General features: G+C 37.8%; 1 long non-coding RNA gene across 2 annotated transcripts; it reads left to right on the top strand.

Moving 5' to 3' along the window:
* The first annotated feature begins 85,548 nt into the window (after positions 1-85,548).
* LOC122235374 lies at positions 85,549-138,534 on the top strand. 2 transcript variants are annotated; one of them, XR_006213437.1, is made up of 5 exons: positions 85,549-85,726; positions 98,465-98,556; positions 120,889-120,952; positions 133,883-134,016; positions 138,457-138,534. It is a non-coding gene; the product is annotated as an uncharacterized LOC122235374 (long non-coding RNA). The 2 variants fall into 2 exon arrangements; XR_006213436.1 differs by lacking the exon at positions 138,457-138,534 and having other exon boundaries at positions 133,883-134,086.
* The last annotated feature ends 5,645 nt before the right edge of the window (positions 138,535-144,179 follow it).

Below are 144,179 nucleotides of genomic sequence, written 5' to 3'. Positions count from 1 at the left end.
GAATTTATCATGTGGTGGTATATGAAGTAGGGATCCAAGTTTCACTTATTTCTAGATAGCTACCAGTTGCTTCAACGCCATTTGTTGAATCTTTTCTCCGCTTGTTTGGAACAATTTTTAACAGATCTGTCCAACAGTCTTTCCATGTATATAGTAACAAGCATTTACTTAGCTGAGTCACTGCTACCACAGCCTCTTCTTCATCCTTAGCAGAATGTCACTTGTACATAAAATACTGCCTAGGGACTAGGAAGACCTCTGTAATAGCAAAGAACAACGGAGAAAGATGGGATCTTAGAGTTCATCTAGTCCAACTCCATTTACAGGTAAGGAAACTGAGTTACAAATAAGAGAACTTAATTTTCCGTAGGTTAAAAAGAGTTGTTACTCATCTAATGTTGGTGTTTGTCATTTGTCATCACCTATATTAAGATGATTCATTTTACATAAAGGTTCTAATCTCTAGAGAAACCCCAAACTAAAAACAAATTAGGCATAGAAGGGACAATTTGAATTTGAAATGGAATGGGTCTCCATATATACATGAAATCAACAATTCAAAGTGATCAGGGCAAAATGATGTTCTCACTGAACAGAGAAAATCTTTGAGAGAGCTTACAAAAACCAGATGCATTTAGAGTATACATAGTGTCTGTGTACATATGGACATCCTTGGCAATTGTTTACTGATTCCATACTCCAGATTTGATGGTAGATCCAGTAATCTAGGCTTGAAAGGAAAAAAAAAAACTTTCAAAAAATTAGTTTGACTGTCTCCGTGTGATTTGAAAAAAAAAAAAAAAAAAAAGAAAGAAAGCAAAACAATACCAAACACAAATAAAATAAATAGTAGTGGCATTCAACTAAAGCAAAAATATGTATTTATTCAACAAATAGTTAAGTACCTACTATGTGTCCAACAATAGACTCTGGGCATATAGCAGCTAGCCAGAAAGACAGTGCTCCTACTATGTGGCATGTAGAAAAAAAAATAGGTTATAGGTTAATGGATCAAAAAGGAAAGAGGAAGGATCTACTTTAGATTGAATGAAAGAGGAAAGATCTACTTGAGACTGAGTGGCCAGAGTAAGTTTATACGGGAGGGTAACATTTAAGCTGAGACTGGAATGGCCACAAAGAACCATCTCTGTGTCAGTACAGGGCAGACGATTACAGGCAGAGGGAAACACAAGTGCAGAGGCTATGTGGTTGTAATATGCATGGCCATTTGAAAAAAACACAAAGAAGGCCATGGTAGTTGCAGTGTAGTGAATGAGGGGAGAGTGTTACAAAATGAGGTTGAAGAAGTAGGCAGTAATTCGATCTGTAGGGCCTTAAGTGATAGGAAGCTTGACTTTATTCTATGTACAGTGATAATTGGAAGTCATTGGTATGTTTTGAGTAGCAGAGTGCTATGTGAATTACGTTTTTACGATATTACTGTTTTACTCTAAAGAAATTAGAATAGAGGGAATAAAAAATAGAAGCAGAGAGAACATTTATGGTTCAGTTGCAGTACTCCAAGTGAGAAATGATGGTGGCTTGGATTGGATAGCAGACATCAGGATGAATGGTCAGACTCAATCCAACTTCTGGAGTAAGTAAGCAGGACTTGGTGAATTCAATAGTGAGATGTGTGAGGGGAGAGTAAAATCAGTAATAAAATCTAGGTTTTGCTTGAGCTAACGATACCATTTACTTATATGAAGAATGGTGGAGGGTCTTTTTTTTGGAAAGGGGAAAAATCAAGTGTTCAGTTTCAGAAATGTTAAATTTTAAGTGCCTATTAGAAAAGTATATTAAATTTGAACACCAATTACTGTGCATATCCCCCTCACCCTGGAGGTACTTTGAAGCACTTTTGGACTGCTATGCAGGCATTACTTTTAGTATCATTCTTTTTAATATGTATATATTTTTTATTAAGTAAACTCTGCATCCAACATGGGGCTTGAACTCACGACTCTGGAATCAAGCATCACATGCTCTACTGACCGAGCTAGCCAGGTGCCCCAGTAACTAGCATTCTTGCATACTCAGAATCTTGGGTTTTTAAATGAAATGAAGTTCAGTACCTGGAAATTTAACATGCTTTCTGCTACCATGACTACGGTTTTATAAAGTCAAATTCAGATCTTTAAAGGGATGTGGATTTGTCAAATGGAAAAGAGATTTATCAGTGTAAATACAATAATAACTATTGTATTTATGTAAAGTTAACCTTTGTTGCTGGGATTGTTTTTGCTTGGTTAACTCTTCAGTGTTTTGCTTTTTTTAAAGTTTTTATTTTAATCCCAGTTAGTTAACATACAGTGTTATATTAGTTTCAGATGTAACAATATAGGAATTTAACACTTCAATACATCACCCTATGGTCATTGCAAGTGCACTCCTTAATCCCCATCACCCATTTCACCCATCCCCCCACCCATGTCCCCTCTGGTAAGTATCAGTTTGCTCTCTATAGTTATGACTCTGTTTCTTGATTTGCTTCTCTCTCTCTCTTTTTCCTCCTTTGCTCATTTGTTTCTTAAATTAAACATGAGTGAAATCATATGGTGTTTGTCTTTCTCTGACTGACTTATTTTGCTTAGCATAGTACTCTCTAGCTCCCTCCATGTTGTTGCAAATGGCAAGAGGTAATTATTTTTGTGGCTAAATAATATTCCATTGTGTATATATGCCACTTCTTCTTTATCCATTATCAGTCACTGGACACTTGGGCTGTTTCCACACTTTGGCTATTATAGATAATGCTGCTATAAATATTGGGGTGCATGTATCCCTTTGAATTAGTATTTTTGTATTTTTGGGGTAAATACCTAGTGGTGTGATTGCTGGATCGTAGGGTAGTTCTATTTTTAACTTTTTGAGGAATCTCTTTTGAGATTTTCATCTCCACTTTGAGGAATACTCTTTTCCAGGGTGGCTGTACCAGTTTGCATTCCCACCAGCAGTGCAAGAGGGTTTTTGTTGTTTCTTGTGTTGTTGATTTTAGCCATTCTGACAGGTGTGAGGTGATTTCTCATTGTAGTTTTGATTTATATTTCCTTGATGATGAGTGATGTTGAGCATCTTTTTATGTGTCTGTTGGCCATCTGTATGTCTTCTTTGGAACAATGTATGTTCATTGTCTTCTGCCCATTTTTATTTGGATTATTCATTTTTTTCAGTGTTGAGTTGGATAAGTTCTTTATAGATTTTGGACACTAACCCTTTATCAGATATATCATTTGCAAATATCTTCTCCCATCCTGTAAGATGTCTTTTAGTTTTGTTGATTGTTTCCTTTGTTGTGTAGAAGCTTTTTATTTTGATGTAGTCCCAATAGTTTGTTTTTTCTTTGCTTCCTTTGCCTCAACTCTTCAGTGTTTGGAAGTCTCTACTCACAAACTATTGACTAACCAAACAACATGTCCCTTTCCTTATCAAAAACCATCAATATACAACTAAATACTCCTGAGTTGGTATTGCTTTAGCAAAAAGGCTAATAATTTTTATAAATACCCAATGTGTCCACAAAGTAGGCCCAGTAGTCTTCTGTTATATATAGATAACACTGGCAATAGGCAATCTCTAAGGCCATACCTTTTATAATAATAAATACTTTTACTATCTTTGCTTACTGGTCATTTGGTCTGAAACCCACTGCTTTTTTTTTTTTCTCTTTATGATCTCTGTGGAACCATTCATAAAACCTTACATGTTCCCTAAGTACTATTTTCTGTAAGTCTTTTAAGAAGAATGCTGAAAGCCTTGGAGTATCAAATTATCAAAAATGCAAATTTTTTTAGTTAAAATGGGATATAGGGTGGAGAAAAAAGTAGGTCTTAGCCTCTGTGAGTGACTAAAGAAGAATAGGAAATAAATGAGGTAATACCGTAGATGAGTTTTAAGCATGCTCTTCCATTGGATGTTACATTGTAGGTTTTTATTTCTTTTTTTTTTTTTGTCTTTCATTAGTTTGAAGCCACATTAGAAGATGTTTAAAATCTATGTTGCATACTGCATACTGATAATCTTGTGAATAGACTGACAGTGCATCTTGATTCAACTTTCAGAGCTAAATCTCCTTCTTAGATTGTGTAGCTTTCTCAAAATCTCTTACGATTCTCCATAGAAGATCCAGAGAAGCCCATGGAAACACCCCATACCCAACAAGGTTGGGGGTACCTCACTTGGTAAGCTTTGGGAAGTATTGTAGGCACACCCACCCTTTCAGTGAGAAATCTTTCAGGCTCATGTATTCCCCCAGACTACAGGCAAGGGGAAACTCTCAGAGAGCTATATCAAGAAAGGTACAAGAATGGAACTATTAACGAGCAGTTGACACGTGTCTGTAAATAAAAGTTGATCATTTTACATTTGGTCTTGGCTTGTGAAGGATGTAATTTGGGATTAAAAATAAACATACTGGAACATACATCCTGATCAGAAACATTCATATGCACAGCTGGAAACAGACACTGCAATTTGAAAGTGTAATTAAGATTTACCATCTCTATTTATAGAGTCCAAGCATAGCAAATTCATTGTCTTTAAATGTGAAGGTTCAGAAAGTGTTAGGGGTAGAAGAAATATTAGCTATGAGTAAAATGGCATATAGCATATGAAACAGTCATTTCTGAATTTAGGGTTAAAGAAAACAACATAGGGGAACTGAAGTGCAAATGAAAATCACACACACAAAGGGAAAAAATGATATTCCCATGAAAGCCAAGAAAATATTCCTTAATCCTTTAAGACAACTATTGTTTCCTCGAGTTAAGTAAACATGTCTGCTGAGATACAGAGCATTAATGGGTAGGTATTTAAGACAAAACAGCTGTGGAAATAGAGCAGACAATGTTTTCCTGCAAGTGAATGATTTGCAATGGTAATGAAGCCCCTTTTCCCTGACAAACCAAGTTACTTAGTAGTCATTAAATGAAGGGTTCTTCCAAATACACACAGACAGGCCAATCGGAGTTGTTGATAGGAAAAGCCTTGCAAATGAACACTTTGCCCCTCTCGAGGAGAGTTAAAAGAATTTTAATTTTTCATATTCTTAAGCCCTTTATTGCAATATTAATAATAATCAGTTAAAGTAAACTTAAATGATTCACCAAATCAATTTACATTTCAAAATGCAGAAATTGTATGACCGAGCTACGTGGATCAGATAGTGTCGGGATTAGTACTTCGGAACATCCCTGGAGAGGATGGTGCTGTGATTTCTTGTGTTTTGTGCATGGTTTATAAATTTTTTTACATTCTGTCAGTAGGCTAGCCTTGTAGTCAGGTTCTGTAGTCAGTTCATAAAAACTAGAGGAAAAAATCAATTACAGAGGTATTTCAGAAGGGATAGATTAGAGGCTTTCTTGGTTGTTTCTTCTTCGACAAATGGATTTACAAAGGCGCTTTTAGTGCCATCACTAGTCCTTTTCCAGGGTGGGCTCCTGAGCTTTGAATTTTTTTTTTTATAAAGAAGGTAGTTATTTCTGTTCAGGTTCATGGGAAATGTCAAACAATGTGTATCTCCTTCCTACACTTTTGATGGGACAGGATTTCAGCTCCAAGACGGTTCCCTCTCTTATTAACAAGCTTAGTTTGCCAAGTACTGTATACAGAGGCTTTATTTGAAAGTGTCTTTTTCTACACCCACATAAGCACTGTTTCAAGAGTTGTATGAAATAAGAAGCTACTGACATAGTCATTTACAGTTAAATACATTCTTAGAGCCCTTCATAATTTGAGTACTTTCAGATAATTTTATATTTAATCAATGTTCAATGTTTGCCTCGCAAATGCAGTGGCATTATGGGAAATGGAACTCGGCAGAGTTCTATCAGTTGCCTTTACTCCCGATGCATAAAGATCATCGTGTATGTGAAGAGTCAGTGAGCGCAAAGGGCATTAGATGCCGGCAGAGGCTGCACAGGACGTGACTTTAGGATGCACCCAACCTGAAAGCCTGCGGTAGATAGAATTGTCTCCAAGAAGATTCCACTCAATAATCCCCAGGACTGTGTATATACCTGACAGGCTATCCTATATGGCAAAATGAACTTTGCCACGGTTAGGTTATTAATCAGTCGATTTTAAAATAGGGAGATTATCCTAGATTATCTGGAGTAGATGAGATGGAACAATGTGATCACATGAGCCTTTAAAAGCAGAAGATGAATGCATAAAGGGAAGTCAGAAATATCTGAAGCATAAGAAGTTTTCCAGACACCACACCATTGCTGGTTTTGAAGATGAAAGGAGCCATGAGCCAAGGAATATGGACAGACTCTAGAAGCTGAGAACAATCTCCAGCTGAGAACTTACAAAGAAACAGGAGGTCAGCCTGATAGCTGCATGGAACTGAATTCTGCCAACAATCTGAATGATCTCGGAAGCAGAGTCTCCTCCAGAGCTTACAAAGAAGCCATTGGCTGACACCTTGACTTTGGTCTTGTGAGACCCTAAGCACAATACCCAGCAAGCCCATCTGGCCTCTTGTCCTAGAACACCATCAGATAACACATGATTGTCATTTTAAGCCACTATTTGTGGTACTTTGTTACAGTAGTGATAGAAAAGTAATTCAAAGCCATAAATAGATGCTAGTAACATACAGACTGCTTATCAACAGTCATAGGATCTACCCCTGTGTCTGACTTCTTTTGTCTGATATCTGTCACACCTTCTCCATGAGTCCCAAATCATGGCATTCTTACTTGCTTTGATACTTGGTGATAATTTATATGGACAGCTGTTATTTTACTATTCCTCACCATGTACTCTAACTACTTACCAGGTCTGCTCCCAGACCGTTTCTGCTCACTAGTCTGGGCCATAGCAAATAAAATCATTTTCCCATACAATTTAGACTGACATCTAGAACTTAATAAAGAGAGCCTAGTCTATTTGTTTTCTTTTGGGTTTCCTCTTTTCATTCGGAAATATTTGTAGGTTTATAGAAAAGTTGCAAAGATAGTATCATTCAAAGATTTTTTGAAATGGATTTTGAAAGCCAATTAGGAGTTTGAGGATGGCAGGCAGATGTGTTATGCTCATATCACATAATCTGTGGACCAGGGGTATCAGTAAGCTTTAAGTTGGCCTAGACATGGCTGGATGGAAGAGCATTGTTTCACTTCACTAAGTCAGGATATGTGGCAAGAGCAGTGGCAAACTCACTTGCACTCTGCCATCTAGTGAGAAAGAGCATGAAAGAATGGATCATGGGAAGGGAAATAAAATATTCCTAAATTGCTTAAAATGCCAATGAAAAGGAAAAACATCTAAAGGATATAAATACACAGACTCAATTCTCTTTAAGTGTGTGGCAAATCTCTTTATGGAAGGGATAGAAACTGTTTGCTCATGTTTCTTTAATAGTTTTCGAGCTGCCATTTCATCATATATGAGTTTCCATCATCTTAGCGCACTGACAAGTTGCACTAAATTCCATCTGGTTAGATATGGAGATGCTAATGTCCAACAAAGGAAAACAGAGGCCACACTTAGGTACTTCTACACTAACAATGAACATTGGACACCCCCCCCCCTTTTTTTTAACTTCAAAAACACTCCTGCTGCCTCTGGGGCCTTCTTTGTAGGCAAAGCCAAAAAGGCATTGGTCGCAGTCCCTCAATGGGAACATTTCTTCTCATCTTCACGATTCAGAGTAGGGATGTAAAGTTGGCAGATAGATGGTTTTGGCTCTGGCATGAGGAAAAGAAAGCAAAAAAGTTGGGAGCGTGGATGTGGAAAGGTGATGGAGGGAGTGCAGTGGTAACAAGGGAAGAGATTAGCTGTGTCCTTAAAGGGAGTTGGCTGCCGAATCAGCCAGAAAGACCTGTTTGACTGTTTTTAATCTGGTGGTTTTCACTGAAAAGCTATCCTGGCTCAAAGATGAACTTGACTAATGCCCAAGAACAGGGGACAACTATGAGCAAATTTAGGGTCAATTAGGGTCTTGTTTATAGTACTTTTGTGTGGGATAGCCATCTCTATAAACTTTACTCATACTATATACCCTCTTATTAAGGCTTATTATACTGTGAAAATACTGACTAAAGTTAGATGTTCCTCAGGAAATGGAAGTATGCAATTCGCTTATGGTGGTAAAACCTACTCTTTTTAAACAGATGGTCATGACTGGCTGTAATAAAGGAAAAGGGGCATAAATTCAAGCAAACACATCATTATATTAGGTGATAGAAATGTAAACAGGACTCCAATGAATCCATCTCTTAATAGGTTTGTCTTCCTTATTGATTTTTTCTCAAGTCCTACCTCGATCTAGGATAGCTCTGTATCTGGATACACCAGATTGCAAACTCTCAATCTAACCCATTGCTTTCCTGAAGATTTGAAAGCAGTTCCTTCACCTAGTCTCTTTAACCTCCTACTTGTTAACTCAGTTTCACCAAGTCAGATCCATGGGTGAGGGAGGAAGGAGAAATTTGCAGATCTAAGAGTATAGAGCACGCTTTTCTTTCTTTGTTTGAATTATACCTTAAAGAGAAGTGCATTGAGAGACATTGGGGGGAAGCCTGTAAGGGTGGTTTAAGAAAAAAGATTTGTCTGTGTGACAAGAGCCACAATTGCTTAAAAGTTGACTGTCTTGTTTACTTCTCTCCTGGAGGTGCTTTATTTACAATAGCATATCACTGGTGTGAATTTTCAGAGATTCTCAGACGGGCTACCTAAATACCTAACATGTGTGAGGTACCTCTTAAGTACCTCAGTGAGTCCACCGTCCAGTTTTTAGGGCTCTAGAATTTTCAGAAATATTTCAGTTTCTTTGATGCTGCATTCCTGAGTCACTTCCTTGCTCTGGCACCTTCTCCGCTGTAAACCTATTTAGCATGGGTAACTTTGCAATTTTCTGTCTGGCTATAACCATGATGTCACAAATCAGCCTACACGTCTAGAATGTAAGAAGGGAGAAGCGGACCTTAACTCTAATGGACAGAAAAAGAAATGTAAACTAAATACCTTCCTCAGTGGTAAGGGAGCTGATGGCAAAGCAGATGAAACAGTGACAGAGCAAAACAAAAACCAAGGCAGATTGTCCATATGCTGCATTTAAATAGTACCCTCTGCCCCTGTATGATGCTGTTTTTTTCCTAATGTCTACTTGATAGAGATGTGCAGTTATCACCAGCAGTGTAGGCGTCGGGAGAGAATCAGGTCAATGGCAGAGCAGGGGAGGGACAGAACATGCTATGTAATAAAAAGGTGAAAAGAAGTTTTACATGGTTCAAAAAGAAAAAGAAATCAAGTCAACAAGCAAAGCAAAGAAACTCAGAACATTGCACATAGTGCTATGGATATTAAAATAATGAGATTTAGAATAAGCTTTCATAGGTTGGGAAATAAATATAAACCTGGGGCAAAAAGCACAAGCAAATTCAATGCACCTTGAGGCAACTGGACAAAGTGCCAGAGACTAGAGCCTTTGACAGGACTGGCCTGAGGCCAAGCCATGTTTGAGCTGTTTTCTTTTGTTCTCTTTCCTTCTTGAACTTTCTTGTCCTCTGTCTCATCCTCAGGGGCCCTCTCTCTTACTGATGATAGCTAGCTAATCTGGTAAACAAATTCATAACGAAGGATTAAAGATGTAGTGAAAAGAACAGAGGCTTTGGTGTCAGACAGACCTGGGCTCAGATCCCAATTCTGCCTCTTTCTTAATCTGTTTCTTAGATGTGTGGTCTTCGGTGGCTTTCTTAAAATATTTTAGTTGATGTGTTTTTAAAATGGGAATAATCATGTCCACCACACCCCCTTGCTGTGAAGATGAAAGTAATGTCTATGAGGCACCTAGAAGAATACCCTGGATATAGTAGATACTTAATAAATGGAGCAGCTCTTTCACACTCAATATATTCTTCTTCTCAAGAATATATTTATAATTTCATATGAATCTTCATTACATCAAAAGAATATTAAGAATATTATACTAGGGACGCCTGGGTGGCTCAGTCAGTTAAACATCCACCTCTTGATTTCGGCTCAGGTCATGATCTCAGGGTTGTGAGATGGAGCCATTAGTAGGGCTCTTATGCAGGGTGTGGAGCCTGCTTGGGTTTTTCTCTCTCTGTCTCTCTCTCTTCTTCTCCCTCTACCCCTCCCCTGCTCACATGCATGTGCTCTCTCTCTCTCTCTCTCTCTCTCAAAAAAAAATCATACCAAAAGAATATTAGATTTCAAGGTCCAGGAATGAATCTTTTAGGCCATTATCATTGCTAACATTTGCTAAGTTTGTAGAATGTGCTGGTTCTCTTGTTAAGGGCTATAATAAACAATTTCATCTAATCTGCATAACAACCCTATGAACTAGATACCATTACTATTCCATTTTATGAAAGAGGAAACTAAGGCACAAAGAGGTTATAGGTAACTTGACCAAGATCATAGAGCTAGAAACTTAACAGCCAGGGCTCTACTAATGTTCTATTTAAATATGGTGATATAAAAGACTTTCTATGCTACCTATATGGAAAGACTCTGCTGCAAAATCTCACTAAGGTGCTAAGTGTTTACATTTGGCAAATGACTACAGTACTCTTGCTCAAGTGATCCAGCCAACAAAGTGAAATGTCAAGGTTAAAGCCCACCATGATAAAAATAGCTACCTTTTGTTGAGTACCTACCATATGCCAGCCACCATGTTATGCACACTATATACATAATCATATTTCCATATCATTTACAAATAGCAATTGTGTAGTGTGATGTTCATCTTATTCCCATTTCACAGAGGAAAACACAGAGGATTAGAGAATGCAAGTAACTTGCTCAGGTGTACAGGATTAAGAAGTTATAGCAGTAGGATGAACCCCTGGCTGTCTTCCACTAGGCTGTGTCAAAGACTGTACATCTTTCCCATATATGACTGTTCAGGGGAGAACAGTTCTGCTCACTCCTCCCCTGAGCACTACTGGCTCAGCTGGGAAGTTCAAATCCAACCTTCAAAGCTACTTTCCATCAGGGCGAACTTGTACTAATCAGTGGGGGTATTCACTTGAAAGTAGCACTTTGGAAGTAATACCTTTAATGTTTTCAAAGGCAGAAAGGAATTTTGTGAGGCTTCCTTTCTTTCTTTCTTTCTTCTTTCTTTCTTTCTTTCTTTCTTTCTTTCTTTCTTTCTTTCTTTCTTTCTGCCTTTTATTTTGGTATGAGTCATACTGCTGGCTAGTTTCACTGAGAACCAACTATAATCTGACTCCATCCCCAAAGATAATAAAATATCTAGTACAATGATTTACAAGAGCAGATTTGGGTTCTACATTTCTGTTTGATTTTAGAAATTTGTTTATTAAAGTTTTGAATATAATTTTCACTAACCGTAATAAACATATGTACAAAGTTAGAGTTCTTCATCTCATGAGCCCATACAACTCATACAGATTAAAGAACTACATGGTGCCTGAACCTGTGCTAGGCTTTAAGAATTCAATTATGAGAGGGACGCCTGGGTGGCTCAGTTGGCTGTGCATCTGACTCTTGATTTCGGCTCAGGTCATGATCCCAGGGCTGTGGGACTGAGCCCCACATTGTGCTCCACACTGAGCATGGAGCCTGCTTAAGATTCTTTCTCTCTCTCCCTCCCTCCCCCTCTGCCCCTCTTCCCTGCTTGTGCTGTCTCTCTCTTCTTCTCTCTCTCTCTGAAATAGAAAAAAAGAATTCAATTATGAGAAGGGTAAGTTGTGTTCCTACCCTCACAGAGCTTACTGCTTAGCAATAAGACTTACCTGATTGTACTCCTTATTCACTCATTCATTCACTCATCTGACATTTACTGAGCATGTGCTATGTGTCAGACATTGTGTTTAGGCATTGTGTGTGGATAAAAACAAATAGCGACTAATATGGATTAAGCACTTAATGTGTGCCTAGCACCGTTTTAAGTACATTACATGTGTTAACTCGTGTAATCCTCCTAGTAACCATATGAGATAGGTTCCATTATTATCTCACTTTGTAAATGAGAAAATGGAAACTGGCAGGTCAAATAATCTGCCCAGGGCCAAAGTGATGGAGCCAGGCAGTTATTCCAGAGCCTGTACTCTTAGCTACTATGTTAAACTGTTTACAATACTGAATGAGAAAGTCTCTGACTTAAAGGACTTCATAGTCCAGCAAAATAGACTAAAAATTTAAATCAAGCAGTTGTAATACACTGTGATCTATGATATGGGACTTATAGGATGTCATGAGAGTATGTTACAGGGCTACCTAACATCATCTAGAAAGTCTAGAAGTGAACATCTGAGCTGAGACTTGAAGGATGAGAGTGAGCTATCAAGACAAAGAGACAAATAGGAGGGGAGTGTGGGTGGAGAGAGAGTGGAAACTCACTAAGGATTGTGTTTCAAGCAGAGGGAACAACATGTACAAACAGAAGTTAATTAATTATAACTGAGATATTTAGTATTGTTGGGGTGTATTGATTGAAGCTAGAGAATTAGTCAGGTTTTAGATCATGCAGGTTTATTTAGGTCATGTTAAGACATTTGGACTTTATCCAAAATTCAACATGAATCCACTGAATAGATCTAAACAAGAGAGTGACAGTAATTTACATATTTTCAAATTTGCATTTTAAAATGATTGCTCCAGTAACCGTGTGGAGAATTGAATGAAGGGGCAGGAGGGCCAGTTTTCCCAAATCAATAGAAAAAAATTATTTTCACAAATCAATAGCTGAATATGTGATGCATACCTGAAAAGTTCCAATTTCCTTCTTGGAAATTTTCTGTGATGATAGTTACCTAAACTTTCTGGTTTCTGTGGCCCTGACTTTTGCTATCATCCCAAAGTACAAGCAACCAGAATAATAGATACAGTTTTGGCTAAAGATCTAATTCTAGTCATTGCTTCCGAAGGGAAGAATAACCAGTCATTTCATCTTTGTGGTTATTTCTATTTATGTTTTCAGTGTAGAGAAAATAATTTGCCAATCGAATAAAATAACTTATGTTTGTTTCGGTATGATACAGTTGGGTACTTTTTTGGGGGCATTAGTTTCATTATACAGATAAAGTTCCTGAGGCATAACTGAGTATAAGACAGCTTACTAGAAGACAGAGGTATTCAAGTTTTGTTATCTCTTTGATTTATCCCACTGCCTTTAGATAAGATGTGTGTTGATTACTTTTGTTCACAGATGAAAATGCTGAATAAGCCAAAGGCATTGTAGGGAAAGGCAAAATATAGAATTCATATAACTGTGTAAGATAATTGCTTGAATTTCATAGCTCGTGCCAAATATTGTACCTTGAATAAATATATAATATAGCTCAACAATGGGATCTGTGATATGTCCCCGAAAGGTGTCTGAAACTTCTAGAATCTAGATGACAATAGGTGAAAAAAGGATAATTGTGTTGCATTAAATCCACTTGACTGAATAGAGGTCTATAGAGACCTTAACCACTGTTTACACTGTTCACGTCTTACCAAGTTATTGAAGGTTCTATGCTGAAAGAGTGTTTTGAACAACATACTGCTGGAAAGACTTTATACCTGAACTCAAACTACACCAGAGTTTACCATCACTATTACAATACACACAGACATACAGACGTACTTTACATCTCAAATTTTCTGCCTCTTGTGTTAACAGTAAAATGTCTGAGAAAAAGAAGGAAAATGTAAGTGAGGGAATATGGTATATTCCTTCTGATCTTAGAATTCAGAGAGCAAAGCCTCACATGAAGCAGAGACAGCTAGTCTAACGCTCCTTACTTACCAACAGTGACTTACAAAACATGGCTTTGACCACTGCTTGTGCCTGGCAAATGGCAATGCTGAAACTGCATGGGGATAAGGTCTCCTTTAAGGACCAATGAACTCACCCTTGCTGTTTTGTGTCTAAACCAGTCTTTGTATCCTTTGTGCCCTCGGCAACTTATCAGCACCGCACTAGCTATCAGAAGAGTAGTGACAACATGTAGAAGTAGACTGTAATTCCAGAGGATAAGCAATTTCACTGTGAGTCACCTTGTTCCCTGCACAACCCTTCTTTCTCCCCTTTGCGCCCCACAAACTTAACAACTTAGCACTTCTTTTTTTCTGAGGTATGTGTAGGAAGCAATGAGGTATAATGGAAAGAGCATAGGAGTCCTTCCTCTGCTGTGTGTATGACATTTGGAAGTCACTCAACCTTTCAGAGCCCCTGTGTCCAGGTTCCTTATATGTAAAATGAGGATAATATGATTGTCCCACAGAGATATTAAAGCATGAAGATATTTGCAAAAGCACTTTGCAAATGCTAAGTAGCTACGGTCACTCAGATTCTCTGGACTCAGTTTCCCCTTCTAGAAAAATGAATGTGTTGGAAAAGGAGAATTCTAAAGGTGCTTACAACTCTCACATGTAATCATCCAAAATATCAAAATTATTTTGTTTTATAAAAATATTTACTCAGATTATTTTATACTCAAAATTGAATACTCAAGAAAGTAATAATATGGTCCAACGCTCTAGGGGAAAGTAGAACACAGAAAGAAGAGTGATCAAATGCCAAAAAAAAAAAAAAAAAACCACCCCAAAACCTGTAAGAAAAACCTGTAAGGAGATGCAGACAACTGACTTACCGATTTCAGCACAATAGGAACAGAGGTAATGAAACTGAAAATAAAGAAATGAAACAGAAATCTCCTTCCTTCCAAGAATTTGCTGTAAAAACTAATCAGGTGAATCTCAGGAAGGAAGAAAAACCTGCAATGTCAGGCAGATGATAGTTATTTATCAGCCCCTACTACAGCAACAGAGGCTTAAATAGGCTGGCAGGATATTGAATAGAAGTCAGTAGAGATGGATTCTGCTAGGCCAAGGGGCCCTGAGGACAGACCTTTCAGCCACAGCCTGAGTAGCACAACAGTGCAGCTGTGTGATGGACGGCAATTCCAGTGGCATGGGAATTAGCTGTTTTAAGCCACCTTGGTGAGTGGCTAGTTTTCCACACAGGTGACAGACAAAGAAGGGGATGGCTTCTTGCCTTGCCGTTTGCTACAAGGATTTGTGGATAGTGGGAAGAGGTCTGCTTGATTCTTGTTGAAAGAATTTAAGAGAGCAATGATTGAAAATGCATCCATCTAACTCATATTGATTGTGAACCCACTATGGGCTTGTGCTTGGTGTTGGGAGTATAGCACTGAACAAGACTCCTGCTCTCATTCTAGTGTGTGGAACATAACAAAGTAAGTAGGAAGTAAAACATATAGTACATTAGTTGGTGATAAGTGATATGGAGGAAAATAAAGCAGAGAGGGGATAGAGTGTGTGGGGGACTGTTGGGGGAATTTACAATTTTCAAAGGGTGGTGGGGATTGGTTTAACTGAGAAGGCTGAATTTGAGTAAAGACCTAAAGAAGGTGGGGATATTAACTGTTCTAATATCTTGGGAACAAGAATTTTAGGCAACGGGAATAAGAAATACAATGGGACTTGCAGTAGGAGTGTAACTGAACTGATACATTCAGGGAATAATGAGGAGGTCAGTGTGGTTATAGAAGAGCAAGGAAGGCAGAGGATAGTAGGAAAAAAGATCAAAGGTCAGATTAAATAGCCTCATAAGCCATTGAAAGGATGTTGGCTCTTAACATGGGAGAGATGGGAGGGTATTGAAGGTTTCTAAACAAAGAAGTGATATTATGTAATTCATATTTTAAGAGCTCACCCTGTTGTGTGATGAATAGACTGGAGGGAAGTGAGAAAGAAAACTGAGAATAGTTAGGAGACTGCTGCAGTAACGCAAATGAGAGATGAGGATTTGGGGACTAAGGTAGTAATGATGGAGGTGGTGAGAAGTGACTGAATTCTGAATATATTTTGAAGGCAGAACCATCAGGAGTTTCAGACAAATGTGATGTGAAGATGTCAAAAAAGAAATGAGTCAACTCCAAGGATTTTGGCCTTATTAATAGAAGGAGGCAGTAGCCAAATATTGAGCTGGGAAGGAGTGTGAGGAACAAGTTTTAGGGGGATAATCATGGTTTCAGGTTTTGGGCATATTAAGTTTTAAATTTATTTAGAAGTATCAGGTAAACAATTGTTTATAAAGGTCTGATTTTATAGGAGAGGTCCAGGCTAGAGATGTAAATTTGTGAATCATTTGTATACAGTCTGGATGAGATCACCAAAGGAGGTAAGAGGTGCATGGACTAATGCCCAAGGCAATGTAACATTAAAGAGTCAGAAAAATAAAGCACACATTAGTTAAATAAATATTAGTTGTTCTCAAAAGCAATTGCTAAATGCTATTTTTTTAAAGTAGGCTCCACGCCCAGCATGGGGCTTGAACTCAGAGCCCTGAGATCAAGAGTCACGTGCTCTACCAACTGAGCCATCCAGGTGCCCTTAGATGTATTTTTTTTTTTAAAAAGAAGTTCATATCTGTCTTATGCAAATTCCAAAATGAGTGCTACTCATAGAGTGGGGGCTTTTCCCCAGTGACCTAACTTGTGTTTCTGCTATCCTTAATTACCAGGCTTCCCAGGTCAAAATCACAAATTTAAACTTCATCATAGTGCATCAGGCTGGTAGAAGAATAAATTTGGAGGATTGTGAGTGGGAGTACTTTATGGGCCAAACTTGAAATATGAGCATATAACTCATACTCATTTTCCATTAGTAAAAACTTGTTTATGTGGCCACAGTGAACTTCAGGGAAACTGGGAAATGTAGTTGAAGTGTGTGCCAAGAAAGAAGAGGAAATGGGTTTAATGAACATCTAGCCAGTCTCTGCCACAAAGAAACACTAGCAAAGGAGATGAAGGTGAGTGGTCTATGAAATAAGACAGCATGGTGTCAGAGATGAAGAAAAAAATTTTTCCTGGAAGGGGAGAGTGACATCATATATAAAAATTATTGAATTTAACAAGGCATGGGTCATGGAGAACCTTATCAAGAGCAGTTTTGGCAGGGGAGGGATGGAGAAAGTCCAACTGGAATAGATTCTAGAGAGAATGAAAAGAGAGTGATTGGAGACTGTATATGGACAATTATTTTGCAAAGTCTCTTAGGTACTTTCAACCAGCAGTGTCATTCTGCATCTTGGAATTGTACATAAAAAACTCTACAGAAGAAAATATGTTTCTGAGCTTTACACAGTGAAGATGAAGATTATGGACAATTTTACTGGCTTTACCTGGACAAGATGGTTCCAGCTAGACCTTCAAATATGAATTAAAACTAGTGCCAAGAGAGTGATGTTACCAACATGATGGAGTAGGACACCCTAGCCTCCATCATTGGAGTTCAGGAAGGAGAAGAAAGGGAGAAAGAGAGAATACTTATTTAAATAAATAATTGCTGAGAACTCCTGAGGAAGATGGCAGAGTAGGAGGATCCTAAGCTCACCTCATCCCATGGATACAACTAGATAATACTGACATCAGTGTAAATAACCCAGAAAATAAACCGAAGACTGGCAGAATAGACACACCACAACTAAAATGTAGACAAGAGGCCACATTGAAGAGGGTAGGAGGGGTGGAGACAAAGTCAGGAGCCAAATGGACCCAAGAGACTTTCCATGGGAAGGAGGGATGCCATGGGCATAGAGAAGAGAGAGGTGCACGTCCCCAAGCCAGGCACCCCAGGCATGAAGGACCCACACAGGAAAGATGAATTCCCATAACATTTGGCTTTGTAAACCAGAGAGACTCAACACTCTGTGGGGCTTAACACATGGAACTTTAAAAACCAGTAGGCTGGGTTCTGGGAGAGCCTGAGGGCAACAAGAAATTGAGACCCGACCCTTAAAGAGACAGTACAACATACAACCCTGCAGAAATATAACATAGAAGCAGTAGTTTGAAAAAACACCTGGATATGTGGGGAAAAGATTTACTTAGTAATCTCAGAGAGTGTGCTGGAGGGGCAGGGATCTGTGGGAGACCTCTCCAAGAACAAAAGAGCACCATTTCCCTCTAGGCCCCCAAGCCTAGATGCAGGAATACCTGTGGGAACCATCCAAGAACAACACTTTCCACCTAGCTTGCTAACAATGGGATCCACCCTGTGTCCTGTGGATCAGCCCCCACCAATACGCCTTTGGCCAGAGCCCATCCAAAGTGGTGCCACAAGCCTGGCAGCGTGCAACCAGCCCTGACAGGGGCCAGCACCACTCCAAAGTGACTCCAGACCCAAGGAGAGGGGAAGATAACCACACACGCCAGTCCAACCGTGTCCCCAGCAGTGGGCTTGTGGCAGATATCTGTTCTGACTACGGGCCCTGACCACCAAAGAAAGCTTCTCAGGGGACAACATAGGGAAATTCCTGTGCAGCTTGATGCTAATGCATCTCTGGCAAATGCCTGGTCTGATTCAACTCAAGCCTAAGGGGGTCCCAGAACGGCCCACTTAACAACACAGAGACCAAACTCTGCCCACAATCAACAAAGAGAGCCATTGCAGACATCTAGACTGAAGGCAAACTTGGCTCAGCTATAAACAGTAGGGCACACACAACACAGATAGGAGACACTCCTGAAATGCCAGGTTCTGGCAAACAGGGGACACTGCACTGCAGGGAACTATGGGACCTCTTCTTCATAAAGCCACTCCTTTCAAGATTAGGAGATGTAGCTGACATTACCAACACATAGAAATAGACACAGAGAATTCGACAAAGGGGAGACAGGAATATGTCCCAAATGAAAGAACAGGACAAAATCATAGCAAAAGAGCTAAACAAAATGGAGATTAAGTTATATGTATAATAGAGTATTTAAAGTAAATGGTCATAAAATACTCACTGGACTTGAGAAAAGATAGAGGACCTCAATGAGACCCTCAACAAAGAGATAGAAAACACAAAAAAGAACCAATTAGAAATAAAGAACTCAATAACTGAAATTAAACATACACTAGAAGGAATAAATGGTAGACTACAGGAAGCAGAGCAGATCAGTGACCTGAGGGTTGGAGTAATGAAAAGCAATCAAAGTGAACAGGAAACAGGAAAAAAAAATAATAAAAAATTAAAATAGACCAAGGGAATTCAATGAAAACATCACAAGCATAATAGCATTTGCATTATAGGAATCCCAGAAGGAGAAGAGAGAAAAGGGAGGAAAAAATGTATTTGAACAAATAATACCTGAAAACTTCCCAAATCTGGGGAAGAAAACAGAAATACAGATGCAGGAGTCACAGAGAGCCCCCAACAAAATCAACCCAAAGGAGGTCCACACCAATACACATAGTAATTAAATGGCAAAAATTAGTGATAGAGAATATTAAAAGCAACAATAGAAAAGAATACAGTTACATACAAGGGAAACCCCAAAAGGCTATCAGATAATTTTTCAATATGCATCCAACATGGGAGCACCCAAATACATAAAGCAGCTAACACAAATATAAAGGTAGTAGTCAGTAGTAATACAATAATAGTAGGGAACTTTAACACCCTATTTACATCAATGGATGTAAAATCAAACCAGAAAACCAACAAGAAAAAGGTGGCTTTGAATGACACATTGGACCAGATAGATTTAACAAATATATTCAGAACATTCCATCCTAAAATAGTTGAATTCACATTCTTTTCAAATGCACGTGGAACATTCTCCAGAATACATCACATATTAGGCCCAGAATAAATCTCAACAAATTGAAAAATATTGAAGATATATCATGCATCTTTCCTAAACACAATGCTATGAAACTAGAAATCAATCACAAGAAAAAATCTGGAAAGAACACAACCACATGGAGATAAAATAGCATGCTACCAAACAATGAATGGGTGAACCAAAAATTCAAGGAGGAAATAAAAAAATCTATGGAAACAAATGAAAATGAAAACACAACAGGGCAAAATATTTCGGATGCAGCAAAAGCTGTTCTAAGAGGGAGTTGTACAGTAATACAGGACTACCTCAAGAAGCAAGGAAATTCTCAAATAAACAACCTAACCTTACACCTAAAGGAGCTGGAAAGAGACAAGAAACAAAATCCAAAACCAGTAGAAGAAAATAATAAAGCTTAGAGCAGAAATAAGCAAAATAGAAACTAAAACAAACAAACAAAAAACAACAACAGAAGAGATCAACGAAAACAGGAGCTGGTTCTTTGAAAAGAGTAACAAAATTAACAAACCTTTAGCCAGACTCATCAAAAAGAAAAAGAGAGAGAGAACTCAAACAAAATTACAAATGAAAGAAGAGAAATAACAATCAACATCACAGAAATACAAAAGACTGTAAGAGTATATTATGAAAAATTACATGCCAACAAATTGGACAACCTAGAAGAAATGAATAAATTCCTAGAAACATAAACCTCCACAAACTGAATCAGGAAAAAGTTGAAAACTTAAACAGACGAATTACCAGCAATGAAGTTGAATCAGTAATCAAAAAACTTCCAAAAAACAAAAGTACAGGACAAGATGGGTTCACAAGTGAATTTTTGCAGACATTTAAAGAAGAGTTCATACCTATTCTTCTCAAACTATTCCAAAAAATAAAAGAGGAAGGAAAGCTTCCAAATTCATTCTATGAGGCCAGTATTACCCTAATACTAAAACCAGACAAAGGCATTACAAAAAAAGAGAACTACAGACCAATATCTGTGATGAACACATATGCACAAATCCTCAACAAAATTAGCAAACTGAATCCAACAACACATTAAAAAATATTTCACCACTGTCAAGTGAAATTTATTCCTGGGATGCAACCAAAGGTGGTATTTGATATTTGCAAATCAATCAACGAGATACATCACATCACTAAGACAAAGGATAAAAGCCATATAATCATTTCAAAAGATGTAGAAAAAGCATTTGAAAATGTAGAACATCCATTCATGATAAAAACCCTCATTCAAGTAGACTTAGAACATATCTCAACAAAATAAAGGCCATATATGAAAAACCCACACCTAACATCATAGTCAATATGGGAAAACAGAGCATTTCCCTCTAAGATCAGAAATAAGACAAGGATGTCCACTCTTATCACTTTTATTCAACATAGTGCTGGAAGTTCTAGGCACAGCAATTGGACAACAAAAAGAAATAAAGGGCATACAAATTGTCAAGGAAGAAGTAAAACTTTCACTGTTTGCAGATGCCATGATATGATATATAGAAAACCCTCAAGACTCCACCAAAAACCTACTAGAACTGATGAGTGAATTCAGTAAGGTTGTAGGATACAAAATCAATGTACAGAAACCCATTGCATTTCTATACACTAATATTGAAGTAGCAGAAAGAGAAGTGAAAAAAGCAATCACATGTATAATTGCTCCAAAAATAATAAAATACTTAGAAACAAACTTAACCAGGGAGGTGAAAGACCCGTGCTCTTAAAACTATAAAACATTGATGACAGTAATTGAAGACAACACAAACAAATGGGAAGATATTCTATGCTCATGGATTAGGAGAACAAATATTGCTAAAATGTCCATACTATCCAAACCAATCTACAGATTTAAAGCAATCCTTCTCAAAATACCAATACCATTTTTCACAGCACTGGAACAAGTAATCTTAAAATTTGTATGGAACCACAAAAGACCTCAAATAGCCAAAAAAATCTTGAAAAAGAAGAAAACTGAAGGTATCACAATCTCAGATATCAAGTTATACTACAAAGCTCTGTAGCAATCAAAACAGTATGGCACTGGTACAAAAATAGACACACAGATCACTAGAATAAAACAGAGAGCCCAGAAGTAAACCTATGGTTATATGGTCAATTAATCTTCAACAAAGGAGGCAAGAGTATGCAATGGGAAAGACAGTCTCTTCAACAAATGGTTTTGGGAAAACTATACAGTTACATGGAAAAGAATGAAACTAGACCATTTTCTCACACTATACACAAAAATAAACTCAAAATGGATTAAAGACCTAAATGTGAGACCTGAAAGCATAAAAATCCTGGAAGAGAGCACAGGCAGTAATGTCTCTGACATTGGCCATAGCAACATTTTCTAGATATGTCTTTGAGGCAAGGAGAAAAAAATCAAAAATAAACTATTGTGACCATATCAACATAAAAAGTTTCTGTGCAGCAAAGGAAACAGTCAACAAAACTAAAAGAATACTGAAAGGGAGAAAATATTTGTAAATGACATATTCAAGAAATGGTTAGTATCCAAAATATATAAAGGACTGATACAACTCAACACACAAAAAACAAATAATCCACTTAAAAATGGGCAGAAGACATTAGCAAACATTTCTTGAAAGAAGATATATAGATAGATGGTCAACGGAGACATGAAAAAATGCTTAACATCACTCCTCATTAGGGAAAATGAAAATCAAAAACACGATATCACCTCATACCTATCAGAATGACTAAAATCAAAAACTCAAGAAACAAGTGTTGGTGAAGATGTGAACAAGGAGCCCTTGTGAACTGTTGGTAGAAATGCAAACTGGTGCAGCCGTTGTGGAAAACAGTATGCAGGTTCCTCAATAAAATTGAAAATAGAATTACCATATGATCCAGTAATTTTACTACTGGATATTTACCCAAAGAATATGAAAACAGTAATTCTAAAAGATATATGCACCCATATGTTTATTCAGTATTATTTATAATACCTGAATGGATAAAGAAGATGTGTGTGTGTGTGTGTGTGTGTGTGTGTGTGTGATCGAATATTACTCAGCCATAAAAAAGAAATCTTGCCACTGCAGCATGGATAGATCTAGAGGGTATAATGCTAAGTGAAATAAGTCAGTCGGAGAAAGACAAATACTGTCTTTCTAAATTCACACATGTGTAATTTAAGAAACAAAACAAATGAACAAAGAAAAAAGACAAACCAATTAACAGTTTTTTTTTAATTTTAAGAAATAGACTCTTAACTATAGCTAACTGATGGTTAACAGAGGTGAGTAGGTGGAGGAATGGGTGAAATAGGTAAAAGGGATTAAGCATATACTTATTATGATGAGCACTGAATAATGTGTAGAATTTTCGAATCACTATATTTTACACCTGAAACTAAGATAACTCTGTATGTTAACTTAGTTAAAATTTAAAAATTAAAAAAAAAAGAAATTGTGGCTGAGACCATCCCAAAACTGGGGACAGATTTAATCACTTAAGTTTATGCAGCCAATAGGTCACCCCAAATTTCTTTTTTTTTAAGTTTATTTATTTTTGAGAGAGAGGGAGAGAGAGAGCACATACTCAAGTGAGGGTGGGGTGAAGAGAGAAATGGAGAGAGAGAGAATCCCAAGTAGGCTCTGCAGCACAGAGCCCAACGTAGGGCTCGAACCTATGAACAATGAGATTATGGCCTGAGTGGAAACCAAGAATGAGACGCTTAACTGACTGAGCCACCCAGGCACCCCGGTCATCCCAAATTTCAATCCCAAAATATCTTCTCTAAGACACACTATAATAAAAGTATTTAAAATCAAAGATAAATAATTTTAAAATCAATAAAGGAAAAAAATTATTTTATACAAGGGAAGCCCCATAAGGTCATCAGTGGTTTTCTTAGTGAGATCTGCAGTGCAGAGAAGAATGGGATGATCTATTCAAAGTGTTAAAAGAAAGAAACTGCCAACCAAGAATACTTTGCCCAGCAAAGTTGTCCTTCAGAAATGAAGGTCAGAAAAAGATTTTCCCACTCAAACAAAAGCCAAGGGAGTTTATCACCAGTAGATATGCCTTTAAAAAATGCTGAAAGGAATTCTTTAAGCTGAAACTAAAAAACACTAAGCTGAAACTAAAAAACATTAGTAACTGAAAATAAACTGAAAAACTGAAAAGAAACAACACACTCTTAAAGTAAGTATATAATCAGATTCAGAATAATCTAATACTGTAATATGGTGATGTCTTAACCACCACTTAATTCTATTATAACCACCACTACTATAAAAATGGAAGGAGAAATATAAAAAATAGCTATATCTGTAATGTGTTAATAGATACACAATATAAAAAGATGTAAATTGTGACATCAAAAACATAAAATGTGGGGGTAGGGAATAAAGGGAAATTTTGTATGAAATTGAAGTTAAGTTTTCATCAGGTTAAAATAGACTTTTATATCTATAAGATATTTCAGATCAGATTCTGTGTAACCACAAAACAAAAGTCTATAATAGATATGCACAAGATAAAGAAAACAAAATCAAAATGTACCACTACGAGTAATAATCAATTCACAAAGGAAGACAGCAGGAGACACAGAAAGGAAGAAAGAACAAAACAGCCAGAAAACAATTAACAAGATCACAGTAGTAAATCCTTGCCTATTAATAATTACTTTAAATGTAAATGGATTATATTTACTATTTAAAAGCCATAGAATGGCTGAATGGATTAAAAAAAAAACAGGACCCTACTAAATGTTCCCTATAAGAGATGCACTTCAGCATCAAGGACACATATAGGCTCAAAGTAAAGGGATGGAAAAATATATTTCAATGGAAATAAAAAGAGAGCAGGAATATCTATACTTTTATCAGGCAAAATAGACTTTAGGTCAAAAAGTATAACATGAGACAAAGGAGCTCATTATATAATGATAAAGGGGTTAACTCATCAAGAGGATGTAACAATTGTAAATATATATGCACTCAACATTGAAGCACCTAAATATATGAAGCAAATACTAAAAGATTTGAAGGGAGTAATATATATCATTACTAGTAGGAAACTTTAATAACCCACTTTCAACAATGGATAGATCAAACAGAAAATTAATATGGAGACACTAGACTTTATACTTTTGAACAAATCTAGCTAATAGACACATACAGAATGTTTCATCAAATAGCAGCATAATACACATTCCTCTCAAGTGCACAGGAATATTCTCCAGTATAGGTTATATTTCAGGTCACAAAACAAGTCTCAGAAAATTTTTAAAAATTGAAATCATACCAAGTATCTTTTCTGACCTCAATGGTATAAAACTGGAAATCAATAACAGAAAGAAGACCAGAAAATCTGTAAGTATGTGGAAATTAAGCAACATGCTCCTGAACAGCCAGTGGGTCAAATATGAAATCAAAAAGGAAAATTTATAAGACACAAGAAAAATTTCAAATAAGCAACCTAATTTTACACCTCAAGAAATTAGAAAAATAAGAACAAACTAGCCCAAAGTTAGCAGAAAGGAGATAACAAAGATCAAAGCAGAAATAAATGAAAGAAAGAATAGAAAACAATAGAAAAGGTCAATAAAGGGGTACCTGGGTGGATCAGTTAGTTAAGTGTCCCACTTAACCCATGCATATATTGTCAACTAATATTTAACAAGGGAGTCAAGAATGGGGAAAAGATAGTCTCTTTGGTAATTGGTGTTGAGAAAACTGGATATTCACATGCAAAAGAATGAAATTGAACCCTTATAGCACTTACAAAAATTAACTAAGATTAAATGTAAGATTTGAAATTGTAAAACTTCTAGAAGAAAACACATGGAGAAAGCTCTTTGACTTCAGTCTTGGCAATTGTTTTTTATTATGACACCAAAATCACAAGCAACAGTTGCACAAATCAAAAAGTGGGACTATATATAGCAAACTAAAAAGCTTCTGCACAGCAAAAGCAACAATTAACAAAATGAAAAGACAACTTATGTAATGGGAGAATATTTGCAAACCATATATCTGTTAAGGAGTTAATGTCCAAAATATATAAGGTACTCATGCAACTCATAGCCAAAAAACAAACTACCCAATTAAAAAATGGACAGAGGACTTGAATAGACATTTTTCCAACGAAGACATACAAATGACCAACAAGTCCATGAAAAGATGCTCAATATCACTCATCATCAGGGAAATGCAAATGAAAAACACAATTAGATATCATACCAGACCTGTTTGAATGGCTAGTATCAAAAAGGCAAGAGATAACAAATGCTGGCAGGATTGTGGAGAGAAAAGGGAACGCTGGGGTACTGCTGGTAGGAATGTAGGTTGATACAGATAGTGGCATTACAGGGGTTCCTCAAAAAATTAAAAATAGAACTATCATGTGATCTAGCAAAGACATGGAAACCATCTAAGTGTCCATTGATAGATGAATGGATAAAGAAAATGTGATATGTGTACATATATAATGAATATTTATCAGTGAATAAATTCAATGAATGAATATTATTCATTAAAAAAAATCCTGCCGTTTGTGGCAACATGGAGGAGACCTTGAGGATATTATGCTAAGTGAAAGAAAGACAAACACTGTATGATCTCACTTACGTGTGGAATCTGAAAACACCAAATTTAGAGAAACAGGAGCATGGTGGCTGCCAGGGACTGAGACTGAAATGGGCAGATGATAATGATACCATTAACAAGGAAATGGTCAATGTACTTGAAAACTGTTCCTTTAAGGATTAAAAACAATGAAAAATGGTAATTTTCCCTTAAGGGACGAGTTGAGAAGAAACATTGCAAAAAAGCATGTTTGGCTAAAAAAGAGGATTTTCTTTGTGGATGAAGCTCTCGTTAAACAGGACAGGAGAATAAAGAAATTCTGGGACTGGGTTTGTTGAAGAAGAGTGGGTAGAAGTTAAGCCATATCAGTAATTTAGTTACCTGGGTAGCCAGAACCATGTTGGGGGGTGAGAGTGATAAGGTTGTGAGAAGCCTGAGGAGAAAGAGAATCAGTGTGATGATTCCCCTTCTTTTTGTGTTCTCAGCCTAGAAAGGGGCAGACTAAAGAATGGAGGAAATAGGGGAAAACACTGTAAGATTTTACTGAAAGTTACCATAGTGAGAGGTATGTCTAAGTGAGAGGTACGTCTAAGGACAAGGTGAGGAGCCAAGCAAGCCAGAGGGTACCCAGTTAATACTTGCAGCGGAAGACAGCGCATGTGGAGTTTTAGCATCAAAATTTATACCGCTTGCTTTTGCTCCACAGAAGCGACTAGGCCCAGAAGCCTCTTTACAGAGCCTAGAAACACATCAAGAGAAATAATTTAGCACATTTTTTTTAGTCCAAACAAAAACTGAAGTTAAGGATATCAAAGTAGCTTATTTTAATAAGACTAATGAATTGCCTTGCACATAGATTTTCCATTTCTTTGAATCTTGCTCCAGTCATGTTTTTCCTTAAGGGTTATGAAACCTAGATATCAAATTATGTTACGTTTTTATATAATGGAACAATGATTTCTCCTCCACACCTCTCACTTATACACCTCTGAGAAGAGTCCAAGAGTAGACTACATTAATTACTCCAACAGAAATTATCACTACCCACTGGCAGAAGACACCCAAATTTTAGTCATCAGGCTTAAGAAAATAAAAAAATAGTCTCTAGAGGTGAGTTGGGAAATATTTGACACTTGTAATACCACTTCCCTTCTTCAGCCATGGACATGACAAAATTAATCATGGGATTCTTTCTCGCTGAGCCTGGAAACAGCCTTAGAATTCTTAGCAGTACCCCAGGCAGCCGCCACGAATCAGCTGGAACTGGTATATGAAAAGAAACCTATGTGCCATCCCAGTTTTAGAAGACGTCCTCTGTGGAAAAACAATCAACCTCACTATATTATGACAAACTTCATAGAAGTTATTTCTGTTTGAAACTAACAAAAAACGTATTTGAAAAGTTCTAGTTTCAAAGCCATTTGGATGTGATGAATAAGAGGGTCTTGTGATTAGTGCTATTAGTGATACCATTTCTCTTAACATACTCTCCTGATTCATTGGTAAATACATTTGGTTTCAGAATAGAATTCCACAGGTATCACAAGAGCAGAGCTAAAAGATTACACAGCAAAAATGTGTTACTCAAGATGTTCTAAAAACGTTTCTTTAAAGGAATATCAGTGAACAGTTCTTGTTTCCTTTTTACTTCACTTACGATATTGACCAAATGATGGTTCCTACCATGGGACATTTAAAGAATTAAGATAACAACTGCCTGGTAGATTCTTTTTATCCTTTGTAACCCTAGAGGTTTTTAGCGCTTTCTTACAAACTCCTTACTATTTTCATATACGTATATATGTATCTATATCTTTTCAAAACACTTTAATTCAGGAATGGAATGAACAAAATCAGCATGCAGCATGGTTTCCCATTAACATTCTTGATTGGCTTCATTTGCAGTTTATACCCTCCACTTGGTAGCTCATTATCTTTCTAGAAAACCAGTTCCATCTTCTCTGGGTAACATACTGGACTACACTGGAAAGCTAAGAAGTTTTTCTTTCCTTCTTTTCTGTGGTATTTACAAACAACATTTTGTCTTTGCATACTCATTTTAATTTGTCTTGCATCAGATTACAACTTGTTTTTCCATCAAAGCTAGCCCAAAGGAAAATCACTCAGTCATGGTTTGAACTCCTGGACCCTTTTCCTTTCTGACGTACATGTTCCTCACTCCCCCAACACATTCTGCCTTTCCTACTCCAGGAATTGTGTGTTCCCATATTGTCTTCTGGATACCTAGGCTATCTGTCTGGGATTCTTTATTCAAAGCTGTTCTGTCTCTCCCCCTTTCTCCCACTGAAATATATCCGCCTAGTGGCCTGTTCTTTAAGATATTGCTGCACTACTGAAGCCAACTGGTCATACTGATTTACTATATGGAGTTACTGTCTATTTCACATGGTTCTCCTCCAATGGCCTAACTGAATAAGGAAACATAAGGTCTTAGGTCAGACTGGTGGAAGCAAAAATTTGGGGCAAGGGGCAATGTAGTACTCTTCTTATCACTCCAGTTAACAGTGTTCCTATGTCGCTTCTGTTGAGCAAACTTTGGTAGCATTTTATGGCTATCAAACTTGAATGTGCCTCGAGCCAGTGTATAACTCATGCGAAGATTTTTTTCTATAGTTAGCCTCCTGCCCATCATTGGACTTGGATTCATGACTGAGATCAAGAGTCATTTGCTCTACTGACTGAGCCAGTCAGGCATTCCAAAGCCTTCCAGTTCCTTTTTTTAAAAATTTTATTGTTTGTTTATTTGTTTATTTATTTATTTTTAAAACTTTTTTTAATGTTTATTTTTGAGAGAGACAGAGACAGAATGCGAGCGGGTTAGGGGCAGAGAGAGAGAGGGAGACACAGAATCCGAAGCAGGCTCCAGTCTCCGAGCTGTCAGCACAGAGCCCGATGTGGGGCTCGAACTCATGTGCGGTGAGATCATGACCTGAGCCGAAGTCAGACGCTCAACCAACCGAGCCACCCAGGTACCCCTTTATTTATTTACTTTTAAGTAATCTCTGCACCCAATGTGAGGGTTGAAGAAAAAGGGGGGTGCCTGGCTGGCTCTGTTGGTAGAGCATGCGACTCTTGATCTCGGGGTTATAAGCTTGAGCCCCAACCTGGGTGTAGAGATTCGTTAAAAAATAACATCTTTAACAAATAATCATTGCAAAGATCCCACAGAAGAATTACCAGGAATGTTGTATGGTACGGAGATAGGAACACTGGGCTGGGATTAGAAGACCTAGGTACTAGCTCGGGCTGTGCCGCTTACTAGTCATCACACTCGGGGACTTGGTTTCTTTGCTTGCATCCCTCAAACAGCTGTTAAAAGCTTAAACTAAGGTATTATAGATAAAAGCACTTTAAAAATTGTCAAGGGCAGGAGCAATAAACACACAATTATTATTAATGCGCGCAACGGTCATCCTATGACCCTCAACGCTTTTGATAAAGCTCCAGGCACCAATAAGTTCACATCTTCTCCCTAGAGTCTATGGGTGGCTTGTCTGGATTAGATAACTTCTCACCTGTTTTCTTTCTCAAGCAAATATTATTGTCAACAGGCACACGGACCGCTACAAGTGTTGTGTTCAGTGAGGTGACAGCTTGACACGAGGATTTGAAATTTATGGCCCAAACTCGGTGCTTTCTGGGGCTGTTTGTGTTCCAATTCCCAGGATATGCAAAAGCTCTCTGGTATGCCAAGCTTCAGATAAGCACTGAAATCACATGGGGCCAGTCGGCTGGTCAGGCCCCTATGCACTGCATGCTCCCAGCACTCGTGCCCTTTCCCCAGGCTAGCTCGTCAGCATTCAGCATCATTTGTTGAAACCGAAGAATGTCCTGCTTGGAATCCCATCACCTACTGGACTGGTAATCAGTAGACAGGGAGAGACTTTCCTGGATAGTGACATATATACAAAGTCAACTATTCCCATAAAACAGGGCAAGAAAGAAGAGAGAACGGACAAGCAAATTGAGGTTCAGATTAGAACTAAGAAGGCAGTATTTTATGGTAGCTAAGCACATGGGCTTTGGGGTCAGGCATACTTGGATTTTAATGAATCCTAGGTGTGCTACCAGTAGCTCTGTGGCCTTGCACAAATTACTTAACCTCTCAAGTTTCTCCTCCAGGAGTAAGATAACTTCCTAGTGCCATTTTTGTATGTGTAAGAATTAAGTGAGATAACGAATGCAAAGTACTTAGCACAGTGCCTGTCACATAAACACAGGTGGCATTTTTAAGTGCTCATTCAGTCAATGTGTTCAACAAATATTTCTTGCATGTCTAGTATATTCCAGACCTTGTTTTAGGCATTAAGATACATTAACGAAGGAAAGTCAAACCAGAACAGAACAAAGACACTCAAGTCCCTGACCTTATGGCACTTACATTCCAGTGGGTGGAGACAGAAAGATGGCAAAAGTGCAGCGGAGACCAATATACAGCAGGCTGAAGAAGTGTAGGGATGGGAAGGGGTGGCTGGCTGTTGCTATTTTTATAGAGACCAAGAAAGACCTCTCTAAGTGACACGTGAATAGAGATCCTTGCGAAGTAAGCACATTATCTGGAGAAAGGGCATTCCAGACCCAGGAAACAACAAATGACAGGTCCCGAGGAGCCAAGACGGTTGGTGCGGTTCAAGTAACAGCACAGAAGCCGGTGGGACTGGAGCGGCGACTGAGGCGGAGAAGCAGCAGGAGATGAGGCGGAGAGATAACGGGGAAGATTATGCAGTGGGTGCTGACAGCCTCTGGGATGAGTTCGGAGTGTTTGAAGTTGGAACGTGACATGATCTGACTCACATTTTAACAGAATCACTGGTCGTTTTCAAGAATAGATTATAGAAGGCAAGAGCGAAAGCAGGGAGACCCGTTAAGAGGCCATTGTACTAACTCCAGTGGGAGGTGAGGTGGCTTCGAATAGGGTGGTAGCAGTGGAGGTGTGAGGAAGTGATCAAATTCTATAGACCAGGACACACGGTCTGATGTAGTCAAAAGCATTCTATGTGGTCTAGCCCAACTCAGAATTTTCTGCAGCGGGACTTGTGACCAAAGTCCCAGAAAATGCTACTTTGCTTTTCATTGTCACCATTCCCTGTTGCATTTGACTATTATAGGGAGGGGTTCAAAGTTCTGCTGTTCTTAGGTTCTTACACTGCAATATCACTAAGTACTACACTGAGGGGCACCTGGGTGGCTCAGTCGGTTAGCGGCTGACTTCGGCTCAGGTCATGATCTCACTGCTCTTGAGTTCAAGCCCCGTGTCAGGCTCTGTGCCGACAGCTCGCAGCTCGAAGCCTGGAGCCTTCTTCAGATTCTGTCTCTGTCTCTCTGCCTCTCCCCCGCTCAAGCTCTCTCTCTCAAATATAAATAAACATTAATTTTTTTTTAAAAAAGTTTAACGTTTATTCATTTTTGAGAGACACAGAAAGGCAGAGCGTGAACGGGGTAAGGGCAGAGAGAGAGGGAGACCCAGAATCCAAAGCAGGCTCCAGGCTCCGAGCTGTCAGCACAGAGCCCAATGCGGAGCTCGAACTCACGGACTGTGAGGTCATGATCTGAGCGGGGCTCGAACTCACCAACCGTGAGATGATGACCTGAGCTGATGTCGGATGCTTAACTGACTGAGCCACCCAAGCACCCCAACATTAAAATTTTTTTAAAAAAGTAGCACACTGAGTGTCAGCATGATCTCTAATTGCTAGCACTGTTTTCTGTTGTCCAGGCTCAGGAATGTTGTGCTCTTTACCTTACTCTTCTCCTGCCAAGTTTGTCTGACCTGTCCCTTTTCTAAATAACATGAAGCCAAGTGGTCAGTAGGAGTGGGAGTCAAACTGAGTGGCAGGTGGTTCTCAGTGGAAAATTGACATTGGGCACGTTATTTTCCCTCTATGGGCTCAAATTTTTCATCTCTAAAAGGAGTGGGTTGAATTGATGAACATGAAGATCTCTTCCAGCTCTCAAGTTCTAGGATTCATTCAATGATTCACTCATACCCAGACCCTCATCAGCACGTTGTATAAATACATATTTAACATTTTAATATTTATCACCTCATCTTTAAATCATTTTACAATTTCATACGTGAAGGAAAAGAGGTCGATCGAGATTTTGAGAAACTTCCCCAAGGTCACTTAATGAGGTACTGGAAGAACAGGTTCCAGGTACCAGTTTTGCCACAACATCTCAAAGTGGCACCAGTCCAGTAACTTTTAAGCCCTTAATTTTCATTTACTGCTTGTTTGAAGCTCTCTGTTAGAAGAAGGAGATTTGGGCCGCCTGGTGGCCCGATCGGTTGAGAGACCTGCTCTCTATACCAGCTCAGGTCATGATCTCATGGTTTGTGGGATTGAGCCCCACATGGGGCTCTGTGCTGACAGAGTGGAGCCTGCTTGGGATTCTCTCTCTCTCTCTCTCTCTCTCTCTCTCCAATGAATAAAGATCAAAAAAAGAAGATGGAGATCTTTTCCTTAAAATATATGTGAATGAATGGCAGCAAGCTATGGCAAGCAATATCATAAAATATATTTATGCCACAGTCTTCCTTAGCTAATTTAGATAGAAAACGCCCTCATTCAAATTATTAATCTGCAATTTCCCTGAACACTGGCACACATTTCTCCAAAATCAGGGGCACCATTAGTACATTTGAAAGCTGAGCTCTCTTCTTTATTCCTATAATTGGTAACCCTCTGAAGTTTTTATAGCTCTTACAGATGGAAATCAGAATTAAATATTAGTGCAGGCGGTATTATTTTCAGCCTGACTAGTGCCCAAAGTCTGTGTCAATGGCTGAGAGGGGGCTAGCAGAGGTTTGGTCCCTGATTATGCCCTGCTGGTTGTTAATTAGATGTAAAGGTTGGAGAATAAACACGTACTTTAAACGCCTATGCCCTAATGGGGCTCTACTCTGTCTCATGGGATGTATTTCAACCCTGAATGGGAGAGACTACACTTTTGCTAAGAGTGGCTGGCTTTCTAGGTAACTAACCCAATGTGTAACTGAGAAAGCAGCTAATGGGGACAGTGTAACTCTAAAGCTGAGCCAAGCCGACATTATGAGTGGTCTTCTCTTTGATATCAAGCTGTATTCGTGGAGAGGCAATAAAGATGTCGGGTAAAGTTCTCATTTATGAGTCCTGCTTGATTGCTCACTATCAGGACTCAAAGTGGGGAAGGTGACACAGAGAGAGGGGATATACCATTGAGAGGGATGAGTTCTGTAAAAATGTGAGCCCACGTATTCCAAAGTCCCAAGATGAATAGAATTTGTCATTACCCAATTCTGGTTAGCATTCAGTGTACCTGACCTACACCTGCTGTCCCTAATACCGTTCCCACTCCTTTAGTGATTAGCTCCTGGCTAAAAATCACTCATGCTAATATGGAGGCCCTTTCAGATAATACAATGCTGTGAACCCAATTCTAATGCATTCTCCTATTTAAAATCCTTCAGTGACCATAGATCACTTTAGAGAGAGTCAAAACTCCTTAGCATGGTCCACAAGGCCCTCTATAACTTGACCTCTGTTTTCCTTTCTATCTTTATCTGTCTCTATTCCATTATATCATGCTTTTCATTAGCTGTGCTGAACTACTTTCAGCTCCTCAATGAACCATGTGCTCTAATGTGTCCGATCCTTTACAAGTTTCTTCTGCAAAGGACGCCTCCCTCAACTTTCCCCATTTTACCTGCTTTAAAATATATATTAGATGTCACTTCCTCCAGGAAGCCTTCCTTGAGTATCCCCTGCTGACTTAGGTATCTTAACTGTGCATTCTCATGGGATCGATTTCTCTATTACAACTTTTGATGGTCTTTTTACTTGCTTTTCTTCACAGATGTTATATCAGCTCCTCAAGGGAAGAGCCAGGGTATGCTCATCTCTGAATCCCCATATCTTACGAGTACTTCCTATCATATGGTTTGCTCTTTTTTTTTAAAAAAAATTAATATTTATTTATTTTTGAGAGAAGAGAGAGACAGAATGTGAGTGGGGGAAGGGCAGAGAAAGGGGGAGAATCTGAAGCAGGCCCAGGCTCTGAGCTGTCAGCACAGAGCCCGATGAGGGGCTCAAACTTGCAAACTGTGAGATCGTGGCCTGAGCTGAAGTCGGGCGCTTAATTGACTGAGCCGCCAAGGTGCCCCTCATATGGTTTGTTCTTAATAAACTTCTTATAGATGATTGTTTGAATATTGCATCTATGGCTCTATAGGTAGGGCAGGATGCAAATTTCAGACACCGTGGCAGAATGATGAAGACGATCTTTTTAGTCAGGGTTTTGGGAGTGCGGGGGTACCTTTGTCTTTACAACATGTAATATAAGCTGCTGATGTATATGAATGGGGCTAATACATAGAATCTTGTCCACACAGTATGTTCTCGGGGCAATAGTATTTTCAAACCACTTGTCTATACAGAGTTCCTTAAACATAGACCCCGAGGAAGGTGGAGTCACAGGAAGGAAGGTGGTAATGGCTTGCAGAGGCAGGGAGTGTAGGAAAAGATGAAATGGCAGTGATGTGAAATTTCAGCAATCCATATTCGTCTCTGCCACCAACTAACTGTGTGCCTGGGAGCAAAGTATTGATCTTCCCTGGATCTTTATTTCCTCATTGGTAAAATAGAGGGGTTTAAGCAATAAATGACTTGGTAAGCTCAAGAGGTACCACTTTAGTAAGTTTGACTCAGGTCTGCCTAAGGGGTAGGGATATGGAGCAGAGGCTCTCTTGAGGACTTTTTAATATTTCCCAACTCTTATGATCTATAATTTGATGATAAAGTATTATATTATTTTTTACATTTAAAAAACTTACAATATTAAAATAATATTTTCACTGACCCAAACTATAAAACACAAATAATCCCAAAAGAGATTTTTAAAAATCATCCACAATTCCACCAGCCGGAGCCACATGAGTTTTATATCTATTCCTAGGCTGGCTATCATACATGTTGCTGAAACAATCAGTTGAAGATTGAAAAATCCTTACGTGTTTGTATTCAACTATTGCCTTTTAATTGTAGTTTGTTTGAAGTAGGTCAGATAATTTGGGTAGTTGGACACAGCCTTCCTGTCTGGGGTATCCACATTAGACAATTAAAATATCTTGAACTCGGGGAGCCTGGGTGGCTCAGTGGTTTGAGTGGCTGACTCTTGGTTTTGGCTCAGGTCATGATCTCAGGTTCGTGGGTTTGAGCCTGGAGTCAGGCTCTGCACTGGTGGTGTGGAGCCTGCTTGGGATCCTCTCCCTCTGCCCCTCTCCCCAGCTTGTGCTCTCTCTCTCTCTCTCTCTCTCTCTCAAAATAAATAAATAAACTTAAAACTAACTAAATAAAAACTTGAACTAAATATATAAACAACAGCAATAAAATCAGATCCGAAGTCACTCCAGACTCGGGCTTCTTTTCCAAACCTTGTTTCACTCTCAGTGCTGGAGCCGATGCCCTGCTCTCCTGTTGTATCCAGGCATCATTCCCCACAGCATCACTGACTTGGCTGCTCAGATTGTTCCTCTTGCTTGAAGAGGAAAGCAGAGGTCTAGAGCCATCTGGTAATTGGGAGGATTTGTGCTACCTCCAGTTACAGGGTCGGTGCCTCCCCTCACCATCTCCTTATCCCTTACCCTCCATGACACTAAATGGACATTTTTTTAGTGTTTTTTTCTGAGGGGGGGAGGGGTAGAGAGAGAGAGAGGGATAGAGGATCTGATGCTCTGCACTGACAGTGCAGTGAGTGAGGCTCGAACTCATGAACTGCGAGATCATGACCTGAACCGAAATCAAGAGTCGGAATGCTTAAGTGACTGAGCCACCCAGCGCCCCTAAATGTCCATGTAAAGGATGGGGATGAATTAAGCAAAATCCCATACAAACCCTGAGAATCAGATCATGTCTAATTAATCAAACAAATACTCAAATGAATATCCTGGTTTGGCTAAGTCTTCCTAATGCCAAATCTGATTTGGAATCCAAAAGATGCCCTTAGCTTATGCTGCAACTCTGTCAGGCAGGTGATAATAATAATAATAATAATAATAATAATAAAGGTCTTTATATCACTGACATTTCTGGTTGAAAGTGCATCTTACCCAGGTCCTTGTGACAAATTACCAGCCAAATGCCCCCAAAGTAGTCTCAATAGACAGAGATGCTGTGAGCTGCTTCAGGTAACAGGTGGTGCTGGTCAGGAAGAAACAATCAGGTGTCATTCATGACTATAGCCCGGATGATTTCCCTCCTATTTCAGTTCCAGTTACATAAAGGATCACTGCCGGCTGCATCGTGTGCTCATCCCAAATCTCTCTGAAACTTTAAGGTAGCTTGCTAAGTGGGAAAAGCCAGTCAGGTTCAGGTTCTAGGACGTGTATGAGAAGCGGCATGGCAGAGGGGAAAGAGCACTGGGCCGAGAGTCAAGAGTCCAAGTCTGTGTTCGCAACTTTCTGTTTGTGGTACCTCCAACTAATTACCAAATTTCTCTCCTCGTTTTTTTTCCATCTTTTGTAATGAACATCAGAAAAGTTGCTTTCCACCTTTTCCAGTTGTAAGAACCAAAGTGAAATAACGTATAGGAAATGGACTTTAAAAATAATCTTTATGAAGTACTGTACAAGTGTACCCTGAGTTATGGATTAATAAAACACTTCCTGTTGGTCTCAAACAATCCACAAGCCCAATTCCACTGGAGTCCATAGTCAATTGATTTAAAACAATCTGGCTATCAGCCCAGAGTAAAAACAAAATGATCACACCAGAGGTTTACTCCGGGCTTTCCCCTAGATCGTGTTTTATGAGATTGATTTCTCTAAGGAGGACTTCATCCCAAAAAGGTGAGGATGATTAATGTTCCTGTGCCAGCGGCCCCCTCGCTCCCCTCACTGTGTCTGTTTCCCCACTAGGCACTTACCTTCGGTGTATCCACAAAAAAGGTTTCATAAGAACTGTGAATTCTTGAATTTATCCTGGATTATCTTTCCTATCCCCAAATTATCAATCAAGGCAGAGTTCTATTTTTGCTCAGTTAATGCCGCTGTGGGAATGGTCACTCTCAGATCCATCTTGCCTTCGATGGCATTTTAATTAGAAAGCTAACATTCTTTATTTCGGTTTGCAAAGCTCAAAGCGCATTCTGTCAGATGTAGTCCCTTGCAAGGTGCCCTTCCCCTTCTACCAGTAACCACGTGATGTACTCCACATGGCCTTAAAGCCAGCTTCCTTTTCACACGCTCTAGAAGTAGTCTGCTGGACTGCTGTGACTACTGTATTTACATACCCTGTCTCCCCCGACCTCTGCCTTAAAGTCACTGGATTCTGCCCCGGTCTCACCTCAGCAGTGGATTTGATTCATTTCCCCTGCCTCAGGTCTTCAGCAGTACCCACTCTGTAGTATCTAAACTCCCGCCGACCCTAGGGGAATCCAACAGAGTTTCTGCTTTTCGGTGATCATGTTACATCAGAGGTAGCCTTCTGGAACCCAGCAAGCTGTTTGTTTTGTCCTCACAGCTGAGCCCACAGTGTGTTTTTTAAATAAACTTTTTATTTTAGAATAGCTTTAGAGAAAAGTTGTAAAGATAGAACACGGAGTTTTCACATACCCCACACTCAGTCTGCCTTACAGTCAACATCTTACTGTTCGTGTAGGACTTTTCTCATAACTACTGAACTGATACTAATACATTATTATTAGCTAGAGTCCTTACTTCACTCAGGATTTCTTAGTATTTACCTATGTTCCTTTGTCTAATGCAGGCTCCTACCCAGGATTCCACACTACATGTAGTCATGTCTCCTTAGGCTCCTCTTGTTTGTGACAGTTTCTCTCAGACTTTCCTCATTTTGATGACCTTGTCAGTTTTGAGAAAGGCTGGTCGGGTGTTTTGCAGAATTGTAGCAACCAGGATCTGGCCAATGTCTTTCTTATGGTTATACTGGGGTGATATAGTTTGGGGATAAAAACCAGAGAGGTAAAGTGCCATCACATCCTCTTAAGGGGACCTATTATCAACATTATTTACGATTCTTGATGTTGACCTTGATCAGCTGGCTGAGGTAGTATTTGTCAGGTTTCTCCATTGTAAAGTCTTTCCCTCCACCCCTTTTCATACTATGCTCTTTGGAAGGAAGTCACTATGTGTAGCACACCCTTGAGGAGCGGGGAATTATAGCTCCACCTCCTCGGGAGAGGGTATCTACATAAATCATAGAAGGGTTGTTTATTCTCCCCACTTATTAAATTGACTAAATATTCAATGATTGCTTTATATCAGTATAGACTCATGAGTATCTATTTGATACTCTGAGTTATAATCCAGTACTTGTTTTTTGAATCAAATATTTATTTTGTGGCTCAAGTTGTTTCAACTTTAACAACTGGAAGTTCCTACTGTTGGCTCCTCTGTCCCTTTGACATACTACCATCATTACGAGGTTGTTGTTGTTGTTATCATCCCCCACTCTCCAGCACTAAAATATGCTCCAGGATCGTTTTGTATATTTCTTGTCCCACTCCTATAATCAGTCATTTGTGCACAAAGCTCTAGTTCTTTTTTTTTTTTTAATTTTTTTTTAACGTTTATTTATTTTTGAGACAGAGAGAGACAGAGCATGAACGGGGGAGGGTCAGAGAGAGGGAGACACAGAATCTGAAACAGGCTCCAGGCTCTGAGCCGTCAGCACAGAGCCCGACGCGGGGCTCGAACCCACGGACAGTGAGATCGTGACCTGAGCCGAAGTCGGACGCTTAGCCTACTGAGCCACCCAGGCGCCCCAAGCTCTAGTTCTTTTTATTACAGAATGGTATTAAAAATGGCAGATTTCATATACAATGAGATGATAGCCAGACCACATATAAAAATGGAAATCTGCCCCACCGTCTGTAGCAACCAGCCCAGAAAACCAACTCATTGTCTATAGGAAGCATCCCAGGAAGGCAGCTTACTAAGATTCAGACTCTAGGAAGTCAGACCATTATTCCTGGCAATCAGCTTAGAAAGTCAAATAATAACCCCTGTAACAACTCGTCCCAAATGGCCAAGACTTAATTAATTGTTGTCAGGACTGACAACTTCCCTACTTTTTGTCCCTGCTTCCAGCTTAGACCCATCCAGAGAAAGCTAATTATGACTAGGAACCCCTAACTAACCACACAAGATACCCCACTTAGTTAGCCTGCCTATGTGTAGCGTTCCCATGCCAACTGCCTCCAATCAGGACACAGCTGAAGCTTTCCATTTTTTCTTTTTTGTTTTTTTTTAAATTTTTAATGTTTATTGTTGAGAGAGAGAGGGAGAGAGAGACAGAACTTGAGTGGGGGAGGGGCAGAGAGAGAGAAGGAGACACCGAACTCAAAGCAGGCTCCAGGCTCCAAGCTGTCAGCACAGGGCCCAATGCAGAGTTCAAACTCACGGACTGTGAGATCATGACCTGAGCGGAAGTCAGACGCTTAACTGACTGAGCCACCTAGGCACCGCTCCCTTTTTTCTACTGTAAAGCTTTCCTACTTCTCTGCCTGCCTGTGAATCAAAATGGGCGTGATGGAAGCTGACTCCCTAGCAAGCTTTGAACAAATAACCTTCCCCAGTTCTCATTTGGTTCATCTTTACTATTTCCACAGAAACCAAAGTCTTGATGCTAGGCATGCTCATTGCTACTGGAGTTAATTGCTTATAGGTCCCCCTAGCTAACAGTGCAAAAAAAAAATGTGTGTATACTATGTTGTATATATGTATACACATGACCATAAATATTTCTATGTGTAACCATCTTTATCTATATTAAACTAAACATGATTTCATATTGGTGTTTCCAACTCTAATCCATTACCACATGCATCACTCTAGCCTTCTCCTAGTGCTTACCTGTAAACTCACCACAACACTGAGAACCTGGCTCCCGCTATCCACCATCCGTTCCCTTAATTGTTCAATCCCAGCGTATACATATGGCACTATCAGAATTGCTAATCCTTACTCACATAGGACAAAACTTGACTAACTAGAGTACGGTTCCTTTGGGTTTCAGTCTTGGAGATTTCACTCATTTTCAAAGTTGCTTGGGTCAGCACTTTCCTCCCCACCCCTACTTCGGCGAAGTGGCCATATTTGTAATACAGCTAGATTTTCTTAACATAGTGTGCGCTTGTTCCTTATATCCCTTGACCTCTTCAAGTGTTTTTTAAACTTGTATACATTCAAGTTCACTCTTTGTGATGCAAAGTTGGATGGGTTTTGACAAATACATCGTGTCATATAGCCATCATTACAGTGTCATACAGAATAGTTTTACCACTTTGAAAAGTCTCTTGTGCTTCAAGTATTTAACCCCCTCTTTGGTATAAACCCCTCATGACCACTGATCTGCTTATTTTCCAGAAGGTGATGTATGGGGACTTTTCTGACTGGCTTCTTTCACTTAGCGATAAGCATTTAGGATTCATCCATATTGTTGTGAGGATCCATAGTGCACTGCTTATCACTACGTAGTGTTCCATTGTATGGATATGCCACAGTTTGCTTATCCGTTCACCTACTGAAACACATCCTGGTTTCGTTCAGGTTTTGGTGATTATTATTAAATCTGCTATAAACATTCCAGTAGAGGTTTTCTGTGGACATAAGTTTTCAAATCAGTTGAGTAAACACCTAGGAGTGTGATTACTAAATCAGATGTTAAGTCTATGTTTAGCTTTGTGGAAAACTCCCAAGCTGTTTTCCAAAGTCACTGTATTATTTCCCATTCTCATCAGCAATGGATGAGAGTGTAAAGGTGTTACTCCCTCAGTTATGTCACATTACATGGCAAAAGGGAGATGATCTGGACATGGCTAATCTAATCACATGATTCTTTCCCTTTAAAAGCAAAGTTCTCTCCGGCTGGTAGCCAAAGAGCAAGTCAGAAACTTTCCAGGTACATGCTGCTGCTGGCTTCAAAGTGGAGGGGACCATGTTGAAGGATTGTAGAGAGCTGGGAGTGGACCCCAACCAATAGTCTTCAAGGAAATGGGACCCTCACTCCTACAACCACAAGGAACTGAATTCTGCGAAGAAGCTAAATGACTTTCAAAGTCAGTTTTCCCCCATATGCTCCAGATAAGAGCCCATTCTGGCCAACACAACTTGATTACAGCCTTAGGAGACCCAGAAGAGAACTCAGTCATGCCTGCCTGGATTTCTGAACTTTAGAACTGTAAGCTAATAAATGGATGTGGTTTTAAGCCTGTAAATTTGTAGGACTTTGTAACGCAGCAATAGAGAATGAATGCAGAAGATTGTCATCGGATGGCCCCGTTTAATAAAGAAGGAAATGAATCACAAGCAAGGAATGTATTGGTGTCGAGTTCTGAAGAAAAAAAGATGAGAGCAAGAGCAGCTGTGGCTAATTTGACTCCAGCCCTTGTCTCCTCTTCATCAGGGAGTGAAATGTGGTTGCTTAAACTTTGAGTGCTGGCATTTGAGTCTCACACTAACCTACCTTCTTGTCCTATCCTCCAGTCAGGCGTCATCAGTCTAAGACATTGGTTTATTCCCTAAGAGAGATACACTTATATGTCATATGTAGCTTGCTATAGGTTTTGTTTTATCCTACAGTGATGACTTTGAGGAAGGAATCTAAAGCTATCCTGGTGAAAAAAATCATTGGGGAGAAGAGACAAATGAGAAACCCCCGAAACATCACATCATGTGGCTAGCCATCTATTCCATTTATCCTAGCCCTGCCGAGTTGGCAGAGTCAAAGAAACCCATTTCCCCTGGCTGGCATCACTAAACCAGTTTGAGCTCCTAAAATCAAACGAGAAGAAAGGCACAGAGAGAGCCAGAATGAGCCATTCAAACAAGCTAAGCTGATTTTGACAGGTTCCCTGGTAACAAACCCAACTATGGTTATAAATGGGTCACTATAGCCTCCAGCTGTATTTCTTGTTACGTAAGCTTCCTGGAAAAGAGGATTAAACCATATTTAAGATAAACATTGGCTTTTCTATAGTAAATTTAGCACTGTTGTTTAAAGTGCTGTGGAATTCAATTGTGCAGGTGCTAAAATTCTAATTGCCTGTTTTTCCGGACATTCATCTTAGAATTGCTCAAAGAAAGACATTCTCTTTAACTCTTTCACATAAAACATAATGATCACAGTAAAAGGAACAGAATGGATAGGAAAGAACCCAAAGTAAAATAAAGTCCTTTAAAAAAAATAAAATAAAGGCCTTTTAAAAGTCACGGACTCAAGCCATCTATTGGTGAGAATGATACATCATTTCTCAAAGTAATCCACTTTAAGTTGTTAATGATCTGGGGGGAAAACCTGTACTTGGTTTATAGTAAGAGGAAAAGAAGGCAAGAACATCTACTTTTGTGGAGTGTCCAAAATCCAGTGTTTCAGTTGAAGATGTCGATTTGGGGCCATCTATATAGCTGCAAAACCTGAATGTTTTTAGGGAAACAAAAGTTCCTAGGAGTCAACCACAACACTAAAAATGCTTGATTCTGACTTCGCATTTCTTTAGACTCTGAGAATGTTACAAAAGCTGTAGAAACAATGGGTGTGTGTGTTTCTTTTTTTATTTACTTTAAAACCTGCACAATTGCTTAATTAACCTGTGACCTGAGGCTAAGGAAAAGTACAAGCAAATACTCAAAAGGATTTGAGTGTCTTCATAATCCCCAATGAAGACACTCTACTCTTAGTTGGAATAATAGGAACATTGGTGAATTTCATCAAGGCTTTTAATTTAGTTGACAGGAGCTCTATACCATTGTTTGCATCATTAAAATATCCACTGATATGCCCCTCCTCTGATGGCATTCTCAAGCTGCCTGGGCTGTCGTGCACAAACATGACATGAGTTACATAAATGACAGATTTTGGCAAAGTAGAGGCCTGAGGTGATAAAAGTGCCCCTATTTTCCTTGATAGTATTATTCATTTAACAACTACCTACATGAAGGGGGATGGGGAAAGGAGCAGAGGACTCTCCCTCCAGAACCTAATGGCAAAGATCACGCTTCCACTGGCATCCATCTCGAAGGGGGAGACTGAGTTTCAGAGTCTCTAGCACAAGCAGGACAGAGAAGAGGGCTACAGTCCAAAAGGAGCTTAACATATTGTTAGAAATGTGACATGAATTTAGAAGATAGAAATAAAGCACACAAATCTCCACACAGTTAAGTGCCACAGTGTGTGTACGTTAGAATGGTCTGGAACGACAAAGGATGACTAAGACCAAGGGTGGGAACACTTCATGACTGAGCTGAAGTAGAAGTCATGAAGGCTTTGGGAGTTTCTATGTTCTGCAACATAATAGATATTGGCCTTTTGATTTGATTCCAGCTATTTAGAAGTGGTTCATGTTTCTGGGCAGGTTCCTGTATTATTGAGGATATTTCTGGCTACAAATAATAGAAAAACAGACTAACAGTGACTTAAACCATAAGAACATTTAGTGTTCTCTAAAGGAAAAATCTGGAGGTAGGATTAATTCAACAGAATGATGATGCCAGGGACCTGGATAGGCATCTCGGGAATTATTTTTGCCCTCTCTTGTGGTCACTAGGTGACTGAAATAGCTGCAAGCATCATGTCCTCATATGAGAATGTTCAAAGCAGGAAGGAACACAGGAAAACAAAAGCCTGGATTTTGTTAAAGCTAAAATATGCCCAGTACCAGGAGATGAATCATGATAGATATGAGCTTGCTGGGAGGTTCTAGGGGAAGAAAATCTTTTCCAGAAGCTCCCAGCAGACTTCTTTTTGAATTCTATTAGCCAGAATTGCATCATATATTTCCGACCAGCCCATTCACTGGGAAAGGGGGACTGGATTGCCATAATTGGCTTAGACCGACCATGATTTATTTCCTGGGCCTAGGCACATTTTAACAAACAGAATCTTTTAGGAAGGGAGTAGAGTAAGTGGCAATGGAGTAAATCAAAAAACAATATTTACCACAGTCCCCAAAGCTGAATACGATGTTGGACATGCTTTGCAACAGAACCTAATATATGGATGATAGTCTTTGGTTCCCTCTCTCTGTCTCTCTCCATCTCTCCATCTGTGTCTCTCCACTTATTCACACACATCGACACACGATCATAAACCTCTCACCCTTAAACACATTGAAAAACTTGGATTTAAATGAGGAACCACGGGAGTGGGGCAGCCGAAGTCTACATTTCTTTGGCTCCCTTCCCGTACGCCTTTGTATGTCAGATAGTATTCACATTATATGAAATTACCCAATTAGAATCTTCTGTCATTTGCAAATTTCAACCTGAGATCCTTTCAAATGAAAGGTATTGAGTAGTGGTAACTACTTCTAATCAATCATAAATCAAATGCAGACAGATGGAGTTATTCTTTCTATCCACGGAGCCCTAATCTTCATCTGATTCCCATCGGATATTAGGTCAGTGGTTAACAAAACATTGTGGCTTAATATTTTTACCACTGAGAAAGCAGTGTGATTTAGGTTTACTGTGGGTATGAAGCTACAAAAGAAGTCACGTTAAATCATACTTTAAGGCATCTGGCTATAAATCTGGCCATAAATTATTTTTTTCTTTCTGAAGAGCTTTGTCCCTAGAAGCTTAGAGTCTAAATGCTCAGACAAGATAAGTGTAGATAAACAGCCAAAATCAACACAGGGAGGTTTAGATGAAATGCTTTTCTTGAATCGAAAGGCTGAGGAAAGGTAAAAGACTAGGGTGCGTATTGCATTCGAATGTTTTATTCATGAAGAGTTCTCAGCTCAAACCTCTGAGACATGCAGAGATACTCTACTTTCTATACCATAACCTCATTTACTCAAGATGTAAGTGTGGATTCCTAATCACATTTCTGGCCTTTTTAACGGCTGGATTTGTTTTGGTGATATTATAACAAGATATTTTCTTCTTCGAGTTAGGAAAACTTAACCATTCACACTGATTCCTGTATTAACTTGCAAGACAAAATTGTCTGTGAGTGCTAAAACACTAAATTTAGCTTAACGCATATATTTAAATCTATTGAGCCAGATTTTTCCTTTCGTTGGTTTAATTGCAGATCCTTAAGCAACTGTCTCTTTTATTTTGGGGTAATAATTTTGATATTCAATTCAGAGAATATCAGAGTTAAAAGGAACCTTAGAGATCATCTAGTCCAATTCCCTCATCTCTTAGATGAGACCAAAACAAAACAACAAAACAAAAAACATCTGAGGCTAAAACAAGTTAAATGACTTGCCTACTGTCACATAGCTAATTAGTGGCAAAATTAGGGACTGTAAACCAGCTCGTCTGACTTCCAAGCCCCTAATTTTTATTCCATACAGTGATGCCTCACCTATAGTAAATTTTACCTGTAGTGTTAAATACATTGGAATCGCATAACCCTGTTAAGATCCTGCTTTCCCGAGTTCTGATTAGATACAGGGAGTAAATCTGTCCACCTGAGCCCTCAGCCAGCCCAGAGAAATGCAAGACCACATAGCATGGCAATTATGAATATGGGCACTGGAATAAAGCCAGATCAGGGTTGAGATTCTGGCTCTGCGACTTACTTACTACAACTTACTTACTGCAACTGACAAGTTGCTTAACCTTGCTATGTTTCACTTTCCTTGTTTGTAAAATGGGAATAAAATTCCCTTCGTGGGATTGTTGCTTGAAGAAGTAAATCCAAACATTTGAAGTCTGGAAAGCTCTCAATAGATGCTAATTCATTACTTTTTTTTAAAGTTAATTTATCTATTGAGAGAGAGAGAGAGAGAGAGAGAGAGAGCACAAGCAGGGAAGGAACAGAGAGAGAGAGAGAGAGAGAGAGAGAGAGAGAATCCCAAGCAGGCTCCACACTGCAGTGCAGAGCCCGATGCGGGGCTCGAACTCACAAATCGTGAGATCATGACCTGAGCCGATATCAAGAGTCAGACGCTTAACGGACTATATATGTTTAAAGTGCTACAATCTGTGCAAAGTGTTACAGGACACTTGGGCTGTTTCTCTAACTTGGCTATTATAAATCACGCTGCAATAAACATTGGGGTGCATATATTTTTTCAAATTAGTGTTTTCATTTTCTCTGGGTAAATTCTTAGTAGTGGAATTACTGGATCATATAGTATTTCTGTTTAACTTTTGAGGCCCTAGAGGGCATTACATTAAGTGAAAGAAGCTAGACAAGAAAGACAAGTACCATACGATTTCACTTACATGTGGAATCTAAAAAAAAATAAAACAAACAAATAAACACAGACTCTTGTTTTTAAGTTTATTGATTTTTCTTGTTCAGTAATCTCTACATCCAACATGGGGCTCAAACTCACGACCCCAAGATCAAGAGCTGCATGCTCTTCTGACTGAGCCAGCCAGGTGACTCTTAAATACAGAGAACAAATGGGTGGTTGCCAGAGGTGAGGTGGGTGGTGGGATGCGTGAAATAGATAACGGGGATTAAGAGGCACAAACTTCCAGTTATAAAATAAGTAAGTCACGGAGGTGAAAAGTACAGCAAAGGGAACATAGTCAATAATATTGCAGTAACATTCTATGGTGACAGATGGTGACTACCCTTACTGAGGTGAGCACTGACTAATGTCTAGAATTGTCAAATCACTACACTGTACACCTGAAACTAATATAATATTGTATGTTAACTGTACTTCAATAATAAAGATAAGTACATAAATAAATAAACAAATAAAATGCTGTGGGCAATACTGAAGCATTGAATATAAAATTGCCCTCCAGGGGCGTCTGGGGGGCTCAGTTGGTTAAGCAACTCTTAACTTCGGCTCAGGTCATGATCTCACAGTTCATGGCTTTGATCCCTGCACTGGGTTCTGTGCTGACAGCACGGATCCTGCTTGGGATTCTACCTCCCTCTTTTTCTCTGCCCCACCCCAGCTTGCTCTCTCTCTCTCTCTCTCTCTCAAAATAATTAAAAATAAACTTAGAAAAAATAAAATACAATTGCCCTCCAGAACCTATAATTCACCAGGAAGACCAGAATTTTATATATAGAAAACATTACCACCGGTGACATATATACTTGGTTTTAAAAAAAAAAAATTAAAAAAAAAAACACTTGACTTAGTGACTCATTTACACTCATTTATTAGATCAACTCCGGGGAGATTAAGATCAATGTGCCAGAGTGTGCTAGAACCAGCAGAAGAGGCTTAATTAGTGAGTTAGAAGCTGAGCCGGGTGTTGAAAGCTGAGTAGAACTTGAAGAGGCAGGGAGGAGGAGGGAGTGCATCGCAGGGGGAGGAAATCGCCTAAGTAACATGATGGAGAAGGAATTTATAGTGTACATTGGCAGCAGTGAGGAAAGGAGTGGGAGGGAAGTAGGATGAGGATAAATTATTAATGGAACCGCAAGGCTCCCAGTGCCTGTACCTGGGGAGAGGTTAACAGAGCCTGGTCTAGCCCATGTTACTAGGGCAGGAAGAGAGGCAAAGAGAAGATGCTCCACTTAGTGGAAGGGTGACAGAGTTGTCTAGAACTCTTCCTGGGCCATGATTCTGGAGGTGTAGCATAGACAGTGAGTGGCGGGGTTACAGAGGTTTGCTGTACCGACCGAGAGGTTCAAGTTTCAGTGTTGTGGCTTCCAACATTTACAATGATATTTGATATATTTTCTTCCTGAGCAAGAAAGGGAGAAAATGTACCTTTCCAAATACCTGCTGAAAAGTAGGATCTGGTCCAGCCTCAAGGGAAAAGTAGCCCTGAAAGCTGAGAGCCTTGTTGACTACCTACAATACAGCTCTTTTTCCCTCTCAGCTTTACTGAGATATAATAGACAAATAACGCTGTGTAAGCTTAAGTGTACTATGTGATGATTTGACATGTGTATATATTGTGAAATCGTTACCACAATGTTAGTTAACACATTCTTTTTTTTTAAGTTTGTTTATTTTGAGAGAGAGAAGGAAAGAGAGAGAAAGAGAGAGCAGGGGAGGGGCAGACAGAGAGGGAGAGAGAATCTCAAGAAGGTTCTGTGCTGTCCGCACAGAGCTGGACGCAGGGCTCGAACTCACAAACTCTGAGATCATGACCTGAGCCGAAATCAAGAGTCAAATGCACAAAGGACTGAGCCACAGAGGCGCCCATATTCTTCTTAATGATGCTTTCCAAGATGGAGGAGGGGCCGTCCGTGTTGTGGACAGCATAAGGGTGCAACGGGAAGATTCTTGGATGGCCAACATCATTTGCTGCCACCTCTACTCCTCTCAGCCTGTGTAGCAGAGCTGTTGTCAACAGAGATGCTGCATGATGGCACTGACTATGGACAGTGGTGGAGTCGATACAGTCCCTATGGTTCTACCAAAGAAGGGCGCTATCCCTTTACTGTAGCCTTTTCTCCCCCCACATTCACACAGGGAGGTCCAATTGGCCACTTAATGTACCAGTTTCGTACTTTGGGGGTAAAAAAACCCCAAATCAAGTCAGTAAGTATTTTTTTTCTGAGTTAAGCACCAGCAATTCAGAATCTGTCACAACACATCTTGGGAAGGGAACGCTGACGTTAGACTGAAATCCTCAACTTCCCATCCAGCCCGGAGTAATCATTTACTGCTTCGGCCCGCAGGTCCTTGCTGAAAGTATGTAAGAACCTCACAGAAAAGCCAAACCCTCACTTCTCTCTCAGGTTCCCCCTTCAGTGCTTGCACCGCTGCTGCCCCAGATTCAGTACCTGTTTCCCACTCCGACCTCTGTTGTCAGGACAGCCGGATCTGACTTCTTGGCTCCCAGGGTCCTGACACCGGCAAATTTCTCACAGCTCTCCCACCGCCAATGCTAACACCACCTTTTCTAAACACTTGCGGAGCACTTATCATGTGTCAGGCACAGTGCTTTCTTTATGAGGATTATGAAATTTAATCCTCACAAAAGCTTTGTAGGATAGATACTGATATTATGACCCCCACTTTTTTTTTTTAACAGAGAAACTGATGCATAGAGAAGAGAGAACCTTGCCCAAGGTTGGACAGTGAGTGTAGGAGCATGCATTCCACTTGAGACAGTCTGATTCCAGAGGCCACACTAATAACAACTAGAGTATAAGAATTGGCAGCTTAAGGGAGTTCTGTATATTCCATCACTTCAGAGCTTCTAGAAGAGAGTAGCAAAAGAACTTCTGTGGGTCAGTTGACCAGAGGCCTATCAAAGATAGGCTAGATTATTTTTTTAGGCCCATTTCTGTGAGTTTCTTCAATGGCTCACATTATACTAGTTTAAAGGAAATGTTAGCCAGAGGTTTGATTTGTGGACTATAGTCAGGAGGGGCTGGAGAAGGACGAATCTGACAGAGGGTGGAGGGAGCTGTACTTCACTCTGCCCAGAGGGAAGTGGTTGTTCCAGCAACAATGGGCAAATGGAGGTTGTTCAAAACAAGTGCATTCCATGGTCTTTTCCCTTAGGACTAATGTAGTATTGATTGGTTGCTTCAAATTCATCATTTGGTGAGTCAATAATATCGATTGATCTGTGGCTGGGTGCAACACATTATGCTAAGTAATGTGGAGATACACAAAGACATCAGGAGTACAGATTTGCTCTCCTTGGGCTGCTAATAAAGAGCATAAACTGGGGATAACACACAGGTGGAAAATAACAGAGCACATACAAGGATATAAGCACATGACCAGAAGACACTGGGTGTAAGGCAAAGGTTCTCAAGGTCATGCAGCAAGAGGGCTCAGAATCACCACCAACACCTACCTTGTAGTGAGTTGTTTTGAATTTTAGTCAATATTTTCAGGAGAAGGTTTGAGGTACGCCCATGGAACTTTCACTGAGTGATATCTCTAAAGAAAAGGTTCTCAAATCTGACTCTGCACCAGATTAATGTGTTGAAATATTGTCAGCTACAAAAGACCAGGATCCTACTCAGATCTACCGAATTGAAAATCTTCAGGTATTCGGCGCCTAGAAATCTCTGTTCTTAACAAGAGTCATTTAGAAAAAAATTAATGCTAATACTGTTTATCTTAGTCCATTTGGAGTGCTGCAACAAAACTACTGTAGACTAGGTGGTTTAAACAGCAAATATTTATTCCTCACAAGTCTAGAGCCTGGGAACTTCACGATCGAGTCACTGGTAGATTTGGTGTCTGGTGGGGACCTGCTTCTTGATTCATATACACCATTTTCTTGCTGCGTCCTCACAGCAGAAGGGACAAGAAAGCTCTCTGGGGTCTCTGGGCACTAATCCCATTCATAAGGACTCTACTCTCATAACCGAATTACCTCCCAAAGGCCCTACCTCCTAATGCTACCACATTGGGGTTAGGATTTCAAAGTATGAATTTTTTGATGACACATTCAGTCCATAAACACTGTTGATTTCATTTACACCAGGGTGATGGCATGGGGAATCAAATGAGACTAAAAATGTGAAATTGACAAACTATAGTTACATTCATTTAGGGTCTTCTGTGTGCCAGGCATCATTCTAGGTGTTTTTATTATATTATTCAATTACTTATATTCTGCTGTGTTCATGTAATTTTCAGCCTCGGCTTCTTCATTAAAGCTATATGGTTTTGAAGAATATCTCCAAAATGTTAACAGTAACTACCTTCAGGTGATGGGTTATGGGTGATCTTTATTTTTTCTTCCTTATGCTTTCCGCATTCTGCCATGCTTTTTCATTTGCAAGGATCATGTGTTACTTCTGTAATCAGAAAAATCTCCAAGTCCCCCAAAATTGCTACAAATTTCTCAATGACACATGGGCGGTCCACATTCACAGTACTAGTGAATCTGTAAAACATTATTTGGGGAAAGTGTTCTGAGATTAAGAAATAGTTGAAGATGATCGGGCTAGATATTAAATATCCTTATCAAAATGTTGCCATAGCAACATTCCTCCATTTTCTTGGAGGATCCCAAGAGAATGAAATCTGGATGGCAATGTTTGTCAGGGAAGAAAGAGATGAGGAAAATTCAATAGTGTGTGAATACTTAGTTCTAAGATGGTACCTCAGAAAGAAGTCCCACTCATTGTGAGGCCTTTTGCATACCACACAAGAGGATGGATATATGGAAGCAAAGATGGTGGGCTGTGCAATTATATGTTACTGATTTCACAATCTGGCTTTAGGCTGGCTGGATTCGGTTGGTCCCCAACTCCAAATTACTAATGTGAGATGGTCGCTAGTTGGGCGTATATTCTAAGTGTGGAAGATGCTCTAATTCCTGCCAGAAGCCTCTAATGCATCCACAATGCATCACACCTTTTGGAGACCTGGAACTTGTCCTACATTTGCCACTCTACCCCCTCAGGGCACAGTAATTCAATAGTGGCAACATTAGCAGAAGCAGAAGTGGCAGCCAGTACGGTGCCTTGCTTACCGTCAATATAATGGGTCACATAGCCTGAATGACACTTACACAAGTCTACTTTCCTGCTTTCTGTCTTCACCTCTCCTGTTGCTTAAGATGACAGATTTTTATCTGTTATTTTCTACTGCTTCTAGATCACCATGGAAATGAGTGAATGGTCAAAATCAAATGCAAACTAAGGTGGCTAATGATTCAGAAAAGGCATCTGAAAGGAAACCAGTTCAAGCCCTAGTTTACTTTTAAATTGTAGTTTAAGAAAATAATGACAGTCTGGAGGAGGAAAATATAGTTAAGAGACAAAAATGAGCTTAGTATTTGTTTTATTTGTATTAAACAGTTCAACTCCTCAAATGAAAGCTGCAGCCTCTGTGCAATACCCTAAAAATTCAATGCCTGAAATTCTGAATCCCTTTTTCTTGAGAAGGCATGGAAATAAGTGCACATTTGTTGTAGACACCCCTCAGCCACTTAGAATTCATTCATCCTTTATATTTTTTTATTTTTATTTTTTTATGTTTATTTATTTTTGAGAGGGGGGGTGGGGGCAGAGAGAGAGGGAGACACAGAATCCGAAGCAGGCTTCGGGCTCTGTCATCAGGGGCAGTGAGATCATGACCTGAGCCCAAGTCGGACGCTTAACAAACTGAGCCACCCAGGCGCCCCCATTCATTCTTTTTAATAACAATTTGTTTTCCACTCAGAAAATGGCCTGCCTCTCATTGTATGTAATATGGCTCAAGTGGTCAATGAAATTATTGTGCCCACCATAGGATTCTGAGGAATGCTGGGGAAAGCAATGTCTAAGAGAACAAAAGAACCGATGGAAATTTGTGATATGAGATCCAGACTTGTATTGCTTTGAATATCAGAAGAGATGTGGCTTTAGTTTGTACTCCAAATCAGATGACACAGTGCATATTCGTAACCGGGAATAAAAAGAATGGAAGGAAATACATCAATTGTTAATAGTGCTCATTCCTGGATCGTGAGATGATTAATGTCTAGCGTTTTCTTCGTTATAAAAGAAGAAAGGGTCATGCTCATTATATAATATTTAAAATCACGTAAAACAGCCCGATACATTTGTTAGAAAAATACCCCAGTGTATGTGCTGTCCTAGTTTGGGAAGCCAGACAAGCCTTCATCTGGTGAGATGGCGCACTTCCTCCCACAGTCATCCCCAAGCAGCCAGAAGCCTTAGAGAATAGGTTCCTTTTCTTGTTTCAGGATCATAAACGAATCCGTTGTTCTTACCCCCTAAGATTTGATGTTTTCAGCACACAGAATTCACGTGAATACACAATACAACATAGATACCTCATGAGAAACCTGAATATATGTTGAGTCGGGTCACAAGAAAAATCTGATGATACTCAACTTTCTTAATGCAAGTGTGCAGCCTCTCCCATCATCATTGCCTTTGTCAGCCAAAGTCTGCGCCTAGGAATCTCTCTCTCTCTTTCTCTCTCTCTCTCTCTCATCTTTTCTGCCCTTGTCTTGGGTCTTTGCTTCGGGCTGAGGCCAAAAGAGAGGCAAAAATGGGCTTAATATTTTGTTTTCATTGTATTAAACAGTTCAGCTCTTCAAATGAAAGCTGCAGCCTCTGTCTTCTACCCCCACAATACAATGCCTGACATTCAGAGTCCCTTTTTCTTGATCAAAAACGGCTTATTCTATTGCTTCTGTGGTCTTTCTTGCCTGATCAGATTTATAAAAAGTTCTCTTAGCTGTTTACAACTCTGTCTCCTGTTGTAAGCAGCCCACACAATCCAACTGATAACTCATTCCCTGTGCATACGCAGCATATGTCTTTTGCACAGACTGGTGCTAACCACAGGACTGGTTTGCATGTTAATGACAACATCATTTTCTCCCTGAAAGTTTCATGGCCCTTTCTCACAAATTAGAATATACTTAAGATCACGTCTTAATTGTAACCTATTGGAGCCTGACGTTATCCGGGGTCAGTCCCTAGTTCACAGGTGCTTCTGGGAGTCTGGTGGGAAGAAGAAAATTTACATTTCAAGCGGTTCTTTCTTGTGATTTGGTAAAGCTCAGAATACAAGTACTTAAGTTGTGATTTTTTTTCTGAAAACATAGAACGGCACTGAGTAGAAACATTATATGGCAAGAATCAAAAGTTGGGAGGTTTTAATTTGAGTTCTTTTTACAGAGTAAATTTTGTCCACATACAAAATAATGATTCCACACATGTATATTTCACTTTTTAACTTTCATCTTTGTCTTGGCTCTCTGACAATGAAGACACTTAAGCTACCTCCTCTGTAATATCTACCCTCAGGACTCCTGGCTATACTAATCTCAGTCTTTTCTGACATTATCACTTTCAGTACATTTTAAACAGTCAGTACCTAACTGAGGACTGTATTGCATGACTCTTAGTGTGCTTCATGTCTCCCTAAATAAGTTTTAAAAGTCCTGAAGGAAGAATTGGACTGAGTCTTTGGGTCTAGGTTCGAATCCCAACTATACTATAAGGAATACCACAGTGGGCACAATAGAGAACATTCCTGCTTTCATGGACCTTACATCTAGTGGGGTGGGGGGAGGAAATAAACAGAAAGCAATTTAATAATCAAGAGAATTTCAGTAGGTGGTGAGTGCTACGAGGAAAATAAAAGGGATTATGATAGAGATTGATTTGTGGAGTAGAGAAGAGGAAACAAAGTGCATAGGCCCTGTAGTGGTATATATAAGGAATCCATACAGAGCAGAGTGTGCAAGGGGGCGGGGTGAGAAACAAAGTTAGGAGGTAGGCAAGGGTAGATCACGAGGGCTCTTCTTTTGTACATTGTTAAGAATTTGAACTTCATTCAAATTGTGACGGGAAGCCACTTAACCAGTATTATGCAAGGACGCAGTTTGATCTGTTTCGTGAATATTACTCTGACTGCTGTGTAAGAAAGAACATAAAGACACAGGAGTAGAATTGGGGAAGCTTGTTATGGGCTAGTGAGTACCAGTATCTTAAGTGAGAAGGCTTGGATTAGAACTGTAGAAATTGAGACAGGGGAGAAAGGTCCGATTTTGGATATATTTTGCAGGGAGAATTTTCAGGACTTTCCGATGGATTTTATCTGGCAGTGATTATGGCCTGAGAAGTTCAAAGGAAGACATGATTGGAAGATGTATTTCTTTAAGTTTATATTATAAGATTCTGGATAATAAATTATACATGACCAGAAAACAAATTATTGCTTCACATTTTTCTGCATACTCTGGGCAAGCCTTGCATTTGTGGTCACCATCAACAGAGCACAGTAATGACTTAAAAGAGAGTCACCAGAAGCAAGTATTCAGAAGAGGTAGGATGGATAATGTAGTGTCATGAGTGATGGCATGATCAGCATTAAATAAATGGTATTAGGGAACTGCAGAGGCAAGATCTACATTATTTCATAACCAACTGGTTGTAAAGAGCCATGGTATTATGAATAATACCAGTATTGCTATGTTTTTTTTTAAGTTGAGAGATATGAAATTAGCCAGGAATGGCACATTTGACAATCAAATACACAAAGAGATTGCTTCTAGACCTGAACAGAAAGAAATGACTAAGATTCTTCACCTGTATTTTTTGTTTAATAAACAAATGTAAATGTACCTCCTCTCTCTCCATTAGTCAAAATCTTCATCTATCTAGTATTCTAAATATTCACCCATAAATCACTATACTTCATATGGGCCCATTGATTTACTAGTATGTTTTAAAATTAAGTTGTGTTTATAGTCGGAGATCCCACATAAATTACTTACCCAGGCCCCTCCACTCTACAACCTAGACATGGCCCTACTTCCATTTATCCAAGCACCCAAGTTCTATTTCTTTCCCTGTACTATGGATTTGCATTTCCTCTCTCATACACATATACACATGGTAATTTTCTTTTAATCTAGCATCATCAATGGAGATATTCTAAAAAATGTTAATTTTCAGAAAATACTTAAACTTGCCTCTTTAAGAACTGAAATGTTTAGAAAGGCAGCAAGAAATGGATTATATTTTATACAAATTCATATCCAAGATGATAAAAAATAGACTATGAAAACATTTCACGTGATGATTCAAGAAACAGATCAATATGACCATCAAATATCAGACCATGCAACACATTATCATGTCCTTGGTGTTTATTGAGATATGTTATCAACATCTTCAAATAGCCCCAAATTTCAGTGCTTTTAACCACTTGAGCATAGTCTTAGAAGTTTTACCCTCTAGATTGCTACAAGAATGTCTGTCATTTTTCACTGTGGTATGTCAGCCTGAAATGACAACTTTCTTAATTTGCTTGTAGTTTATAATTGGCTGCTTCTAATCTTCTATAGATTGGAAAATGAAATAAGTAAGTTTATTTTGCTTGTGTACAAAGATATATAGATGTCTACGTATTGATAAAGATATATCAATATGTGAATCTGAGCAAGGAGTGAAATACATGTATGCAATACAATACAAAAATACTTGGGCTTTAGTTCATGGGAGTTTTGAATACTCCCTCAGGTTGATTTTTTCGTTTGTCTGTTTCTAGGATCCAAGTGGAAGTTGCTGGAATTCTAATTAATACTCTTGTGTGTGTCTGTATTGTATGTGTGTGTTGAGATTACATTTTATATTTTGTATACACCTATCTTATTACATGATAAACACCAGATTTGACTTAATATCCTAAACCAGAGGGAAATGCTTATTAAAATCATTATTTAAAGCCATGTTCATACCTCTGATGTTGACATTCTTGACATTTATTTGAACTGGTGGTCCTCTTAGTCCAGTAGTCTTTAGTGTTCATCAATAAAAGAAAAACAGTGCTTGCGGTGCCTGGGTGGCTCAGTTGGTCAAGCGGCCGACTTCGGCTCAGGTCATGATCTTGCGGTCTGAGTTTGAGCCCCGCATCCGGCTCTGTGCTGGCAGCTCAGAGCCTGGCCTACTTCCGATTCTGTGTCTCCCTCTCTCTCTGCCCCTCCCCTGCTTGCTCCCTGTCTCTCTCTCGAGAATAATAAACATTAAAAAAAATTTAATAAAAAAGCAAAACAGTGCTTAAATTTTGCTAATGTATATGAACTACATAGCCTAGCAGGGTCCGAATCCAAGCCAACAGTTTAATTGAGTGAAGGGTTCTCTGGAAGACTTGTGGTTTTATGTAAAAGCAATAGAATTTTAAATATATTTATTGAAGGTATTTACTAATAGCAATCATTCATTTTGCAATAAGCTCAGTCAATCTTGTGTAGTGCACACTTGTACCTTGACACCCTAGGGCTCCCTCCTTATTAAACCCCCAGAGTCACAAACAGTGTCTATTCTATTCTTTTGGCTTTCTCATTCTACTGGCACCGTGCAACAGTAGCACAACAATCCTCTAATCTCCTTTAAAATAATAATGAAGCTTCCCTTTTTTGATTGAAAAATTTGAAGTCAGGAGAGCCTCACTCTTTCCTCTGGACTCTCACCTGTGTCCCCTGTTCCATGAGTTCTTCACTGTGACAGATACAGACGAACTACAAGTCTTTGAGAAACAGCAGCAATCTTACCTTTCTTTAATTACCTTTCTTTTATAAAAATGACCTTCGGTGCCTTTCTAGCCTATAGGAGAATACCTATCAAAGGAGGCCCTAGGAGTCTTTTAAGCTTTCAGGTCAGCATTATGCTTTTGAAGAAGGGAACTCTGCTAGGATTCAGAAGACCTGGATCATTCTTTGTGTTTCCTTGGTAACTCATTTCTTGACCTTGAGTAAGTCACTAAAGGCCTCCCTCGGCCTCAAATTCTTCACTTCTAAAAATGGGTATATCTCTTGATTAAGGTATGCTGTCTAATTTTATCTCTCCAATAATGTTGACATTTACTCACAGGAAGAATCTCTCCTTTGGCTCATGGCTTATGTATTATGTAGTGATTAGGTCATGAGAGTGGAGCCCTCAAGAATGGGATTAAAGCCCTGATAAAAAAAAAGGCCCCAGAGAGCTCCCCATTCCTTCTGCCTGGTGAGGATACAATGAGGAGATGGGTATCTATGAACCAGGAAGCAGATTCTCACCGGACACAGAATCTACCAGTGCCCTGATCTTGGACTCCCCCAGCCTCCAGTACTGTAAGAAATAAATTTTTGTTGTTTATAAGCCACCCAGTCTATAATATTTTTGTTATAGCAGCCCAAACAAAGATACCACAGATGCATACGTAGCAATCCCCTACCTTGCAAAGCTTGAGGGATTCCCAGACATGATACGCAGTGGCCGCCATTGAACCCTCAGCTTATGAACACGATTACTACCCTGCTAAAGTTGGTGCTCAATCTCTTCCTTTATCTTTGTTTCTCCATCTCAGTCTCTGTGTTGGCAAGGGTAAATTACCCTTGAGTTCAGGAAATGTTGGGGAGGACAGGATATGTGTTGATTCTACATTTAAGAGGCAGTGGTTCCCTTCTGGCTTTTCCCTGAGTCTGTCACTAGCTAAGTTTCTATTATGGACTAAATGTACGCCCCCACAAAATCCATATGTTGAAGCCCTCACCCCCAATATGATGGTATTTGGAGATGGGGCCTTTGGGAAGTAATTAGGTTTTAATGAAGTCAAGAGGGTTGGAGCCCCCATAATGGGATCAGTGTCCTCATAAGAGGAAGAGACACCAGAGCTCCCTCTTTCCAAATGCATGACCAAGGAAAGGCCATGTGAGCTCCTGTGAGAAGGTAGCTGTCTGTAAGTCAGGAAGAGGGCCCTCACCACTATCCAACCAATCTGACACCCTGATGGCAGACTTTCAGCCTCCAGAACCGTGAGAAAATAAATGTCTGTCATTTAAGCTACCCAGTAATGGTATTTTATTATAGGAGTGGAAACTAAGATAGTTGGAGCAAAAATTCATAAAAATGGGTAAAACCGTCTATGTTATCTTGTTTCACCTATCACTGAAGATTTCCAAGTCTCACTATTTGATTTTCGTTTGATAAAAAAATCCACTTTGGCCAGCATATGAGCCTATGATCTGAAAGCCTCAGCACCACAGCCTTGTGCCCAAGAACATGTATGGCTGAAATCAATCCCTGTGATGGTCAAAAAGACAAGACTAGGGGAAATGCAATCATTTTAGAGAGGAAATGAGGACCTGCATACTACCCTGCAGATGTGCTGTGAACTTTTCAGTGAAATTCTCCTTCTTTTTTGCATACTATTTAATCCCAGTAACATAGCTCCCTTCTTCCAAGCATCCCCTCCCCCTATATCCCCAAGCTGCCTCACTCCCAAAAGCTTCCTGCAGCTTACAGAGCTGGTGTCATCTGCTTTAAAACATCTGAATAACGTGCCCTGCTGTTGAATAAATTTGTTCGCCATCTAGATCCCACACTCTCTACAACCTGAGTCATAGTGCTTACTTTGTTAGTAATCTTTATTAATATTTCATCAGTCATTTTCTTTCCAAAAGCATGAGGTTTGCACTTTTCCTGCCATGCTGAGAGGGCGCGATAGAGGCAGAAAAGCTTACCGATTTACATAAAGATTGCAAACTATTATTCTCCTAGTAATTTTAAAGTGCATACACTGCATACCACTTTCTGATGTAATCATATCCCTGCCTATTGAGTCTGACATGCATGAAATCCATCATTGGAGTTGGCTTCCTAAAGAGCGAAATCGCTTCTTACAGGAGAAGTAAGGAGTGCTATCTTTTAAGACTGCTTTTCAAGGGGAGCCAATGGGAGTCAATGGAGTCAGCCTTAAAAAATTCCTTTCAGATATCCATTCCACTAAAATAAGCATAGATTCAGGTCAGGCATACTTCCTCAGGCTCCCTCTCACATCCAATTCACATCTACCTTCCACTTTTAATTACAGATTTCTTGCAGCTTCTACCTCCTCTTTACCTTGATGTCTATGCCTAGTCAAAAGTTTTTCATCTGCCCAAACTGCAAACCTTACTTTCTCGATCATTACAGTTCATTCTCAGAACTTTTTTTTTTTTCCAACTCCTGTCATTTCATGTTTGGTTGTATGCCACTTGGTACACTGAAAATTTTTGACGTGCCAACTCCATCAAGCTACATACAGACTGGACTTTTAAAAATCTAGAATACCCATACATCTCAGTTTTCTCAGGACAGTCCTTTTTGATTACTTATTGTTCCATTTTAACTTCATAGTGACACTCTTTTTTCTCAAAAGCATTCTGGTTTCAACAATAAATTATAGGTCACTTTATCTAGTTCCCTTTCGGCTGTACCCCACAATCTATGCTAAACAAGAAGCAAAGCGCCCAAGATGTATCTGTTAAAGGTAATCAATCTGCTTCTTGCCTTGCAATTATATTGCTCTTATTTACCGCCTATGCTGTCTTTGTCAGTGATGCGTCACAGCCTTTATATATATTACTAATTCAATTCTGCCATCCCTGGTGAGGAGCCTTATTGACATATGTCAAATGCAGAAATTGACTATGTGTGTGATAACTGACGCTGAGTTACATTTCAGCCTTATTTTCATTCCTGGATCGAAATGTAGGCAGCTGTCAGCTACTTATATTCATTAAGGGGAACAAACATGGATAACATGACAAAGCACATTATTCAAAACCATACAGTAAATCATTTCATTTGGCTGAAGATTTCCCTTTCTGCCTATAATATTTAATCTGATGTTGCTGTTCTTTTCTTCTCCCTGAGCTCAGACATCCTATGCCACTCAATAACCATTGTATGTAGCAATGTAAGTAAAAGTGAAATGGGGTCTGGAGAGAAAAGAACCAGATTTCTCCTCAGCACAGAGCTTCAGGTACACTCTGATTAGTTCCTGAGCTCCCTCAAAAATCAAGGCTATACTTGGACAGATGCTGCAGTCCAATCGGAAGTGCTTGGGAGCCGATGAAAGAGGAACATTTGCCCATCTCCCTCTCCTGTCAGGCATCCAGTGAAGCCGTTTCCAGGAGTTGAGGCATCTTGGTGTCTTTAGTTTCCCAATCCCTAGAAGCTTCTCAGTACCAAGCAATTTCCAATTTGTTTAGCAACGCACTCTAGGCTCCCTCCCCCAGTGTCTGCTCTCAACTTATCTTTCCAGTCTTATCTTTCAGTACATTGCTTACTGCCATTCCCTTCACGGTTACAGCACTACTTATGGTTACGAAATATGCTTTCTACTTCTCAGCACTTGTGTGTGTGTGTGTGTGTGTGTGTGTGTGCGTGTGTGCCATCTTCCGTCTCCTAAAATATTCTCCTCAATTGTCCTCCTCTCTCCATGTCCAAATCCTAAATATCTTTTTTTAGGCTTAAGTCAAATACCATTTCTTCCATATTCCTCCTATTCAAAAGCAACATTTCTCTCCTTTGAATTAGCAAAACACTTTAATTTCCCCTTCTTTTATGGTTTGTATCACCTTGTACCCTGCATTATTTATTTGTGCATAAATCTTACAAGGTTGATTAAACTGTAAGGTACTTAATAGCACTACCATCTTTAAGGTCTAGATGGGAAATATTAAGAACTTAGTTAATGATTAATGAATCAATTAACGTGTCCAAATGAGCCCAGTCAGGACATCGGAGCTCCTGTTTTCACAATGGGCGACCTGGCTAGATCAACTACCCTGTGATTGCGCTGATATCTATTGGTAGTCAGTAATGCTTAGAGGTAGTTCAAGCGAAGTGACTCCAAATGAACCTGTCATCTGGGCTATGCATTGACAAAACAGACACAGTTCTGATCTGAGCACAGAAGTTTTATGCCAAATTGATAAATAACTCAAGTTCTCATTGGTCGAACCCTTGTTTTGCCTTATATTCTCTAATGTCGTTAGATTGAATGCCTTTCAAAAAGTGTAATTACACATCTTTCATCATAATAAAAAGGTTTGAGTGACATTTAATTCTTAAATCATAATGATATTTTCTCCCTATGAATTATGAGAGCAATGATGGCCTTTGATACCATGATGATGCTATTGTACTAGAATTTTGTCTATAATTCATATTTTCTGTCATATATAAAGCATTATTAGTATCATGTGAACAGTATCATAATAAATATCTCTTATATTAATTGAAATACCATTATTTGAATGACTCTTCAGAGCTTTTCATTATTAAATTTAGAAACTTAACTTTTGCTTTTGTTGGAAATTCTTTTGTAGCATCAGTATACACATTTTCATCATAAGGACATTACAATTCGTAGCCCCAAACAGATTTAAGTGCCCCGTGAATAAGTGAGTCAAAGTTGAATCTGTCATGTTCTGGATGATAGTAAATGGTATAGAAAAGTATGTTTTCTGAAGCAAAGGTGATCAGTAATCTAAGAGTCAGAGAATCTCAAGATTGAAAGAAACATTTTGGTTCATCCAATATACCTAGCCACTTAAAGCAGGAATCTTTCTGTAGTGATCCTGACAGGTGATCAACTTGTTTCTGTCTGAACTACTATGTGAAATTCATTTCTCTAACTTTGGTTTCAGTTCTGTCTTTTTTTGTTTGTTTGGGGTGATAGAAAACTGCCTCTTGTGTAAGACAGTCTTCAAATATTTGAAAATCATTTCCTTCTTAGTCTTGTCCTGATTGGCATCCTTGGTCCTTTTAACCATTCTCCATACTAAAAAATAAAAAAATAAAAAAATAATTGAATCTTAACTACTCCATTAAACCTTTTCTGGATGTTTTCCAGTTTGTCAATTCTCTTTAAAATACAAAACCTAGAACCAAATGCAGTATAATCTTTGTTGACTGGCCATCACAGAAATGTGTCAGACTATTGTTACCCATGACTTGGACACTATATTTCTGTTGATATAGATGTCTGGATAGCTAGTGAACAAGGATAATTCTTTTATATTAATCTTGTGTCAATTAAGACTCCAAGAATCTTTTTCACATGAGTCCCTGCCCAGTTTGAATTCCTTTCGGCTGTCACTAGAAAATTGATTTTTCTAAATACCTAAAAGCAATGTAAATAATGCATACTATTAAATACAACCTGTAAAATGCATAACATATACAAAAGAAAATACATAATCCAATCATATATATAATATACTATATATTAATATATAATATAATAATATATCATAATCATTGATACTTTGGTATATTTCCTTCCACTTTTGATATTTAGGTAACAGAAGCTATACTGTATTGCTATGGTTTGAATGTTTGTGTCTCCCCAAAATTCACATGTCTAAATCCTAACATCCAATGTGATGGTATTAAGAGATGGGGCCTTTGGAGGTGCTTAGGTCATGATAGTAGAGACCTCATGAATGGGTCTAATGTTCATACATAAGACATCCCGGAGAGATCCCTTGCCTTTTCTTCCAGGCGAGGATACAATGAGAAGTCTGCAACCTGAAAGCCTTAATCTGACCACATGGATACCCCGGTCTTGGACTTCCAGCCTTCAGAACGGTAAGAAATAAATTTATGTTGTTTGTAAGCTATCCAGTTTGTATATTTTGTCATAGCAGCCTGAATGGACTATGACATGTATGAATATTTTTACATTATGATTTTTTTAAGTTTATTTCTTTATTTTGAGAGAGAGAGAGAGCAGGGAAGGGGCAGAGAGAGAGAATCCCAAGCAGGCTCTGCACTGATAGTGCAGAGCCTGACACAGGGCCTGAACTCATGAACAATGAGATCATGACCTGAGCTGAAACGAAGAACCAAGGGCTGGAGGCTTAACCTACTGAGTCACCCAGGCACCCCAGTTTCTGATTTTTTACTTAACATTATGTCAATGAATGTTTCCGGGCTCTTAAAATTCTTCAAAAGTGGTAAACATATGTCCTTTATTCTATAGTGCCATTGGATCGCATTTAGTAATTTCCTTCTTGAAAGATTTTGTTCTCAGTTTTACTGTTTATTTTTTTACTAAAAAAATTTTTTTTTACATTTATTTATCTTTTGAAAGGCATAGAGAGACATAGCACAAGTTGGGGAGGGGCAGGGAGAGAAGGAGGCACAGAATCCGAAGCAGGCTCCAGGCTCCGAGCTGTCAGCACAGAGCCTGACGCGGGGCTCCCACTCACAAGCCGTGAGATCATGACCTGAGCCGAAGACGGATGCTTAACCAACTGAGCCACCCAGGCACCCCTCAATTTTACTGTTTCAAAAAGGTCAAATAATGTTGGCACTGTGACAGTTAGGTAATGCACTGAGGCAATGGATTATCTATTTGAAAAAAGTACAATTATACCTTTTTCTCACAGGACACAACAAAATAAATTTCATAAGAATTAAAGAGTTCTATGTAATAAGAAATGCCAGTGGGAAAGTTTTTACCTGATGGGAAAGAACTTATATAAGAAAGCATAAAAGGAAAAATCAATACATTTGATTATGTGTAAGTTAGAAATTCTAAATATCAAAAAACATCATATCTGAAAAGAAACAGTATATCGCATTTTGTGAAAAAAAAAAAAAAACATTTTAAATGATGATCTGGGGGCGCCTGGGTGGCTCAGTCGGTTAAGCATCCGACTTCGGCTTGGGTCATGATCTCGGTTTGTGAGTTCGAGCCCTGCGTCAGGCTCTGTGCTGACAGCTCAGAGCCTGGAACCTGCTTCAGATTCCGGGTATCCTCCTCTCTGTGCCCCTCCCATGCTCATGCTCTGTCTCTCAATAATAAATAAATGTTAAAAAAATTTTAAAAATGATGATCTGAATTCATAAGGTATAAAACAACCATACAAATAAATATTAAAAACATTAAAGCCCTAGTGGTGTAATGTGTAAGAAACATTAAGAGTTAGTTTGCCAAAAAAATATGGTTCACTAGCAGCTATAATATAAACTGTCCTTTCTTACTAGTTATTGTGAAAGCAGTATTAAAACAAAAATCAGATATTTTGTACTGTCTATGAACTGGTACGACCTGTCTGGAGATTTATCTTGTAATATATATCAAATGCCTTAAACAAGAGCACAACGCTTAATATAATAATTTCTCCTCTAAGAGTATATCCTAAGATAATAAAGATATGGACATATATGCATGAATAAGAGTATTTGTTACCTAATCTAAATGCCTAACACTAAGGAAATATGGAAATACAATTACAGTATGCAATAGGATTCTTCCAAACATACTTTTAATAATTGTCTATTTAATGTAATGGGGAGACGCTAACAATGTCATTTGAGAAAGCAGAATATATTATGTACGTGTAATTACAGTTTTGCAAGAAAAAAACTATAGTAATAAAAATGAAAGGCAATACATCAACGTGAACATTGGTGGTTTCTACATGGAATATTTGTGGATGGTATTTAATTGTTCCTCTGTACCTTTCAACATTCCTTAAATCTGTTGTTTAAAAATTAGGATAAAAATTATTTCCATATTTAAATAGTATTGTGATAAACATCTTTGTACATAAAACTTACTATGTGCTTCTTAATTCTGATTATTTTCAAGAGAGAGTCTTAAAAGTCGAATGGAGTAGGATGTAATAATTTTATCAGTCTCTCTCAAATTGCGCTATTTTGGTTCTGGCTGAGCATTTTCACATGTTGGGGAAATTACAGATCTCATACATCATTCAGTGTATAGTAGGATTCTATCTATTCGATCTGTGAGTTTGATCAACATGATAAACCAAAACCTCATGTAATCACTGTTTACAAAGCAAAAGTTTGACTAGGACAGTTTAGAGGATGGAATTTCAAACACAGGGCCCTGTGGGAAGGACATGATGGCCCATGAATAGTCCTGGAAGCGGAGTGGTTTACGTCCAAAAATGGGAGGATTTACTCTTGCCATGGAAATGAAATATCGTGAACAAATTAACTAGTTCTGATCATCAAGCACCCACTTATTAAGAGTCCTAGTATCTGATCAGTCTTCTGGTAGGCAGAGGAGACCTCGTTACAGTGCTTTAGGAAGGTAGAATCTAGCTGTGGAGTTATGATTCATGGCCAGGAAATATTAGAAGCAGTTTGTCCTAAACTTGGGTGATCACCCAAGTCATGCAGATAGATACTTAAAAATACAGATCTCAAGTTTCTGTGTCTAATGATCATTGTTCAAGACCTTTGGAGTGAAGTATTTTTTAAAAGTTCCTTCAATGACCCTGACAACCAGCCAGGTTTGACAATCCCTTAGGTAGACAAATCAAGCTACTATGAAGAGGTATGGGCAAAAGCAGAATCAGGATGGGTTGGGAATAGTCAAGTAAGGCTTATTATAGGAGATGAAACAGGCAAATTTGCCAAAGTAGTTTATTTACCATCTTCATTATGTATTAAGACCTAGACTCTTTCTCAAAAGGCATTTGAGTTTCCATATATATATAATCTCCAACAGCCATATATGTTACATGCTTTACTTACTTAACAAGATAAACCAAGTTGCAATAAAAATTCTGGGCCATGAGCGGCTCCTGGATGGCTCAATCAGTTGAGTCTGACTCTTGGTTTCACCTCAGGTCACGATCTCATGGTTTCATGACAGTTTCTAACAGTGCAGAGCCTGCTTGGGATTCTCTCTCTCTCTCTCTCTCTCTCCCTTTCTCTCCCCTGCCCCCCACTCATGTTATCTCTATGTCTATCAAAATAAATAAATAAATTTAACAAAAAAATTCCAGGCCATGAAAATGAGAAGAAGGCAATCATTCTCTTATAACTAGTACAATTATTTATTTTCATTTCTGTAACACTCATTCATTTAATAAATGTCTCAGCCTACTGTGCACTGAACTCCCACTCTCTTATGTGCTTGGGATAAACCACTAGACAAACCAGGCAAAGATGTCTGCCCTTGTGATGTTCACATTCTATCAGGGGAACACACACAAGAATAAACAAAATGAGTAAATTACTGAGTGTGTGAGAAGATGACAAGTGTCTGGAATATTTGGAAAGGAGGAGTCAGTATTAAACCGGGTGATCAGGGTAGGCCTCCTGGAGAAGGTGAGATTTGAGGCTGGAGAGGGATTAAACTAACCGGGTATCTTGGAAAAGAATATTCTAGGCATAGACTATAACCAGTGCAAAAGCCCTACAATGGCAGTGTGCCTAGTGTGTTTGAAGAAAAGCCAGGAGTCCAGAGTGGCTGAGATGGAGTGAGTGATCAGAGAGGAACAGGAAATGAGGTCAGAGAGGTAATGGGGGTGTCAAATTGCATAGGCCTTTGTAGGCCACTGGAAGGCTTTGAAGTGAAACCAGGAGCCTCACTCCTGGTCCCTGGCAAACATTGATCTGATTTCTGTCTTTGTAATTCTGCCTTTTCCAGAATGGCATCATATATATATATATATATATATATATATATATATATATGACACAATATATATATATATATATATATATATATATATATATATATATATTTGTATATGTAATTTTGTGTCTAGCTCCTTATAATTAGAATAATATTTCTGAGACTCTTCTATGCTGTTGTGTATTAGTAGTTCATTCCTTTTTATTGCTAAATAATTATCATTGTGTAACTATATCAGTTTGTTTAGCCATTCACCAGTTGATGAGGATTTGGATTGTTTCCAGTTTGGGGCTATTATGAGGCTATTATGAAGCTGCTATGAACATTTGTGTAGAGGTCTTTGTGTGGACATATGTTTTCATTTCTCTTGGGCAAATTACTAGAATTGAAGCAATGGGGTCATATGATAAGTGTATGTTTAGTTTCAGATGAAACTAAACTCTTTTCTAAAATGCCTGCATAATTTCAATGTATGAGAGTCGATTTGTTCTTCATTCTTGCTAGCACATGATATTTACAGTTTTTAAAAATTAGATAATCTAGTAAATGTGTAGTGGTCATTTTAATTTACATTTTCCTAACGGTTTATGATATTGACCAACCTTTCATGTGTTCATCTGCCATCTGTATCTAGTCTTTGATGAGTTATGTTTATTTTATTTATTTATTTATTTATTTATTTATATTATTATTATTTTTTAATATCAAATTTATTGTCAGATTGGTTTCTATACAACACCCAGTGCTCATCCCAAAAGGTGCCCTCCTCAATGCCCATCACCTACCCTCCCTGATGAGTTATGTTTAAATCTTTGCTCATTTTAAATTTTGGTGTTTGTCTTACTATTATTGAATTGTAGGTATTCTTTTTATATTCTGGATACAAGCGCTTTATCTGATAAGTATTTGGCAAATATTTTCTCTTTGTCTGTGGCCACCTTTTCATTTTTGTAAAGTTGTCTTTTGAGGAGTAGCAGTTTTTCATTTTTATTACGCCTAACTTACCAATTTTTTTCTTTCATGGTTTGTATTCTCATGCATGATCTGTGAAATATTTGTATTGTCAAAGTCAGAAATATTTTTTCCTAGGGTTTCTTTTAGACATTTTATAGTTTTATGTTTTATATTTAGACTATAATATATTTTATTTAATTTTTGTAGATACAGTGATATATGGGCCAAGCTTCTTCAAGGTATAGATAGATGATTGATATATAGTTAGATAGATAAATTTTCCAGCACCATTTTTGAAGACTATTTTTCAAAGACTATATATATATTTGTATATATATAAACACATGCATTTCATACATATCTTTTCTATATAAAGTTTTTCATTAGAGGGGAATTGACATCTTCACATATTGTTTTCTAATCTTATGATAACAGTATGCCTGTCTCCACTTACTTAGGTCTTTCTAAATTTCTCACAAAAATGTTTTGTACCTTTTGTCACACAAACATTGCACTTATTTTGTTAATTTATTCCTATTATGAGTATTTCATATTTTGATGCTGTTATAAATGGTACTGTTTTCTTTGTTTTAATTTGCAACTTGTATTGCTGGTATAGGGGATTTCAACTAATTTTAGTATACTGACCTTGTATCTTGAGTGTTCAAAATCTTGATTCTTGGATATAATAGCTTTTTTGGGAAGACTCTTTGTAACTTTCTAAATAGACAATCATGACATTTGAGAATAAAGACAGTTTAATTTCTTCTTTCAAATCTAGTTGCCTTTTATATCAGCTTTTGTGTACCTGATGGCATTGGTTAGGAGCTACAGTAAAATGTTAAGTACAAGTGGTGAGCGTGAATATCTTTGTCTAATTCCTGATCTGAAGAGGAAAACATTCAGTGAAGGCCAATGTCGGCTGTTGATATTTCACACATGCCTTTCATGAGGTTGGGGAAATCTCCTTACATTCCTAGTTTGCTGAGAATTTTTGAATAGATGTTCAAATTGTCAAATTCCTTTTCTACATCTATAGTGATACTCATATATACTTTTCATTTTTTGCTTGCTGATATGAATCACATTGATTGATTTTCCAGTGTTGCTTTGACCTGGTAGTCTTGTAATAAACTCTTACTTGGTCATTTATATATCATTATGACTACTTGGCCATATATAACAATATCCCTCTTATACATTGCTGGATTTGATTTGCTAATGTATTGTTAAGGATTTTTGTGTCAAAGTTCATGAAGGATAATGGTCTTTAATTACCTTTTCTTAAAATATCTTTGTCCTATTTGGTCTCAGAGTAATTTTGACTTCATAAAATGACTTGGGAGTGTCCCTTCTTTTTTATTTTCCAGAAGATTTCTTGTAGCATCAGTGTTAGTTATCCCTTAAATGTCCAACAGACATCACCAATGAAGTAATTTAGGCCTGGACTTTTCTGTGTGCAAAAAATTGTAACTAAAAATCCCCTTGTACTATAAACCCATTTTTTTAGGTTATCAATTCCTTCTTCAATGACTTTTGGTAATTTGTGACTTTCAAGGATTTTGTACAGTTTAAGTTATGAAGGGCGCCTGGCTGGCTCAGTGGGAAGAGTATGCGACTCTTGATCTCGAGGCTGTGAATTTGAGCCCCATGTTGGGTATAGAGATTACTTAAAAATAAGTTATGAAATTCATTGGCATAGAATTTTTCTTAATATTTTCTTATTATGTTTTTGATTCCTGGAGCATGTGTAGTGATGCCTGCTCTTTCATTTCTGATATTGGTAATTTATTTTTGCCCTTTCTTTGGTCTTCATTAATTTGTTTAGAGGTATACCTTTTTTTTTTTTTTATCATTCAGAACAATCGACATTTAGTTTCATTGATTTTATCCATTTTAAATTTTATTGATTTCTGCTCGTACCTTTATTATTGTCTTCATTCTACATTTCTTTTTTCAAATATTTATTTATTTAAGTAATCTCTACACTCAGTGTGGGGCTCAAATTCACAATGCTGAGATCAAGAGTCTCACACTCTTGGGGCGCCAGGGTGGCTCAGTCAGTTAAGCATCCAACTTCAGCTTGGGTCATGATCTCAGGGTTCATGAGTTTGAGCCCCACATCAGGCTTCACGCTGGCAGTCTGAAGCCTGCTTGGGATTTTCTCTCTCTCTCTCAGATAAGTAAACTTAAAAAAAAAAATGGTCGCACGCTCTTCTGATTTAACCAGTCAGGTGCCCCTTCTTTTGCTAGTTTCCTAAGGGACAATTTTAACTTATTCATTTTATATCTTTCTTTTTTTACTAATATAAACGTTTAATTTTATATGCTTCATTCTCAGCACTGCTTCAGATGTGTCCCACAAATTTTTATATATTGTGATTTTGTTTTCATTTAATTCCAAATATATTCTAGCATCTCTTTGACTATGAATTAGTTTTTCTCTGTCGTTCATACTACAGGTTTGTCAATTTTATTGATATTTTCAAAGAAAGAACGAGCTTTTTGTCTCATTGGCTTTCTCTATTGCCTTTCTCTTTTAAATTTCATTGATTCTACTCTTTATCATTTCCTTCATTCTGATTGCTTTAACATTATTAATTATGCTCTCCCTTTTCTAGATTTTTCAGGTGGGATTATTATATTACTATAGTATTGATTTGAGATGTTTCCTTTCTCTAATGTACAAATTTGGTGCTATAAATTTTCCTGTCAGCCTTTCAGCCCACAAAATTTGCTATGTCGTGTATTATTTCCATTCAGTTCAATTTCTTTTAACTTCCCTTGAGACTTCTTTTTGACCCTTGGGCTATTTGGAAGTGTGTAGTTTAGTTTCCACATGTTTGGGAACTTTCCTGCTATCTTCCAAAATTTTTTATCTTCCCAAACAGGAAAACTCATTAAGCAGTAACTATTCCCCCCACCTTCCCCCAAGCTCCTGGTAAATTCGAATCTACTGTCTCTATGAATTTACTGAACCTAGACATTTCATAAAAGTGCAGTCCTACAATATTTTTCCTTTTATGTCTGGTATTTCACTAGCATAATGTTTTCAAGGTTCAACCATGGTATGTAGTCTGTGTTAGAACTTCATTTTTTTTTTACAGACAAATAAAAAATATGGCCTTTTTTACATATACCATTGTATACATGTGTTTTTGTTTATCCATCCATCTGTTGCTGGACATTTGGATTCTTTCTACCTTTTTGCTATTGTGAATAATACTCCAGTGCACATTGGCATAAAAATATCAGTTTGATTCCCTGTTTGAATTCTTTTGGGTACATACTAAGGAATGGAAATGCTGGGTCATATGATAAGTTTGTATTTAACTTTTGGAGGAGCCACCAAACTGTTTTCCACATTTTCTTTTTATACATACTCCAGTAGTATACAAGGGTTGAATTTCTCCACATCCTGACCAACACTTGTTATTTTGTTTTCTACTTGTTTTCTTTTATATATATATTATATATAATATATATAAAATATATACATTTTATATATATATACATATATATGTATATATATTATATATATGTATATAATATGCATATATATTATATATGTATATAATATGTATATATATTATATATATGTATATATAATATATATATATTTTGTTTTCTTTTATATATATAAATAAACTGGCAGGCTCCATGCCATCAGTGCAGAGACTGACACAGGGCTCAAATCCATGAACTGTGAGATCATGACCTGAGCCAAAAACCAAGAGTTGGACGCCGAACCAACTGAGCCACCCAGGCGCCTCTGTTTTCTTTTTATTATAGCCATCTTATTAGGTGTGTTGTGGTATCTCATTGTGGTTTTTATTTTAATTTACTTGATGGCTAATGATGTTGTGCAGCTTTTCATGTACTTATTTTTCATGTGGATGCCTTTTCTGGAGAAATGTCTATTGAACTCTTTGACCATTTTTTTTTTTAATTGGGTTGTCAATTTGTTGTTGAGTTTCAGTAGCTCTTCATATACTCTGGATATTAAACAGTTAATAAATACAGGATTTGCAAATGTTTTACTCTATAGGTTATATTTTTACTTTCTTGATGATGTCCTTTGATGTACAGAAGTATTCAATTTTTATTAAACCTAATCTATCTCTTTTGTTTGTTACTTGTACTTTTAGTATCATGGTGAAGAATCCAAGGTCATGAAGATTTACTCCTGTGTTTTCTCTAAGAGTTTTATTTAGCTCTTATATTTATGAATTTTAGTCCATTTTGAGTTAACTTTTATTATTGTGTGAAATAAGGGCCCAAATTTACATTTTTGCTTGTGAAAGTCCAGTTGTCCCAAAACTATCTGTTGAAGAGACTATTCTTTCCTCACTGAATGAACTTGGCACCCTTATTAAAAATCAACTGGGGGGCACCTGGGTGGCTCAGTCAGTTAAGCATCTGACTTCAGCTCAGGTCACGATCTCACGGTTCATGAGTTTGAACTCCACATTGGTCTCTACACTCACGGTGTAGAGCCTGCCTGGGATTCTCTCTCTCCCTTTCTCTCTTCCCCTTCCTGATTCTCTCTAAACAAACAAACAAACAAACAAACAAACAAAAAATCAATTGGCCAGAGGTATATGGATTTATTTATTAACTCTCAACTCTATTCCATGTCTATCTTTATGTCAATATGACACCATTTTGATTGCTGAAGCTTTGCAATAAATGTTTAAATCAGGAAATGTGAGCCCTCCAATTTCGTTCTTTTTCCAGATTGTTCTGGTTATTAGGGCTCCTTGAAACTCCATATGAATTTTAGGATTACACTTTCCTTTTCTACAAAAAAAAATGCCTGTTAGAACTTTGATAGGGATAGTGTTTAGTCTGTAGATTAGTTTGGATATTATTGAAATCTTATCAACATTAAGTTTTCTAATCCATGAACACAGGATGTCTCTTCATTTAACTAGTTTCAGTGGACATGTCTTTCACTTTCTTAAATATGTTTCTAGGCTTTTTCTTCTTTTAGATGCTATTTAAAATGTAATAGCCTTTTAAGATTGTTCAATGATAGTGTATAGAAACAAAACCGACTTGGGGGTGTTGATTTTGGAGACCGCAATTTTGCACAATGTTTATCAGCTCTTTTTTTGTGTGTGTGGATTATCTAGGAATATAGTTTTACTCCTTTCCACTCTGGAAGACTTTTATTATTTTTTTCCACGGCTAATTGCTCTAAAACTTCCAGTACAATGATGGATAGCAGTGATCAAAGTGGGCATCCATATCTTGTTCCTGATCTTAGAAAACTTTTAGTCTTTCACCATTGAATATGTTGCTCTCTGTGGTTTTCCCACAAATGTCATTTATCGTGTTGAAGAAATCCCATATTACTAGTTTTTTGAGTTCTATTACCATGAAAAACAATGTTGGATTTTGCCAAATGCCTTTGCTGTATCAACTAAGATGGTAAATTTTTACCCTTCAATCTGTTATTTGGTGTATTATATTAATTGATTTCCTTCAGTTGAACCATTCTTGCATTCCTGGAATAAATCCTACTTGCTCATGGTTGGTTTGCTAGTATTTTGTTGAGGATTTTTTTCATCTATATTCATAAACGATTTTGGTCTGTAATTTTCTTTTCTTGTGATATCTTTATTTGGTTTTTGATAACAGGACAATAATGGGCTCATAGAAAGAATTAGGAAGCATTTCTTCCTCTTCTATCTTTTTAAAGAATTTGAGTAGGATTAGTAGTAGTGGCAGTAGTAGTAGATTCTCTAAAAGTTTGGTAGAATTCACTAGTGAAGCCATCTGGTCCAGGGCTTTCTTTATTGGGAGATTTTTTTTAATGTTTATTTATTTCTGAGACAGAGACAGACAGAGCATGAGTGGGGGAGGGGTAATGTGAGTGTTTCTAAGGATTTGTCCATTTCATCTATATTACATAATTTGTGACATACAATTGTTCTTAGTATTCTTTTTTTCTTTTTTCTTTTGTTACTTAGGGGCAGCCAGAGGGAGATCTGCCCACAGCAAGGTCTGGGGAGGGGGTGCAGAGCTTCCATGCCACCTGAGGGCCCAATGTCCCCAAATCTCTTCTTTTATATTCTTTTATAACTTTTTTTATTTCCATAAGGTTGGTACTAATGTTCCCAATTTCATTTTTTATTTTACTTATAGTTGAACCTTGCACAACATGGGTTTGAACTGTGCAGGCCCACTTATGTGTGATGTTTTTAAAAATAAGTATGGTACAGAACTGTAAATGTATTTTCCCTTCCTTGGGATTTTCTTAATAACATTTTCTTTTCTCTAGATTACATTATTGTAAGAATATAGTATATAATACATATAACATACAAGATATGTGTTAATCAACTGTTTTATGTTTTCAGTAAGGCTTCTGGTCAACAGCAAACTATAGTATTAAGTTTTTAGGAAGTCAAAAGTTGCGGGAGGTGGGGGTTGGCACCCTTAACTCCAGTGTTGTTCAAGGGCCACCTGTATATGTCTGTTCTAATTGGTTTGTAGTGTAGTACTGTTCAAGTTCTTTATTTCTTTGAGAATGGGGTGTTGAAATCTCCAACTGTCATTGTAGAACTGTATATTTTCCTTCAATTCTGTTAGTTTTTGGTGTCATTTTTTTAAATGTTTATTTATTTCGGGGGAGAGGGGCAGAGAGAGAGGGAGAGAGAATCCCAAGCAGGCTCTGTACTGTCAGCACACAGCCCCATGGGGGGCTTGAACTTAGGAACCATGAGCTCATGACTTGAGCAGAAATTGAGAGCAGAATGCTTAACCAACTACACCACCCAGGTGCCCCTGGTGTCATTTTTTAAATCCTTTCTTCTTTGATGCACATGTTTATAATTGCCATATTTTCTTGGCGAATTGAACCTTTTATCAACGTATAATATATTTTTTTGTCTCTTGTAACAGTTTGGTTTAAAATCTATTTTGTCTGATATTAATAAGGCCACCCCAGCTCTCTTTTGGTTATTTTTGTATGGTGTATCTTTTTTCCCTCCTTTTACTTTCAGTCTTCTTATGTCTTCGGGTCTAAAGTGAATCTCTTGTATCGAGCATATGGTTGGATCATCTTTTTCATTCATTCTGCCAATCTCTGCCTTTTAAGTGGAGTGTTTCATCCTTTTGCATTCAAAGTAATTACTAATAAGGAAAGACTTCTGCAATTTTGCTATTTCTTTTCTATATGCCATACACCTTTATTGTGTTATTCAGTTCTTTCATTACTGACTTACTTTGTGACTAACAATTTTTTTTAGTGGATTCTTGATTTCATCTAGCTTCTTTTTCTGTAATTATTTTTTCCTCAGTGGCTACCTCGTGTATTACAATTAACATCTTAAATTTATAACAGTGAAGTTTGAATTGATACCAACTTTGATTCAATAGTATACAATATCTGCTGCATTACACTTCCTTACCTCGTTTTGTATAATTGTCACAAATTATAACTTTATACATTGCATGCTTATTACTATAGCTTTATAATTACTATTTTATGCTTTTGCCTTTTAAATCATGTAGGAAAATATAAAGAGCAATTACCAACTAAATATGCGATATTACTGGCTTTTATATTTAACTGCACAACTACCTTTACTATTGTTCTTTTTGGTTTTTTTTCATGTGTCTTTGTGTTAATGTCTAGCGTCCTTTCATATAAGCCTGGAAGTCTCCTTTTAGCATTTATTTTAGGGCAGGGCTACTCGCGATAAACTCCTCACCTTTTCTTTATCTGACAATGTCTTAATTTCTATTTCATTTATGACAGTTTTTATTTATTGTTATTTTTTAATTTTGTTAGTTTATTTATTTATTTTGAGAGAGAGAGAGAGAGAGAGAGAGAACAAACAGGGGAGGAGGAGGAGAGAGAGAGAGAGAGAGAGAGAATCCCAAGCAGGCTCTGCCCTGTCAGCACAGAGCCTGATACAGGGCTCGAACCCACAAACTGTTAGATCAAGACCTGAGCCGAAACCAAGACTTGGAGGCTTAACCAACTAAGCCACCAGGCACCCCGAAGACAGTTTTGAAAAAGTGAATTGTCCTGATGGCTCCAATTTTTGTGTCTAAATCGCATTCTATTGGTTTGCATTATCTCAACAATAGGTTAGGGTTTTTTTCTTGATTTTTAATGTATCATATTTTTTAATTTAATTCTGGACATTGTATTTAGAAACAGTAAAAAGTGATATAAATAGCATTTATGCCCAGAAATGAATAGGTTTCTCTTCCTATTAGGCTGTTAGGGCGGGGTGTATAGGGAAAGAGCTGTGTGTCCGTGCCCTGATGACTTTGCACTTACTCACATAGGCCACATAGCCAAGGCTTCACTGCAGTTGTTCTAGTTCTTTGCAGAATGCCCTATGATACTTCCAGAAAATGAGAGCATAAGATACTTGTGAGAATCTCCTAGTAGGCCATTTCTCACTTGCCTCCCTATCTTCCTAGGAGGCTGACAGGAAATGGCTTCTCATTGCCTCCCAGGTTCTGATGAGGTATGAAATTTTTTTTATTGTTCTCTTTAGGGTAGAGCTACAGGATTTAAAACTAAGATTTTTTTAATGTTTATTTATTTTTGAGAGAAAGAGAGAGAGAGAGAGACAGAGACAGAGACACTGAGTGGAAGCAGGGGAGGGGCAGAGAGAGAGGGAGACACAGAATCTGAAGCAGGCTCCAGGCTCTGAGCTGTCAGCACAGAGCCTGACGTGGGGCTCGAACCCACAAACTGTGAGATCATGGCCCGAGCCGAAGTCGGATGCTTAACTGACTGAGACATTCAGACACTCCAAAACTAATTTAAACGCTATGGCACAGCCTGCTGCATCTCACCACTTTTGGTGCAGCCATCTGAACTTTTTTTCTGCCATTATTGTCCTATTGGACAAGGGAAACAGGGATTCCTTGTATGGGAAACTCTTGGGTTTGGCTGCTCTTGTAGTTGCTATATGTAAGTAATACTATCTGTGTTTAATAAGGGCTCATTGTTTCTTTAAAAAAATTTTTTTTAGAGAGAGAGAGAGTGCAAGTTGGGAGAGGTGCAAAGAAAGAGAGACACAATCTTAAGCAGACTCTATGCAGAGCTTGATCCCATGACCTGAGCCAAAACCAAGAGTCACATGCTCAACCAACTGAGCCATCCAGGTGCCCCAAGGCTCATTGTTTCTTTACTGGACAAATGATCAACTTTTCTGTTGTTTTTTTTTTTAAGTTTATTTATTTATTTTGAAAGAGAGAGCTCGTGAGCAGGGGAGGGTCAGAGAAGGAAAGCGAGAGAACAAGCAGGCTCCGAGCTGTTAGCACAGAGCCCGGTATGGGGCTCAATCCCACGAACTGTGAGATCATGACCTAAGCCAAAGTCAAGAGTCAAATGCTTAACCAACTGAGCCACCCAGGTGCCCCAACATTTCTGGACAGAATGTTTGGTCAATCTAGTCAGGGATTGAGCTGGGTTTTGTTTACTTCTTTCTATGTTTACCTTCAGCAAACCACAGGCAGCAAATAGTAGTGTATTGCTTTTACTTTGTATTTAGAATGAGGACTGGACTTCTGGAAGGTTTTTCTCAATGTTTGTGCCCCACCTTCTGCTCTACAGAAGAGATCTCTCTCCAAGAAACAGGAAGACTTCTGCTGCTTGTCAGTCAATTCTACGCTTGTCATGGGGTTGAGGGTTTCTCTAAGTTCTCCTCGTCTAGCGTCAGTCTTTAGCATGACCTGCACATCTGGACTTTGGGGATCAGTCTTTCTCAGCAGCATAACTTCCCACTTCCGGTGTCAGCCAAACTCTCCCTCGTATTTGTGGAAGGTTTTAGGTGGGAAAGGGTTTCTTCCCTTCTTCCATGTATTTGTATAGGATCTTGAACCCAAGAGGGTTTCCTGTCCCTCCTTCAGGAGCATAGAACTTTTGTTTCTTCTATTCTCCTGAAATAGCATATGATTTCTTGTCTTCTTTAAGTAGGGGTGTTTCCTATCCCTTTCTCAGAGAAAGAATCGTTAGCTCCTACCCTTCCTCCGACGCAAATGATCTTTGCTTAAATCCTGGGGACTGGAGTGTTTTCTGCCCGTCCCAAGTGGCTTAGAGACTTTGCTTCATATGAGAGAAGGCCCAAGAAAGGAGATGCTGTTTTATCTGTCTCCAGATGGAATCCAATTATCTTTTTTATGCCTTTACCACAGAGGTGGTGTTCTCTCAAGTTTCCTGCATTGAAACCTCAACTTTCTGATGGGCGCAAGAAATATTATTTTGTAATTATTCAGTCTTTTCTCAGTATTAGGTGGGATTAACGTTACCTTGAGGGGTTTTTTTTTTGCACACTAAGCACAAGTGGAGCCTCCACTGGAGTGCTTTGAACAGAGAGGTGATGTGATCTGAGCTATATTTGAAAAAACATAACTCTGGGGTGCCTGGGTGGCTCAGTCGGTTAAGCCTCTGACTTGAATTCAGCTCAGGTCATGATCTCATGGTCTGTGGGACTGAGCTGCATGTCAGGCTCTGTGCTGACAGCTTGGAGCCTGCTTGGCATTCTCTCTCTCCTTCTCTCTCTGCCCCTCCCTCTGCTCACACTTTCTTTCTCTCAAAATAAGTAAATAAAGCTTTAAAAAATATATATCTAAAAAGACAGCTCTGACTGCTGTGTTGAGTGTAAGTTAAAGTGGATCAAGATTGGAAGTAGAGAACCCTGTTAAGATGCTATAAAATTACTCGTATTTGGCTCAGATCTTCTTAATATTCACTACACAAAGAGAAATCTGTTGAATGACATAGTTCATATTATGAGACAAGAGATTACACAGTAATCCCTCAAGAAAGATATGGATTATTGTGCTGTTAAATTCTAAAAGAACCTTCTTCTGTGGTATCTAATATAAAGAAGACTGAAAATAAAATAAGCAATATCTTTGGGGGACATTTTTACAGCAAATATAGGAGGATCTTCATATTACAATTGAAAAAATAAAAACCCCTGATAAAAACTGTGCTCATAACATTAAAATTTATCTCAGTGAGGGTGACCATGTATGAGCAAAGCTTGTGTGGTTACTATGCTTCTGTTTTCAGTTTTTTCCATAATTCACCTTAGAGTACTGTTTCAGTTCATTTACTTTCAGTTGGAAGTCACAAGAATGGCATAGTTCTCATTGGTTTAAAAATAAAGGCACATTATTGGCACATATAACTTAAATTCTAGAGGTAGGTTATGCTTCAGGCAAGGATTGATCTAGTAGGTCAACAACAAAGGAATATCCCTTCTATTTCTGACTCTCTACTTTTCTTTCCATGATGTCAGCTTCATTCTAAAACTGACTCATTCTAAATCTAAAGATGGCTGCCTGTAGCTCCTGGGTTTATAAACTTCTTTGTTCATATTTAGTGTGTGTGAGAGAACATCTTTTTATGTATCTTCCATTGAAGTGAGAGGAAATTTTCTTCCTCAGGAACTCTCAGCAAGTGTTTCTCCAAATATAAATAGTTCAATTTTTTCATATATTCATCTCTGGGCCAAAAATAGTGTCTCCATAGGAAGAGGATACACCAATTAGCTTAAGCCAATTAAGGTCCTTTTGGAGATATAACTGGAAGTGGGTAGAGCCAATCCCACCCAAGTCTCATGCCTGAGAGATTCAAGTCCTGTTAGGATGGGGGAATGGAAGCTAGGGAGCAAATAGGAAATGACTACAGTGAGTAGAGGAGAAGAGAGAATGAACGGCACTTCTCTGTAACTTTCCTGAACGTCACTTCTCTCACAAAATTTGGAGGTCATACTTTCTTTTTCCAAAAACAAAGACTGGCAGGCTATTATTCTATATTGTTGACTGGAAATAGATCCGTTTACTTTAGGGACAAAAGGAGCAGGGGCACTTGGCTGGCTCAGTCGGCTGAGCGTCCGACTTCGGCTCAGGTCATGATCTCATGTTTCATGAGTTCGTGCCCCACATTGGACTCACCTTTGTCAGCACAGAGCTCACTTCGGATACTCGGTCCCCCTCTCTCTCTGCCCCTCCCCCACTGGTGCTCTTTTTCTCAAAAATAAACAATACATTTAAAACAAAACAAAACAAAACAAAAGGAACAGGTAAGAGCACTGACTTTGCATTATGACATATAAAAGCATATATGGAATTTTCTCCTTCCAGGTGGAAGAGCACCCGATCTCTCTGTAGAGAAATTATCCTCCATAGCCATACCATATCTAGGCTATCTGCTCCTTCTAGACAAGAAAATAAAGTTCCAAATATGTGCACTGTTTGCAAGGTGTGGGTCAAGATGAGGAGAAGCAATGGGACAGATGGTAGCTGTACTTATGGTGAGCATAGCATCATGTAGACATTTGTCAAATCACTAAGTTGTACACCTAAACCTAATGTAACATCGTGTGTCAACTATACTTTAAAAAACGTTCTATAAAAATATGAGAGGAGGAAGGAGGAGTAAAGAGTGCAGTGGGCAAGCAAAGAAAATTATTGTTGATACACTTGGGAAATCTGGAAAAATGATGATTTAAAAGCAGGTTCACACCTGCGAACTTCCCTTTTTGTATTCACATTGCACTCCATCTTGTCATATCCTTTTTGAGTGGCAGGTTCCCCAAGATAGATACATGGAAAGAATCAACTATGCTTAACTCAAACAACTGAACAGATGACATATCGTTACTACCTACACTAAAATTAATATGCTAGTGTTTTAGGGCAGAGAGAAGTTGACTTTTAAAATTATCTACATAATGCAACTAATGGACCTGTTTTTCATAGAAGCTACAGCTATGTTCTTTCTTTTTCTTCTTCTTCTTCCTTTTTTTTTTTTCTGGAAGGGGGTTGAAGTTAAAAACCTCTGGAATCTATATCCTAGAGCCATTTGTTGCTGTCTAGGAATCAAAATAGAAAATTGAACAGGAGGAAAAGCAAAAGCATCTGGGATCCCTCCATTTTATAAATTCTATAGAAAAGAAATCAGGGAGAAATAGTGTATGTAGTGGAAAATCAATCAAAGGCTTAGTCCCATTATATACCCCAGTCCACACTCTATAATTCAGCTTGGCAAATAGAATTTATCATGGACTTGTCATTTTCAGAAACTATTTGGCCTGCAACAAAGCTGCTATCACATACAGGCAGAGTAAGAACTGAATATGAAGAGTGGCAGGAAATCTTTCCCCAACCCCCGCCCCCCCAAGTCCACACATCAATATATGAAATACCACCTTTAGAGATTTACAACTGCACAATTTGTTTTGCAAATTCAAGCATAAAATAGTTATTTCAGATTAGTGAGTGATACCAAGTCCTTTTCTCTTTTGTACCTTAAACAAGAGCCTAGATGAAAGGACAATTTTTATTTGGAGAGAGGAATGTATGTATGCTACAGTGGGGAGAAGAATGGGAGGAAAAAACAATCTGAGAGTTTGAGGCAGTGTCCCATGGGACATGTCATGTGCAACATAAAGGTATTGTCTGCTAGAAAGGGAAGGGGGAAGTGCTTTTGAAATCCCAAATACCAACATTCAAGCTGGCCAAAGAAAGAATCTGAAGACATAGATTTGTTTTCATGTAATCTCATCACATGGAAATCTAGGATTTCTTCTAATAACTTCTTTGCTGCATTTAACAAAACATTAAGTGCTTGAGGTTGGGGCACAGAACAGCATGGAGATCCTTCAGAGGTGATGATAAGAATAGCAGAATAAGCTGATAGGAGAAGAAAATTGAACCCAGCATCTCAAGGCAATGATATCCATTCATCAATAGGGTGTCTAATGGAAACTGACCCCAAAATAACCTGGGAAGAAAACAAAGAAGAAACCTCTTTTTTTTTTCTAGCCTGATGTCTTTTCCAGCCAGATTGCTTTCTAGGTTGTGGTCATTGGGACCCACGAATCCCTTCACCACCCAGGGGCCCCAAACTAAGATTTATTTTGTGAATGAGGCTTGTGTCTATAGTCTTTTGAATAGTATATGTTCTTTAACAGATGGATCTATTAAAGAGACATCAGTTTGTGCCCAAGACACGGAAGTTAAGCACTTGGTTACTTCCTATAATTATGAGCTGAAGAGAATTTGGTATCTGTTTCAAAGTACAGGGTATGGGAGACAAGCGCAAACACCTAAGAAGGGCTGCCCAGGGGTTCTTTCAAGGGCTCAGGCAAATGATTAGCATGTATCTGAAGTCCCTTCCCCGACGGAGCTACAAGTTTTCATCTGAATATAGCAGGTCAATTTCATACTAATAAATGTACACCTACAAGCGGTAGTTTTGATAATCTTCCTTCCTGCCTAGACTCAAATAATGTCATTTTACGTTTTGGTCGATTTTCTATAGACCAGAAGAAAATTGAAATGCTTTGCCTCTTATTTTCAGAGCGCTTCCATTTTCATACTGCAATTTAAATCTTCTCTTCCTTTTCTCTCCCTCCAACAACCTTTCTTTGTTAAGGAACTCTTTCTTTGAGCTCTCCCTTCACCCCATCCCCCCTCCCTCTTCTTCAGTAGAAAGCTAAATGAAGATATTTAAAAATGGTCACTAAAGAGGCAGGAAATGGGTTATCGCTGAATGAGGGAATTAATCCAGAGTAGAGCAGACAGGCATTCGAAATGCATGCTGTAGTCCACAGCGCGCAGTGTTATTTAAATAAAATGGTTATCTAAAATAACACGGAGGAAATACAATGCCAAAAAATGGACCATGAAAAAATTTGAAATGGGCTTTCCAAAAACATAAGAACACTTCGTTTTCTGTAACGTAACCCTGATTGGCTACCATAGCAGCTCCGGAAGTTAAGCAATTAGGACACTCCCGGCTAATGTTCTTGGGGCTGGGTAACCAAAGTGGAGGAGAAACAATGTAGCGCTGTTTGAAAACAGCTTAGATATCCGAGATGCCTGAAATGTCAAAAGATGCTCGACCTACTACAAACTTCTGAAGACTGACTGCTAATATTTAGGCATTCTACAACCAAATGATTGAGTGCATATCGTCGCTGTTAGAGCCATTCCTGAAAAAATACGTTTAAAAGCCACATGTGACTTTTTTAAACCATGCATTCAAAACTACTGATGTTTTACAGTGCCAGAATGAACCTGAATGCTGTCATTTAAATTCAAGGCAAATCTTCCCAACCTCCACAACAAGTGACTTTCTATTTCGATAGGTGAAAGTACCAGAGAGCAAAGCACTTCAAACTAGTAGATTTTTTAATAGCTCTTGAAGAACTCTGGCCACCAGGGTTCTCATCTTCATTGATAGACGACTTACCACTTTTCTCTTCCTTTCGAAAGACTCTCATCGAAAACAGTGCTCATGTGGCCCCGCAGACCATTTTGCTGAGCGGAGATACTAGGGAAATATCCTCAAAAAGGCAGAAGTAATAGGTCTGGCAATCAGCCAGACCAGACAACCTTGGGGGATGGGGGACGGGGTGGGGCAGGGGTAAGGGGTAGGGTTTTTCTTTCCCCTCCCATCCTCCTAACCGAAAGCGAAAAGGTAAAGCAACAGATGTAGGCATCTGCCTCAGCATAGGATTAGGAATTGAATCTATGATAGTTCCAGGAGAAACTGAGACCATCATTTCCAGCCTCATCAATTTTCAGGCAGGAAAACTGAGATCTAGAGAGAGAAGGTAACTTGTCCAAGGTTGTCCGGCTAGCCAGCATCGGAACCAGGGCTAGGATTTATGTCCACACACCCCCTCCAAGGCTTAGCACCTGGTAGAGTCTGTGAAATGGGACTCAGTCCTTCCTAGGTAAAGATGTAGGTCCTGGGTGTGAAAAATCGCCCAGCCATTCCAAAATAGATAATCATTTCATTCTGTTGGGGTTGGCATTCTTTGTAGTTTTGCATTGGGTCACCGAAGCCATCTCTTGGGTCTCAAAGGCCACGCCATTAAAGTAAACTGTTTTGCTATGGAAAGGCCAGCTCCAGTGTCAAGAACTCTGGGATGGCTGCAGGGATGAATCGGTTTGTCTGTTCAGATGGCAAAATGGGCATTCACCCTCATGAAGGACAATGTGATAAAGTGGCAAGTGGAAAAGTTGTCTTCCTAAGTTGCTGTCACAGTCCCTGCAGACTCAAAATGAGTAGTTTAAATACAGCAACAATATGGCACTATTGTACGGTAAAAATCATCTTAGTAGGAGATGCAAGCCCTATTTTAAAATACACCCTAAATAGTCCATTTACTCCAACAAATGGCAGCTGATTGGGCTGTACTGTAATTGGGTACAGCATTGAAGAGCTGCTTTGCCTATTATTTAAATTTCCAGTGAAGAAATAGCTAGTTCCTTCATCTTCACTCGACTCGTTTTCCTTTCAGGGCCACAGATGTGTTTTGGCCATAGCGCAGTTCCAGAGAAGGAAATAAGTGAGGGAGTTTAGGAGAGGCGGCTCTGCCGCAGCACAACACGCAGTCATGACAACCAAGCCGCCTCTGCAAATGGTGTAGGCCCACCTTCTCTCCAGGCATCTGCTGAGCAGCTCAAGGAATTGCGCTGACAGCAGGGATAATTTGCAGACTCCAGCCCTGTTCTGTCAGGCTAGATGAACACTCCCTTTCTTCCCATTCCCCTTGCCCAGGTGGCTGTTGCCGGTGGCCCGGGGTACGGTGTATGCAAATCAAATCCACAACTATATTTGAGCACCTGCAGAGACTCTAATCTTGTAATTCCATAGGGTAAAGTTAGAAGGGAAGAAGTGTAACTCACTTCAAATAGCATGTAACTGTTTTCGCTGTTCTATTTCACCAGCATCAGATGCAATATATCCCAGATGATCTTCCTATCCAAACCTGCTCCTCCACCTGCCTTCAGGGGAGGAGACAGGGCCCTGCCATCCACGCGCTTCCCAAATAAGAAACCTACAAAGGACCTATGACTTGTCCCCTTTTCTCATCTGCCACAGCCAACTTCCTTACATGGAGCTTCAGTTATTTCTCCGTCCTCGATATCACCTAAATCTATGCCTTCTCCTCCGTTCCTAATAGCACAGTTTCTGGTATTAATCATGTTCCAACAAGAATACGGCTGCAGCCTCCTAATTCCCAATGCTGCGACTTGCTCTTTCTTCTCCGATCTATCCTTCTCACTGCTCCCAAACTGAGCTCTACGTGAAACATGATCTCCAATTTGATGTCATTTCTCTGCTAAAACTCCGTCAGTGATTATAATTTTCAGGAAGGGTATAAGCTCTGAGTATGGCATACAAGTCACACTGCGATCTGGCTTCTGCCCGCCTTATTCAAATACCAGTAATGTTTGATGTGTTAACAAAAATAATTCGTATCTATCGAAAAACATATCTAATCAATGTACTGTAGACCCTAAAAGTAACAAAATATATATTTGAAAAGAGTCTGGACTCGGGGCACTTTACTGATACACATAGGCCTTCCTTTCTGAATTGCTGAATTCTTTGTAGCTCCTGAATTTGGGTAAACAGTGACCAGAGTTGATTCAGTACTTAATGCTCACCAAGAAATCCATTGCCCTGTGCTTAAGGACCCTTGAGGCTGTCAAAATCTTATTTTAGAGAAACAGACCTCTATCCTTAGCTGTGTCTATGCTTTAGACCTGCTGTTTCTTGAGCTTTTGTTCTTGTTGAGAGTCACTGTGGCTGAGAAGAATAAGGGGCATTAGAGAATAAATACATGTGTTATAAATATATTAATTAGATATGTTTTAATCCTGTCTTCTCATAAAGACTTAGTTGTGTATCCTCTGCTTTATTTCCCTCAAAGTAACAGTATAGCAGGCCTAAAAGATCACTGGTACTAAAAGCAGTTGATGAGTAGGATGTGTCCTGTTGGAGGAGAGAATTCTGGAAGCTCAGATGGATGACTTCACAGAGGTTACCTGTCTGGACCTTCTATTCCCCTCTCCCTTGCCTCCAGCCTTACCACATTTTTCCTGTGGTAGAATGAACATACTGGCAGTGTATTTATTTCAAAAATATTTCTTGAAGACCTACCAGGTTCTAGGCCCTCAGATAAAAAACTGTGGATATAATGGTGAACCAGCGACTCATGCTAGTTAAATTACTCTGTGTGCGGAGGGGAGGAGAGGGGCATTGATCAATTTATCACACAAGTAAGTATGAATTAAAAAATGTTCATTTATCTTGAGAGAAAGAGCTGGGGAAGGGTAGAGAGAGGGAGAGAGAGAATGCCAAGCAGGCTCCACGCCATCAGTGCAGAGATGAACCTTGAGATCATGACCTGAGCCGAAATCAAGAGTTGGACACTTAACCGATTGAACCACCCAGGCGCCCCAAATGTGAGTTTTTAATAGTGATAAGTGACATGTGCTTCAAAGGAAATTATCAATGGCAGAGACTGCTAAATAATCAAGGAAGTCTCCGAGAAGGTGATCTATAAACTGAGACCAGATAGATTACATGGAGCTAATAATGCCAAGAGTTGAGAGATGAACATGCCAGTCAGATAGAAGAGAATTACAACTCCCTAAACCACAATGGATGCTCGTCCTAAGAACAGCAGGGATGTTAATATGACCAGAGCATAGCAAGTGCCAGGATGAGAGGCTGCGCAATTTAGTAAGTGGGAGAGGTGAGATGCGTGTGGAGAGGCATATAGGGCCCTGAAGATGAAGATGAGAGGTTTAGGTTTCATTATACTGATCACCAAATGATTTTAATCATGAGAAGAAAATGATGTAAGCTCAAAAAACATCACCGACTGCAACAGATCGTGCGGAGTGGTACAACTGGAACAATGAGACCAGTTAGGAGGCTGTCATCATAGTTGCCATGGAAGATCACAGTGATGGTAGTGGTGGAGGTGCAGGGAAATGGCTGCATTCTGGATATATTTTGAAATAACATCTCCTTGACTAATGGATTAGATGTTGGGGGGTAGTCTGTGACACCCAGATTTCTGGTATCGGCAACTGTACGGTGGTGGCATTACCTGCAATGGGGAAGACTGGGGAAGGGTCGGGATGGAGGGAGGTAAAAATCAAGAGTGCTGGGGGCTCCTGGCTGGCTCAGTCCACACAGCATGCAACTCTTGATCTCTCAGTCGTGAGTTCAAAACCCGCTTTGGGGGGTAGAGTTTACTTTAAAAAAAAATTGAGAGTACTGCTTTGGACTTGTTTCTACTAGAGATCCAGAGAGATGTCCTAACTGTGGTTAATGCTGTGAGAAGAATGGTCTGTAGGGACCAAGACAAATAACAGTGAGTTCAGGCAGGAAGCTGTCGTAGCTTCAGTGAGAGGGAAGGCTTGCCTTGGGTCCGTGTAATAGCAGCAGTGATGGATTTGAAAATAACTTTAAATTGAAAGTGAAAGTTGAAAGTAACTTTAATTTCCTATGTCTTCTATTGTTGCTACCATCCCCGGTGGCAATCAGATATTTGACTTGAGGCCTTTGAATTCCCTGGCCTTTTCTCTCCCGTTTTTACCTGGATAGGAAGCCTTGGTAATTTGACTTGGTGATGGGGCACTATCAGGGATCATTACTATGTGTCCACAATAGTATCTCAGTGTTGCAAAGTCCTTGCCCCTCTATCTAGTCAAATCTTCCATCAGACACCATCCTTTAGGAATCCCTGAATTCCTAGCTGAAAACAAAATCATGCGTATGTCTAGAGAAAGAAAATTTTCAAAATGAATCAAGCTGGTGAGAAAAGCAGCATCCAGGAAACAACAACACCTACACTTAACGGCAAGTTGTAAAGAAGTAGTTGAGTCAGAAATGTTTCCGCATTGACATTGGCGAGGCTTAAGCGAAAAGTACTTACTGAGTGTTACTGTGTGACTTGATATCCCCTGCTTGAAGAGTGGATTGGAATCCATTTCCCATAACCAGGGAAATCGGGACTTTTCTAAGTTATTATAGCTTCAGACTCTGAGCTATAAACAGAAAACTAGAACCATCTAAGGAATTGGAAGAAATATTTAAAAGATCATAAATTTAAGCTCCAAGCAACCTGAAGAAATCATCAGGTCCAGCTTACTTCTGTTAGGTACGCAGACGGGCACAGAAGCAGCCTCTGGTGATGTGAAAGGGTAAGGACTTTGGAGTCAAACACAAAGGTGGAATCCTGAATCCATCACTTACTAGCTAGGTATCCTTAGGCAAGTTATTTAATGTTTCTGGGCCTCAATCTCTTTGTCTGTGAAACTGGAGTTATAAACCCTACCCATAAATTGGTTATGACTCAACATATGCAAAGCACTTAGTATATGATAAATAATAAATAGTGGCCATAATGTTTACACAATAGATTTTTAAATAACAGCTTTATTGACAAAGAATTCATATGTCATACAATTCACCTATTTGAATTGTACAATTCGGTGGTTTCTGATAGGACGGAAGAGATTTTAAGACAGACTTTGGTAGTAATTAGATCCGGAAAAAACCTAGACTAGTTTTCAAATGACTGATAAACTCTATTGGGTGCACAAAGTAGGTTACTCAAATAGTAGTGGATAAAATTAGGTTGACCTGAACAAGTCTGTGACCATGCAAGCACTTATCTATTTTTTGTTTTTTACTGAAAGTGTTGTCTGCATCTGTCCACACAAAAGCAATATATTCAAAAGGAATATAGGGAAGTAAATGACATTGTAGAATCAGTAGGTGGTTTTATGGCATTGCTTCTCTGAATCTATGTACGTATATATGAGACCTTGTGGCCTCCACACACACACACACACACACACACGCACGCACGCACGCACACTCCATATATGAAAGTGTGGCTTTCTCCTTATGTTGTATATTTTTTCATTTTCTTACAATGACTTTGAGGCTTACTCAGGGCATGACCTGAAGAACAATAATACTGGATAATCTTTTCCCTAGATCTTTATGCAAACTACCACTTTTGAATAAAATAAAAGCAGTATAGGGAAAAAAATTAAGGTGAAGGTAGAGGAAGAGAGAAATTTAGTACTAACATATATATAATCAGTTGACAGCCTCTAAGAAAAATATGGTCCAGTGATTTTCCAAGAGAAACCAGACTATGTAGAGAGATGAGCTGTATATGATAATCCTCCAAGCCTACTTCTTAATCTTATGGAAGATTTTTTTTTGATCATCATGAGACTTTTTATGAGATTATTTTATAGGTGAACTGTGTGTGTTCATGTATGTGTACGTGTTTTATGAAAGACATCTTGCCTGATATTTTTGCCAAGTCACTTTTCCAGATGATATATCAGCTATTTTGTCACCAGCTAGACAGTAATTTGATGGTGTCTTGGAAAGACAAGTGAATTCATTTCAAGTTGATAATGTTGCCTTTCCACAATTTTCTCACTAGTTCAAATGCCAATTGTGAATTATCTCATCAAGCTTTTGGACTTTAACAACCCAATTTTACTGCTTGTTCACACTTCAATACCCAAGTGTCACCAGTTATATTATTATATTGAGTATTTATTAAATTATCTTTTACATCACATTGAATAATTCCCTTATGAACTTCCTCTGAACATTTTTTAATATTTATATATTTTTTATTCTTAGACAGAGCATGAGTGGGGGAGAGGGGCAGAGGGAGAGAAAGAGTCTTAAGCAGGCTCCACACTCAGTGAAGAGCCCAACACGGGGCTCGATCCTGTGACCCTGGGATCATGACCTGAGCCAAAATCAAGGGCTGGACGCTCAACTGACTGAACCATCCAGGTGCCCTTCCTCTGAATATTTTTAACTCTTTTATTTGAGATTCATAATTTTTACCAATGAACAATCTCGATAGATGAATCAATAGGTGATCAATATTGATCAGTGATCAATAAATGAATAATCTCTCTTCTATTTAGAAGAATTTAAATTAAAAAATAATTTAAATGTATAGAAATGGAAGGATACATTAGCAAGCAGTAACCTTTATTCAGTAGTGACCATTCTATACATGAGAAAGGGAGACACAGAATCTGAAGCAGGTTCCAGGCACCAAGCTGTCAGCACAGAGCCTTACAAGGGGCTCAAACCCACAAACTGTGTGATCATGACCTGAGCCGAAGTCAGATGCTCAACCGACTGAGCCACCCAGGCAACCCTCTTATACCTTATTTCTGAAGGAAAATTATCAACTATGTTTTTCATTTAGCTAAATAATGGAAAATATTTAGAGAGGCAGATATTTTGCTTACCTGGCATCTAACATCTATCTATCTATCTATCTATCTATCTATCTATCTAGAAATGTCAGGATACAGGAAAATCTCAGTTAAACGGATTACATAAAAAGAGTGGTTCTGGGTAGCTGATTATTCTAGTGACCTGAGGGTTAAAAATAGCAACAAAAATGTGTTTGTTTTACTCTTTGGTTAGTGGCTATTTTTCTAAATGGTCAAAGTATTTCATTCCCTTAGTAAAGTCTAGTAACAACTAAATCTTTGTTGACTAAGAATCTGGCAGAACAAGAGGCTAGTTTTCTAGAAATTTTTGTTTAAACAACGCCTACAACATGAGCTTTAATTTCACAATGTGTTCCTTTCTCGTAAAAGAAGAGACATTTACCTAAGGGCTTCAGTTGGTAGAGTTCTGATTAATTGTAATCTTACTACAATTAAATGTATTAGTCAACTCTAGGGGTTAAGAATGTGGATTCTTAACTAGGCTCAATCTTCATCTTAATAATGTGATGGATATGTATCTTCACCGTTGTGATCCTCAGTTTCCATTTTCTCTTCTGTTATTTTTTTAAATGTTTATTTATTTTTGAGAGACAGAGAAAGAACACGAACAGCGGAGGGGCAGAGAGAGAGAGGGAGACACAAAACTCAAAGTAGCCTCTAGGCTCTGAGCTATCAGCACAGAGCCTGATGCGGGCCTCGAACCCATGAACTGTGATATCATGACCTGAGCTGAAGTCGGACGCTTAACTGACTGAGTCACCCAAGCACCCCTCTCTTCTGTTAAATGAGAATGATAACAGTACCTAATGCAGAATGTTGTTGGGATCAAGTGGGTCATTACATGTAAAGTGCTTAGGACAGGTAAATAGTAAATGGTCAGATAATTTTAGTTATTATTATTCCAGCTGTTTGTCATGGTATGGGTTTAAACATAGTTTTAGGATTGGGAGAATGGCTGAAGGATCCTTTTATCTACTCATTTTTTTCTAATTTTTAAAAAGAAGTCACTTTGGACTTTTCATACTACTCCAAATGTTATCTCTTGAACTTGTGGTGAACAGAAAAAATTCCTTCCCCCTTCCTCCCTTCCTCCCTTCCTTCCTTCCTTTTTTTCTTCTTCCAGATAAAGTGAAGGGATAAACTCTTAAGGACTAGAACACCTGTATGTGTCAGGAAATTCAACATTAGGCTTATGAAAAGTCATTATTTTGCAGTGGAAATAGTATAGCAACTACGTTTCTATTCAAGCATAATGATACTCAGGTTTGGGCTGTATGAATAGGAGAAAAGGAGGTGTTTGGGGGTGAAGGGTAATAGGGCAAGTGGCAGGACCTTGAGCATGAGACATTTGCAGATATCAAATCCAGCTTTAAGCATAGACAGAATGGACATCTGTCTACATGGAATAAGTTGAGTAGAAAAAAAAATGTTGCCATCTATGTCCCCACCCCTCTACCCCCATATATACAAAATCCTGCTATAATATTTCATTTTCCCACTTGATAATTCTGAACAAACATTCCATTCTCTGGGAAAAGTTATTGAAATATTAGGCACTTGTTGATTAATCTATATCACTCACAGTCTTATAAGAGGACCAAGTCCAGAAGAGATGAAACACTGGATGGGAAGATTTTCATGAGGAAGTTGTGTATAGTGGGACCCAGAGAGGAAGAAAATTAGCACTTATTGGATGTTTACTACAGCTCAGGTATTACAAGCCTCAAATCATGAACTTCACACACAACCCTAGAAATAGGTATTATGAAGTCCACATTATAATGAAGAAACTGAGACTCAGAGAAGTCAGGTAAATTTCTCAAGACCACGTCAGTATTGTCAGAAAAGAGAGTCGAACCTACGATAATCTGGAATTTTTCTATGTCTAAATTTGGAAGTGAGTGAGAGCACTGCCGGTGGGAAAATGAGGCAAATAACAGAGTGGAAATAAACTGAAGGAAGAAAAGATGTCCTCCGGTTTTATATCCATAGCTTCACCACCATTAGAATGAGTTATGGATGTCATTCAATGTGACACATAAGAGGAGACAGAGTAGCAGAGCTTCTAGTCCATTCAACTAACATCATTGAATTTCTGCTGTGTGCTAGGCTCTGTGCTTGAAGCTAGGAGTCAAGATCTAAAACAAACCCAGTCCATGCCTTTGAGGAAGTCACTTTCTGATATGACAGGACAGTTTTGTGGGAAGATGGATCTCAAATGGATATATGAGCAGCATTACGATGGGAACATAAAATCAAAGGCTAAATGCAGAAAAAGATTTTGAACATCAATTTTATGCAGTGGCAAACAGCTTAAAATAATATGTTAATTCTTAGAATGAACTGACCTAAAATGGAATACTATGCACCATTTGTATGATGTTTTTCAAAGCTTTCTTGAGGTAAACTGCACATATTAAAAATGCATAATTCAGTAAGTTTGACACATTTATACACCTATGAAACTGTTGCCACAATCAAGATAATGAATATATCCATCACTCCAAAAGTTTTCATGTACCTCTTCTGTCTGCTGCTTCCCTGCCCAAGCAAAAAACAGAACTTTTTTCTGTTACTATAGATCGATTTTCATTTTCTAGAATTTTACATAAATGAGTATGAACTCTTTTTTTGTCTGGGTTATTTTACTCTGCAAAATTATTGACATTTGTCCATGTTATTATGTGTACTAATGGTTCACTTCTTTTTATTGATGAGTAGTATTCCATTCTATGGATATAACAAAAATTCATCCAATCACCTGTTGACGGACATGTGGGTTGTTTCTAGTCTTTGGCTGTCACACACATAGCTACTGTGAACGTTCACGAACAAGTGGTTTTGTGGACACATACTCTGATTTGTCTTGGGTAAACACCAAGGAGTAAAATGGTTAAATAATATAGGTATATATATATATCTTTTTAGGATACTACCAAAGTGGTTGTGCCATTTTACACTTTCACCAACAGTATATGAGAGTTCTAGCTCCACCATATACTCATCAACCCTTGGAATGGGTACACTTTATAAATTTTTGCTACTCTAATTGGCGTGTATGAGAATCTCACTGTGGTTTTGATTTGCGTACACTCAATGGCTTGTATGTTGAGCATCTTTGTATGTTTTTTTTAAGTTAATTTATCTTGAAAGGAAGAGAGAGAGCGTAAGCAAGAGAGGGGCAGAGAAAGAGAGAGAATCCTAAGCAAGCTCCATGCGCAGCACGGAGCCCCACATGGTGTTCCATCTACGGACAGTAAGAGCATGACCTGAGCCGAAATCAAGAGTCAGATGCTTAACTGACTGAGACACCCAGGCGCCCCTTTACAGTTTGAATTACATCTTCTTTGGTGTTGTATCTGTTCAAATCTTTTGTCTATTGCTTATTGCTTATTTATTTTCTTATTAAGTTTTGAGAATTCTTTGCATATTTTAGATACATATTCTTTATCAGTTATATGAATTGAAAATGGTTTCTTCCAGTCAGTGGCTTGTCATTTATTTCTTTGTCTTATCTGGGTCTTTCAAAGAACATAAATTCCTAATTCTGATGAAGCCTAATTTCTCAATTTTATTTTATGGAGAGTGCTTTTGGTGTTGTGTTTAAGAAACCATTGCCTAATCCAAGGTCATGAAGGTTTACTTTTAAGAAGTTTATAGTTTTAGCACTTACATTAGGTCTATGATCATTTTGAGTTAATTTTTGTATACAGTGTATGGTATTGATTGAGGTTTGACCCCCTCTTTCTCCTTTTATACAGATTATCTCATTGTTCCAAGCACAATTTTTTTGAAAAGACTATCCCTTCTCCTCTGACCTGTCTTTGAATCTTTGTCAAAATTCAATTGACCATAAATATGTAGGTCTATTTGTATACTTTATTTTGTTTCATTGATACAATAGTTCTATCTCCTTGCTGATATCACACAACCTTGATTGCTGCAGATTTATAAAAGGTCTTGAAATTGGGTAGTGTAATCTCTCCAATTGTGTTCTTTTTCAAATTGTTTTGGCTATTCTATATCTTTCGCATTTTCCATATTAAGTTTAGAATCAGCTTGTCAGTTTCTACAAAAAAAAGCATTCTGGGATTTTGATTTGGACTGCATTAAATTTATACATCAACTTGAGGAGAATTGACATTTTAACAATATTAAGTCTTTCAAACCATAAACATGTGTATCTCTCCCACTCATTCAAGTCTCCTTTAATTTAACTTGACAATGTTTTGTACTTTTAAGTGTACAGGAATTATACATTTTCAAAGCTATGCCTACTTGTTTCATATGCATAATGTTACTATAAATAACATGTTTTAAATTCCAATTTCCTATTTTTTGTTGCAGGTATAAAGAAATACAGTTGATTTTTTAAACACCGATCTTGTATCCTACAAACATGCTAAATTCACTTATTAGTTCTAAAAGCTTTTTTGTAAGACACATAGGTTGTCTACCTCGATGATCATGTTATATGAGAATAAGGACAATTTTACTTCTTTCTTTCCAGTCTAAAAGCTTTTCATTTCTTTTTCTTGTCTGGCTACAACATTCAGTATAATGGTGAATAGAAGTGTTGTAAGCAAACATAATTGCTTTATTCTTTTTAAAATTTATTTTTACTTAAAGAGCTTTTTTATTTGAGTATAATCGACACAAAAGGTTACATTAGTTTCAAGTATACAATATAGTGATCCAACTTCTATATATGTTATGCTATGCTCACAAGTGTAGCTACCATCCATCACCATACAGTGCTATTACAATATCATCGATTAGATTCCTTATGCTGTGCCTTTTATTTCTTTGACTTATTCATTATACAACTGGAAACCTGTGTCTCCCACTCCCCTAAGCCCATTTTACCCATCCCCTTACTCCCTTCCCTCTGGCAACAATCAGTTTGTTCTCTGTATTTATAATCTTAGATGAAAAGCATTTAGTCTTTCACCAGTAAGTATAATAGATGTTGGCTGCATGTTTTTTATAGGTGATTCTTTATCAGGTTGAGGAAATTCCCTTTTATTCCTAGCTCTGTTGAGAGTTTTTTAACAGGAATAGATGTTGGTTTTGACAAATTCTCTTTATGCATATATTGAGATGATTTTTTTAATCTGTTAATATAGTGAATTACATTGATTTTGAATGTTAAGCCAATCTGGCATTGCTGGACTAAACTCCATTGGACTATGATATATTATTATTTTAAAATATTATTTGATACAATTTAGTAAAATTTTTAAAGAATTATTTTTGCATCTATATTCATGAAAATTATTGGTTTGTAAAACTTTTCATGTAATGTTTTCACCTGGTTTTGGACTTAGGGTAATGCTGGCGTCATAGAATGGGTTCAGAGGTAATTTACCTTCTTTGATTTCCTAGAAGAGTTTTTAGAGAACTGGAATTATATCTTTTAAAAATATTTCATAGAATCCACCAGCGAAGCCATATGGAGCTTGGAATTTTTTGGTCAGAAGATCTTTAACTATAAATTCAATTTTGTTAATAGATATGAGGCTATTTAGGTTTTCTATTTTTTCATGAGTCATCTTTACTAGCTTAGGTTATTTCAAGGAATCCATTTATTTCATCTAAGTTTTAAAATTTATTGTCGGGGTGCCTGGGTGGCTCAATCAGTTGAGTGTCCAACTTTAGCTCAGGTCATGATCTCACCGTTTGTGAGTTCGAGCACTGTATTGGGCTTGCTGCTATCAGCACAGAGCCTGCTTTGGATCCTCTGTCCCCCTCTCTGTCAGCCCCTCCACTGCTCACATTCTCTCTTCCAAAAATAAATAGACCTTTGAAAAAATAAAACGATATTTATTGTCATAAAGTTTTTCATATTTTTTTATTTTAACATCAGTAAAATCTGTAGTCATGTCACCTCTCTCATCACTGATATTGATTATTTGTGTTCATTTTTTTCTGAATATTTTGGCTAAATGTTTATCAATTTTATTGATCTCAAAAAAACCCAGTTCAGTTTCATTGATTTTCTCCATTTCTGTTTTCTGTTTCATTGATTTCTTCTCTAATATTTATCATTTGTTTTCTTCTGTTTACTTTGGGTTTAATTTGTCCTTTTTTTTTTTTTTTTAGTTTAAGGTAGAAGCTGATGTCATTGACGAGATCTTTTGTTTCTAATATATGTGTTTAATGCTGTAAATTTTCTTCTCAGTATTGTGTTGTCTTTTACAGAATATTTGTATTTTGTACAAATATTGTTTTGTGATTGGTTGATGATCCAAAAAGTTACTTCTCAAACTGAATGTATAAAGTAGTTTTATAAAGGGAACACAAAACCACAGACTGAATATTAAAAATGCTTTTAAGCTTCAATTTCATTAATGACAATTTGAAATAACATTATAAATTTATAATAAACTGCTATTTAACAGAATAGCATAAAACATTTGCATATATTTTTATAAGATAAAACACTAGATTTCCAGAAATGTCATACTGGTGTGAAGTCACCTTGCTCTAATTCATCCAGATTCTTTGGAGGTTCAATTTTATTCTCATTTACTAACAAAAATCCTCTATTGTAAATTTGTGATAAGCACTGAACTATATAATATAACATAGGTATACACAGTTTTTTAGAGCCCAGCAGAGGAAGCATGCATGCATGGAACAACCAGGGAAGACTTCACAGGGTGATAATATGAGAAGTGTATTGGAGAAATAATAGGAGTTAACCGCGGCTAAGTAGGGGAGGCGGCAGTAATATTACAGATGTGCTGGGGCACCTGAGTGGCTTGGTCGGTTAAGCGTCCAACTTCGGCTCAGGTCGTGATCTCATGGTTCGTGGGTTTAAGCCCTGCGTCAGGCTCTGTGCTAACATCTCAGAGCCTGGAGCCTGCTTCAGAGTCTGTGTCTTTCCCGCTCTCTGCCCCTCCCCCACTCATGCTCTGTGTGTGTCTCTCTCCCCCCGCCTCTCAAAAATAAACATTAAAAAAAATTCACAGATGTGCTTTGCTGGAAAAGCTTTCAGGAAGTTTTTATCACATTCAGGACATCACTGAAACCTGTGGGAGAATTTAGGTTTATCGGGTTAATGTAGATTAAGACTAATGAGGCAAAATAATCTTTGCTCTAAGCATGGGAATATGGACTGTAAGTCATTGTTGAAATCCTTTACTTAAACCTTGTACCTCAGTACTTATACATGGTTCCTTATTTGTGAAGCATTTCATTGTGTCTGATTCTTTTGGATAGTGCAGTGCTGAACTTGACTGAAATGGTGCTGGCTGTAAAAGATCAAGAGTAGAAAAGATGATAAAAAAAATAGTTGTAAAATGCTATATCGGCACTTTAACAAAAAACACTGATATCCACTCAAATGGGGCACATTGTATACTTTTTAAAAGACTGTGTGGATTCAAGCTTGGTTTATTGTGTATTTTTAAAAGATTGTCTAAATTCTTCCCTCACAAAATTGTGAAAAACTGCACGTATATGTGGTAACACACAAATGCATTTGAAAAGGGAGGTGAGTGAGAAAAATTTGGGCTGACAGTACCATTTTCTTTAACCTTGAACTGGACTGAAAAATTGCAATAAAAGTAAAACCTTGTAATATATGATGATTTCTTTAAGAGACAGGGAAGGACTTAGCTAACCTTTTTAATCAGTTACAGAGGTAAAGCTAAGAATGTAAGAGAACACAGATCAGGAATAGTGAGTGATCCACCAGATTGTCTCGTGGATTCTTTTCTTTTCAGTTTTACAAATCAGCTTTATGGAAGATGGAAGACATCCAATCCTTTTACCCCAAGGCTTTACTAGCAAGTTTAGCAACTGGAACTTGATGTAATAGGTGCTGTTTTAATGGATTATGGCCTGTGAAGTTTCTAAAGTTTGAGCTACTATATAAAATGAAAAGGTTCAGCAATGAAGCTTTTCTTTTATTTCTTTTTTTCGTAGTGGCTGAATATCGAAAGAGCTTCTGGGTTTTTTCAAAGTGCCTCAGTCCCTGCCCTGCTAGCATTAGCTACTGCTTTGTCAGAATAGCTTTGAGCTTCCTTCACAAGGTCTCCATTGGGACCTATATTAAAATCATCTCCATGCATTGTAAATTACTCAGCAACGTCAAGAAGTGACACTGTTGTGATTCCTATTCTAGAATATGCACCATCCAAATTTATTGTGGCAGAGAATTCTATGTGAAAGATTTATTTTTGATAGGTGATGGCTGTGAGATACTCAATAATAAATGTCATTGTTCCCCCAAATGACCTCCAACCAGCTGGATAACAACTTGCTTCCTATGTTGCTAGACCCTGAGGTCTATATTCTCACTGGGAAGAAGTCAAATAAAAAAATAAAATAGAGGGGGCATCTGGGTGGTTCAGACGGTGGAGCATCTGCTTGGTTTCATCTCAGTCATGATCTCACAGTTCATGAGTTCAAGACCCAAGACGGGCTCTGCACTGACAGCACAGAGCCAACTTGGGATTCTCTCTCTTCCTCTCTCTCTCTGCCCCTCCCCCACTTAAGCTCTCTCACTCTTTCTCAAAATAAATAAATAAATAAATAACCAAAAATTTTTTAAGGAAAAAATAAAATAGAATAAATAAAATAAAATAAAATACCACGGTTTTCTGAGGTAAGTTGGAAAGTTAACACAATACTCAATGTAGAAGATTTTTCTGGTTCTAGATAGAATACTGTCTATCTGAGTATGTCACTCTCGGTTTTCTCTAGCTTTGTATCTCGGACTGTGAGGAAAGAGAATAGAAGTTGATGACAAATGATTTGTCTGTAGACTTCAAGCCATTCTGAGGAACTCTTTTCAAGTAAGTCATTTCTGAAGTTCAGTTTCAAAGATAACTGAATTCCTTTCTCTGTTAATATGCTTTGGCTTACTTTGTGTTCTGCTTTGTTATTTTGAACAGAAAATGTCCTACTGGTGTAGAGTTCCTTTTACTGTGCTAGCTTCTGAAGTTTGAAGAAGGGTTTATTGCTTTTTCTAGAGCACAGTAAAATTCTACTATCTTGTTTCTACCTGCAAAAGAGCAGAAAAAAATCACTACACATACACATTCAGGCTATGAAAGTCAGCCAGCCTTTAACAAGAAATATATGCCCATCAGGACAACCCATTGGTTTTTCAAGACAAGGAGATTCACTCACTCTCAACCTCTTTTGAAGGGGGGAAGAAAATAATTCACTTGGTCAGTTTTGCTCACAAAGGAGAAAACTTTCTGCCAACCCAATCACTTTAGCATGAGAAATGACTCTTGCTGTCTATGGATGACAAATGTCAAATTCAGAAGAAAGTTAAGAGAACACTAAGGTCTCTGGGACTGGCATTTTAGGGGAATGCACAAGTCTAGGAATGGAAGGAAGGCGCAAAAAAGAAAAATACAGAAGAAACAATTGGTGAATGTATGTGAAAGTTCATGTATAAGTGTCTACTAAAAACAGGACACAAAATAGACTAATGGCTATTTGGGGGGCAAGATAGAGATTGGGGAAACTTGCATTACTATGGATGCACAGAAATTAGTATCATGATCTCTTAAAAATGGATTTTTGATGTAGCAAGTGGCCTTACTTGTATTTGAATAATAACACACATACATAATAAATAATAGAGTGAGGACTTAAGGGCCTCCCGTCTATGAGTATAGGTGATTTCCTCCCTTGTCATTTTTGCCATATTTGATTCAGGGAAAGAGAATTGAATTCAGTTGCACAATAAGAGATAATTTTGATGGGTACTTGGAAATTATTTTTCAACTATCTTAGAGACAGCCTTTGAGGAGAGTAACATCTAGCAGTGAAAATAGGAAAACAAATTCCAAATTATAATTTCCTTTTTACCACTAACTAGCTAACCCTTTCTTTGCCAACTTTCCAGGTATCATTTTTCCCATCTGTAAAAAAAGAAATTCCAAAATCTACTTTCACTTTCTATTGTTATGTTTCATTGCCCACTACAAATATTTATTGAACACTTGCTAATCCTGGAGGCAGACTGTCTGAATTTGAATCCTGCTTGCCACAGATAAGTTGTGCGACCTCTGTGCCTTGGTTTTCTCATCTATAATAACAGTAACTACATGATAGAGTTACTATGAATATTAAATGAGTTGATACATTTAAAGTGTTTCTAATACTTTCTGCCACGGTATATTTTATTAAAGGTTAGTTCTTAAGGGTCACCTGGGTGGCTCACTTTAGTGAGTGGCTGACTCTGTTTCAGCTCAGGTCATGATTTCATGGTTCATGGGCTCTGGCCCCGCATTGGGTTCTGTGCTGGTGATGCAGAGGCTGCTTGGGATTCTCTCTCTCTCTCTCTCTCTCTCTCTCTCTGCCCCTTCCCCACTCATTCTTTCTCTCTCTCTCTCTTTCTCTCTCTCTCTCTCAACATGAATAAATGAGCTTGAAAAAAAGGTTAGTTCTTAGTATTATTAATTTAACACTGTGTTAAGCATTGAGGAATAAGAATAGATAAGCGATCAACTCTGCCTTCAGGGAATTTGGAGACTTTGGGAAGAAGTTAGAAAGGCAAACAAAAAAGGATGGTACTAAACCTACCTGAGGGTTCATGAAAGGCTTCACAGAGCAGATAACATTTTGAAATAAGCTTTAAAGGTTTAGGATTTTACCAGAAGGGAAAAAGATTAAAAGGTGTTCAGGGGATAGAATGAGAAGAGACACAGGGGCATGTAGGTGAATGGTCAGAAGTTCTAAGATATATGCTCATATTCAAGTTACCCAAGAGAGGATTTGATTATCTGACTGATTCATTAGTCACTGTGCATTTTAGAATGCCTCTATCGAACAGTTCTTCTGCCCATAAGTTCCGGTAACTCTCCCTTTTGTTCAGGGACAAATTAATTTCTGATCTATTCTAAACAGTTGGTTCAGTGTGGTTGAGGTCAGTAGGACAAGAAGTCTGGAACTTTCTATGGAAAGTAGCACTTTTTATACTCTACCACTTTGGATATGGCAAGTACTTCGAGTGGCATGGTCTATCTATTTATACTGAGCCCTATAGCTAGAGGCCCTGACATCCTCCCCCGTATCCTGTATCTTGTTTAGTCCAAGCTACGCAGCTCTGACTATAATAAGTACTTTGATTGTTTAAAAAAATTTTTAGTGTTCATTTATTTTTGAGAAAGAGGGACAGAGCATGGGCAGGGGAGGGGCAGAGAGAGAGGGAGACACAGAATCCAAAGCAGGCTCCAGGCTCTGAGCTGTCAGCACAGAGCCCAATGCAGGGCTCAAACTCATGAACCTTAAGATCATGACCTGAGCTAAAGTCTGACGCTTAACCAACTGAGCCACCCAGGTGCCCTGAGAAGTACTTTGATCTTAATAGTCTTAACCCACCAGCTGCTAGGGGCCAGGATTTGTCTGTAATCTATATACCTTACTTTCCTTGTTTAGCACTACCATTTCTTTGAAGGAGTCATATTTACTCTATGCCCTCTAGTAACTAACTCAAGTACTGAGGATGAAATAATACACTAGAATTATGGCAGTGTTGTCTATTGTCTTTGTCTTATTTGTAATCTAGCTGCTATGACTTGCTGTTTATATTAGACCTCCTCTAATAGTAAACCTCCTCTAATCTTGACCAAATCCTAGCCAGCTCTCCCATATTCTTATGCCTAATATTCACTTTAATGAACCAAGTTCCTTTCCCACAGGTCCTATACCTTTAGGCTGCAGATGCCTCCACCTTCTCCAATGACAAGATGCTATGAAGTTTCAGCTGGCTATGTGGCTTAGGTAGTTTGAATTATCATCGTAGAGGAGGTAGAGAGAGATTAATCTCTTTTCCTATGAAATGTTAAAGAAACAGATTTAAGTCATATTTAAAAAGGTGTGGAGAACAATAATCATTAGAGAGAAGTAAATGAAATAATTATTATTTGCATTGACAAATCCCAGAAGTTTTTCAATGTTTTTGCTCTATAGTATTTTTTAATGTTTTATTTTATTTTTGAGAGAGAGAGAGAAAGCGAGAGGCAGAGAGAGAGAGAGACGGAGGACCTGAAGCAGGCTGGGTGCTGACTGAAGGGAGTCCGATGTGGGGCTTGAACTCATGAAGTACAAGATCATGACTTGAGTTGAAGTCGGACGCTTAACCAACTGAGCCACCCAGGCAACCTTCTGTAGTATTTTTTAATATGTCAAGTGCCAAACTTACAGCGTAAAATATAGCATAGAGTTATCCAAGAGTCACAGGCTTGAATTATAATACTGACTCTTGCTAACACCAGTGATTTTGGGACTTCTAATTTTTGGTGCCTATGTGACAGTTTCCAGCTTAAAAAATGGAATTATTTCTCAAACTGGGCCCATTGTGGATTTCACCACCACTTATTATGTGAGAAATAACTCAGGCCCCAGTACTCTTGCTTACCCATCTTGGAAGCAAATAGATGCGTAAAACCTCTGCTATGAACATCCTGTCCCTCTTCCCACCATCAATTTGTTTTAGAACATGATGAGGTCTGTAGAATTTAGCTACATCTCTTTTAAGTCATTAAAAATATTTACTAAGTCAAATGTGCTCCTGAAATGTCTTTTGTCGGATGTACACAATAGCATCAGCATGTGGGAGACTTTACAGCTTAGCTTTCATTTCTTTGCCTAAATGGTCTCCAAACGTGAGTGATGGGATACATCACACCATGGATCTTAAAACACTGACATTTTATCCATTAAATCTTTACATTGTCTTGCATGACCGTATTTGCACCCTGGGTCTGGAAATTTGGAAATGTTATGACTTGAAATAATAGTACTCATGTATTGACAAAACAATCTGCCAGACCCTGAAACAACTTAACTTTAAAAACAGATTGAAATCATGCTAAAATATTTTTTTTGCTGGTTTTCTTTTGTTTTCCTTTGTTTTGTTTCTTTTTTTTTAATATGAAATTTATTGTCAAATTGGTTTCCATACAACACCCAGTGCTCATCCCAATAGGTGCCCTCCTCAATGCCCATCACCCACCCTCCCCTCCCTCTCACCCCCCCATCAACCCTCAGTTTGTTCTCAGTTTTTAAGAGTCTCTTATGTTTTGGCTCCCTCCCTCTCTAAACTTTCTTTTTTCTTTTTTTCCTTCCCCTCCCCCATGGTCTTCTGATAAGTTTCTCAGGATCCACATAAGAGTGAAAACATATGGTATTTGTCTTTCTCTGTATGGCTTATTTCACTTAGCATAACACTCTCCAGTTCCACCCACATTGCTACAAAAGGCCGTATTTCATTCTTTCTCATTGCCACATAGTATTCCATTGTGTATATAAACCACAATTTCTTTATCCATTCATCAGTTGATGGACATTTAGGCTCTTTCCATAATTTAGCTGTTGTTGAAAGTGCTGCTATAAACATTGGGTACAAGTGCCCCTATGCATCAGCACTCCTGTATCCCTTGGGTAAATTCCTAGCAGTGCTATTTGAAATCATGCTAAAATTGAAGTATTTATGGGGCGCCTGGGTGGCTCAGTTGGATAAGCATCCAACTTCAGCTCAGGTCATGATCTCACAGTTTGTGCGTTCAAGCCTGGCATTGGGCTCTGTGTTGACAGCTCAGAGCCTGGAGCCTGCTTCGGATTCTGTGTCTCCCTCTCTCTCTCTCTCTGCTCCTCCCTCACTCATGCTCTGTCTCTCTCTCTCTCTCTCTCTCAAGAATAAATAAACATTAAAAAAATTTTTTAAATTGAAGTATCTAAAAATCTAGAGATTAATGTCAGCAATTCCTTCCTAAAAATTCCTTTGATGCATCATTCATGGGTCCAGATTCTCTTGCATAAATAGCCTATTAGAACAAAACAGGAGGAGGGGGAAAGTCTTGCCATTTGCATTTAATTCCAGGTCACTGAATAAGAAAAGTTCCATTTAATCCCATTTTGCAGATTTGATGTTAACTCTGAGATGTTATGTTAAATCCCACATGCTCTTCTCAGTTTAATTCATGTGCCTCTCTAGCCTCATTTTTTTTTTCTATTTCTACCTCAAATTCTTTGCTCCAACGTGACAGCTTTTTCTGTCAGTTCCTTGGACACATTATGCTCACTTGTGCCTCAGGGCCTTCAGCTCCTCAGGGAGGCATTCCCTGGCCTCAAAACTGGGTTGGAACCACCATAGCAACTGTAGCTCCTATTTGTAATATTCTTCACACCTATTTTATTTATTTAGCATCTATCTTCTCCACTAGACCAAGGCCTGTGAGAGTGGAACTTATATTTAACTCGTTCACTACTGTATCCTCAGTGCTTAGCACATAGTTATGAAGTTTCTGGTAAGGCCTCCAGGAGGCCCTTCTAGGTTAACCTCTCCAGACATTTAGCATCTGACATAGTGCTTTCTCTAGGAGTTATATATGGTGGGCATTATATGAACTTGTATTTGCTTATCATTGGTCCTGTAGACACCAAATTTCTGCCACAGGAATTCTTTCTTTTTTTAATTTTTTTGTTTATTTATTTTTGAGAGAGAGAGACACAGAGTGTGAGTGGGGCAAGGGGCAGAGAGAGGGAGACACAGAGTCTAAAGCAGGCTTCAGGTTCTGAGCTGTCAGCACAGAACCTGACGTGGGGCTCAAAGTCACAGACCGCGAGATCATGACGTGAGATGAAGTCAGAAGTTTCACCAGCACCCAGGTGCCTCTGCCATAGGAATTCTTTTATCTCTCCAAATAGACTGGAAAACCATTGATAGGTAGAATAAAGTCTACTTCCATGATGTCATCCATCTTGGCTGGCATCATGCTCTGACTCAGTTGAAAATAATAGCTGTTGTATAAAAATATCCATAAACAGGGATACTCCCAAATATATTTTCTCATCCTAGCTGTGCTGAGTCTTCTTCTGGACTGAAATAGGTTTGATTTTTTTTTTCCTGCACCCTGTACATCAAACATTCAAATGATAATTCAGAGTAAGTATGTTTAATTTCCCAACGCTAACTACAATTTCATTCATAACAGATATATGTAGGCACAAGTTAACTTCTTTCAAAATTATTTCCACTCATAAACACTTGAAATGATAAGAGGTAAATTGGTTTTACATCTGTTGCTGCACAACCATATAGAATATTGTAAGCACTGGAATTACTTGCTTCTGAACTATCAGAAATCAGACTTACGCAAACCCTGTAGAGTGATGTTTAAAAATGCATTTGGGGGGCGCCCGGGTGGCTCAGTTGGTTGAACGTCCGACTTCGGCTCAGGTCATGATCTCACGGTTCGTGGGTCTGAGCCCCGCATCAGGCTTGCTGCTGTCAGCACGGAGCCCGCTTCAGATCCTCTCTCTCCCTCCTCTCTCTCTGCCCCTCACCCCTCTCTTTCTCTCTCTCTCTTTCTCTCAAAAATAAAAAATAAAATAAAATACATAAACTTAAAAAAATAAAAATGCAGATTCAGACATATGTTGACTTTACTTTGCCACACACACACACACACACACACACACTCAGGTATTCATCTTACCTGCCCTGGCCTTATTGGAACAACAGTTCCTGAAGGAAGTGGGAGAGTATAGAGCTAATAGACAAATGCTCAGGTTGACGATATTCTATTTTCAGGAAATATTACATGACCCATTTTTCACCAAGGCCTCCTTAGGACCCACTCCTCAGCCTCAAACTATAGTGCCAAACTGTGTACTTTATACGTATTGGGTACCTGTAATGTCTTATTTAATTTATAAAGTTAGTGATGCTGATAAAAAAATGTCTACTATTACAGCATAGCATCCTGGGTCTGGAATTTTTATAATCATATATGTAGCAACAAATTAGATTAACTGTATAGAGATGTTATGTGCTTATTTTAGCCAAAAATGTTGTTTCAGATCTGCCACAATTTCTTTCACTCTCTTCTGCTTATTTGGTTACTGCTATGAATTAATTCAAATTTGAAAATAAGATAAGTATGAGTTATGCTCAGATGACTATAACTTCTCACCTATCTAAGGAATTATATTTTTGGATTGTCTTTTTCATTTGCCCTAGACCAAGAAGATTGCTCTGTGAAGAGTATGTTTTCATTAAAACAGTGGCTCTCAAACTTCACTGTGTGGATAATCTCTGCTTTACCTTTCACAACATTTTATTTAAAATTATTCTAGGGGTACCTGAGTAGCTCAGTCAGTTAAGCATCCAACTCTTGATTTCAGCTCAGCTCATGATCTCATGGCTTGTGAGTTCGAACCCTGTGTCAGGCTCTGCGTGGACAGCGTGGAGACTGGTTGGGATTTTCTCTCTCCCTCTCTCTCTCTTTGAAAATAAATAGATAAACTTAAAAAAATAAAATTATTCTATATCAAGTATTGCTATAGATGATCACAACAGTTCTGTGAGATAGATAAGATAGAGTCTACACCATAGAAAAGCGATATTGCAAGGAAAGGTAGAACAGTCTTAATCTGAGTTTTGCATTCAGACATGAATCTACATCATACCTACCATGGAACTTATACTATAATTTAGATTGTTGGCATGGGAATGGGTGAACTAGTCTTGGAGAGGAAAAGATCCTACTTAAGTTATTGTGATTACTCAGAGGTGACATTTGTAGTTTTTGTCACCACAAAATGCATCAGAAAAAGATGTGTTCCTTCTTCAGAAACAATTTCTTGACATAAGACATGGAGGGTTATCTGGTCTGAATAAAAAAAAATATATTGCTATTAGCCTCTAGAGCTGCTCTGTCCAGTATGGTAGCCACTAGCCACATGTGACTATTTAAATTTAATTAATTAAAATTAAATAAAAATTAAAATTCAGTCAATCAGTCACACTATAACCACATATGGTCAATAACTACCATATTGGATGGCACAGAAATAGAACATTTCTATAATCACAGAAAATTTTAATGGGCAGCACTGCTCTGCAGTAACAGCTAACCAGAAAAATGACTGGAAGAAAATGTTTATCTTAATAATTATTTTTATTTGAGGAATATGAACTCTCAAAGTTTATGCCTCTAAATATTCCTTCTCCTTTCCCCCATCCCATCAAGATAAGACTTCACCTTCCTCCTGTTATCACTGTGTCCTACACCTTAGACAGGATTAGCAAATGTTCTGGAAACAGAATCAATTTGTGAAAGGAAAGGAAACCCAAACCATTTATTACATTCCTTTAATCCCCAAAGAAAAATCTAATGGGAAGAAAATTGTTGTTTTGCCCCTTTTTTTAATCTAAAGAATTAACTAGAAGGCTGGAGGAGTGAATTTTCCTCTAGTGCTTTTTGTCTTCTCATCTAGCAAATGAATGTGTTAAATTAGATAACCTCGAAAAGTCCTTGCTGTTATGATTCTTAACATATAAGCTCAGTGACTGTTCTGTTGGGGGGACGGTAAAGAAGCATTCCTTATTGAATAACAGGTTGAACTAATGGTTTCCAAGAATTCTTCCAACCGTAAGATTCTAGGAGGGACCTCTATTTGGTCTCATTTTAATTTTGATTTGGGACCTATGTGTTCATTGAATCTAACCTTTTTTAATGTTTATTTATTACTTTGAGTAAGAAAGAGTATGATCAGGGGAGGGGCAGAGAGAGAGAGAATCCCAATCAGTCTCTATGCCGTCAGCACAGGGCTCGATCCCAGGAACCATGAGATCATGACTTGAGCCAAAATCATGAGTCAGATGCTTAACCAACTGGGCCACCCAGATGCCCCTGAATCTAACTTTTTTAATCCATAAATTAAAAACAAAAAACAAAAAACAATTCCAAGTTGCAATTTCGGGAATCTTGTTTGTCAAATGACTCTGAAGCTGTTCTTCAAAGAATGAATGGAAAAGGGTTTTATGGCTACATATTTCTAATTTGAACTATAAAAATATGAAAGGAACTATTAGAGAAAGAGAGGGAGAAAGAAGCCAAAGGCAGTTTATATGAGAATGATAATAAATGCATGTGAAAGCATTGAATCCATGTTAAGTCTGTCTTCATAAACACAATGGTTTGTTGGAGATGTTTGGGGCAGGATAAAACCAATGACCCCAACTGTGAGGTTGAAAGCTTTAGAAGTGACCTCGGCCAGAGCATCTACCTGAAAATAGGAAACATTTAGCTGCCACTTAACACAGAGAAGAACATGGCATAATTGCATCTTTCATGACAGGGAATAATAAAGATAATATAACATTTAAGAAATTCCAAAGTAGTGGTGTAGGGGCTGAATTCATGAGCATGGCAACTTATGAAGCCTGCTTGGAAAATCTGTGCTATTTCCACAGACATCTCCAATAGAGTGGAAATAATACTAACTATGGGGCAACAAACCTAGATTACACAGACAGCTTTGTAACGAACTAAATGACCTTAGTCTGGTCACTTCCCTTCTTTAGGCTAATTTGCCCCATATGTAAAAGGATGGTTTTCAATTCATGCACCAGATGATCTCTAAGGTTCTTTCCACCATTGCCATTCTTTAATTTGTTGAGGAACACAATGACAATAATGATAACGGCTGCCATTTATTACATGCTTACTATGTATTATGTACTGTGAATGACTTCTATGAATTTAGTGCTCATTTGGTGTTCACCACACAGTGAGGTAGGAACTATTATAACCACTATTGCTTTAAGCAAAAATCTGAGAGCTCAGAGATATTACATAATTTGTCCAATTTTACCAGCTGAAAGAGTGAGGATTTGCACTCCAATCTGTATGATTGCAGAGATCATGTGCTTAAGCACTACATTGGCTTTCCCATCTAATATGTGCCAGTAATGTAAATTCTAGTACATGTTGAATCCATAAGGAAAATGCCATTTGTTTGTATTTCCTCCTCCCTTATGGATTCTCTCCAAAATCTTTCAAACTTCCAAAGATCTTTGATGTAAAATTACTGTTTACTAATTGCTTTCTTTGTTGAAGGCACTGTACGAGGTGCCTTACATTAGTGAACTTTATTCTCAGACAGCCCTATAAAATTGGGACTATTATCCCTCTTCTATAGATGGAAAAACTGAGACACCACATTTGGTAATTTAATTGAGGTCACAAAGATGAAAATTGGTAGGTAAATTTAAACCCAGCTTTGCCTTACTTCAAACAAAATCCCTTTCTACTGTTTTCAGATTCTCTATTCTTAGACTTGAATGTAGGGATTGACAGACGAGGACATTTCCAAGACCACACACATGCACGCATGCATGCACATGCACACATGCATGTACACACACCAACATATGCCTCAATTACTCATGCAGCTATTTGGATGATGTTAAGATGCTTGAAATCCCAAAATATCTGGTACTGAAGCCAACTGAAAATGAGGATGGATGGGAAAAACCACATTGTAGATCACTGAGTGGGATTATGTTGCCCCCACATCACTGTGTACTCTTTAATTTGGTTGACCATTTTTCTATTTGCAAAGCTATAGAACAGTTGGTGCATATTTGCCTAACTTTGGCTTCCCAGGAAGAATTAATAATTTTGCCAGTGTCTATCCATTGCAATGAAGTCTTTTTCCCACTGTGTGGAAGAACCTAGCACATCAAACACTTAGGGAACAGACAAAAAAAAAAAAGGACGAGGAAATATTAAATACCTTTATGTTATACTGGGGAAAAAAATAGAATCCTGGTAAGAGATGAGGCACATTAGTCCATGGCAGAGGACTAAAAAGTCCCAGTAAGAACAGAGTCTTGAAAATAGAGTATTAGTAAGAAATGAGAGATTCCAACAACTTTCCCACAAGGGAACTATATATTCTATAAATGCATTTGAAATCTTGAGACATTTCTTTGAGATAAACTTATCTACTTTAGCCAGAATAGTACTCTGGTAAGGAGAGCTGCATTAAATAAATTTCTGCTAATTGAATCCAATTTTCTCACAAATATCTATATTTGTTTATATGAAGCCAACATGGAATACATACATTTATATCTGTCAATAGACTGAGTAAAAATAAAGGAAGTAATGAGATTTTTCATCAGGATTTTGGTACTCCAGTAATTTTGTACTGCATTTTATCAATTATAATAGTTGATCAATCTAAGTACCCTCACCTGCTTGTCCCCAGACTACTAAATTCCTTCATTGTCTGACTTCAAATTTAGCTTGCAGAGACTTCCTTCATCTAGAAGTTTACACAATGTCTCCTAAATCCAGTGACTACATTCACCTTTACAAATAGAGACTATTCACCTCTCTTACAACTCTGTCCTCTCATAGAGTCCATAATTATGTATTACCAAGCCAAGGGGCGCAGCATGAGAATACCCCAAAATGTGCCACTTTGGCAGAAAGATTATTTCAAGTTAAAAGTAATCAAAACCCACCTGATGCAAGAAAAGCTTTGTGACTCCCCCACAACTGCCTAAATTGCCTGCATTGGAAAGGAGAGCCTGTACCAGGAAGACAGCTATTAACAGAGACTGAGAGACTCCCCTTTTACCTAAGGAACTTATCTGCACAATAGGGAAACCTAGTTTTTCCAAACATCTCCTTTCACCTTCTTGCTAATGGGTTTTCTCCCCTTTGTATCCTCAGACCCCTCCCCTCTCCTTAGCTCACGGAAACTTCATGTTGCTTCATTATCTTTGGAATTACATGCCTATTAAACTTGATTTTCTCCTGTTAATCTGTCTCATGTCAATTTGATTCTAAGTCCAGCTAGACCATAGGGCAAAGGAAGGTCTTCCTTCCCAACACAAGTATACTCCTCTATCATGGTTGCAAGCCCAAATTAAGACTATGCTTGCTTTCAATGAAGGATCTCATTCTTTCCAGCTCTAAGGATTAGTTGGCATTTAGGCAAAACTATCATAAGATAAAGAAATGCAAATATGAGGTGCTCTGGAGGTTTTCTCCACTGTAGAGGGCCTTTGTGTGACCTAAGAGCATATCTGAAGGCAGTTACCTATTCCTTGGATATCTAAAGCTGGTCCTTCCTTATAGATCAGTAGCTAAATACTTTTGTAAAATTGTGTTTGATAGTTGCAATTTGGTGGGAGGAGGGAGGGCAGGCATTTTAAAACCATGTCTAAATCCTACCAGATAACTGTTTTATATAGTGAAAAATTAGTTGCATTCATAGACCCTTAGAGCTGGAAAGGACATTTAGAGCCAGTTTAATTTTTTATTTATAGGTGAAGAAAATAAAGGCTGTTAAAGAGAAATGACTTGACCAAGGCCATAAAGCTACTTAGTGGCGAAACGTTGACTTAAATGAGGTTGGCATTATGCAGACCAGACATCTCACCAATGGACTAAATTTCAAACTACAGTTTAAATACCAAGTATACTTGCTGATTGGGGAGATGTTCCAATCACAGAAACTTCACATTGTTGGCTGCATTTTAAGAAAAATTCCACGGGCCAGAGGGCACTGAGACTTATTCTGTACTATGTTCAGGGAGAACGAATTAGGTTGCAGTAGAAGTGATTTAAGTGGTAGGTTTTCATTTCACAGTTGATCACAGCAAAGACAGAGACCATTTGGTGCCTTTTTCAATGTCTGCCAAAAAGTTACTTCGTGTCTCAAATACTGATTCTTTCACTGATGTGAAGAAAGAACTTAGCCCCCAAGGAAGCCCGTGGAATTGGTTGAATGCCAGAGCTGGTTTCTTTCTTTGGTGAAATTGAGCTTTTCTTACACTTTTAAATATCATTTAATTTCATATTTTTTCCAAAACCAGTTTGTTCCTAATGAATGAACTGATAAAGCTTGAGTTTTATTTAATTTTGTTCCTATTCTCTATATAGTCCTTTAAAACATTATTTTGCATATAAATACTTAATTTCTAAATGCCAATTTAGAAAATAGATTTTAAATTGCCTAAAATTAGTGAGCTGAGAAGATTTCTAGATGGGATGGAATAGAAGAAAAATAGTGTTATAGAAAGAGCTGCCCTTTGATTTCTCTCTTTTCTAATCTCAAGCATGAAAACATCAGTGAAAAAGTCAGTCTGAAGAAAATCTCCATTAAAACCTTGGACCTCACTCAGCTCTCTCGTCTCTGATCCTCTCCAAAACACTGTAAATAGGTTCAATTGAAAGTACACTGGTGCGGAGAGGAAGAACTACAGAGATACAACAACTAGGGCTATAAAAAGAAATAGGTCATTCATCTTGAGTGTGTGACCATTCAGGTGCATTTTAGGCATTGAATTTTAGAGACCCCTTTGGATAAATGCCTCTTGAAGTCTGAATAATTCTCCAAATTCATTTTTAAATCTTCTCACAATTAGACTCTTGCGTCAAATGAAATGGCAGCTCACTTCAGGAAATCCATGGATAGTTCAGTCTTATTTTGGTTCATGGAATATCAATAATATATAAGCTTTTGCTCTCATTTAAACAGCTTCTTCAGTTTTAAAATAAGGTAATTCACAATTTCATACTTCATTAACAAAGAAACATAGATCAGGTTGGAAATACAGCAAATCATCCACACGGTTCATACTGGGTTGGGCTTTAGAGTTCAAAATCCCATAGTCTCATCAATTAGCTTGTCATGTTATGCAATTAAGGGTTCCAGAATAGAACAGTGCTCACACACCTAAGGTAGATTTGGAATCCTTACCATCCCTGCGCAGTGGTTTAACAGCTGGTTCCCATTCCCAAGAAGTCAATGGGGAGCCCAGAAACTATCAAGTCTATATGTTAACAAATCACAAAAATGGCTCACGCAAAAACACAGAGACTGACTCCACACTGAAGAGGGCACAGAGCTGATTTACTCAGTCTAAAGGGAAAAAATAGGTTAGACAAAACTAAATAAGATTACCTTAAACTTATAAACCTAAAAACAGTGCCATCCATTATGGTTATTCTTGCCGATCCTTCTGTTTCATACTGTAGCATTTGGTTAACTATAGAACAGTATACTATTTGTGAATACAGCCTTGAGAACAATTTTGCTCTGTCCAGCCTGGTAAAGAGAACTCAGGCAATCATCTAGATTATTTATGACATAAAATAGACCTTTTCACCTTAAATATTGAAATAGTCAAGGTCAATGCCATTCACCTGATTTTTCTGAAGAAGTTGCTAGTATAGAAACATAGTCTTGTAGAGGGTCTATAAAACCATCAGTTTTAATCAAAAGCTTTTATGATCTATTCAAGTCGATTTTAAAGAATATCCTTCCTATAAAAACACCTGCAATGCACTTTGGGGATTTCTAATGTTAGAGAGCAGAGATTTCAGGAAATCTCAGCTGCAATATGAGGTGATTCAATGTGCTTCAGCAAAACAAACGAGAAAATGTAGAAACATTTTAAAGAGGTATTGATGCCATAGATGACTACATTTAAGGCAAGACTGCACTTACGGCACCCATTCATTTAAAGATAATTTCAATTCAAAGGCCTCCCCCCAAATTGCCCGCATCCCCCTCTCTCTTGAAATTCTACTTATGAGCTTCAGACTTGTTGAATTTCAGACCAGTTTGCCTTTTATTTCCTAACATATAATAAGCATTCAAGAAATGTCTGTTGACCTGAAATGTAGTTTAGGGAAATTTTCAAACAATTTTGTATGTGAAACAAATGAGACTTTCAGAGTTTAGTGTTGTGTAAGTCAAATGTGTTGACACATTCGTATCTGCACAGCAATTGCAAATAACTAGCCAACCTAACAAATAAAAATTAACCAGCAAAGCCTTGACAGCTCCAAGGATGTGGACATCGATAATATGTTTCAGGATATTGACAGCATTAATCCATTTTAAAACCAGCCCAATATATATCGGCAGAAAACCAATTTAGGGTGTTGATAATTACTGTAAAAGGATATCCTCTGACTTCAGATAAGCAGAAACAAAGACAGCATTTCAAGAACAGTATATAGCTAAATATGATTGAAATAACCTATAGGACTATGTTTGCTCTCAGAGTAACGAGTAATTGCTCTCAGAAAAAGTTTTGATGGCAAATAGACATACATAAGGGTACTCAATGCCTGTAGGTTGAAATGGTTGAGAGTGAGAAATAGCACATAAACCTAGCTGTATTAGTATAGATTAAGTCTGGCTACATGTAGTAGAAACCTAAAACAAAGTAGCTTAACTCTGACAGAAAGTCATTTCTTCATCACGTAAAATAAGTTCCGAGATTGGCAGTGAAGGGTTGCTATAGAAGTTCTATGGTTATCAGACTGAGACTTTCCCCGCTATATACTGTTTGATTCCTAGACTATGGCTTTCATTATTATGGTTCAAGATGGCTACTGGTGCCATTAATTTCAGGTTTCAAGCAGCAGGATGGAGGAAATAAGGAAGAAGGCCAAGTCCCCTGTCTCTTATAAAGAAACCTCTAGAAGTCCCACATAACACTTCCACGTACTCCTCTGTGGTCAGAACGTAGTCATGTGCCACCCTCAAGTACTAGGCAGGAGGAGAAATACAGTCTTTTAGGTATGGGTGTGGCTCTCTAAAAATCAAGATTATGTTACTTTCAATAGAAGAGGATAATGCATAATTAATAGGTGGTTAATTAGCAATCTCTGTGATGCTTACTTTGAGGACAATGACAAACTTAAGGAACAATGAGCAAGTTAAAGTTCTTGAGTGGAAAGCAATTAGTGGGTTTTGTTTGTTTGTTTTGTTTTTTTGTTTTGTGTTTTTGGTATCCCTCAGAGCAGCAAAAGGATGTCATAGTTGGGTATCTCTTACTGATCACAAGTACCACATATATACTATCGACAACACATCTGTTGATGGTTTTCGTATTTTCTTTTTTTTAAATTTTTTTTAATGTTTATTTATTTTTGAGACAGAGAGAGACAGAGCATGAACAGGGGAGGGGCAGAGAGAGAGGGAGACACAGAATCCGAAACAGGCTCCAGGCTCTGAGCTGTCAGCACAGAGCCCAACGTGGGGCTCGAACTCACAGACCGTGAGATCATGACCTGAGCCGAAGTCGGACGCTCAACCGACCAAGCCACCCAGGCGCCCCTGGTTTTCGTATTTTCAAGAGAGTGAAACATCACATTTCTTAGACAGAGTTGAACGTATGTCACTATTTCCTGTAGGAAAGTGTTCTGAATAAGGTGAGCAGGTGTCTTGACTCTTGATGTCACCATAAGTCTTTCTTCTATAATTTTACCTATCTGGCCAACCCTAAAGCATGGCTCCTGAGGACAATGTAGTTTATTTCCAGAGTAGTTTCTATCAGATTGTTTATATTACTGGGAAAATATGCATCTTCTCTAGGTGACAGGAATGATTATCCTAGCTAGAGGAAGGGAAAGTTGAGAAAACAGCGAGGGCATAACAGAGAGCCCTTTTTCAAATAGCTGCTGTCTACTTCTTTTTACATTTTTCCTCATCTGCTTTCTTCTTGGTCACAGCCACTTTCTCCAAGCTTCCACAGGGTTTGGTCTTTTCTATTTTAATGCTAAAAGAAACAAGAGCAGTGGAGTGCAATACATGGCATATTTGGAAAGGTGGTAAATATTTTATAGATGATATGGTAAATAATGTATATAATTTAGCAAGAAACAATGTAAATATTTCATGGACTGCAGTGCAGCTGTTAGGTTGGAATTAAACCTGTGAGTCGGGAGAAAAGCTGCAGTTCAAAATGTCCTCTTCTGATAAGAGACTTGCTGCCCATGTCTCTAGTCCACAACCTGGAAGGAGTGCTTAGCACTTAACGTACAGCCGTATCTTTGACACCCCCTAATAGTGACAAAGGAGGGTTGATGTGGATAATTCCAAATAGTGAACGATCCAAATGTCAATTAGACTTTGGAGTGGAAATTTGGATTTCTGAAAAGTGGCTTCCCTTCTTCATTACATTACTCTTAGGACGACGTTAAAAATAACTTTTTATTCTCCTGTGTACGCATGCACTAAAGAAAGCTGTCCCAGAATGAAGCATTTACTATAGATAACGGACACTAAGAAAATGCAAGGGTGGCTATGTAGTCCTTCCTTCTCTCTGAGAAGAGCCTTGGGAATCAACCAATTCCTATAAAGGAATTCATATCATTCTCTGATCTGCTTGGAAAATGATGGAAGAAAAATCCAGAAGTAGGGCTATCACAAGGTCTAAGTTGAAAATATAGTTGCTTACATGTTTTCAGTCTTCTGCTGGGTATGTGTGATAGAAAATATAAATTCTATATAAGAAATATTTTCTTGTCTAAGAAAGTTACAATTGGAGAGACAAAGTTAATGCATAAGAAGAAAATCAATGAAGACTTCACAAAAAAATGTTAGAACTGATAATAAATTCAGTAAAGTGGTAGGATACAAAATCAATATATAGAAATCCGCTGTGGTTCTATACATTAACAATAGCGAGAAATTAGGAAAACAATCCCACTTACAACTGCATTGAAAAGAATAAAGTATCTAGGTATAAATTTAACCAAGGAAGTGGGAGACCTATATGCTAAAAACTATAAGGGACTGATGAAAGAAACTGAGGAAGACACAAATAAATGGAAGGGTATTCCATACTCATGGACTGGAAGAATTAACATTGTTAAAATGTCCATACTAAAATGTCCAAGCAATCAATAGATACAATTCAATCCCTATCAAAATTCCAATGGCATTTTTCACAGAAATGGAACAAACAATCTTAAGATTTGTATGGAACCACAAAGGATGCTGAATAACGAAAGCAATCTTAAGAAAGATGAATAAAGCTGGAGACATCATGCTCCAAGACTTGAAAGTATATTACAAAGCTGTAGTAATCAAAAGAGTGTGATATTGGCATAAAAACTGACATATAGATCAATAGAACAAAATAAAGGGCTCTGAAATAAAACCATGCATATGGTCAATTAATTTATATCGAAAGAGCCAAGAGTGTACAGTGGGGAAAGGACAGCCTCTGCAATAAATGATGTGGGTAAACTGGATAGACACACGCCAAAAGAATGAAACTGGGACACTATTTTACACCACACACAAGCACTAACTCACAAATAGATTAAAGACTGTAAGACCTAAAGTCATAAAACTCCTAGAAGAAAACTTCGGTGGTAAGCTCCCTGACATTAGTACTGGTGATGATCTCTTTTGAATTTGACACCAAAGCAAATGCAGCAAGGCAAAAATAAACAAGTGGGACAACATTAAACTAAAAAGCTTCTGAACAGCAAAGAAAACCATCAGCAAAATGAAAAGGTAACCTACTTAATGGGAGAAAATATTTGCAAATCATGTATCTTATAAGGGGTTAATGTCCAAAATATATAAAGAATTTATACAACTCAATATCAGAAAACCCCAAATAATCCAATAAAAAGTAGACAGAGGATCTAAATAGATATTTTTCCAAAGAAGAGATGTGGATAGCCAACAGGTACCTGAAAAGATGTTCAACATCACTAATCATCAGGAAAATGCAAATCAAAGCCCCAATGAGATATCACCTCACACCTGTCAAAATGGCCATTATCAAAAAGACAAGAAATAACAAGTGTTGGTGAGGTTGTGGAGAAAAGGGAAGCCTTGGGCACTGTTGGTGGGAATGTAAATTAGGTGAAGCCGCTATGGAAAACACAATGGAGGTTCCTCAAAAAATGAAAAATAGAGCTACCCTATGATCCAATAATTTCACTTCTGGGTGTTTAAAGAAAATGAAAACACTAACTCAAAAAGTATATGCACCCTGTGTTCAGTGTAGCATTATTTATAATAGCCAAGATATGGAAACAACCCGAGTGTCCACTGAAAGATGAATGGATAAAGTATAGTATATATTATATAGGGGCTCCTGGGTGGCTCAGTCGGTTAAGCATCCAACTTTGGCTCAGGTCATGACCTCATGGCTCATGGGTTCAAGCCCCATGTCGGGCTCTGTGCTGACAGCTCAGAGCCTGGAGCCTGCTTCGGATTCTGTGTCTGCTTCTGTCTCTGCCCCTCCCCTCCCCTGCTCTCTCTCTCTCTCTCAAAAATAAACATTAAAAAATTTTAATAAACACACACACACATACATACACACACAATAGAATATTATTCAGTCATAAAAAGAATAAAATCTTGCCATTTGCAACAACATGGACGGACCTTGAGAGCATTGTGTTACCTGACATAAGTCAGAGAAAGACATATATAGTCTATGATCTCACGTATACGTGGAATCTTAAAAAAAGAAAAAAGAAAAAGAAAACCAAGTTCATAGATAGTGAAAACAAATCGGTGGTTGCCAGAAATGGAGGCAGGGGTAGGTAAAATGGGTGAAAGGAGTCAAAAGGTATAAACTTCCAGTTATAAAATAAATAAGTCTTGATCATGTAATGTACAACATAGTGACTATAGTTAATAAAACTCCATTGCATATTTGAAAGCTGTTAAGAAAGTAGATTTTAAAAGTTCTCATCACAAACACAAACATTCTGTAGCTATATATGATGATGGATATTAACTAGACTTATTGTAGTGGTCATTCTGTAATATATACAAATATTGAAGCATTATGTTATATACCTGAGACCAATATAATGTTGCATATGAATTATATCACAATTAAGAAAAAACATTGAGACCAATTAAATACTAAACAATGTTTTGATAATAATTCTAATACTGCTAGGAAATTAAATTTACTACAAACTCATGTTACTTAAGTAGGCACTCTGCTGCTCTGAAGACCTTTATAGTTATATCTTGTCTGTATATCACATTTCTCCAGAAGAGTGATTCTAACATAGTCCAAATATTCCTAACTTTAATCTGGACCTTTATCCCTCTATATCCATTGTTCTCATTGGGTGATTTCACTTCCTATTCTTCTGAAGAGATCAAAGGTATTTTCTTTTCAATGTTAAAATGTGTATGTATGTCTGCAATCATTTCCTCCTCATCCCTCCTCTATGAGACGCAGACATAACTGTTTTCTTTTTCACAGTGAAAATTTCTCATTTAAAAAAAGCTTTCCTTTTCCACTCTGTCCAAAAGTTGGTATTTCAATTATCCCTTCATTGACCTTGTCTTCATTCTCTCACTATTTGCTTAATGTTTCTCTGTGCAGGCAATCAGCTTGCCTTATCATGATGCTAAAATAAATTGATGATACTTATCATTTATTAAACATTGAGGTCTAAGTACTATGCTAGACTCTAGGCTGAGCCTTGGCTCCCTTTTGTACTTAGTGTGTTCACTGGTACTGGGTATCCTTGTTTGTAGGCCCTCTTAGTGGACAGAGAAACATAAAGTATTTATATACATACACAGAGACACCTCTATTTCTATACCTATCTGTTCATATGTTAAAAACACTGAGTTAATACTGATTCCAATCTTATGCCATGGGGGTCATTCTAGTCTGCCCTATTTCCTCATTTGTAATTCATTTGATGACAGTGAGAAAACTAGCTCTCATTATCTACAATATATTTACAAATGTGCCCAATCCTAAACATATAAAGTAGTTTTATAATTGCTAACTCTTAGTTCTATGAAAAGCCAACCTACTTAGTAGAGAACGGAATTTGTTTATAGTGCTGTATGTCCTTGGGGTTATACTTGGGTAAGTTACCAGCCCCATCTACTTTCAGTGTGATTGTGTTATGCATCCATTTGACAAATAGCTTCATTTGTTTTTGTTTTTATTTAATTTCTGATCCCCTTTCCACCTTTGTTAAATGTATATATGTATACATGTACGTATTTTTGTTTATTTCTGAGTTTGTAAATCAGGTGGTTACACAACTTAAAACTATTCAGAAAGATACACTCAGAGAAGTCTCACTCCTACTCCAGTCCCTTCTAATTGATTCCCATCCACCATCCTTTCTATCTTGTTCCTATTCACTCCCCATAGGTAACCAATTCCTTTAGTTTCCTCTTTATGTTTCCTGTGTTTCATTTTGCAAAAGTAACAGATATGTGTATATTATTATTTCCCCATTTTCATTCCATAGAAGTAGCATACCATACATAATCTTCATACTTTGAATTTTTCGTTTAACCATATATCCTGGAAGTCACTCCATATCAGTTCAAAGATGCTTCTCATTCCTTTTCGTAGTTGCATAATACCCCATCGTGTGGATCTACCATAGTTTATTCAACCGTTCTCTTAAGTGCAAACATTTAGAGGATATTTCCAGTTTGTGCATTTTACAAAAAAAATGTTGAAGCAAATAACATGGACTATACCTATTTTTATATTGTTGAAGATGTATTTTCAGGGTGAAATCCTAGAAGTTGGGTTGATGGTTTGAGTGATAAACAGATGTATAACTTTGATAGGTATTTTCTATTTCCCTTTTATGAGGGTTGCAGGAATTTGTATTCCCACTAGAATGTGGAGCCATGTATATGAGTGCCTATTTCCCCACAGTGTTACTAACAATGAGCTTTAAATTTATAGAAAAATTCTAATGATAGTACACAGAATTCCCATATACTACACATCCAGTTTCCTCTATTATTAACATTTCCCATTATGATCCATTTCTTACAATTAATGAACCAATATCAAAACATTATTATCAATTAATGTCCATATTTTATTCAAATATTATTACTTTTTAGCTACTGTCTTTTTTCTGTCCCAGGATCTCATCCATGATAACATTTAGCCATCATGCCTCCTTAGGCTCCTCTAGACTGTGGCAGCTTCTTCGACTCCACTTGTTTCAATGTCCTTCACAGTTCTGAAGAGTACTGGTCAGGTATTTTGTAGAATATCCCCTCGGTTGGGACTCGTCTCATGTTTTTCTCGTTGTTAGTTGGGGTTATAGGATTTTGAAGGAAGACCACACAGGTAATGTGCCATTTTTGTCACATCATATCAATGAAACATACTATCAACATGATTTATGACTGTTGACATTGAACTTGATCATTTGGCTGAAGTAGTGTTTGTTAGATTTCTCCACTTATAAAGTTACTGTTTTACCCCTTTTGTATACGTATTATTTTTCAGGCTGTCACCTCCACACAGAGCACACTTAAGAAGTGGGGAGCTATGCTTTACTCCCGTAAGGACAAAGTATCTACATAAATCACTTGGAATTCTGCACATGAGATTTCTCTGTTTCCCTCCATTTATTTACTTATTTACTCTATATTTATAATGGTATGGATTTATATTTATTTTGTACTTTGGGTTATAATACTACTGACTAAACTATATACTATATGTAGTGTATGGCACTATATTCTAGTTGCTCTAATACTAATTGATTTTTTTGCTCAACATTTTCCAGTTTCGGCCATAGAGAACTCTTGGTTGGCTTCTGTGTCCTTTTGGCATAGTCTCATCATTGTAAGGTATGTATGGATGTATTTATGTATGGATGCATTTTTAACATTTCCTTACTTTCTTTTCCATACTCACCTATTATATTTACTGTCGTGGTTCTAGTTCAGCCATTTCTCCAAGGACCCATGCTTCCTTTTATTGGAGAATGGCATTAGAAACCAATATCTGGGTCCTGGGTGTGATCCTTGCTACTAGTCCCTTTTAGTGGACAGAGCTAGAAAACATATGTGTGTATACTAATAGACATGCATCTCAATTCATCTATATTTATATTAAGCTCAACAGGAGTTCATACTGATAGTTCTAAAACTTTTTAAAAAATTTGAGTGTAGTTGACACAAATGTGATATTAACTTCATGTGTACAACACAGTGATTCAACATCTCTATACATTATGTTACCATCAGTTTGTTCTCTGTATTTGTAGGTCTGTGCTTTTTGTTTGTTTTTTTACTCACGTGTTTTATTTCCTGGATTCCACATGGTATTTGTCTTTCTCAGTCTGACTTATTTCCACTGCCATAATACCCTCTAGGTCCATCTATGTTGTTGCAAATGGCAAGATCGCATTCCTTTATGTGGCTGCATAATATTGCATTGTAGGTATATATCTCATCATCTTTACCCATTCATCTATTTTTTAAAAGTAAGCTCTATGCCCAGCATGGGGCTTGAACTCACAACCCTGAGATCAAGAGTCACATGCTTTACTGACTGAGTCAGCCAGGCACCCCATTCATCTATTGATGAATACTCGGTTTGCTTCCAAATCTTGGGTACTCTAAATAATGCTGCAATAAACAGAATATATCTTATGATATATATCTTATCTTATATGCATATATCTTATATGAACTGACTTAGTGTTCTCATTTTCTTTGGGTAAATATGCAGTAGTGGAATTATTGGATATGATATTTCTATTTTTAATTTGGTGAGGAACATCCATAATGTTTTCCACAATGAATGTACCAATTTGTATCCCCACCAAGACTGCACAATGGTTCTTTTTTCCCCCATATCCTTGCCAAAATTTGTTCTTTCTTATCTTTTTGATTTTAGCCATTCTGACAGGTGTAAGGTGATATCTCATTGTAGTTTTGATTTGCTGCACATTCCTTTTTGACTTTCCTATTTCTGTGAGTAGCACTATCATCATCCCATTGATCATTGACTCATTCCATTCCTACCATGTCCTATGAGTCATTAAATACTACCCTTCCTTTCCAGTAACTCTTGCTCCTCTTCTTTAATTTAACACTCACTATTGCCACTTAAGTTCAAAACCTGACATACTACAAACGTTTCCCAAATAAATTCATTGTATTTGCTTCCCGTTCACTTTGGTCTTATGTTTGTGAGAAAGATTCATCAATCTCCTTCAAGCTTAGGGAGGTTATATAGTCATTAAGAGCTCCAGCTTTGGCAGATTGAGACCTAATAAATACAGAGAACAAACTAGTGGTTGCCAGAGGGGAGGAGGGTTGGAAGGATGGACAAAATGAGTAAAGCAAAGTGGTGGATACAGGCTTCCAGTTATGGAATGAATAAGTCAATGGAATAAAAAGTATGGCATTGGGAATATAGTAAATGATATTGTAATAGCATTGTGTGGGGAGATGGTAGCCACACTTACAATGAGCATGGCATAATGTATAGACGTGTCAAATAATTATGTTGTACACCTGAAACTAATGTAACATTATATTAACGGCACCAAAAATATTTTTTAAAAAGCTTCAGCTTTGGAGGAAAAGAGGCCTGTTTTCAGCTCAATCTTTGCCTGCCATTGCTGTGTGATACTATAGAAGTCGCTTTATCTCTCTTAGTTTTCATGTCTTTATATTGCAAATGGTAATAACAATATTTATGAACAGATTGTTCCATCGATTAACAACGGTGATATAATGAGCATAGTTAGTGTGACATTGACCCTGTATTAAGTCTTTCCCTCAAGAACATTCAATAAATAATATCCAAACTCTTTTATCCTGATACTTCAGATCCTTTTTCGTCATCATCTCTCATGCAACCACATTATGCTCTAGTCAAATTGAGCTATTTGCCATTTCCTAAAGGCCTGTGCTTTTCCATCTTTATATCACTTCTATCCTTTACCTTTTGTTCCCCCTTGGATATCCTTTACCTCTAATCTCTAGACATGGAAATCCTATCCATTTTTCAAAATCTGGGTCAAATGTCACATTAATACTACCCTGATCACACTGTTTGAAAATCATATTTTACCATCGAACATCTATAGTACATCTTTCTTTTCCCTGCTTTGGTTTAATATGAGAGAATTTGATAGATGACATAAGAACTTAAATCCTTCATTTTTTTAAAGCTTTCATTTTTATATGTATGGTTACATGTAAGTAGTACAGGCTCAATAAACATCTGTCCTATGAATAGAATCAATGTCACCTAAAGATCCAATTATACCTCTTTGGATAATCTGTAGGGATCTGAAATTGTTGCCTTTATTGATTCTTTCAGCATAAGGTACAGAATGTTAATGAACAACAAATTTTTCTAAGAAAAGCTCTAGGTAATAGCAAATTTGGGGTAGAAATGGGACACTTTTATAGAAAATGTGAAAGATCTGAAACATAAGAAACTGTGAGAGAAGGCTTTGAAAGATGGATTGTCCTGTCCTAGACAGCCATGAGTTACCAGGCACCAAAAGTAAAGTCTTGAGTGCCCAGCAAAAAATAAAGAGTTAAACTAAAATATAAGTCTTGAAACTTCTGCTAGTGATCACTACTGGACAGAATAAAGGGTTTATAAGCTCTGTTTTTAGTGATAAGAGTGATATAACCAGTGAGATAGTGAGATTCCAAGTGGCATTAAGTCATACGGATGACCCATATATATGACATTTTCAGAAAATTTAAATATTATCCTTCTGATCACAGATAGTTTGGAAATGTTTATTGAGTGAGTCCTAGTTTCTTTCCTTCAATGAGTTTAAGGAGGTCTGGTCACATTCAATATCAGTCACAACTTCCATGTATAGATTTTTAATTTCCTAGTCCTTTCCCCCCTGTACATATGGCAAATGCTAATTTTTGGTCACAGAATGGACCATTTGAGAGACTATATGTGACTCAGTTAAGATTGTCTCTTCAGTTGGGAAACTGAGCATAGTATAGATTGCACATTAGTAGCATTATTTTTAGCTGCATGGAAATTTGTCTTAAGTAGCTTGTTTCTAGCAGAAAAATGAGAGAAAAGAATTCATGAATAACATTGCTTCCAAATCACAGGCAGTTTGAATACATCTTATTATTCATATTTTGCCCCTATAGAATACACTAGTTTTAAAAGAACCGAACCTGATTTAGACCAGCTTGAAAACAAAATTCAGCAGCAGTTACATATCATACATTCTCAAGAGATCTCAGTGCTATGTTGATTACAAACAGCTGCAGCATTCAATTGCCATTGAAATGTTATTCAAAAGACTATTAAACACAAAGTGTCCATATGTAGATCTTTGTTTTATATTTCTTGCATAGCTTATAAAATGATACTGACTGACCTTAAAGCCCTTTGTGCCAGGTACTTTAATCATAGTAATCAAAATGTTAGCAAGTCATTGATTAAATCAAATACCATTAAGTTTTTGTTAGGACCTATTAGAGTGAGAAAAGGAATTTGAGATTAGTGAATTTGAGATTAGTTCTTAGAGATGTCAAGTGTGTGTGTGTGTGTGTGTGTGTGTGTGTGTGTGTGATAACAGCACTTATATCAGCATAGACTTGATTCCAAATGACATTTTCCCACCAAAAAATTAGTAGATAATGTTGAATCCATGCATGCTGCTGTGTCTGTTAATGCAGACACTGATGTTCAATGGTTTGAATATTTTTAATGAGAATAGTCTTCTGTGTTGAACATAGTCTTTGAAAAAAGGAATGTAAAGGGAATATCCTCTTTTGTCTGTCTGTCCCCCTTTTCTGGGAAATCTCCCAGGAAATATTTCACAGAAAAGTGGAAATTCCTTTTCTCTGAGAATCTGAACATGGACTTGGAGAGTCATAGTGCTTTCCCACGGACTTCTCTTTTTGCATCTATCTGAAAGATATGTGGCAGGTCACTAACCATTTTGCTTTTGAAGTAGAGGAGGTGTTAGATATTTTACTGACCGATATGAGCCCAGTAATAACTAAGAACTAGCCTGTAATATTTTGTAATAAATAAATATGCAAACTCAAGAGTAATAGCCTTTAATAAGTGCTGGGAAGGAAACAAAGAACCTTATGACAGAGAATAATGTGGGGGCACTGTTCAAAATGATCATGAAAGGGCTCTATGTAAAAGTGGCATATAAATTGAGACCTTAATGATAAGAAGTAGTCCTGCAAGGAACTTGTTAAGAAGCTCTGAAGGAAGAGATATTGCCTTACACCTGTCAGGATGACTAAAATCAAAAAGACAAGAAATAACAAGAGTTGGCAAGGATATGGAAAAAAGGATACCCTTGTATACTGTTGGTGGGGATGTAAATTGGTGCAACCACTGTGGAAAATAGCATGAGGTTCTTCAAAAAATTAAAAATAGAAATATATGATCTAGTAATTCCACTGCGGGGTATTTAACCAAGAAAAATAAAAACACTAATTCAAAATATGTGCATTGCTATGTTTATTGCAGTATTATTTACAATAGCCAAGGTATGGAAGCAACAAAAATGTCCATCAGTAGACAAATGGATAAAGAAGATGTGGTATATTTACAATGGAATATTACTCAGACATTAAAAAGGATAAAATCTTGCCATTTGCAAAAACATGGATGGACCTAAAAGTATCATGCTAAGTGAAATAAGTCAGACTGAGAAAGACAAATACCATGTGATTTCACCATATGTGGAATCTAAAAAACAAAACAAATGAAAACAACAACAACAACAACAACAACAACAACAAAAACAGAAACAGACCCATAAATAGAACAAATTGGTGGCTGCCAGAAGAGTGGAGGAGTTGGGGGGTGGGTAAAATGAGTGAAGGGGAATGGGAGATACAGTCTTCCAGTTATGGAATGAATAAGTCATGGAGAATAACGGTACAGCATAGGGAATATAGTCAATGATATTATAATTGTGTTGTAGGGCGACAGATGATAGTTACGCTTGTGGTGAACATGGCATAATGTATACAGTTGTCAAATCATTATGTTGTACACCTGAAACTAACATAACATGGTATATCAATTATACTTCAATGAAAAAAGAAAAAAATAATAAAATGAATGAAAAATGAAAGAAAAAAAAAACTTCGAAGGAAGATTGTAAAGCAAGCACTGAGCAAACTAAAGCCCTGAGGTTGTTTTCTCTTGGGAACTAAGAGAAGGTCATTGTATTTAAGACATAATGAATGAGGGAGTGAAGTAAAACTGGTGAGTTGCTTAAGGGCTAAGTCATTCAGTGTTTATGGGCCCCAGTAAGGAGTTTCAATTTTATTCTTAGTGAATTTGAAAACCATTCAAGGTTTACACTGTTATATATTAAAAAGATCACCCTGGCTACTTTGTGTGTGGAATGGATTGTTACGGGCTGGTGGGAAAAGCAGAATAGAAACAGTAGACCAGTAGACCGATTTGAAGGCTATTATGGCAAGCCAGATGAGAGATGAGCCTGTGAAGTGTGACAGTGGATATGAAGAAAAGTAGATGAAATTCAGAGGTACCTGAGAGGCAGTATCACCAGGATTTTCTGATGGGTTAGAAGTATGTACATGTATGTGTATGGACTGTGAGGAAAGGAGAGGAACAAAGATGACTCTCACTTTCTGATTTGAGCAAGTAATTGGAGCTGTGGTTTTCTGAGATGAGTAAGACTAGGAAATGAACAAGTCTTAGGGAAAATAGAAAGTTTAGTGTTAACATCTCCTGATTGAAATATCTGTGGACACATAAAATATATTAAAATGAGGTATTTGATATAAGTGCCTTAAACCTAGGAGAAATGTCTAGGCTAGAGATATACATTTATGAACTGATCTCCATATAATTAGTAATTGATACTGTGGAAATTATTGAAAACTAGAGACAGTGTAGATGGGGAAGAGAAGAAAACCCAGGATTTTCTTAAAGAATTCCAGCATGAGAGAGGCCTATCAGAGAGGGAGGAGTCAAAAATAGAGATAAAGGAGTAGAGAGTGAGATAGTAGAAAATCAGGTGAGTATTTTAGGAAGGAAGGATGGCAAAATCTGTCGAATTCTGCTGAGAGGTTGAGTAAGATGAAGACAGAACAATGTTGTTGCTTTGAGCAACATAAAAGCTTTCAGTTACCTTGATAAGGGCATTCTCAGTGAAATAATGAGGATTAAAATCAGCTGGAAATAAGTTGAAGCATAAATAAAGAACATCTGGTTTAAAAGTTTCCACAATTTTATTCTGTGATATAGCTTTTCTTCATCAAATAGCAAAGATAAAATGCAAGACTGCAATTTAGAAAACATGACTCAGCCTGACAGTAAACAGAATGGAGACACAATGTAGAGAGTGAAACTCAATTCGCACAGACCTATGAAGCTGAGCTCTTTCAAGATAATGAAAAAATAAGTCCTACAAATGAGAAATGGGTACCATAGACAGTCATACTGCCTGTAGCCAAGAGCTCAAGTGAGGCCTCTCACACTGAAAAGATGCTGAGAAGCCTATTGTTGACATTCAACTTGGGGGTATTGCTTTATAAGAAGCTGTGGCTCTAGGGAGTAGACAGAGACCCAGGAAGTGAACTAAGCTCTCCACTGGTATATTTATGGAATTTGAAACATCTTCAATATCACCACAAGACTAGGAATTTCTAAAAATGATTCTAAGAGTGGCTCTTCATTGAGAGCCCGGTGGACACATAGAGGCAAGAGAGAGAGGGAAATATAAAGGGAAAAACATAAATAACCACTCACTCAAAATGAGTGTGTAAACAGAAATCACAATCACATGCAATAACCTAATAAAATCAATTTAATTAAATATAAGGAATAAAACAATAGATTGTATTGGTTGCATACTCAAAAAGGTAAATACAGCCATGTCAACTGAAAAAGGAAAAGGAATTGAAGATCAAAAGTTAGAAATGAAACCAGAATAGGTAGTAATGAAAAATAAAAATATTGATAATAAAGAATACAATCATCGAAGCAAAACAAATCTAATTAGTTTTAGATTAGATTTGTGGACTTGGTACAGTGACTTGGAAGAGAACACTGAGGTATTAATTCATAATGCAAGAGGAAAAAATAAAAGAAATGTAGTTTAAAGACGTGCACTTGATCGAGAGATTTCAAAATATGTGTAAGAGAGGTTCAGAAAAAATAAAGTGGAAAGTAGTATTTGAAAACAGAACAGTAAAAATTTTCCCAGAATTGAAGAAAGATATGAATTCTCAATAGTGTCCTATAAGTACTAAGCATCATAAATAAAGATGAAGTACCTAGACTATTGCTTTAGAACTAAAGACCATCAAGCAAAGTCGTAAAAACTAACAGGAGGAAAATATTAATTACCTACAAAGATTGTAATTACTTACTAAAGACAGGCTATAGATCTCTCATCACAGCAACACATGGCTGAGAGAGAGCAAAAATAACTTTTAATGAAGAATTCCATACTCAGCCAAACTAATATGCAAGCATGAAGGCAAAATAAAGATATTTCCAGACATTCAACTGTATAGCACTTAAAATGACAACTGAAACAAAACCACTCATAAAAGGTGAATATTAATTCATGGATGAAAAATATAGCCGTGGAATATCAACTAAAATAAAGCTTATGAAGCAGTATGCCCATCCGTAAAAGTAGAGTGCAAGGAAATAAGCATTAATAGAAGAGATGCTATTTATATTAAAAGGAACAATCACCCTTATATATCTTTATGACCTTACATCTTAGATTTGGCAAAGGATTTTAGAATCAACACCAAGGCACAAGCAACAAAAGTTAAAAAAAAAAAAAGAATGATAAATTTCATCAAAATGTAGAACTTCTGTGCATCAAAAGGAATTATAAAGAAGGTGAAAAGGCAACATATATAATTGGGGAAACTATTTGAAAATCGTATATCAGATAAGAATCTAGCATCCAGAAGGAATTCTTGCAGTTCAATGACAAAAAGTAAAACGACGCCAATTTTAAAATGGCCAAAGGACTCGAATAGACATTTTTCTAAAAAAACTATACAAATGCCGAATATTCACATGAAAAGATGCCTAACATCATTAGATATTAGAAAAATGCAAATATAAACTAAAATGAAAACAAAAAATATTAAAATGAGATTCTATTTCACACACTCTTAGAATGGCCAAAACAGAAAATAACAAGTGTTGGTGAAGATGTGAAGAAATTGGAGAACTCATACATTGCTGGTGGGGATGTGAAATGGTTCTCAGCCACTGTAGAAATCTGACAGTTCCTGTAGCAGTTAAACATACAGCTATGATCTGACCCAGGAATTCCATTCCTAGATGTGTACACAAAAGACCTGAAAACAGGTATTCAAACAAAAACTTATACATGAATATATATAGCACCATTATTCACAATATTCAAAATGTGGAAATAACCCAAATGTTCATTAGCATGAATGGACAAACTAAATGGGTACATGCATGCAAAGGACAATTATTCAGTCATAAAGATTGTATAAAGATGTGGCATGTATATACAATGGAATACTACTCAGCCATAAAAAAGAATGAAATCTTGCCATTTGCAATGACATGGATGGAGCTCGAGAGTATAATGCAAGGTTAATTAAGTCAGAGAAAGACAAATACCATATGATTTCACTCATATGTGGAATTTAAGAAACAAAACAAATGAGCAAAGGGACAGAAAAAGAGAGGGGGGTAAACCAAGAAATAGACTGTTAACTAGAGAACAAACTGATGATTACCAGAGGGGAGGTGGGTGTGGAGATGGGGAAAATAGGTGATGGGGATTAAGGATGGAACTTGCTGTGATGAGCACCGGGTGAATCATTAAATTAAGTAAGTGTTGAATCACTAAATTGTACACCTGAAACTAATATTATACTGTATGTTAACTAACTGGAATTTAAATAAAAACTTAAAAAAAAGAAAAGAAAGAGTACTTAGAGCCCCCTCCCCCCAAAAGAAAGTACATTGTGTATTAATGTGTCCTTCAAGTAACATGTTTCATTAAGATACAAGTGTTTGTGAAAGTTATCTGCAGGAGGGGCTCCTGGGTGGCTCAGTCAGTTAGGTGTCCGACTTTGGCTCCGGTCATGATCTTGTGGCTCCTGGGTCCGCGCCCCATGTCCGGCTCAGTGCTGACAGCTCAGAGCCCAGAGCCTGCTTCAGATTCTGTGTCTCCCTCTCTCTCTCTCTGCCCCTCCCCCGCTAGCGCACTGTCTCTGTCTCAAAAATAAATAAACATTTAAAAAAAAGTTATCTGTAGGAGGTTATGTGAATAGCTGTATGCTTAATTCACTGGGACTAAACTGGGTTTAATGCTCCTTTTACTAACAATCTCTCCATCTCTCATTAAAACAAAAATGTAGATGCAAAAATCAAAACAAAACAAAAAGGACTGAAATATTGATACATGCAACAATGTGGATGAACCTCTAAAACTTTATGCTTAGCGAAAGAAGAGCAGACACAAAGACCACATATTGTATAATTCCATTTATATGAAACATCTAAAATAAGTAAATCCATTGACTCAGAAAGCAGACTAGTGTTTGCCAGTGGCTTGGGGGAGGAGAGTGACTGCTTAACAGGTTTCTTTTGGGTGATGAAAATGTTTTGGAACTAAATTGATAGTTTTATAACACTGAATTGTATTGAATACTACTGAATTGTATACTTTAAAATGATTAATTTTATGTTATGGAATTTTACCTCATTACCAAAGGAAAAAAAAAAGAAAAAAAAAGCAGATAGAACTTCCAGGAGAAATTGACCCACCAGCAGAGTAGGATATTTTATTTTTTTTTAATTTTTTAAATGTTTATTTACTTTTGACAGAGAGAGAGAGACAGAGCATGAGTGTGGGAGGGGCAGAGAGAGAGGGAGACACAGAATCTGAAGCAGGCTCCAGGCTCCAAGCTCTCATCACAGAGTCTGATGCAGGGCTCAAACTCATGGACCATGAGATCATGACCTGAGCCAAAGTCGGACGCTCAACCGACTGAGCCACCCAGGTGCCCTGAGAGTAGGATATTTTAATATATTTTACCTTAAAACTGGTAGATCAAGGAGCCAAAATATTAATAAGGATATGGAATATTTGAACAATAAAATTAGACTTGAATTAATGGATATATATAGAACTATTCACCTAACAAAGGCATGCTTTTTGAGTACACTGGGAACATTTATAAAGATCAATGACTTATTAGGTTATTACAAAGGAGTTCCCAACTAGTTTCCAAAATCAATCTATATGAAGACCACCTGCCCTGAAAAAAAATACAATGGCAGTAGTTACTAACTATAAAAAGATAGTTAAAAACTCCATATGTGTGGAAACTCAAAATTGTACTCCTATATAATCCAAGTGTTAGAAGAAAACACTTGGAAAGGACATAATATTGAGAATCAAATGACATTGAAAGTAATACCTACGAACATTCGTGAGTTTCAGAAAAAGGCACTTAGAGGTATATTTACAAATTTTGAGGTATTTAAAAAAAATAGAGGATGAAAATTAACAAATTTTTAATTAAAAGATATCATTTCTTCATTTATTTTGTTGAACATCCTTAGTATATTTATTTTGAAAGATTCTTCCCAATTGTTCTATTAGTTTTATTTATTCTGTAGTGAATTAATGTGTGTGTGTGTGTGTGTGTGTGTGTGTGTGTGTGTGTGTGCGTGTGTGTGGAGAGGTCTCACTTGATCATCTTCATGAATTTAAAAATTTTGGATTGCAGTCTCTCTTCCATGGTTCATTCTCATTCTCTCTCAAACACACATAAACACACATGCAAGCATGTGGGTGTCTCACACCCCTGCTTCCTCTATCCTCGACGCTCTTTATTTACAGATTTTCCAATTGCTTTAATGTGTTTTTATGCACTCCAATCTAGAGTCAGACCATATATTGGCGATACAGGGTTCCTGCCCTATAATGATTTGGACAGATCACAGAGGGGAGTCATAAGGTTATATGTGTGTCTTTTTCATGCCTAAATCCTCAACATTTAATAAATTATAGTCCTAGGCCAATCCACAGGACTATTTTTCAACTTGTATTAACAAGCAGGAAAGCCCCAACAAGGCCCCCAGTTTCAAGCAGGGGGCTTATTTCCATGCTAATTTATGCAAAGACACTTGCTCTACAGTATTCACAGGAGCCAAAGAACTGTCTCTGCTTTTGAACCCAAAGCCCAGAAGTCCTGTAGCTTCAGTCTGACACCAATTTGAATTTCTATTTCATTTATCGCCCACAGAAAGATTTATCTTATTTTTGAGATCAACGACATAGTTGAATTTTTCTCCTTTAGTATTCTCTCATTGCTCTGGGTTCAACCAGAGAGGGAATGTTCAAAGTGTGGACTTTCTAGGGCTATCCTGATTGTAATTCAATCCATTTTCATATATATCAAATACACAATAAATGAGCAATGACGCAGAATTTAATTTGTCTCTTTGCAAGTGGGGAGACAGACAGGTAAAGCAATTACAAAAGCTCCACTACTGTATCTCCATTCATATATGCAATGTATATTTATTGAACCCTTACTATGCATCAAATGCATTAGATGTTATAGGAAGCAGAGAAATACAACTGACACGACTCTGTCCTGAAAGAATTTACTGTTGAACAAAGGCTGCGACAGAAATAAATCTGTCACAATTTCTACCCTCTTGGTTACAAAGTTTACGGTTATTGTCCTAAGGTGGCCCAAGGAAGAAGGAATCTAATACATCTCTGTCATATCATTCAGCTATGGAAAAAAAGGAAAGCCCTGTTGGCAATTGCCCCTTTGAACGTTTGATCAGAAGAAAGTAATTTCAATTATTCAAATGTTATTCAGTTGTCAGAAATAAGATGATCACAGCTTAAAGCATATTTTAGTTATGTGAAGGCAGAGAGGACAGTTTCCAAATTCATCAAATGTAAACATTTAGGACACATGTTGAGCACCTGTCTGAAGCCATCAGCCAGTCTTTTGTTAGTTGTAATCAGTAATTGAAACTTTGTAAGTTTGAGAGATAAAAATAGCATGGTTGTCACAGAGCAAACTAAGTGGAATCTGAGACTGCAACTAAAGTTGTGAAGTTCCTTAGTTTTAATAACATTTTTGAGTTAGAAATGGCTTTACCGTCTCATGTTTAAAACGCACAAATACCAATTACTGCACAACCTTGCAGGGCAAAATCTAAGGATGTCACTTTATTGTTTCCAATAGTTAATGGACTAGTAATTTAATAGCAATATTCTATCTTAAAGAGAAGTTTTCTTGGATCCCCCAAACACATGCTTTGATTCTCTTTTCCAGAATCAGACTATAGAGGTTCAATTCCTTACTGGCTATGTGACCCTGTGAAAGTTGCTGAATCCATTTAAGTTTCCTTTTCCTCATCTGTAAAAGCGGAAAAATAGAAGTACCTTTCTTGTATGGTTGTTTTGAAGATGATATGTTACATACTTAGTACAGTGTCTGGAACAGGCTGAGAACTCAATATACTATCAGTAATTATTATTATTGTTAACTTATGTGTACAAATCTATTATTTTCAAAAATTTAAGCTCTTTCAGGGAAAGAATATTGCCTTCTACTCTGTTAGTTTCTCCTTCAGTACCAAATAACAGTATTATAACAATAGTCTTAAACAAGATTCAATGCTGTGAAACATATTATCTCTTTTGAAAACTACAGCAGTTCTATGAAGGCAGGTTTTAATATGCCTGTAATAAAGGGTAAAAACAGTGTGATGTTTTCCAGGAATTTGGAAATGAGTTTGCCCTCTGAGAGATCTGCTAAGAAAACAAAACAACACATAATGGACCAGAGAATAAAGAGGAAAAGTCACCTTACAGAAGCTTTGTCTTCTAGGACAGAGCAAGACTTAATGGAAGGTATTAATAGAACCATTTGCCTTTTGTAGACAGAGCACATTTGGCTGTCTTACTTCAAAGCCACCCAATATTCAAATCATCCAAATAATGACATATTCTCAAACAGGCTTCTGATTCGTTTGTCACTCCCTTAGTAGTGTGTTTCTAGAATCATTGTTCCCTGATTATGCTCAGGCTCATATAAGCAACTGGTTCCATTAACAATTTTAGGCATAAAATAATGATGCCAATTTGCTAAATTGCCATCAGGCTCTTGAGAACTTCATTGTATCAGTATGTCAAAGTCTTGGGCAATGAGCAGATTGAGTTTATCAGTTGTCTTCTGAGGTTTCCTCCTGGTGATTCCTTTGACTTGAATTTGCTTTCCCTTCTAATTCCTATAATACTCATGGGATAAAATTGTGACCCAAAAAGTTCTCAATTTTTAAGAACCCACAGATAATTAATAGAACTCAAATTAGAACCCAGTTGGCTTTCAATTCTGGGTTATTTGAAGGATGAATTAAAGAAGAACAATAAAATATATCTTATTTGCTTTTCCGTGTGTAGCTTGTATATAAAGTATAGGATTTGTGTTTTAGATACTATTCTTACACATAAGAATAGCATATTTTAGTACTGAAATATATATATAATATATATACATAAAAATATATATCATATATATGTATATTTTAGTATAACTTTTAAATACTATTCTAATGAATCTCAAATCCCTCCAACCTCCCAAATATATACTGCTGTTGATGAAGCCAACTGGAACTGATGAAGTGACTTGCCCAAGTACACACAGCATTAATAGCAGATTGGGAATTAGAATCCAGGCTACCAGACTCTCACCTTGAACACTTTCCTTTGTACCATGATGGATCATTTCAGAGTTTTCGGATGACGCTCTCAGTAAATAGAATCACTGCACTTTGAGATAATCTGGCTTATCTTGGGGGGCCATTTAGATGCACACTAGTCTAGTACAGGATATCATCGAACCATGAATACAATCGTGGAAGGGTGGACAACGAAAGCACTGCTTACAGAAGTCTACTGGAAGGTCTAGGGCAAAGGAAGCAAAGCATTAAAGGGGAATTATAAAAGGAAGGAACAATGGAAAGGAAGGTAAACAATAGACAAGAGAGCAAAAATTTGTACTAAAAATTATAATGAGGAATGGCCTACAATTATTAAGTATGATGTTCTGTCCATGCATTATCTCACATGTGCATACATAAGCAAAGAGTGCTTATTTGTTTTGATAATTACAATAGTCCTGGGGCACCTGGGCGGCTCAGTTGGTTAAGTGTCCGACTCGTGGTTTTGGCTCATGTCATGATCTCACAGTTTTGCGAGTTCAAGCCCTGCATCGGGCTCTGTGCTGGCAGCCCAGAGCCTGCTTGGGATTCTCTGTCTCCCTCTCTCTCTGCTCCTCCCCCACTCGCGCTGTCTCTGTCTCTTTCCAAATAAACTTAAAAAAATAGAATATTCCTATTATTATGCAAACCATTCATAAAAAGAATTGCAGGAATTGTATGCAGGAAACACAAATGATGAGACTGCTTCAGTTTGAAAAGGTTGAGTGAGACTTAAATGCCTGATTAAAATCTGCTGAATCGAGACAAAAAGTGCTAGAACTGGAGGGTACTTTTGACTAGGCAAAGGTACATTTAGGACAAAACAGGAAATCTTACTTTACAGAAGATGCACATTTAGGAGAGCTAATATTTCAAAGTGATTAAAATTGAAATAAAATTGACATAATGCCGGAACTATGCACCTCATAGGTTATTATAGGTGATTATGTGCTTTTAGTACCACGCAAGCCTTAAACTACTGCATGGGCAAAAGGGATGGCAGTCTCCCTTCCTGCTGACACACATCCCTTCCTAGCAAGCTGAGGCCAAGTTTCACAGTTCTTATCTTGGCATTTCATGTAGCCCCTGTCATGGGAGGGAACGTGTTCTATAATTTACACAGTGAATTCCTCTAAGTCAAGGACCATGTCTTAGTTCTGTATCTTAGCACAATGCCTGAAACACGTGAAATCATTTTCTCAATGAAAACATTTGGGATAAATATCAGGAAGATGATTTGAATCTTAAAATAAACCTCTCGGGGCTCTTTATCTTCTTGCCCACCATTCTGGAGATGTTGCTTTTATTTCTTCATAAAAACATTGAGTTGAATGGCAATGAAGTTATACAATTTCCTACTCTTGTATCTATAAATTTATTTATAGTGGCACCAGCCATCAAAGCATTCCCTCCAATCTCAGAAGAAGAGGTGATCTTTCTGGTTATCGCCTCTGCCTTTGGCCTTATTTTTATCCCTTCCCACTGTCTCCATAATACAATAATCTCCCCCTGATCCCCGGGGGAATATGTTCCAAGACCCCCAGTGGTTGCCTGAAACTGCAGACAGTACTGAAACTTGTATATACTACTACCCCTACCCCCAATACAGAATGTGCATATGATAAAGTTTAACATAAATTAGGCACAGTCAGAGACGAACAACAATAACTAAAACTAAAATAGAGCAATTATCACATCATACTGTAATAAAAGCGGTGTGAATGTGGTCTCTCCCTCTCAAAATGTCTCCTTGTACTGTACTCACCCTTCTTCTTGTGGTGGTGTGAGATGATGAAATGCCTACCTGATGAAGCGAAGTGAGGTGAATGACAGGCTTGTGACATAAAGTTAGGCTGACTTTATGATGATGATATGTCAGGAGAAGGATCATCTGCTTCCAGACCGTAGTTGACCTCAGGTACCTGAAATGAGCAGAAGTGAAACCGTGGATAAGGGAGCATTGCTGTAGTGACCTTGATCCTTCCATTATTTCCTCTGTCTCACGTATTTACACATGTGTTACAACCTCATCCTTCTCTATTTCTGCACTTTCCAAAGTTTCTGACTATGCCCAAAGTCTCTTATTGAAAACAAAAACATTCAAACCACAAACCTTTCCCAACACTTTGCCTGCTCTAGGTACTGCGGGCTCACCTCCTCTTTGTGACCAAGATCTTCATAAGAATATCCTGCACTAAGTTTGCTTAAATTGGAATTGATAAATGGGCTTTAGGAGGTACATGGACCTCCTTGAAATGGAGGTCCTCTTGAAATGGAGGAAATTATTTTGTGTATGCATGCATATGTGTTCTGGCAAGAAGGGCCATAGCCTTCATACATCTCCCATATCTTCTCATTTGTTTATTCGTCATCCTACTACAATTGGGCTGTTGCTTACAATCAGGCTTCTTCCCCCTCATACCACTGGAAATTTCATCACCAAGGTCACCAGTGACATACTCCTTTCAATGTTATCTTACTTGAGCTCATGTCAGCATTTTTACTCCTTTCAACGTTTTCTTGTTTTTGAAACACTACCTAGCTTTATTTTACATGTATGGTTTGGGGCACCTGGGTGTCTCAGTCAGTTGAGTGTTAGACTCTTGAGTTCGCCTCAGGTCATGATCTCACAGTTCGTGAATTTGAGCCCCGCATTGGGCTCTGCACTGACACTGTGGAGCCGGCTTGGGATTTTCTCTCTTCCTCTCTTTCTGCCCCTCTCCCCTCCAAATAAATAAATAAACATTTAAATAAAATAATAAATGCACTTTTCCCTCTTGTTTCTTCTGATACTACCACAATTCCTTCTCAATCTATTTTTCAGGTTCACATGTTTGATGCTTATTTGTAGCTGACAGTTCCTGGGTATGACCGCTGCCATTTTCCTAATTGTTGGATTCACTCACAGCCCCACCTACACCCCCTTGTGAAAGCGTGTCATCCCACAGCCCATGATAAATGAGGTGCAGGCTATGTGAAGCCAACAGAGTGACCTCAGCTGACTAGATCAGGGTTGATACATGGGTAAATTTCAGCCAACTGAATCTCTTTTCTGGAGAATTAAGAGATTTTAAAATCATAGTTAAAATATAGAGAGCAGAATTCATAACTCCATTATCTACTTGATAAATTTTCACATTCATGTAACAGGAAGAACATTAGCAACAACTCAGAAGCTATCGTTACATCCGTTGTCCAGTCACTATTCCTTGACACCTCTCCAAAGATAAATGCCATTTTAACTTCTAACATAATAGATTGGTTTTGTCTAGTTTTGAATTTTCCATAGCTAAATAGATTTCACTATTTCACCCATAATTATGTTTGTGAGAGTCCACGTTGTTCTGTGCAACCGAACTTCTTTAATTTTCATTGATAAGTAGTATTCCATTGTGTGATGAGTATGCCAAAATGTGTCCATTCTACTGCTGACATTTGGGTTGCTTCCAGTTTGCAGCTATCTATAAAGAACGCTTCTTTAGGTATTCTTCTACATGTTTATTTGTGCACACATATACACAGTTCAATTTTATACATATTTAGGAGTGTAATTTACAGGACTATAGGATAAATATATGTTCCCTTTTCGCAGATATTACTGAAGAGTTTTCCACGGGGATGTATCAGTTTGCATTCCCATCAGCAACAGAGGAGTTTTGGTTGCTCCACACCATTGCCAACGGTTTATGTTGTCAGATGTTTTCATTTTAGCCATTCTTCTGTAAACTTAATAATATATAATTCTGGTTTTAAATTTCCTTCGTTACAAAATAAACTAAGCTAGTTTTCATATGTTTAGAATGTTTTGCACAAGTTGTTTGCTTATTCTTCTATTGACTTGTTTATGATTTTCCTGATTTGCAGGATTCCTTAAAATATTATGGATATAAGCTCATTATGTTTTTTTAAGGTTGTTTGTTTGTTCAAATGATCTCTACACCCAACATGGGGCTTGAACTCATGACTCTGAGGCTTTTCCAACTAAGCAAGCCAGGGACCCCACATGTTTTAATTATAATGTATTGCAACTATCTTGTCCCATTGGGTGGTTTGACTTTTCCCTTTCTTTATGGTGCATTAATGATGGTGCATTAATCAAGTTTTCATTTATTTTAGACATACTTGTGTCCTCTTTATGGGGCCTTTCCTTATCTAAAAGTCATGAAAATATTCTCCTATGAAAACTTCTAAAAATACAACTACTTTAAAATTTTTAATCTTGGCAAACAGACACATGGAAAGATGCCCAATATCACTAATCATCATGGAGATGCAAGTCAAAACCACAATGAGATATCACTTTAGACCTGTCAGAATGGCTAAATTCAAAAACACAGGAAATAACAAGTGTTGTCAAGAATGTGAAGAAAAAGGAACACTTGTGCACTGTTGGTGGGAATGTAAATTTGTGAAACCACTGTGCAAAACAGTATGGAGCTTCCTCACAAAATTAAAAATAGAACTACAATATGATCCAGGAATTCCACTACTGGGCATTTACCCAAAGAAAATGAAAACACTAATTCGAAAAGATATATGCACCCTTGTGTTTATTGCAGCATTATTTACATCAGCTAAGATATGGAAGCAACCCACGCCTATTGATAGAAGAATGGATAAAGAAGATGTGATACACACACACACACACACACACACACACACACACAGGAATATTATTCAGTCATAAAGAAGAATGAGCTCTTGCCATTTGCAACAATACGGATGGATCTACAGGGTATTATGCTAAGTGAAATAAGTCAGACTGAGAAACACAAATACCATAATATTTCACTCATAACTGGAATCTAAAAAAAAAATAAAACAAATAAGCAAAAAAGCACAAAGCAGAAACAGACCCTTAAGTACAAAGAGCAAACTGATGATTGCTGGGGAGGAATGTGGGAGACAGGAAAAATGAGTGAAGGGGAGTGGGTGATACAGGCTTCCAGATATGGAATGAATAAGTCACAGGGATAAAAGGTACAGCATAAGTAGAGGTGCCTGGGTGACTGAGTTGGTTAAGCGTGGGACTCTTGATTTCAGCTCAGGTCATGAGCTCATGGTTTGTGAGTTCAAGCCCTCCTTTGGGCTCTGCACTGTCAGTGCAGAGACTGCTTGGGATTCTTTCTCCCTCTCTCTCTGCCCCTCCCCACTCACATTTTTTTCCTCTCTCTCAAAATAAATACCCTTAAAAATTATTTTAAAAAAAAGTTACAGCATGGGGAATATAGTCAGTGATATTATAATAACGCTGTATAGGGACAGACGGTAGCTGCACTTGTGAGCACAGCACAACCAAAAGGTAAGTTGAATCACTATGTTGTACAACTGAAACTGATGTAACATGGTGTACCAACTATACTGAAACTTTTTAAAAAATTGCATTTTCAATCAACCTGGGGCTCCCTTTTGTATGTAATATGAGATAGGGGTCATTTCATTTTTTCCACATAGCTATCAAATTGACCCAGCACCATTTATTCCAAAAACCATCATTTCTCTATGGTCTGTTATGCCACCTTTGTCATAAACAAGTGCCTTTATGTGTGAGGGATTGTTTCTGGACTTGTTCTTTCTTGTTTCATTTGTCTATTTCAAACCCTGGTGCTAACACCACAGTGTCTAATTTACTATAAACTTAGAATAACACTAACATCTGGTAATGTGATTCCATCATCTTTATTTTTCTTTATTATTTTCTTGCCTATTTTTGTGCTTTGCATTTGTGTAAATAATTTAGAATGAGCGTCAAATTCCATAAGAATACTACTGGAGGTTTTATGAGGAAAGCATTGAAGCTATACATGAATTTTGGGAGGATTAGCATCTTGACAACAATGAGTCTTCAAACCCATGAATGTGATTTGTCTCTCCATTTTCATTTGTACATTTTTCTCTCAATAATGTTTCAGAGTTTTCTGTGTAGAGGTTTTTCTAATTATGTATTGGACTCATTCCTAGTTATTTGGTACTTTTGATGCTACCATAAATGCCATTATTTCAAAATTATTATTCTCTAATTACCTGTTGTTATTATACAGAAATTCAATAGATTTTTCTTATATATATTGATATCATATCTTAAGACCTTGCCAAATTCACTTATTAAATTTAACACTTATCTGTAGATCTCTTTGGATTTTCTACGTATGTATTCATGTTTTCTTTTTTTAATAGGAAATTTATTGTCAAATTGGTTTCCATACAACACCCAGTGTTCATCCCAAAAGGTGCCCTTCTTAATACCCATCCCCCACCCTCCCCTCCCTCCCACCCCCCATCAACCCTCAGTTTGTTCTCAGTTTTTAAGACTCTCTTATGCTTTGGCTCTCTCCCTCTCTAACTTCTTTTTGTTTTCTTCCCCTCCCCCATAGACTTCTGTTAAGTTTCTCAGGATCCACAAAAGAGTGAAAACATATGGTATCTGTCTTTGTATGACTTATTTCACTTAACATAACACTCTCCAGTTCCATCCATGTTGCTACAAAGGGCCATATTTCATTCTTTCTCATTGCCACATAGTATTCCATTGTGTATATAAACCACAATTTCTTTATCCATTCATCAGTTGATGGACACTTAGGCTCTTTCCATAATTTGGCTATTGTTGAGAGTGGTACTATAAACATTGGGGTACAAGTGCCCTATGCATCAGCACTCCTGTATCCCTTGGGTAAATTCCTAGCTGTGCTATTGCTGGGTCATAGGGTAGGTCTATTTTTAATTTTTTGAGGATACTCCACACTGTTTTCCAGAGCAGCTGCACCAGTTTGCATTCCCACCAACAGTGCAAGAGGGTTCCTGTTTCTCCACATCCTCTCCAGCATCTATAGTCTCCTGATTTGTTCATTTTAGCCACTCTGGCTCGTGTAAGGTGATATCTGAGTGTGGTTTTGATTTGTATTTCCCTGATGAGGAGCAATGTTGAGCATCTTTTCATGTGCCTGTTGGGTATCTGAATATCTTCTTTAGAGAAGTGTCTATTCATGTTTTCTGCCCATTTCTTCACTGGATTGTTTTTCGGGTGTGGAGTTTGGTGAGCTCTTTATAGATTTTGGATACTAGCCCTTTGTCCGATATGTCATTTGCAAATATCTTTTCCCATTCCGTGGGTTGCATTTAGTTTTGTTGGTTGTTTCCTTTGCTGTGCAGAAGCTTTTTATCTTCATGAGGTCCCAATAGTTCATTTTTGCTTTTAATTCCCTTGCCTTTGGGGATGTGTCAAGTAAGAAATTGCTGCAGCTGAGGTCAGAGAGGTTGTTTCCTGCTTTCTCCTCTAGGGTTTTGATGGTTTCCTGTCTCACATTTAGGTCCTTTATTCATTTTGAGTTTGTTTTTGTGAATGGTGTAAGACAGTGGTCTAGTTTCATTCTTCTGCATGTTGCTGTCCAGTTCTCCCAGTACCGTTTGTTAAAGAGACTGTCTTTTTTCCATTGGATATTCTTTCCTGCTTTGTCAAAGATTAGTTGGCCATACTCTTGTGGGTCTAGTTCTGGGGTTTCTATTCTATTCCATTGGTCTATGTGTCTGTTTTTGTGCCAATACCATGCTGTCTTGATGATGACAGCTTTGTAGTAGAGGCTAAAGTCTGGGATTGTGATGCCTCCTGCTTTGGTCTTCTTCTTCAAAATTACTTTGGCTATTCGGGGCCTTTTGTGGTTCCATACAAATTTTAGGATTGTTTGTTCTAGCTTTGAGAAGAATGCTGGTGCAATTTTGATTGGGATTGCATTGAATGTGTAGATAGCTTTGGGTGGTATTGACATTTTAACAATATTTATGCTTCCAATCCATGAGCACAGAATTTTTTTCTATTTCTTTGTATCTTCTTCAATTTCCTTCATAAGCTTTCTATAGTTTTCAGCATACAGATCTTTTACATCTTTGGTTAGGTTTATTCCTAGGTATTTTATGCTTCTTGGTGCAATTGTGAATGGGATCAGTTTCTTTATTTGTCTTTCTGTTGCTTCATTATTAGTGTATAAGAATGCAACTGATTTCTGTACATTGATTTTGTATCCTGCGACTTTGCTTAATTCATGTATCAGTTCTAGCAGATTTTTGGTGGAGTCTATTGGATTTTCGATGTATAATATCATGTCATCTGCAAAAAGTGAAAGCTTAACTTCATCTTTGCCAATTTTGATGCCTTTGATTTCCTTTTGTTGTCTGATTGCTGATGCTAGAACTTCCAACACTATGTGAAACAACAGCGGTGAGAGTGGGCATCCCTGTCGTGTTCCTGATCTCAGGGAAAAAGCTCTCAGTTTTTCCCCACTGAGGATGATACTGGCTGTGGGCTTTTCATAAATGGCTTTTATGATCTTTAAGTATGTTCCTTCTATCCCGACTTTCTTGAGGGTTTTCATTAAGAAAGGATGCTGGATTTTGTCTGCATCAATTGACAGGATCATATGGTTCTTCTCTTTTCTTTTATTAATGTGATGTATCACGTTGATTGATTTGCAAATGTTGAACCAGCCCTGCATCCCAGGAATGAATCCACTTGATCATGGTGAGTAATTCTTTTTATATGCTGTTGAATTTGATTTGCTAGTATCTTGTTGAGAATTTTTGCATCCATATTCATCAGGGATATTGGCCTGTAGTTCTCTTTTTTTACTGGGTCTCTGTCTGGTTTAGGAATCAAAGTAATGCTGGCTTCATAGAATGAGTCTGGAAGTTTTCCTTCCCTTTCTATTTCTTGGAATAGCTTGAGAAGGATAGGTATTATCTCTGCTTTAAATGTCTGGAAGAATACCCCAGAGAAGCCATCTGGTCCTGGACTCTTATTTGTTGGGAGATTTTTGATAACTGATTCAATTTCTTCACTGGTTATGGGTCTGTTCAAGCTTTCTATTTCCTTTTGATTGAGTTTTGGGATTGTGTGGGTGTTTAGGAATTTGTCCATTTCTTCCAGGTTGTCCAGTTTGTTGGCATATAATTTTTCATAGTATTCCCTGATAATTGTTTGTATCTCTGAGGGATTAGTTGTAATAATTCCATTTTCATTCATGATTTTATCTATTTGGGTCATCTCCCTTTTCTTTTTGAGGAGCCTGGCTAGAGGTTTATCAATTTTGTTTATTTTTTCAAAAAAACAACTCTTGGTTTCGTTGATATGCTCTACCGTTTTTAGATTCTATATTGTTTATTTATGCTCTGATCTTTATTATTTCTCTTCTCTGCTGGGTTTGGGGTGTCTTTGCTGTTCTGATTCTATTTCCTTTAGGTGTGCTGTTAGATTTTGTATTTGGGATTTTTCTTGTTTCTTGAGATAGGCCTGGATTGCAATGTATTTTCCTCTCAGGACTG

This window comes from Panthera tigris, chromosome X, assembly GCF_018350195.1.
Source record: "Panthera tigris isolate Pti1 chromosome X, P.tigris_Pti1_mat1.1, whole genome shotgun sequence".
NCBI classification, from domain to species: domain Eukaryota; kingdom Metazoa; phylum Chordata; class Mammalia; order Carnivora; family Felidae; genus Panthera; species Panthera tigris.
The sequence above is the reverse complement of the archived record's forward strand: the minus strand, read 5'-3'. Positions and strand labels throughout refer to the sequence as shown.